Source organism: Ambystoma mexicanum, chromosome 7q (genome assembly GCF_040938575.1).
Source record: "Ambystoma mexicanum isolate Mex_15411 chromosome 7q, UKY_AmexF1_1, whole genome shotgun sequence".
NCBI lineage: Eukaryota > Metazoa > Chordata > Amphibia > Caudata > Ambystomatidae > Ambystoma > Ambystoma mexicanum.
Genome location: NC_090941.1, coordinates 1043428910 through 1043573088, shown reverse-complemented (window position 1 = coordinate 1043573088; position 144179 = coordinate 1043428910). Strand labels below are relative to the sequence as shown.

The 144179-nt window shown below is 47.0% G+C and overlaps 1 protein-coding gene across 1 annotated transcript; it reads left to right on the top strand.

Annotated features, from left to right (window-relative positions):
• Positions 1-49448: 49448 nt before the first annotated feature.
• Positions 49449-126936, top strand: LOC138528120 (olfactory receptor 51A4-like). The gene is made up of 4 exons (XM_069639573.1): positions 49449-49472; positions 71433-72341; positions 77564-77852; positions 126818-126936. Exons 1-4 carry the CDS (start codon positions 49449-49451, stop codon positions 126934-126936), a joined length of 1341 nt encoding a protein of 446 aa, XP_069495674.1.
• The last annotated feature ends 17243 nt before the right edge of the window (positions 126937-144179 follow it).

Genomic DNA, 144179 nt, shown 5'->3' with positions numbered 1-144179 from the left:
TGTGCTTGAGTTTAACAAGACACTTTCAATGCGGTGTGGTGAGGGATGTACAAACAAACTTGTCCCAGGACTAGGCAGCTCCCTCTCCGACACTGCCACTCTGTAATAACCCACTGGAAGTTTGAACAGTATTCGGACAGTTCGCAAAGGAATCCATCACTGCAGCAGCAGAGATGTGCGCATTTGTTTGAATATGCAGACGCAAATATGCTTTGCCATTCCGTACCCTCTGTCCACGGGAGTAATTGAGTGTGATGCTCGTTTCACTGCACCATGGGATGGGGATTTTTTGTAGCACAAGAGTTACAAATCAACTGTCAGGGTTCACCAAAAGTCACTGCTCCAGGGCTCCCTGAACTAATCTGGTGTAAGAACAGGGCAGTGCGACTCCCTGCAGAGCGACCTAGACATCCCCATTCATTCACCATCGCCGACTTACCGCAGAAGTCAGCAGAGAGGAGCGTGATTATGCCCAGTGCCTGGCAGTGTGGCTGTGATCAAAAGCCTCGCAGATCAGCATGGTTTATAATGACGCTTTGCAAATCCCTCTGGAGACACTTAAGGAGAAGCTTGGTCTGCAACTCCCAGCTGACCCACTTGACCTCCCCCGCTCCCCGTCTCTGGAACAGCCGGAGTCCAGTTTTGGGAGTCTGGGGGTAGGCGCTAATGAACAAAGCTTGGAGATCTCCCCTCTTGGTGTGTGAACCTGACAATTGCGTGTCTATTGCTGCCCTGTTTTCTAAGAACTTTCCTGCAAATCACCTCTTTCTACTGCTGTCTTTCTGCCTGCACGTTTATTTATTTATTTTGTAAATGATATAGCCCACCCAACCCGGAGGTATCTGGGCGCTGTTGAGAGTCTTCGTGTGATACGGGGCCCACACATAGACGTTATGATCTTAAATGCATGTAATGTATATGCAAATGCATATATGACATGTTAAAAACACACACACGGAGTAACTTCAGGTGCACATGTTACATACTGTGATTTATATGCTGTGCATTGAGATGTGTGCAGAAAATATCGAACTTGCACTGTGAGTTAAAAAGCAGTAGAGGCCTTTTACCAATCAATAGAAATTGTACCTGGATATGCCCATGGTATATACTTATAAATCAGCCTGGGAGAAGGTATACTGCCCTGTTAACAAACACCTGCATATCAGTTTTGATAGAGTCAGGTTTTCATGAAATGCATCAGAGGTTCGGGGAAAACGGTTTGAGTGGATTCTTTATATATTAGAATATGTGTTAGGAAAGCTTTCTCTTTTTAGCAATTTTCCCTCCATTTCTAGGGACCCCCAAACTTTGTGCTTTTATTTTTGTAGTCTGTCCTGACTTTCCACTGAGGTGAAGTGTTCAGTTTCACACCACCGCCCAGGGAAACTGACTAGTCCTTAAGACTTTCAGTACTGGGAAACTTTTCTTTGTACATGTTATCTATATTGTGGGTAACATTCTATCATTGCACAATGCATCTTACAATACAGTGCATTGGGGTTTATTTTGTATGACCCTGGACTACACTCAGAGGGATTTATTTGGTTACTTTAGATGTGCCTACGAAAAAACTGGTGGAGCAGTTACTTTTTGATGATTTTTACTGTACTTTTTGTTAGCCTCAACATGTTTACCGCATATGGATACTAACAGTGGCTAGTGTCCCAAAATGTCTGTGCCACAAGGTTTTTCGTTTGTTCTTTGGACCTCATGTCCTGTTACCTTCTTCCTGCAGTGCCAGGTCAGGAAATTCCTTGTATGGTCATGCACTGCCTGGGAAAGCCATGCTTTTCACAGGTTAGTGCAGGTCCATGTATGTGTGTTCCCAGCAAGTGATTGTGACTGTCCGGTCCAATCCACAAACTGGCTTCTGAATGTCTAGAGAGTATGAATGAGATTCACCATCAATGGTCCTGATTGGACCACTGCTGGGGTGTGTGCGAGGGGTAGATCTTCCATTGGGTATGCTGGGTTTCTGTCTCACCTTAGTTTCTGGATAAGAAGATGAGTACTGCAGCCATTCCCCAGAGATCCTGCAAGGAGCTAAGTATCCTTCCAAGCTTTGAAGATATCGGAAGATCTGTGGACCTGTCCTTAGAAGGCCTGGTGACCAGCATTCGCTGTAGTCCCAGTAGAGCCCTGTTTGGCTGGTGATCTTATGAAGTCCTTCGGTGGAGCTTCGACCCTTGGAGAGTGGTGATACCAACCAATCCTGACATCTGCATGGTGCCTTCCCATCTGGAGGCTTCAGAGGCATCCCTGGATTGTCCTGTGGACTGACCAACTCCACGTTTGGCTACCAGGGTGGAGGCATCATCATTTTGTGTTTTGGCTTGGAATTTTTGGGACCCCCAGCATATTCTACAAGAGTCCCTCCTGAACATTTTCTGCATTCCAGCATCAACAGGACACAAGCTAGTAGGCCGACTCTGAACACAATATCCATGTTCCCTTTTGTCCCTGTGCATCGATGACTTTCATCAGAACTGGCTTTCCCATGTCTGGTCAAGTGCTAGAGAAGTGCTGCATCTGTGTGGTCTGCATTCATCCACTGGAACAGGTTGCATCAACTCCTGGACCTTATGGTAACTTCGCCTTGCACCCGCAGCTCCTAGTCTTCCTGGACTGGAATCAATTATCGAAAAACGTGGACAACCCTCCAATGTTCTCTGCCACATCTGACAAGAAACCAGAGTATGAAGGTGAGTTACAGCAATACATACCTGACCCCCTATGTCCACCTGGAAAAGTTTTGAATCCTTTTGTAAAGTTTTACATTTGTTTGGCTTACGCAAAACTTGTTGTCGAGAGCCGTCTGAAATCTGAGAACAGTTTTATTCACTTGAATACATGCAATACTAACTGTTCACGGTTTTGCAGACTTTTGGCAATGAGGGATATTTTTGGGATATGGTGGGACGACTATATCGCTGTCCGCGGGCTTCAGTGGTTACTAATGGGCTCACATTAGCCCCTTTCCAACCATATACAGGTAGGAGTCAGGGCTGCCTCTTGTCCCTGCTCCTCTATGCCTTGGCCATAGAACTCCCGGCTGCCAAGATCTGACGGGATGATCTACTGAGAGGTGTTATGATGTCCAGGATCGAACACAGTATTTCCTTCTATGTGGACACTGTCCTGCTGTATTTGGCGGATTGGTGAGTTAATCTACCCCACATCAAGGCCATCCTTAATGCCTGTGTCACCGTTGCTGGCTATAAAGTCAACTATGATAAGTCTGAGATCCTACCCCTGCAGCGTGACATCTCGTGGGATCCGGGAGGAAGGCCTTGTTCCGACTGCAGCTGAGCGCTATCAAATACTTGGGGATCCATATGGACACCACAGTGGGAATACAGGTTCATGAAAACGATCCGATGCTGATTGCAAATATTCAAACCAGCCTGGTCAGGTGGAATGTGTTACCCCTGTCATTGCAGGGAAGGGTCAACCAGAATAAGATGAACATCCTGCCTAAATTGATCAATCTGGACCAAATTATACCCTTCCCCATGCCTGCAAGCATGGGACGGGACCTTGACAAACACAGAGATTCCTCTGGAGGCACAAGAAGGCCAGGCTGCCGACGGTGTGGCTTTATACCGCCAAGTTAAATGGGGCCTTCCGTGGACCCCCCTGCTGAAACACATTGCGCCTCACCCTGTTGTTGGGGCGTCCCTGCGGATTTGGAGAAGGGTAGGAGTGGCACATAAATCGGTCCCACCCTGGCTTAGCCTGAGGATGCTGATTCTAACAGATCCGAAGGGCATAGGGAGATGGAAAAGAAGCAAACTCCGGCAACAGGTGCACATTTTGGACCTGTTTGAGGGGGCAACTCTGATACTCTTTGATGAGGTCAGGACGAGGTAGGGGCTGGGACGAGGCGAGTGGTTGGAACATTGGGCTGTTGTCACGATTGTCCAATCTCAGATGAGAGCGACCGGGTTCTCATGTAAACCCTCTGCCTGCAAATTGGAGCTAAAGACCTTCTACCAGTTCAGTTTCCCAAACAATGTGGAACGGAATACAATTCTGGCTCAGCAATGGTCCGTGGAGCTGGAATTCCAGCTAGACTGAGGGGACATTTACACATTCCTTTCCGGGTCTCAGACGTCTCATTTGGTATGGGCAATAGAGAAATCCTGTATAAGATTGTCCAAAGATACAATTACACGCCATCAAAATTAGCAGCGATGAAGCTCCAGACTTCAGCAGATTCCTGGAGGGGCTATGGGTAGTGGGGGACAGTGGGTCATCTGTTCTGTGCATGCCCAGTGATTCAACAGTTCTGAGGCCAAATAAGGGCTGCTGTTAGTGGGATACCGGGACTGGTGGCAGGGTTGAAGCCTGAGCCCATGTTGTTCGGGGTTGGGGTGGAGGACTGGCATGATGACATAATTGTGATTCGGCTCCTACACACATTGCTGTTTGCGGCCAGAAAGGCCACTCTTATGAAATAGAAGCCCCCGGAGGACCCTCTGTTGAGTGTTTGCCGGGGGGTGGTTTCCAGCATTTGTAGGCATAAGAGGCAGGCTTTGGTTAACCAATGGGGAATGGAGAGGACACAGCGCCTATGGGAGTTATATGATCAATAAATGTGACTGTTGTGTTGCCACCCAGGGTCTGGTTGTAGCGGGGGGATGGAGATGGAGAATGGGTTGGTACAGGGCTGGGAAGAGGACGGGTTATCCTCTTTGGCTCGTTGGGAAATGTGTAGGTGTTTTCCTGTGTTACCTTCCTACCAAAGTGTGTTTGGTTTTGGCAATACTACTTCTCGAAGTGTAATTTAAGCAGTATGGGCCGGTTGGGCATGGGCCCTCCCATGGCCCCTGTTTCCTTCTTTGTGTGTCCCCATTATGTGATTTTCCTGATCTGTATTATGCTCCCCCAATTTGGTATTGGTTGCTATTCTGGTATTTACTTGCTACGTTTGAATGTTATATTTCTTTTAATAAAAAGAAAAGTATACAATGCATGTATGCAACCACTGTGAGGGAGCCTGTGATGGGTCTACTTCTACTTTCAAATGGTCCTTTTGGGCCTGCCCATCATTAGCCTTCTGGCTCCAGAAATGCACTGAAACACAAACGGAGTGATTACATCAATTAGCACCCTGCTGACTGCTGAAGTGCTACTGAATACAAACATTTGGGATGCCACAGCCATGCTTTCTACCTGTGGTACTGAATGGGGATGAGGCACTTGAAAAATGTCTTATTATTAGTATTTCTCCTTCTTTTTTGGGTGGGACATGTTTGTGATGTTTTGCAGCATGCTAAAAACACCAGACACAAATATATAGGGATTGCTGAGTCCTCCATGGCTCTCGGCTGACCCTGCAGGGAATGGGCAGTGCTGATTTGCAGTTATTTAATTGTCATGTGCATGTTTATTTCACTTATATGTTTTGCTTGTACATCCTTTTGGCCCAATGTTTCTAAATTGTAAACTTGTATCTCCTTTTCCTTATTACACACATATCACTCTTTTTTAACCCTAATGTTGGAAGGCATATTTTTGACATAGAGTCGGGCATTTTGGTTAAAAAAAATACAGCCTTATTCTTTAGTAACACATGTCACTTTTACTCAATTCAAAGGACTAATTTTGGCAACACGAGAAAGTTGGAGGGCAGGAATTGGAATCTATGTTCCTATATGACAAGCACATGTCTGCCGCAGGTAAACTCCCCACTGAGCGATCTTACTTGCTTTACAACCTCTGTCCGCAGGCAGAATACAGTTCTTTGCTGCAGGCACACTACCTCCTGAGCTATGTAACTCAGGCTTTGGAACTTACTGGGATCTCTGCCACAGCTACATTAATCGATTTAATTATATTATGTGGGTTTGGACTGGATGGCACTGGAACATGTAACTTTCAGATTTCTCACACATGTCCTTAGCAAACCAATAGCTGCCTAAACAAATTACCATTTTCCAATAGCGACTTCACAAACAATTGTTCAGGCTCAAAGAGGATAGCTCAGCGGCAACGTGCTTGCCTTGGAAGCAAGACGACGCGAAGCATCCCCAGGTCCGCGCTTAGAAACCTCTGGGTATTTAAACGTCTTATAAAAATACAACTAAGACAAAACAATTACACAACTAAAAAACAAACAATTCCTGTAAAAGTGCCTCAATGTTGTGAGCACTTTAAAAATTCTAAATTAAAAATGCAAAAACAGTTACTAAATACAGGGGAGACAGAGAAACATTCAAAATATTCAGCTCTCCACTTCAGCTCTCCGCTGCCCATCAAACCACCAGATAAAAGTCCGTCACTCCAAGACATGAAGTAGATTTGCACTTTCTCACCTCTGATCTGAATACACTCAATCAAAAAAGTGACAGCAGCATTTGTTTAATGACACTTTTAAAGGATAAACATGACATGCCTGAATGATTCCATGCACACAGTACTTAATGCATTCTGTAGATGAAACTATTCGGCTTCGAGTGAGTGTTGTGAATGGAGGATAGCACAGGGGCCACATGCAAGTCTTGGAAGCAAGACCACTCAGAGCAAGAGGTTTAGCAAGATGTTTGAATCCAGGATCCATGCTTAGAAACCAAACTCGGGTATTAAGCGCGTTATAAAAAAATAAATAAATACAAATAGTTAATTAAGTATTCGACTGAAACCGAATATCTAATTTTCAGCGGAATTCAGCTGAATACTTACTCAAAGCTGCATTTTGGTACACCCTACTAACAATCCCAAGCGTGAGAGTGGTTACTCTAATCCTCCATGTGGGTCAATGTTCAGTGATTCTTGTTTCACTTTTGGAGCCAGTGAAGGGGGAACCCCAGATGGAAGGGTAAGACCTTGGGAGTCCACTCTGTAAATCTGGCCTTCTCTCAGGATGAGGAAGACATTCTTACAAGGGTGTCCTTCTCTTTAGATTCATTTCCCACAGGTGAAGAATCTGAAATTAGCTTAGATTCCTTAGAGCCTAGCAATGCTGGAGCTTCTGCTGCCATACCTGTTCTATCCCTAAGTAACTTTTGCTCTGATGATAGTTTTCAGGTATTTTATTTATTTATTTTATTTATTACATTTGTTACTCACCCAAACCCGCAGGTATTACGGCGAGGTTACAGACAGCTTATAAGATTTCTTATACAGGGCCTCATTACACGGTAGGCGGTAAGGGTTTACCGGTACCGGTATTTTACCAGTACCGGTAAACCCTTACCGCCTTACTACGAGGTCCCTTTGCGGGTTGGGGAATTTAACGCCTGCTTTTTGCAGGCGGTAAAAACCAACCCGCAAAGGGACCAGGGAGTTAATTACGGCACCGCAATTTGCGGTACCGTAATTAGCACCTTCCCCATTCCCATAGAGCCCTATGGGGCAAAAATGGGAATGGGGAAGGGCAATGGTGGAAGGGGGAATTACCGCCCCGCCAACCTTGGAATAGGGCGGTTATTCCCCTTTCCTCGAAGGCGGTGCCGGTATTTTACCGGCATGAACCATGGCGCTAATAGCGCCATGGTTCAAGCGCCATCCGTGTAATGAGGCCCACAGTGTTACATATCAATCAAAACAGTGATAGCAGTTCAATTTATGACTCTTGTTACAGACATGTTAGGCCACTGGGACATACATATAGGAAATAGGACCATCATTTGAAGTTGCAGTTAGGTACATCGAGGACACTCAAGTGCCATGGTTGATTGGGAATTGCAGAAGTTAGTATTTGTTGAACAACCAGATTATTAGTGGTAATGCATTCCAATGAATTGGGGCTAGGACTCTGAAGCTACTTCCTCCTGCTCTATTATATTTGTATTGCAGTATTTCCAAAAGATACTGAGGGTCCTCCACAGCGATTTTTTCTTGTTAGTGTTGCTGAGGTAGCTCGGGGCTTTGTTTGTGACGCATTTGTGAACGACACATAGTGTTTTGAAAATGATTCTGGCTTCGATAGGCAGCAAGTGATTTTCTCGCCTAATGTTAGACATGTGCTCGGATTTCTTTATACCTAAAGCCGCTCTAAGGGCTTTGTTCTGCGGTAGTTGTACCTTGTTGATATTTATTTTGGAGGTTCCTAGAAGAAGGGCATTGCAGTCGTCAAGTTTCATTAGAATCAGCGCTCTAGCCAGAGTGAATCAGCGCTCTAGCCAGAGTGATGCAGTTTGTTGGAGTAAGGAATTGGAGACTGAATGTGATGAGTTTAGCTGTGTATGCTGTGGAGGAGGAGAGGGCTGATATATGTTTATGCATGGTGAGGTTGGCGTCTATATATACTCCAAGAGTTTTGACTTGCGTGAGTACTGGGATCAGGGTACCGTCTATGTTGATGTGTGAGTAGTCTGGATGGAGGGTGCTTATTCTTTTTTGTGAGCCCACAATGAGAACCTCAGTTTTCTCATCATTGAAACAAAGGCTGTTTAATGCCATCCAGTTTTGAATGATGGTGTAGACTTTATTGATAGTCTGGGTATCTTGGGTGTAATCCCCAGTGATGGGATGAGGATCTGGGTGTCATCTGCAAAATTTGTGTAGATGACACCCATATTGTCTAGAGCTGAGAATAAGAGTTTAGTATAAGAGTTGCAGAGGGTGGGGGGTGAGGCATGATCCCTGGGGACCTCTATGGGAACCGCTATGGGATCAGCTGCGTCATTTCCAATGGCAACTCTGGATGTTCGATCAGTTAAAAAGGATTTGATCCAGAGTGTGGGATTATTTGAGAAATTAAAGTCTTTTTTAAGAGTTACACAGAGTTTGTCATGGTCTACAAAGTTGAATGCTGCTGATAAGTCCAGCAGCAATAATGTAGCAATTTTTCCTGTATCTGTGATGGTATTTAATTGGCTTTTCAAGTCCAAGAGAGTCTTCTCAGTACTATGGTTGGGCCTGAAACCGGATTGTCTAGCCCCTAGTAGGTTATTTTGTTCAAGGTGGGTTTGTATTTGGTTGTATGCTAGTTTGTCGATGCCTTTGAGTAGGAAGGGGATGGTAGTTATGGGCCAGTAATATCTAGCGTGGGCTTTTTTAGTAGTGGCGTGACCCACACTTCTTTGATGCTATCTGGGCCCAGATTAGAATTGAAGGAAGAATTCATAAAATCGGTGATTATAGGGCTGAGGGCAGGGGCACATAGTTTGACTAGATGTGCTGGGAAGTTGTCTCCTTTGCAGTTTGATGCTTTAAGTTTGGCTATGGTATTGTGTACTACGTCTTGGGAGACTGGGGTGAAATTGAAGGTAGGAGTGGTGTCTCCTATGGGCTTAGTGATTTGGTTTGAGGTGATATATTTATCAGATAGCAGATTTCTTTTGGAGATAATTTTTTTTGTAAGAGTTTGATTTTAGTGGCGAGGGCATCTTGAATAGTGGTACACCATTCTTTACTCGGTTGAACCGGATTAGTGATTGGGATGGGATTTTCCAATTCTTTGAGGATGGAAAATAACTCTTTTGTATCAGAGGAGGGATTGCTGATCCTGGTATTGAGCGCATCTGCTTTGTGTTCAATGATGGCTGCTTTGTAAATTTTATTAGCGACGTTGAATGTGTAAACTGCTTCCGGAGTGTGGGTTTTGTTTAGAACGGTTTACTCTGTTTAAGTGAAACAAATTCATTGTTAAACCAGAAGGATTATTTTTTTTGTCCTTGGGTCTATTTTTAGTGACACACGGTGCAAGGGTTTCTATTGTATTAGTGAGGCATTTGTGGTAAGTGACAGCCCGGACACAGGGGTTCTCATTATTAATCCTTTTGTCATTGAGGGTGTTTGCTAGCATAGGGTTAAGGTTTTCTGCTGAGAGTTTGCGGATATTTCTAGTTACATAAGATTCTGATATGGTGGGTTTAGGTAGGTCTTGTTCATTACAAGTGATAGAGACATTTCTTGTGGTGGTCTGACCAAAGTAATGTGTTAATGGAGTCTATTGGTACTGAAGTATTGAGCGGTAGTATCCAATCTAGCATTCTCCCTTTCGCATGGGTGGGTGCCTTCACGAGTTGTGTGAAAGCCATGTCTTTCAGTGCACTGTGTAGTGCTTCTGCTTTATAGTCTTGGGTATCGTTGAATCCGAGGTTCAGGTCGCCAAGGACTTTGCATTTTGTTTTAGGTTTAATGAGTGGCGTTAGTAATAAAGGTATGTCTAATTCAGGCTGAGAATTAGTGTTGGGCGCTCTACAAATAGTTACTATATTGATAGTAGTTTTGTGGTTAGTGACTAGTTTGGCTAATCGGATTTTGTACCTTTCTGGGTTCTCGATGGGGCAAGCTCTTATTTTAAGTTGGGTTTTAGCAATAATGGCTACTCCACCAGCTACTGACTTCGTTCTGTCAGTCCTAAGCATAGTGTAATCTGTAGGAATAGCAATGGTGAGTATTGGTCCAGAAGCTTGGTGGAGCCAAGTTTCAGCCACTATGAGTAAATCTAGTTGCTGCTCAATAATATGGTCATGTATTTCTGTGGCATGTGCGGCTATAGACCGTTCATTAATGAGCGCTGCTTTGAGGTAGATAGGGGGGGTGGCGACTGGACTAAGGGTGTTAAGCATGTGTTGGTAACCTCAATGGAGGTGGTTTGTTGTTTGGTTATGGTGGTCATTTTGGATGGTTTAGCTTGGTAGGCTGGTGTGTATACACTGCGTATGCTGGTAGGTGTAGCAGGGACAAGTATGCTAGGGCGGTTTATAAATCGGGATCTAAGTCTTTGGGTTCTGTTGCTATCCTGTAGCGGGATCAGTTTGGATTGCTTAGCTTTGGTATCTGGACAACGTGTGGTTGTGTAGGTCCGTGATCTGAGTCTAGCACATCTAGATGCGTTGAGGACCGGGTAAGTCATTTTAGGCGAGTTATTGGTGATGAGTGTGTATGGTTTGGGAGCACTTTGTGGCTTTTGGACAATTCTGGTGTCCGTTTGGGTGTTGGTCTGTTGATAGTGCTGGGGGAAAGGATTGGTATGTGGTAGGAAAGGAGAGGGGCAAGGGATGGGATGGTGACAGGGGCATTCTGCCCTGAGGAGACAATTCTTGTGGGTAAGGAAGTGGGAGCCTGGGCATGGCAAATCGCTCGGTACAATGCAAAAGCGGAACATCATAAACAATAACCAGCCTGGCATGGTTTACTTAAATTTGGATGGCTAGGTATCTAATATCCGTGGAGGGACTAATGCCGACGGCTTAGAGAGGAGGTGGCTGGGCAGGCATAACGCTGATTGTTCCCTATGCCAACTAGTTTGCCAGAGATAAGTGTATATGGCAGTATCAGAATGGTGGTAGATACATTTGTGCGCATAACGGATCGTCCGATATGGTTGGCCACAGAATTACGACATTGTGCAGGTAGGGAGCATAATCATCACTATGTACAGATCAACTTGGATAGTGTTACAGGTAAACTTGCAATACATATGAAAAAAAATGTGATGACTATACAAAGGAAGAAATAGGTTAGTCACAGTAATGAAAGACAGTGCGTATAGTTAGATATTTTGCATTGTATGGATTAAAGACGTTTGATAAATTCTGTTTGCTATGGAAGTTCTTACATATTATGGGCTGAAGGAGTCATCCTGTAGGGGACAATGGGATGCTTAACAATAACATTGGGGACAGTCAGACATAGTCAGGATAGTACGGCTGGTGGCGAATATATGCCGTGATCATCACACTGGCAGTGTCACAATGCTCTAATTGGATATGCGAATGAGAAGAGATCCTTTATTACATAGTCTCCGGTGTAGGTGGAGGTTCTGTTAACAATATTAGAGTACTTACTGGTGCTGTGTGCGTCCATGCGCGGACAGGCCCTTACTCGCGGCCCTTGCGAGGACAGCACGGCTTCTGCCTCACGGCTGTGGGTGTGCCCAGAAATATGGCAATTCAGCCAATCAGTGGCTCTGTAGCGCAGCGAGGTTGATACGGCTGTCGGGGCTATTGCAAACATGGCGCTGCCATTAACCACGTTCCCTGCAATGGCGGATTGCCCAAAATGGGTTTTTCGAGTGGATTACAGGTCTAATGCTAGAGTTGCAGGAAGTCGATACGGCGGGAGGCACTAGTAACGAATAGCTGCATATTGTAGTGTGCGTAGATGAGGTGTTGGGCACTTCAGTCTGCAGCATGCCAGGAGGCAGGAAGAGGCTGAAATATGCTGGTGTTGATCTGTGGTGATGGGCAGAGAGAAGAGGCTCCTGCCGATCTTCATCTGCGGTCGCTGGAAGTCATCTCAAGAGTGGGACAGACAGGCCCTTACTCGCGGCCCTTGTGAGGACAGTTACAGTGTAAGTGCCTCTACTCTTAGGAACACTGCGCCCAGTCCTACTGGAGTAGCTTCCCTTGTGGTAAATCCACAGGTTCCTGCCAGAGCTTCTGTGAGGCATACTCAGTTGGCTGAGAGGCCCTCTCTCAACTTCCCCGAATTGCCTGTCATTAGAGCTCTGAGTAGTGAGATGGTCAGGGCATCTGTCAATGTTAGGAGAGTGGCTCCTAGAAGTGTTCCAGGTGAGATTAGTATTCAAGACTTTAGTCCTGAGAGACATTTTCCAGGCCCTTCAAGCACTAAGTCTCAGGATCAGGGTGCCTTAACCATGTCTAAGGGGAATCCCAAGCTGATGGGAAAACCCAAAGATTAAGGAGTCTGAAAAATTGCAAGAGTGAAGGAAAATAATCCCTCTGCCCTAGCTTCAACTTCTGTTGAGGTAGTTGGCCAAGTCCCTAGCCCAGGCCAGGAAAAGGAACTTCCAGAACCTCCTGGATCCTCTGGGACTCCTGAGCTACCAAGGTTGCTTTTAGTGGAGGAGATCCCCAGGGGAGATAGTAGTATGGGCCAATGAAGGAAACTATCTTTACTATGCTTGTGGAGGAATACCTGCTTCCAGTGGGAGGTTGAGCCTCCAGTGAAGCAAAGGATACAAAAAGGAAGGTGGGTCACGAGTGAGGTAACCATGAGAGGTTGGTGGTTCCTCAGGATGTGTTCCTCATACAGTTGGTGCATGATATTCCCCTTGTAGTTCATTCTCTTGTCAGAATATCTCAAGTGTGGTCTCCCATGCATCCTTGCTGGCCAATGATAGGGGCCCAAGTATTCAGACACTCCAGCATCCACTTCTAGGATAGGACCCATCTTTGAAAGAAACAGTGCCTAACTTGGTTAGCCCCTTTACTCCGTGTACTACCTCAAGCAAAATGATGGCATTATTTTAGTTTATTTATTTATTTGCATTCATTTCAGCCGGCAAATCCCTCCGATATTTAAGCACTAGTTACTGAGTGCTGAGTACATATAGCAAAGTGCAATAAAATATTGATTACAGAGTGAACTGGAGAGCCTCACCTCATGGTACGGGGGCTACTTCAGGTATGCACAATAACATGAATGACAAAATAGGTATGGGTGCACATTCTGGCAAAGCCACGTCTCATGGTACGGGGGCTACTTCAGTTATGCACCATAACATGAATGACAACATAGGTATGGGTGCACCTTCTGGCAAAGCCAGGCTCATGGTGCGTGGGCTACTTGAGGTATGAAGGATAACATGAATGAGAAAATAGTATGGGTGCACATGCTGGCAAAGCCACATCTCATGGTACTGGGGCTACTTCAGTTTTGCACTGTACCATGAATGACAAAATAGGTAAGGGTGCACCTCCTGGCAAAGCCAGGTCTCATGGTAAGTGGGCTACCTGAGGTATGCAGGATAACATCAATGAGAACATAGGTATGGTAGGTGCACAGATTGCTGAGCACACCTAATTTTGAATTACAAGCAGGTGCACAAAAGCAGTAGAGACTAGTGAATACATGGTTTGAGAGGTCTGCGGGTGTTAGATCGTATGAAAAGTGATAGCTGCAAACTGTAAAACTTTTCATATGAAAAAACGCACTTAAACCAACCCACCCGCACCCCCATCCCTACTTACCTCTTTCCTCCCTGCCTGGTGCACTTAGTGCACGAGGTAACGCAGGTCGGATCTGCTGCTGCAGGGTCCATGTTTCTTCTTCTTTTTTTTTCCGTCCCCCGCCTACATTATTAAGGAAGCGAGGGACACCCCTGCAACCCACCAAGGTGAATATATACCAAAAATAGGGAGCGGGGGACAGCCCTGCAGCCACCGCTCCACATGTTCGGTATGTATTAGCCTAATTGTTCGGTTTAATTTGATAAAATGTTACTGACCAAGTTCAGTCAATGGTAACATTCAGTCAAATAAAACATAACAATTATACTAATACCATTTGAGCCACAGTAAGGTACAAATTACAAGTCGTGCAGGCATTACAGAAGAGAGGCTTTGTTAGACTGATGCAACAACCAGAGCATATACAGAGACTTGTAGTTAAAGATAACAGTGGAGGGATTCTTGAAGATTGAGTGTAGGAGAGGTGGATGAGAGGACGTTATTTCACGTGCAAGGGCTGATATGTGTATTGTTGAGCAACCAGAGGCTGATGGTGTTAATATAGCAGAATAATGTAGTCCCAGCTAGATTTGACAATCCGCGAGATGGCAAAAAAGCATTGTTTCACAGAGGCAAACAGACTGTTTAGTGGTTGCTGATCACAACACCATGTGTCCTGTGGCCACCCCACAGAGAATGACTGCCAAGTAACTAATTGAAGCCTTATTAAACAGTAGCACCAGAGGTAGCTCCTCTGAGCGAAGTGTGCCTGGTTTAGGTATCTACTCTATGTGCAGTAGTGACCAGGCCCAGTGGAAGGAAGGTGAAGTGACTTGTAATTTGTCACTCAACTGTCCCCCACAAAAAGGTGGTCTGAGAGGGAGACTTTATTGAACCCTTATAAGTTTGATTGGAGCACTTAGTGAGTCCCACAGAAGGCAGAGGTCCCTTCTGATGTTAAACCTGTTCCTCCAACCGCAGATCATAGGTGAATGGTATGGGCCTTGCCAAGTTTTAGGACTAAGTAAGGTATACTATTCAGAGGGCCTTGGCAGATCTAGAAAGACTGACATTGGAAATCCTATAGCAGTTTTTCCCATGATTAGCTTGGAGGATTTTGTCTTTAGGGATAACATTGGAGCCCTTCTCTGGGTTACAGAAAGGAGGCCAGAGAAATCTGTGTCTCTCCCTGCCCTGTACCAGAGCAGTCCTTCTCGTCGCTTCAATAAGGGTGGCCGGTGTCCCCTCAACTGACCCGCAACAACAAGGTGAGGTGGAAACTCTGCTGAAGCAATTTCCCCCCTTGTGTGCAGCGGACTCTGCTGTGTCATTGGAGTTGCTGGATCTACCAAGGTTAGGTGTTCTGCTACTTCAGGACAAATTGGATCTGACATTCAGTTGGAGATCAGTGAACTATTGGATCATGAGATGTGTGACAATTCCCAGAGTGCTGTCACTGCTTCGATGGGGGAGGTCCCTTTCCATAAGACCAGGGAGGTGAGGCCACTACCCAATAGTAAAAAACGTGCATTCGAATTTTCTTTTTCCGGTCCTTTTGATTCTAAACTATTGCATTCCATACTTTTGTATCCGAACCTTTCACTATAACCCGACGAAGAGTACTACTGAACTCTATGTTGATCATCAGTTCAGCTCTGTAACGAAAAGGAAGGACAGAGCAATGAGAAATACCTACAGGAACCAGGATGGGCAATCTAGTTGTTGGAGACTGCTGATTGGTTGTCCAAAGTACAACATAGAAGAAGGACTAACCCATTTGTCAAGCCTGCCATAGAGGAAACCAGAGAGTCAGTGAAGCCCGAGCAGGACACCACACAGAAACAAGGTACGGGTCTGTGAGATGGGCTGGGAACCGAATGAAGGGAACCTAGAAATGGTCAGGACCCAATCTGAACTAAAGTTGATGATAAAAGGGCCAAAGAGCCTAAAAGAAAGATAAGAACCCAAACATGTCACATCAATAGACCCTTGTCAGGAGAGTAAACCAAGTGTCTATGAAAGCCAATACGAAAGGGTCTGGGACCCAACGAACCACAGAGGGAAAGTCAAAATAAAGAGCCTAACAGAAAGATGAGGACACAGTCATATGCAACAGCAGTAGACACTTAGCAGGAGAGTAAACCAAGTGTCTATGAAAGCCAATACCAAGGGGTCTGGGACCCAAGTGAACCACAAAGAGAAAACCAAAACAAATGGACCAGAAACCCAAAGGAAGTAAAAGCAGAAAATGTACTATATAAAGTATCCCATGTGGAACAGTGCCTGGCAGGAGACTACACCAGGTCTGTTCAGGTGGACATTGACTAAAACAGGGGTGTTGAACCAACAAAAACAACACAGCAGGGTCTGGGACACATATGAAGTTGGTTCTGGCCTTCAGAAATTGAACACACGGGTAGCAGACCCATGTGAGAGTAAGGAAACCTATAATCAAGGGGCTGAGACCCAGAACAAGTCAGAGGGAGTTGAGGAGATATAAAGGGGTCATGGACCCACACAAAAGAAAGGCCACTTGCAAAACAAGTCAGGGAGATCCTGAGATATCCCCAAGGTATCTGGGACACATGTAAAAGAGAAGAAGAAATATAATGAGTTGAAGGAAGGGATTGAGGATCCATTGGATCCATTTTCCATTTTCCATTTTCCATTAGAGGATCCATTGTCTCGGGAGGATAGCTTAGGGGCAACGTGCTCACCTTAGATGCAAGACTGCACAGAGCAACACAAGTTCTAACCCTGGTCCGCGCTTAGACCCCTCTGGGTATTAAGCCTGTTATAAATAACCTATCATATCATATCATATCATATTGTACAGAGAAAAGAGAGTTTCAGAATTCTGAGTTCAATGGTCTTGTTTGACAGTATAATGCACCAAATTTGATGCTACAGTTATGAGTTGGAGAAAGAAACAAAGGGGAAGAGGCTTTCCCCCTAATACAAGCAGAATACATTTTGCGATAAAAAAGTTCTACAGTTTTTTTTATACTTTGAAACATATACATACAAGGATGCACCCATCGCCCACCCATCATAATATTGTACACATCAGCAATACATGAGACATTGGTTTTGCCACCGTTCCACCCTATGGCATCAGTCTGCTGTTGCGATCAAATATTGAATATATGTACCCCAAAACTCTGGCGGACGGGCGTGCAGTGGCAAAGTTCGAATGAAAGCAGTCTCCACATCATGATAATATGTCAAATCCTGATGCAACCCTTGTAGCCCGGGGGAGTGGCCCTTCTCCAGGCCACGGCACCCTCCTGCGAGCCACCACAAGCAGCAGCCCTGCCAATACCTCATCCGCGACTGCATGGCGATTTTGCATCCCAAACGTAGCAATCATAAGGGCTGACTCCAACGGTTCCCCAGTGACCAAGGAGATTTACTTCAATACCCCTAACCAAAAGTCGAAGACCCGCGAACACTCCCACGCCAAATGGTGAAATCCTGCTGGTGCAAAGCCACATCTGGCACAAGCAGCTGGTGTGGTAGGGAAATGTCTGTGGAGCTTGGCCGGGGTATGATAGACATGATGTAGGAAATGTAAGTGTACTAGCTTGAATTTAGAATTAAGTGATACTTTCTGGGTTTGTCTGAATACATATGCCCAATCCTCATCTTCTATGGTATTGCCCAGGGCTCTCTCCGACCGTCTCCTCAGCACCTCCCCTCCCATGGTATATCTGGCAAAATGCTACTATATATCTGTGAGACCAAGCAGCGATCCCCCTGGGATTGGATCACCCCCTGTAATAGTGCCCATGTAGAGGGCTGTGTGGGGCACAAAGAAAATAAAGCCTTGAGCGTGTGCCATACATGAAAATAGAGAAAAACATCCAGCACCGAGTTGCCACCTTGCCTGCTGAATGGATAGAAACTCACCACCGACGAAATGATCCCCAAAGGTGACAATACCCAGCTTGTCCGCTCACTGCAGCTAGACACGATCATGCGTTATGGCCAACTCAGGCACATGTCGTACCGGGAGGAGAGGTGAGTACAGTGAAGAAACACCAATTTTTCCTGCAATTTTTTCCAAACCACACAGTTAATTTTGACAATGTTCAGGGTATTGGATGATATTCAGGAAGCCCCAAAAATCATTCCACGCAGCAGGTCTGGAGCGGCAAGCGCTCTCTCCACCTGCATATGCAGCCTTTAAAAATGTGTGGCATGCCAAAGCTCAAGAAAGTGCACCTGCACTGCCCAACAGTACCATTCAAGGTCTGGTAGAGCTAACCCCCCCCACTTACATTGGTTGTATTAGTGTGGTATACGCCACCCTCATGGGCCTTACGCCCCAAAGCAAGTCAAGGATGGGCCCACGCAGATGCCTGAAAAAACTACCTGACAGCAGCAGGGGAATATTGAGGAAAAGGTTTAAAATGTAGGGAGAACAATCATTTTGACAATGGAAATGCAGCCTAATAATGTGAGCGGGAGTGTCTGCCATCTTGCCACTGCCTCCTGGAGCTTCCCAATTGTCCTCCCATAATTGTCGCGGAACAGGTCATCCCGACTGGAAGACACCTGCACCCCAGGTAACGGACCCCATAAGACTCCCACCCAAGGCTGAATTCATCGTCGAACCTCCTTGTCCCCTCCATAGGGGTGAACACCAAAGATTTGTTGTGATTGATCCTCAAACCCAAGAATAATTCCCCAAACCTCTGCACCTCCCGCATCACGGGTCTCACTTTGTTTTCCAGGTTATTGATAAAGAGAGCCACATTGTCCGCATACAAAGAGATGATCAGCTTGTGCAGGCCAAGATTCAACCCCCTCTGAATATGAGCCTCTCGCAGGATCGGCCGACTTCCCCTGTTTGTGTGAGAGTACAATATTTGCCTCACACAGTGTGGGGGAAGTGTTCCGACGGCAAGTGATTACTCATATACCCGCAGGAGCATTGGAGCCAGGATGGGGGCATACACCTTATAATCACAGTCAGAATTTCTTAAAATGAGACCTCCTGGTTGTGAGGCTCACAGAGTTGTGACTACACCCAGTATAGCTCCACCTCCTCTAAATAATGTCACTGGGCATCCGAGTCCTGCAAGTACCTGGATCTGTACAGGTTCCTGTAGAACGGTTGTAGTTCCACAGCAATACCATCTTCTATGTGTGCAGGCCCTCCCTGGGGGTCCCTAATGCACTCTACTTGCAGGTGGCCGCTTATCAGCCACTAATAACTGAGCCAACAAGACCCCTGCTTCCTAGCCATCCCCATAGTGATATATCTGCTGGCCCAACCCATAAATCAGATTTCCTGATCAGCCTTGGCCCTGAACCTGTCGAGCTCCTCTCAGAATTTTGCTAGGATCCAAGGGTCTGCTGCAGATGCATATTCAGCCTCCACATTTTTAAGCCAAGTTTCTCCCGCCGCAAGGTCCCTTCTGAAGCCTCAGAGAATCCCATTCTCTTTGGCTATACACAACCCCCTAACGTAACACTTAAGGCATTCCCAAAGTACCCCTGCCGAGACAGAGCCCTCATTATGCTGAAAGAAAAACTGAATCTTCCTGGCAGAATACTGGGTCCTGCAGTGCATCCGATTTGAATCGCCAAGAGTGGTCCGCCCCTCCTACCCTTCCCAGAATGAACTCCAGAAGCACAGGAGAATGATCTAAGAGAGTTTGAGGGAGTGTCCAGCTATTGTCCCACGTTATCGCCCCCTCACGGGACACCATTAGGTAGTCCAGCCTTGAGCTAGATCATTGAACCCAAGAGTGAAAGGTGTAATTCCATTCATCCCTGTGCTGGCATTGCCAACCATCCATGAGATTATATGTCCTGCATATTTCTTGCACCTGCAAGCTCGCCATGGTCACAGGACCCTGACCCACCCCAGATCTATCCCTGAGGGGGCCCATCACCATATTTAGGTCCCCACCCTACACAATGGTGGCACCTTGGCACTGGGGCAAGTGCACCATCACCCAGTCGAAGGTGATAGCATTGTCCACCTTTGGGCCGTACAAATTCACCAGTGCCACCAGCACTCCTTCTAGGACACCGCATACCAGCAGGGCCCTCCCTTCATCGTCTCTCGCTGTCGAGACCAGATGAAACTTAACCCCCCTGCTGATCAAGATAGCTATCCCCCTCGCATAGGAGGAATAGGAAGACAAATACCTGTGACATCTCCAATGGGTGCCTCATTTGTGATCGGAGGAGGAAGTAAGATGGGTTTCTTGGATGAAGGTCACCTCCACCTGGTGTCTAATGAGGTACTGTGCAACCTTCCTGGTCTTGGAGGGGCTGTTCCATGTTCCTACCCAAAATGCCATCTTCCCAAGAGATACCCGGTTGTTGGAAACAGCCTTCCCTGTCCCATGAGCCCACCACCCTTTGAGCAGGGGCCGACCGTTGATTGAGAAACATGATAGTGGAAACCAGCTTGTGAATCTGACTCCTAACAAACAGAACAAAACCAACATGCCCCCTAGCCAACCCCTGCGACCCTCCTCCCCCTGAACCACCTCTGACCCACCCCGCACTCTCACAGGCAATCCCCAACTCACCCGAATGTCCTCTGTAACATTCCCTTTCTCTTACTCCCATATCCAGCCCACCCTCCCTCCCACACGGGCAACCCACACCCGCCCGCTGGATCCCCCCACCATCCACAACCATGAACCAAAACCAATGCTGTGCTCGGGGTGCTAGAGCCTGGCCAAGCCTCCGAGGGCCCCTCCACCCGTAGGTAGTACACACATTTCCAAGGCAACCTGGCCTAAAGATTGAAGAAGCCAGCAGAGCCCCAAACATTATTCAACCATCACATTTTTCTTCAAATGTTGTTAGCCCACCACGGGGCCCAGCACCATCACTGGGTGTCAGATTATCACAGGGAGGATGTCCACCAATCTCATCCAAAAAGGAGCTTGCCGCCTCCTTGGACATGAAGAACTGTTTCTTCCTATCGTGCTGAATGCAGAGCTTTGGCATGGAACAACATGGAGTATGAATGCTACAATCCCCAAGGTGTCGTTTAACCCCTGCAAAGGACCGTCTTGAAGACTACACTGCTGCTGAGAAATTCGGATAGATCTGGACTTTATCTCCGTCATACTGAAGATCCATTTTCAGTCTGGCCAAACGAATGATCGTGTCCCTGTCCCTGTAATTCAGGAGGCGAGCAATGATGGGGCGGGGAGCCACCCAAGTATTGGTCGAGCATCTGGTATACAGTGGGTCATTTCCATCACAAACAGGGGGGAAGGCTCAGACCCTCCAAAGATCTCCTTACACAGAGTTTCAACAAATTCCTCCATCTTGAGCTGCCCTGTCGTTCTCTAATGCCTACCAAGCGGATATTGTTTCTGCGGGCCCTTCCTTCCAAGTCCTTCTTGGCGGTCACCCTAGCAACAAGCAAAGCCGATCCAATCTCCAGCCCGGACACTCTCTGTTCCACCTGATCCAGGCGATCTCTGTGCTCGTCTAGCCGATGCTGTAACAGAGCGACCTTGGAAGGAAGTGAGTCCGACTTGGAGTCCAGCCCTCGAATGACTGCCTTGAGATCCTACAGTATTTCCCTTACATCCATTTCCGGCATCAGGCGGCTCTGCCCGCCATTGCTTCCATTGGCTATGAGGTCTCTGTCTGTTGTTGCAGCTTGGGTGTCCTGGAGGAGGGCCCCCCTCAAACGTAAGCTTCTGCTGTGTTTTATCAGATTTCCCCATTCTGGGGGCATCCCACTGTGGACCCCCAACAACTGGTGAGGCACGCCCAACCAGGGAACCCGGCTCTATAGGGTCAGTGGTCCCCTACATGGCTCTACCATGCCCCACATCATCTAAACACACCAGGGTCAATTAAATCAATCTGGGCGAGAGCCCACCACTGAGGCACCACCAAGAGCCACTGCTGCACAATGGTGGATGGTGACCACACAGTCCCAATGCTCATCCAGGCCCCCAGTACTCCCTGATGTCTGAGGGGGGAGCAGGGGAGGCCCATGGGCCAGACCGCCAACTCACCTGGAGCTCCATGCCATCTTGCTATCCGGGCTGGATAATCCAGCGACTTCAAATGGACGTCTTGGCACCAGGAGCAGGCTATGTACTGCCTTATTCCCTGGGCTCCCACAGCACTGCACTACTCCGTCTCCCCACTGCTATCTGCTGGTTGGTCTCTCAAGCTATACTATGCCAATGGCGACAGCAGGTCTGCCCACATGCCCTGCGTGGGTGCAAGCGGACCACACACCCAGACCGAGGCAGGAGCTGGCTCCTCACTCCATTGCTCTCTCACCGGGGAGGCAAGTCATGGGGCCACCCCTGCAGTGGCCCAGCAGACTCCGCAACCAGGCTGAGCCACGGCTGCGCTGCAGGATCAATTGTGCCTGTGTCCCCCGGCTTCAAAGATTAACACAGTTTGGGGGGGGTGAACAACATTCTCCACCCTCGCTAGCTGGATGGATCAGGCTGCCTCAATGCCGCTATTATCCAGGATCAATTGGAGCTCTCACACAGAGCTCAACAGAAGTCTGCCATCTTGGTCGGGCTCTCTAGCGCCACCAAAAGTTCTACAGTTAAGTCTGTCCAAATACTGAACCAGGCTCAACATTACGCTTTGGAGTTGAAGACAAGAGCAAGGGGAGAGATTCCCCCCACCATGGATACTCATTGTGTTTTCATACTACGAACTGAACTTTAAGGGTTGTCTTCAGAATGAGAGAAGCCTCCTTATGGATCATGAAGACACCCAGTTTTTCCTTAGTTAGTTTAGTGTAAGGGACGGGACAAGGTTTGGTCGGTGGACATTTTACTTTATGGACATCCTGACAGAGTCCTTAGTGTTTTTGTTGAGGTAGGGCAAGCCCTCATAGAAATAGGACAAGATAGGCCTTTTCCTTTTCTTTACTTTTATTATAAAAGTATTTGCCAACAAGCATATCACTACTGTGTTAGACTCACACTTCTGCATCCTTGCTGGTGATTGAGCTCTTGTGCACTGTAGGTGCCTCTGGTTTTAGAGTCTGCATTGACTATAAAGCTCTGGATGCTGTCACCCTGACAGATGTTCACCCTCTGCCAAATATATCAACATCGGCGGAAAAGCTAAGTGCTGCCCAGTACATTAGCCTAGTGGATCTCTCTGACGGGTATTGCAAGATATTCCTGTCAGTAAATGCCAAGGAGAAGACAGCAGTTTCAGCAACTACAGAATATTTACCAGAGGACAATCAATGCGTTCTGAGTTGGAGACTGCAACTGCCACTTTCTACAAGATAATAATAATAATAATTTAGCATTTATATAGCGCTACAAACCCTCAGGTATCTGAGCGCTGCTGATTATTAGCCATGGTGTGTGGTGCTCATTTATCAACCTCGGAAGGGTGAAAGGCTGAGTTTGACCCTGCCGGGATTCGAACCTGCATCAGCAGGCTCTGCACAGATGTCAAAGCAAGCACTCTACTCGCTGTGCTATCGGACCGGCTAGATGATCAAACATGGTCGAAATAGGAGAGATGATTTCTGCACCATACCTCTGGATGAGATACCAGTCTTAAACCCCACTCAGTAATAACATATAAGACATCTGAGGATTGTGTTTCAGAGCATTCATCAGGCATACCTTTCTATGAAGGCAATCAAGGACTCAGTGGCTGGCCTTGAGCATGACAATGGTGTATTAGGAGGCAAGACTCAACCTCTTGCCAGGAAACTCCTTTTATGGTCATGCACTCCTCGGGAAATCCATGCATTTTTGTTGGCTAGTGCAGGGCCATGTGTGTGTGTGTGTGTTCCGAGGAAGTGGGTTGGGACTGTCTGGTCCCATTCCACAAACTGGGTTCTGTATGTCCAGAGAGTATGCATGAGGTTCACCATCGGTGGTCCTGATTGGACCACTGTGTGGTGCTTTTGGGGGGTAGATCTTCCATTGGGTGGGCTGAGTTTCTGTCTCACCAGAGGTTTTTGATAAGAAGAGGAGTCCTGCAGCCATTCACAAGAGATCCTACGAGGAGCCAAGCATTCTACGCAGCTGTGAAGATGTAGGAAGAACCGTTGACCCGTATTAAGAAGGCCTGGTGACCAACTTTTGTTGCAGTCCCATCGGATCCCTGTTTGGCGGTGATCTTTAGAAGTCCTTCGGTGGAGCTTTGATCCATTTCGTAGTGGGACCAAATATTTCCAGTGTCATGCCCTGCCATCTGGAGTCTTCGGAGGTGTCGATGGACCGTCCTGTGGACTTACCAAATCCAGTAAAGGCTACCGCAGTGGAGTCAGCATTGTCCCATGTTTCTGCTTGGAAATTTGGGGACCCCCAGCTTGTTCTACAAGAGTCCATGCTGTAAAATGTTGGTGTTTCAGTATCAACGGGACCCGAGATAGGAGGCTGAATCTGAGCTCAACATCTCTGTTCCATCCTGTTGCTGTGCATCAGTGACATTTGTGAAACTCGCTTTCCAGCATCTGGTTAAGTGCCAAAAGGAGCGCTTTATCGGTGTGGTCTGCATTCATCCATTGGAACAGGACCCGACCAGAATTTAGTCTTGCAGCTACAGATCTTGGGTTCCTTGGACTGAAATCGACAATGGTAAAACTGACCTCTGCCAACCCTCCTAAGAGCTGTCAAATCTGAGGAGAAACCGGAGTACGGGGCTGAGATACAGCAATACTTAGCTGACCCCCTATCTCCACCTGTAAAAGTTTTGAATACTTTTGAAAAGTTTAACATTTGTTTGATTTTGGCAAAACTTGTTGCCGAAAGCCCTCCAAAAGCAGAGGGCAGTTTTATTCACTAGAATATGTCCTATTCTGACTTTTGGAAGCATTCTCCTATCCCTAAGACCCTCCTCCTGAATTTTTTCCTGCTCCCAAAACTTCTGGAAACTTAACTTTTTGGGCACAAGGACCCAGTCAATTTAGGGTTGGACTTTTCCAGTTGTGGTTGTATTCTTGTGGACTGACATTGAAAATAATAATCACTACCTTTCCTTTCAGTATTGTAGGGTGGGGGATTGTGATTTTATTGAACTGGCTACTGGGATGTCATATGTATTTTATTATTAGTGTTGTGTGATAGTAATACCTGTTTGTAATAATTTTCATACTTTTTGCGAAACGCATTAAATAGGATGTTGGACATATGCACAGTGTGAATGTATCATTGTGTATACTGGTTCTTCAATGCAGCGGTTTGAGAAAAAGCCCCGCAATTTGAAACACTCACCCGCTGCTGTTTGTCCTTGGACTATTTGTACATCAAATTGTTTGATTACCATTTGGTACAAGCGCTTGGGTTTCCAGTCTTACTCTGCTCCTTTGGTTCTTCCTATTAATGTTAAACAGTGCAGACCCCATGGAGCAAATTGCTGTTTTTTCATGCACACATCCAAACTGAAATTTTGATTTAAACAATGTTACATTTTGATTTAAACTATGTTAAAAATTCATTCAGGGTTGGGCCATGTATGAACAGACAATGACAAAGTTGAAAGTTGATAGTTCTGGCCTTTTATTACGCAGCCACAGTAGTGGCTGTGTAGTTATGGTTAAGTTGCTATTTCCATAGGAAGAAAACTTTTTTTTTACTTTAACTCTGCTCCCCCTGGAGGAATCCTCACCAAACTTTGAAAACATTTTTTTGCAAAGTTTGGTGATGTTTGGTGCGGGGGGCAAAAATTATGGGGTGGTCCCAAAATGTCTTTTTTTCCCATAGACTGAATAGGGGGAAAACTTTGCGCACGCCTACAGGTCAAACCGTTGGATGGATTTTCACCAAATTTTTGGCAGTGGCTTGGTCCTAAAAGCGTGTTTTTGTAAATTTGTTGACAATCCGTCCAGTAGTTTCCTTTAAAACGACCAAAAAATATATCTAAAAAAATTAGTGATATCTATGTCCGCTCCGCGGTCACACTTCCCTGTTCGCTCCGTGGACAAGATACCGATTGGCCGGGTGGGTGGCGTCATGACCGCGGACACGCGACGTCTTCGCCGATTGGCTGCAGTGAGCCGTGATGTGCATCAGAATTTGTGGATGCGCCCGACATCTTGGATCCGAAGACAGCGCAGTCGCCACCAGAGGCAAAATGTTAATGATGTATTCCCCATGCAAAATGCTGTTTCGGAAACTATTTTGATCTCCTATAGTGCTTGGGGAGGTTCAGAGAGTAAGAGATGGGTGAAATACTGTACTTGTTTGGGCGGCAGGTGTTAGTCATGTATTCTCTATGCCCGACTTGTTCGGGATGTTTGTACGTGCAGAAAATGAGGGGTCTAATAAGGGTAGTATTTCAGTCCGTGCTGTGTACAGGCACCTTGAAACTGTTCTAAGGGCACGTGTGGTGTTAGCGAACATTGAAATTGAGTACATGTCGTTATTACATTATTTTTTCCTATGGGTATGCTATTGATTAGTACGCCGCCATGGGTGTAACATGCTGCGGTGATTGTGGCTAGGGCCTATACGCCGCCATGGGTGTGACATGCTGCGGTGGTTTTCGGCCAGAGCCTAGAGTCTTGGATGCATGGCCGTAGGCCGTAGGCCGAAGGCCATACTTTCAAGACTGTAGGCCCTGGCCACAACCACCGCAGCATGTCACAGCAATGGATACACCTGTAGTATTGATTATCGCTTAGATGGTTGTACGCCATACTCCTAAAACTCTAGGCCCTGGCCAGAACCACCACATCATATTACAGCAATGTATACTCCCGTACTATAGCTTAGCAATCAGATGGTTCTCGGGAGGGTGTACAGCCTGGAGGGACAACCTTATAAGCAGTGGAGTTATAAGCCAATGCACACCCATACATTCAAATATCTATGGACATATATCCAAATCTCATGGTCCTGCCCACAACCACTGCAGTATATTAGACAGGCACGTTAGTGGCTGTGTTGTTATGGTAAAGTTGCTGTTTCCATAGGACGAACCCTTTTTGTGTGCCTTATAACTGTGCTCTCCTTGGACGAATCCTTACCAAAGTTTGCAAAAAAAATTATTCAGACACTCTGAATTTCTTTGGAAAGTTTGATGAAGTTTGGTCCAAGGGGGGGAAAGTTTAAAGGGGGAGGTTCTCAAAACGTCTGTTTTCCCCTTAGACTGAATGGGGGAAAAAGTTTATGGCCGCGACCATGTGGCGCTTTCTCTGATTGGTTGTGGAACAGCGTGAAGTACGTCAGCTTTCTTCGGTGCCCACGCTATCTTTTATTCATGTTTTGGTGTACGCGGACATCGCTAGAAAGACATACAAAACAAGACAGCATTGCACTTGGCACACTTATGTTATACTATTTCAGAAGGTGACCTTTGAGGGGGGTGGGATGGGATGTGGGAGCACAAACTCAAAAAGTTTTCTTGTCACCAAAGTCATACGTTTAAATGGAAGTTCGTGCTCACTGTACCACTGTCAATTAGTGTGTGTGGGTTAAAATGTTTTTGTAATAATATTGCCGTCAGACTGGCATCCTAAGTTTTGAAAACTAAGGTCACTATCTGCACTGTTTGCTGGAAACTGACTGCGATACTGGAGCTTTATGGAAGTAGCAGTTCTAATAATTGGATTTCAATATGTTGTTGCAACGTAAGAATGTATTTCTCTTCTGAGTGAAGGTCACATGAGTTGCTGTTTTGGTTGGACGCTCAATACGCCCGCGCATCCGAGTGAATGTATAAGGGGCAATTGTTTTTTGACCTTGAGCGAAAGGGAAACCTTCGAAGAAATTCACGGAATGAAAGGGTTGAAAAAAATAACAATTGATAAGGTTATGTTTTAAAGAGTTTGTAAGGGACATGCAATAACAGTCTACCAAGATTCTTCCATGCGAACACATTGCTGTCTGACTTGCGCAAAAAGAATGGAGGCAGTAAATATTATGTAAGTTTACATTTGCCCACTCTACAGCGAACCGCGCTTTATGTTTACATTAGCATTACGTATGTTTATTTACAGGTTCTGCGTCACGTCACGTATTTGTGCTTTTTGCAGCCTACCATGGAAAGGGAAGAGGGGCTATGTATAAAATGACCGCCTTCCCTTTCTATGGTGGCCATCTTGAAAAAGTATTTTGTTTTGTAATACGACCCGCCAAAGCCGCCCCGGATTATAACAAGTAATCCTCCTTTTTAGTAGCACACGTTACTGCTTTGGAAATTTAGACTATTACTGGCAAAGATGATTTCGTCTATGTATTTTACTGAGAAATATGCAGTACTTGGACTGTATGCAATTTAAAAAAAAAAATATTTACACTGTGAAAGGTCGCTATTAACGCATTATTAACTTTGTTTACGGGTGGCTTTATTTTTTGGTACAGCAGGTAACAAGGCAATTTGCTAACGCAATGAGCAAAGAGGCAACAAATGGTAATATGGGTTGGTAGATGTACGGCGACACATTTTGTGCTTTTGTTATTTGCAAGGTACCGGCACTGTTTGTCATGCTTCTTCATTAAAGCAGTGCTGTTCTTTCTTAGGGAGGAAGGATGGCTTTAGCTGATGTCATTTTCAGATAAGTACAACTTTTGCTATATAATGTGTAGTGCATTGGTAATCGCTGCATACCAATACGTGTTGGCGTTGTGTAAGGGAAATGTTGAAGGTGGACGTTCCTACACCAATATAAAATATTATTTCCATACTGTCCAAGAGGCATAGATGTTACTGTTAAGTGTGTACTGATTCTGGGACATGTCGCCGTGCTGTACGCCAGCATGTTGTCATGTGTCATTCTTTGCAAGGTGTATACTGTTTAGCAAGAGACCCTTGCTAAAGGGACGCTATGGTTACGTTGTCCTACTGAAAATCTGTGACATTCAGTGCAACATTTATTTATTAACAGGACGTTTTACTTAAATTGACCTACTAAAAACCTGTAAAATTCACTCCAAAAAAACTTTGTTAAGGGGACGTTATGGTTAAGTTGCACTTCTAAAAACCTGTGCAATTCACTAAAAACACTTTACAAACGTGCCATTATGGTTCAAAGTAAAAGTGAAAAACCCCTGAATTTCGCCAGTTATGGTAGGCTAAGCACCCATACCTACCCGCACCACTGTGCACTGCTAGCACTAACACCCAGGACATATGAAAGATGGCATCACAAATGTCATTGATGACATCACTGATGATATCACATGTGTAGCCCCTTTGTTTTTGTTCACTGCCATATATATATATATATATATACATATATATATGTATATTCAGAAAAAAACGTTGTTAAAGGGACGTTATGGTTCAGAGTGAAACCGAAAAACCCATGACATTCGCTAGTTATGGTAAGCTAAGCAACCATAACTCGCGCCACCTACGTGCATTGCTAAGACTAACACCCAGGACATCAAAGATGACATGACAAATGTCTTTGATGACATCACTGATGACATCACACGTGCATGTACTTTTCATGAAAAGTCTGCACAAGGGAGTCTTATTATAATGTTGATAAAAAAACTGTCAAGGCTCACTGGAATAGATGACATGCACTTTGTGGTGCATTAAGCAATGCATTGACATAAATAGCATTCTATTATGAATGTTTTTACAATATAATAATTTACTCAAGTATAAACATAAGCATTGTGTGCAGCATACATGATGGAGGTGTAATATTCATAATCTTCCCATGTTAAATAGTGAAATGGTAAATGCTTTCTTATTAGAGTTTTGTGTAATGTGCAATATGTTATAAATAGGTAATGAAAAGCACTTCCTATATAATTTCATTATTACATACAAAACACAAAGACTTAACAACAAATACAAATATGAGTATATACAGTGAAAGTGAAGTACGCAAAAAAGCAGCAGTAGAACGAGAAATTGTTCATAACCTATCTGATTATTTTTATGCACAGAAATGATTGTTCTGCTTCAAACCTACTACTTCCCTATGAATAACTATCACTTGTTGTGACTGCCTCCTAACGAGAGTAATGTGAATACAAATATGAGCATATCCACAGAAAGTACAGTAATAAAAGAAAACAGCAGACCACTAAGAAAGTGGTGACAACCTTACTGATTCTCTTCATACATAGAAAGCATTGGTATCTTTAGAGTGTGTATTCTCCATATGTATATGTTTCATATGCTAAGAGTGAACCCCAAATTAATTACTGTAAGAACATATTCGAAGTGTAAGTCTGCAAATATAGTACTTTTTGATTTTTTTGTTCCTAAATATTACTGGCTAAGATATATCACTAAAGGAAAAAAGAGGGAGCCAGACATGTGATGTCATCAGTGATGTCATCAATGACATTTGTCATTTCATCTTTCATGTCCTGTGTGTTAGTCTTAGCAATGCACGTAGGTGGCACGAGTTATGGTTGCTTAGCTTACCATAACTAGCGAATGTCAAGGGTTTTTCGGTTTCACAAGGGCACGCAGAAAATATTTTTAATGCAGGTTTTGCAGAGGTCTGTGCTTATAGTCAGAATTCTGGGTTGATGTATCATATTAATTTAGACTCTGGGCCTGGTTGGAGAGTGCAATTTATAAATGGGGCCTTAGCAGATTTGGCTCTGTTGCACCTATGTTGATGTATTTAATAACACAAAAATAAAAAGGTTACGTTATATTAATTTAGACAGTGGGTCGTAGTATTCATGTGCAGTGTTCTTTCTGAATTGTGTGCCATGAATTAAAAATATATTTGCAACTTTAATTGTCTTTTATAGAATAATGACGGGTGTTTGCCAATGTGTCACAGATCACACATTTGCAGAAGTGTAGTACAAAGCATTAAAGATTTTAATGGTGGCAAGAATCAGTGTGTTATAAAGGCTCAAGGTGTGCTTGGTTGTTATAATGGTTTAAGATGTTGAATATTGAGATACACTGATGTTTAATGTGTAAAATATGTTTTATACTGATTCTGTATTTTTATATTTTTTATAGAAATGTCTCTCAACAATTTGATGTTGAAGCAGGCCGCTTTTGGAAAAACGCCCTATGGAGATGGATGTTTTGAGGGTCCGAGAATAGTGCTTGGGGTAACTGACAAACCATCATGGGCTCTGTGCTGTTCCAGCACTGTGTGTGGAATGTGGACCCTTGCAAGTGCTGGACACTGATGCCGTGGATCTGGGAGGTACTGCGATTGTGCAATTTTGCAAACATCAAGGCATTGGCAGATGGATCTAGGAATGCCCATGGATGTGGATAATGAGTTCACACAATCATCGAGGATGGATTTGCGTAGCAAGGATTTATGGAGTGTGCCATTCGCTGGTTCTCAGGCGATTTCAAGCCACAAAGGCCTGGGGTAGCCACCGCTAATGGAGAATGTTTTTTGGGCTAGTTTAAGGAGCCCCAGCAACAAGGGTTATGGAAATGTCTCACGAAAAAAGCAGGGTTTTTGGACCCCGCCATTATCCACAAGCACAGGAGATACAGCGGATGATGGCACCCATTTCTACGTCATCGCTATGGGTTATACACCAGAGCAGCTGCTGCTACCAAGATATCAATCACTAGGTGCTACAGCTAGTGATTCTGATCTCCAGAACCAGCACTACAGTATTGTTTTTGATTCTTCAAAGGGCCCAAGGAATGTTTGGGGGGCCTCAAAGCATGGAGCTGTTCTTTTTTTGTTTTTGTTCATCAAAGGGCCTGTGGAATGTCTTGGGGGGTCCCGACGTACAAAGTTGTTCTTTTCTGTTTTTGATTCATCAAAGGGCTCGAGGAATGTCAGGGGGGGACCAAAGCGTGGAGGTATTCTTTTTTTGCTTTTTAATTTATTAAAGGGCCCAAGGATTATCTGGGCGCCCCAATGCATGGAGTTGTTGTTTTGATGTATCAACGGTCCTCAAGACCAGGTGTCGTGATATGGCTGACAAATAGCAACCCAAGGAAATGCACAAACAAGATAATAAGCAAACTATAAATTATGTACCTTTATTTCAAGAATTTGTATTGAAAAAAAAAGTGGAAACACATAATGGACAATGTCATACTGGCACGCATATGACAAACAGATTGTGGGGAAAAAAATTGCTAAAGAAATCTATTGGGCGATTGAAACACAAAAAAACAAGTGTAAACTCATCTCAGATCCATAAGTTAAAACAAAAATACCGAAACTGGCTTTACTTGCATAAAAAAAAAATTCTGAATCATGATGCAGAACAGATGCTGAATAAAATTAGGTCAAAAAACACAGCAGCCATTTGGTCCATTATCAACAAAATGGATGCTCCCCAAGATGCTCTTCTGGCAAATCCAATACCGGGCAATACCATGAATGATTATTATGCTAAATTACAGGCTCCGACCAGGAATTGCTAGACACTATATTCAGGGAACAACAGCTGGATATCGAGGTTTCATCGATCGAAGAGATCATTAAAAAGGCAAAAAATTTGAGAGCTCCGAGTCTGGACGGGCTCTCTAATGAAGTGATGAAACAGAACCCATTACAATGGGCAGAACATTTTCCATCATCTGTTCAAATACATCTTGATTTCGGGAAATGTACCAACTTCATGGAAATCAGTGGTAGTTGCCCCAATCTTGAAAAAAGTGCTAAGGACAAATCCGGACAACTACCGGCCGATAGTGCTATTGGATGTGGCTGGCAAACTCTTTGCGACAATCTTATTAAAATCTTCATCTAGATGGAGCATGGAGACAGGCCACAGAGAAAGATGGCAATCAGATTTTTTTAAAGGTATTGGCAGCACGCTAAATATCTCCCTGATAAACCTACTGAAATCCAAGTGCGAAAGGGCAAGGGACAAAAAGTATATTTAGCTTTTATCGACTTAACTAAAGCTTTCGATACGATCAGAAAGACCTAAGCTGTGGGCAAAACTGACAGACTGAAGATGCCCAAGCGAGGTACTGAAAAACATCATGGACCTCTATCGAGATACATCAATCAGAATAAAGCTTGATAAATCAGGCCTGTTGACTGACACTATTCCAATTAAGGTTGGCTTAAAACAAGGCTGTCCATTGGCGCCTGTGCTCTTTAACCTTTTTTTGTCTGATGTGGAAGTCACTTTTCTGAAAACTCGCTCTTTTCCACCAAAGATTTCAGGCATTCCCATAGGAAGATTGTAATATGCGGATGACATCACACTCATTGATAAGACTCCAATAGGGCTACAGCATCAATTAGAGGCCCTACAAAGTTATGTCGAATCTAACAACTTAATAATTAATCCAGCAAAATCAAGTGTTATGACATTTGGTGCCCCACATTGCAGGAGAACAAAGAAGAACCCAACTTGGTCATTGAAGGGAGAAAAGATCTTGGAGGTCAACTCATTTATCTACTTAGGTCTATGCATAAATACCAGCCGGTCCGAGGCGCCCAGAGTCGGCCTAATGAGGAAAAAGATTAAAAATCTAGCTGCTCAAGGTAGCATTATGCTAAAACGGTTTTGTTGATTTACACTAATCCCTTTAGTGACATTCTACCAAATGAAAGTCATACCAGTCTTTTCCTACGGCGCTGAGACATCTCTTTTGCTACCAGAAGCCACGTGGGTGCTCATAGAAGGTACCTTCTGGAAATCAGTGCTGAGGTTACCAAGAAACTTTCAATACAGATTGTAAGAAGGGACCTCGCCTTGGACTCCCTCAAAGCAATAGAAACGTGGAAATCGATCTCATTCTACCGCAAATGTATTGAAGAAAACTATGGTGGAGGGTTTCAAGTTTTGAAAAAGTCAATGAATCAACACAGTGAAAAAACACTAATAAGTGAGTGGCAAAACTTTTGCCAAGCCATTATTATGGACCTGAATGAGTCAGATGAGATGCTGATGAGACATCTCAGTAAAATCAAGAAAAAAACTGCATAAAAAATTGGATTGAGACACAGGAGTGGATACTAAAATACAAACACTATGAAGAATTTTGGTTTGGAGCGTGCAAGCTGAATGTGTTACCTGCATACTTGAGAATCTTCCTAGACTGTTTTTTTAGATCTCAATACATCCGTTTTCGACTAAACATCTTTCCTACAAAAGAAGTTCTGAATAAGAGGGGAAAACAGATCACGGACACCGTTTGTAGACTATGTCAAACAAAAACTCAAAAGAATCATTGAAAAATCTATTGCTTGCCTGTCCGGCACTAAGAGGAGAGACCTCTTCCTGGGAGAAGCTATGTCAAGGTACAGTGCTAGGACAGTTGATGACTGGTGGAACATTTTGGTGGAAGGAGAGAAAACCCACATCAGCCAGGCCTTGATTAAATTCATTTTGGTTATATTTAAGAAAATAGATGACGAAGTCTCAAGCAAAATAACTGATCAACCGTCCAGAAGTGTCTGATTTACATAAAATATGGATGATTAATGTATTTAAGAACAATGTACTTATGATTCTGTGAAATGGTACATTTTTGTATGAGTTTACATTTTATATGGTGACATTTGTGGCTAAATATTTCCTATATTGTAAACCGTTTTGAGCCAATAATAATAAAAAAATAGCAACCCAATGTTTTTTACAGGAGTAATGGGATGGTAAGCTGTATGTTGAATGATTTGTCATAACTTTTAAAGCTATGTTATGGGTGATATACATTGCATGTGTTTTATACAGTTTTATTGTATCATGTTTTTTTATTTGCTGCTTCTTGCTGTGTAGAGGAGGCCATGCATTTTATTTGATTGTTTTTAGTCAGTGCTTAAACATCAAATATAAATGTGCAGATACAGCAATGTTTGTTTTATCAACTTCAAGAAGATTGAATGGCTAACCACCCACTTTAATTTAACCTCATCCAAGAAGCTCGTACATAGATATCTGTACATGTTTTGTTAATGCTCAAGTATTTGTCATTATGGATACCAGGCTACAACATCCCTTTGCGTGTGTGCTGACCGGCCCTCTTAGCTGTGGCAAGAGTTATTTTGTCAAAAAACATTTAGAAAATACTCACACTGTGTCCCTGATAATATTATCAGGTTTTACAACTGCTGACAACCTCATTACAGCACCATGCAGCAGCAGTTTAAACACCTTTGGTTTGAAGAGGGTGTGTCCGACAGTCTGAACGAAGATCGTTTATTGCCGCCGAGCATGGTGAATATGATTATTGTGCATGATTTCATGACCGAGGGGGGGGTCAGACCGGCGAATTAGAAAAAGCTTTTACTCAATATTCTCATCACCGCAATGTAAGCATTTGTTATATCATGCCAAACCTATTTAACAAGGACAAGAGCAACAGATCTATAACACTAAACACTAATTATATAGTGTTATTTAAAATACCCTGTGAAAAACAACAATTAGCCATGATAGCCTGCCCGATGTATGCAACCAAAACACATTTTTTCATCGACGCTTTTGAAGACGTTACCGGACCAATAAGCTCTACTGATATCTGATTTAAATACAACCACTCTAGAGAATTATAGATTGAACACTGATACATTTCCACCAGAATCCCCCACTGTTTATTTCCTGAAAAAGATATCTAAAAAACAACATTAAGCGCAATGTCGCATCAGTAGCAAGTCGTGCTTTCACCATATCGACACGCATATGAAGAAACATTGCGCTGCTGAAAATGCTTATATAGGCCACCCCTCAACAACGCAAGGCCATTCTAGCCACAGCCTGCAACGATTTGGTGGCTGATATTTTAGAGATTGCTTAGAACACTTTTAACCCTTAAGTGTCAAGGACGAGTATTCTCATACGTTTTGCATAGACTTGCATAATAGCCTGGCAGCTAATGGGTTAAAGGGGACGTCAGATAAGTGGGTTGAAAAAAAAGAACGTCATCAAGAAATTGAGCAATAAGCAAATATCACTAATGGCTAAAAGAAAAATGGTCTCGCAGGCTGGTGGATTCATAGGCTCGCTTATAGGCACAGCACTTCCGCTAATCACCAGTTTGCTCGGGGGACACAAATGGAATACACCCATAAAATGTATTTGGTGGACAAGCGTTAGTTAGAAAGCCTGACGCTTCCCACACCTGTGCCAGATTGGGAGATACAAAAAGTTGCTATCATGCGTCTCGACTCGGAAATGAAGTATGTTTTAAACAGATCTCTTTTAGCAGTGCATGATAAAGCGACCTTATATTCCAATAGTCTGCATAAATACTTAAACCACACCAGACACAGCGATGCAGAGAAAAACAAACTAACTTTATACATGCTGCCTGAAGAATCTAGAGGTTGCTGGATTAAATATTCTGACCTTGGTCTTGGGTAATGTCACCCAACTACACCTTCTGGAGCGGCTAAAAACTGGGGCTCCTGCAACTCCTCGCCAACAACTTCTCTCCTACCTCTCTTGACCTGCCACACTTGTGGCAACTATATCTGCCCTACTCACTGCCGGTATACCGCCCATCTGGTTATATCCATAACACCATAAACCCTGAACATATATCCATAAACACCATAAACCCTGTATATATTGCTTCTGCAAAATGTCTGTCTCTTTTGTATATACCCCTCTTGTACGTATCTGACGCCTGTAATTATGTACCACCTGTATATACCCTCTTGTAATTAACGACCTGTATGTACATTTTTACCTCTTCTGTTGTAACTAAGCCTTGCATATACTTGTAACTGCTGCGCACTGTTACCTACGGGTATGAGGCGCATTATAAATAATAAAAAAAAAAAAAAACAACACAGCCCTTTTATTCATCCCAATAAGCAGCCCTCTGTCCCCCAGCCCCAAAATGCAATGGAATATCAGCTGGTTTAAGGAATCTTTACCCATCCCTGTCATGCATGACCCTGAAAGGTTTAGGCCACGCAAAGACGTGACAGGCCTATATGGTTATCTGAATAATGCTGATCCCCCAATGTTGAATGTACACGTTTATTTTCTATTTGTATTGAGATGGTTGCAGTATAACATTTTTCTTTCTCTATTAAATATGTCTTTTTTTATTAATACATTTTTTCAATTCATAAAATCGACTGGTTCTGTATTATGTTATATTATTTAGTATGTATAATAACGCACAATGCTTGTTTTTAATATTGATACATGAATCACGTATAGATTATCTACATTTACATTTTTGACACACTGTAAACATTTTGGGAGATCTATACACATTATGTAATGTTTTATTTTTTTTGAGTTTGTATTTTCAGCAGGTGTTCTCTCCCCTCATTATTGGGTTGCTGAATCTCAAGATCACGCAGTTCTCGTTCGGTCTGGGAAAGTTCCTTTCTTATGTCTCTCAGTATGCCATAGGATGGTCCCATCAGTTGGCCTCTCAGCCAACCTTTAAACGACTCCCACACAGACTTCAGGGTTTGCACTGATCCTTCATTTTGGGTAAAGAATTCTTCTATTTTGGTTCAGAGGGGTTATATTACTGATTCATCTCGCAGCAGGTTTGAGGGCATGCGCCGGTTTCTGGCGGTGCATGTTGTACTCCTCGGTACCAACTGCAGAAGGATAGGGGAGTGGTCCGACAGTGTATGCGGAAGGATAGCACACTGCCGCAGCTCAGCGACCAGTTCAGGTGAGCATAGCCAGTAATCGATCTTTGAGCTGGACCCATGTGCCCCGGAGTAGAATGTATATTCCCTTCGTTGAGGATGTAATTCATGCCAAGTATCTACCAGGGGTAGTGTGGTCATTGCTTGCCTCAATGTCATCGCCGCTTTGGTGTGTTGTCTGCAGTTCCCTGTTGAACGGTATAAACCCAGGTCCAGTATTAAATTGAGGTCTCCCCCCCAGATCACTGACGCAGCTCCCATGGGTGAGATCTGCTCTACAATTCGGAGGTAGAGCCCTGGGTTGTCCAGATTCGGGCCATATGTATTTACCAGGATAATATCTTCGTTATCTAGCTGCCCCCATATGATCCCATAACGCCTGCATCATCTGCTATGGATTTAATCATTTGGAAGTTTAGTCGTTTGTGCAAAAACGTGAGTACTCCTCTCGCTATCGAGGAGTAGTTTGTGGCAACGTTCACGGGACCCCAGTTTCTCGCAAATGTGTCATTGATCTTTTTAGTAGCATGTGTTTCTTGCAGGAGGAGGATGTCCATCTTGTGTCTATTTGCGTATACCATTATCTTCCTTGCCTTTATCGGGTTTGCTAGTCCCCTTATGTTCCAAGTAAGTAACTTAACTCCCTGTCCCTTTATGGCCATTGAGTTCCGTGTTGTAGGCTTGCCATAGCTTGCGTTTTATTGTTTGTGGTGCCTTACTCCTTGTATTTCCCCCATCAGTGTTTTTGTTGCTTTCATACCTTTCATGGTGTAACTCATTTCCCTTGTCAGTGTATTCCATCTTGCTTCTCGCACTGTGAAGTGGATTGTCCCTTTCAACTTGCGGGCAACAGGCCCTGTAATCCTCACTCCCCCCGCCCTCACTATCCCCCCAACTGGACAGTGTAATTCCCATTCTAAACTTTAACGTTTGAGAAAACAGTCGGGTGGCTCTGTATGGTTAGTCTGTCCTTCTCCCTTTCCTGACCAGACTGATCCGATGGCCGCTGCACAGTTATTGTATGAATCCAGATGGCTTGCCTTCAAGTGTTCGAACCAGGTTGTGAGTTCTTATCCTTCTGTGTTTGCGGGATATTGTGTTCGATATACCTCATGGCTTCCTCCGGGGACTCGAAGAACTGTGCCCTCACACCGTGCTGAAGGCGTAGTTTGGCGGGGAACAGCATTGCATATGGGATGGAGCGTGCCCTGAGCGCTTTCTTGACATGGTCGAAGGTGCGGTGTGTGGCCTGCACACCGTTGGAAAAGTCAGGGTGTATGTGTATCCTGTTAGAGTCATAAGGTAGAGTGCCCTTCTCCATAGAGAGGCAAAGGATCATGTCCCTGTCCCGATAATTAAGGAGGCGGCCGATGACTGTGCACAGTGAAGCCCCTGGTTTAGGAGGGGCAAGCAGGGCTCTGTGGGCTCTTTCGATTAAGAATTGTTTTGCGAAAACTGTGCCTCCGGGAAGATGGTGCGGGTCACCTCCTCCAGGTACACCTCCATTGTGAACTTGGGTTACTTTTCCGCCAGCCCGACTACTCTTATATTGTTGCGGCGTGACCTTGAATCGAGGTCATCACACTTCATTTGTACCTGGGCTAGGTTCTTTTTGATGGTTTCGTTGTCTTTGCCATGGTTTGTCACAACGTCCTCTACTGTGCTAATACAAACAGCCAACAGCGATCTCCATTCTGACAGTTGACTGATAAAGAACATACAGTGTTGACCATGGGTCATGGCTTTAGAGTCTTGAACCGCACAATACTGTAGTAACGTAAATATGTTGCCATGCTTCTTCTTACATAGTCCGTTAAAACTCTGGCATATATGGGATGTTGCGGGGAAGTGCGCCAAACTGTCAAACATTGTTAGCACAACTCCTTAAATCCACAAAGTTATCCAATGTGTTCCACCCCTGGCCTGTGGATCGGTGTCTACCACGAGTCTAGCCGGGCTATTTCTGGGTAGGCACCTGGGACATGCATCGTTGGCATACACACCATAAAATGTTTTCCGAGCATGTCTTTGCTTACGCATGGATCATTTTATCTGTAGAGTATCCATTAAATATCAACAAGTGTGTTTCTTTGCGCGTTGATTTCAAGAACGCTATTGAACACGCTTCACACTAGCAGGGAGTTTGTGGCGGTTTGGTTTCTTTCAAACATTATTTCAGCGCATAGGTTTCCACTCCTCATGAGGTGGAAATACCCTACTGATGCGTTATCGGGTCTTAGATCAAAGGCCAGTAGGGTATAGCCAAGATCGTACTCATTGTGTGTTAATGAAACTGGAACATCATGCATGCACTTTCCTGTGACAGCCACCAGCCCCATGTATTCTGTGATTATGTTTGAAAGTCCAAATTGGGAATATATGCTTTGGCAGGAATCAGTACACTGTCCGTGTGCAGCGCTGCATAGTTACTGTTACAGTATTTGAACTCAAATGGTATTTTATCATATGCCCTACTGAGGGCTGTTCTTTTAACAATTTCCATAAGGATTATTTTTGGGAGCTGCCCCAAAGATAGTTTGGCTTGACTGGTACCACGGCTACCGGTAGGAATGCTGAAGACTTTAAGGGTCACTTTTTACATTTGATATCTGCAGCCGCTCTGCTCGCATTAGTCTAATAGTCGGAGAGACGCTTACATGTTTAACGAATAAACTGGCCGATATGATCACTAGGTTGTATTGTTCGGCATCCCCGCTCATGAGGAAAAAAAAAGCATCAGTTTTTCTGGATCCCTTCACTTTAAGATCAACGCTGTTGATCAATAGTTTATCCCGCACGAAAAGATCAGTATGTAGACAGCCTAGTAAATCAAATACTCTACTGGTCCTAGCGTGATTGGCTATTCTCATAAATCCCTTGTTATCACCATCTAGAGTGGTTTTGTCGAAATACATCCCTGTTATCGCGATAAAAGAATCCCGGTGAGGGTGCTTATCCAGGACATCATGTCCATAATTTAACAGGCTCTCTATATAGGCTATGTAGGCATACATATTTTTGCACTGTGTTATCATTTGATCACTTGGCGTCATGTATACCTGATTAAACATGGTGGCTATCGGGTAAGCGATCTTGCCCACTCGTGCTGTAGCTGTGGTGTTGGTTCCATCCGCCTTTGTTATCTTACAGGTTAGATGAATCAGCATATCATTCAAATCCAGATACATGTCGGTAGAGCCCGATACAAACAATTCTATGGGGGCTAACGGTGATAGAGCCGCCAGAGTTGAGACCTCAATAAAGAAACTGTTACCGATGCTGGTCTGTGTCGGGGGTACGGTAAAGAGATTGAGTGGCGATTTTACAAATACCCCCGAGGCTCTGTGTAAGAAGGCCATTGTTCTTTAAAAAAATATCACTGCCCTTGCGTCTTTTAGAAATAACATGATTCATCATCCTATCGGACTGTGTGTGTCAGGCTTTTGATTTGTTTTTCCTGGTGGGTTTCAAGGGACTGCTCACCGAAAGGCTGACCCCTTCTTCTTAACGCTTCTATGTGGTTAATAAATGAGGCCTGATCCGTCCTGACTCTCTTTTTTCTCTTTGGTGAGCCACACAGCACCCACCGTTGTCACGCTTCCCACAACGTCTTTTGCAATATTTCTGGCTGCCATTTTCACATGTGGTTTAGCTAATTCAAATCAGCCATGTAGAAAGTGCATTACGCATCGAAAAATAATTTTTAAGATACCCGCCCCATACATTACAGGGGTTCCGCTGAAATATGGCTGAACGCTGTAACCGGCCTGGTTCATAAAATATTCCATATAGGCCCCGGGGTCACCCTAGTTCTTTACCACAGCCATTATAATGCTGTTTTATTAGTCTATCAGACTTTTCCCCATCCTATCCTGCAGAATACTCAAACACTCTACCCCCCATTTTTCCAACACAAACACTTACGCACAGCACGAAAGACGACAGACAAACACCAGAGACGTTTACCTGACATGTCCCACCACAAGGGTCAAGCAAAGTCAGGCAACTGACCAGAATCACACACACCTGAAGGCCCTTTCCCTTCCCCACAGGGATAAAAGCTGGGGTATGAGAGCACAATACGAGCAAGGCAGACCGCACAACGAGAGAGCGAACTCAGCACGGCAGTTCAAGAGGAAGAGGAAGAGGGTGAGAAGGAGAGAAGTGACCTTGCCCTTTCCGACCAAGGCCTGTGAAACCTCTGCGGAAGGAATCGTAAGACCGTGAACAATAGCCAGCGTGTGTTGCAGCAGAAGTCAACAGTACACAGGGCCCTCCTCCACTGATAACCACGCCGGGGAGCAATGCTTGCCACTGTGGTACTGACCTTGACTCCACAGACAAGCAAAGACAAGTGGTTCATCACAGCCGGTGAGTCGAGGGGAGAGCTGATAATAAACGGAACTGTGTTGAAGAAAAATAGCAAACGGCTAATTGAAGAACTGTTAATACGAGAGGGGAAAACCAGCTACAGAGGTGACTATCCTATTGTTGAAACTACTATTACCAGAAGGCCTTGGGAAAAACAAGAAAGGGGTCAAAATGGTCATACAGGGCTCTAGTAAAATCCTCTGTGCAGTTGAAAGTCTTTGACCGGCAAATGATTGTGAAGCTAAGGAAAGTGAATCCTGCATCGTATGTACTGTTCAAGAAATTGTTGAAATTGTCTTGGCAAGTGTGAACCCGACAGAGGGGTGCCAATAAAAGAGGGTGAAGCCAGAAGTCCAAATAAATAGTGTGTTGACAAGAGTGATACCGGCAGAGGGATGTCCAAAAATGAACTGTTTAAAAAGGCATTAAGATTAGCTAATGTCACAGATGAAATCATGTTGAAAAGGCCATAGTGAACCTGACGGAGGGAAGGCAAGCATTCGAGAAGGGTCTGAGCCTGCAAGAGGTGGACCAAGGGCTGAGAAGCCATCACCCCACTGATATGCGAATGCAACAGAGGAATTTTTTGAATAAGCCAGGGTGAACCCAACTGAGAGAGGCTGATATTCGAGAGAGGTCTGAACCCGGAAGAGGGGGATCCATCAGTGAAGAATTCTCACCCCAAGTATAATAAGAAAGGAACTTTTGTTTAATATTTTGAGCCCATTCGGCCCTCAGAAGCAAGAAACTTAACTACTGAAGGTCCTGATATTGCTAGGAACTTTTGCGGATCCAAGCCCGGAAGAGGGAGATCCAGGGGTGAAAAGGCAGCACACAACGTACAAGCAGAAAGGAACTTTTGTTTATTATTTTGGAATACTCAAGAAAGCAAAACTGGCCACACACATTACCAATTGCGCCACACTTGGTAGGTGTATGAAAATCCTCTTTAGTTTTTTTGAAGCATAGTGAATGAAACCACAACAGTGCCCTCTTAGATAACACGTGTTTCAACACAAAAGTTACTTTTTTCAAATCAGGGCAAATGAGGGCTGTACAATTTACAATGGTCATTAATCACTGTGTAGACAAAAGAAAACAATTTGTGATCCCCAAGAGTACACTATCATCAGTTTGGTTGTTTTGAGATCACAGACATTGAGGAGGGGTGAGGGGGGTAGGTTTGAGGTATAATGAAAAAAGATAGAAACAAGAATGTACATGAATGAACATGAGATGAAATCAGTTCAAATTCTTCTAATGACAACTTATATTCCATAGAAAAATACTATACTCTGCAGTAATAGTGTTCTTATAGGGTCTTAACTAAATTTCACATATGTATTCAAGTCTGGGGCGCCAAGTATTCATGAGTTAAATCCCCCTGGAAAGTGAATTGGTAACAGTCATAGGTCAGGTGTATTCAGTATTCCTTGTAAATTTTCTGTCTAATGAGATTGGTTGTAGCCAGTTTGATTTGTCAATTTAGATTGGCCAGTAGGAGCAGCCTGGCGTATCCCTGTTTAGAGCATACATTCTTTATACAATCCTTTTCTTCTGACAATATATATCGATGTTAGATGAGTATCGCTTATATGTTCTATGTGTGAGAGGTTTGTATTTGTTGCAGTGAAAGCATTGGTCACATGTGTATCAAAATGAATCAAATCGTGTATTCCATATATTAAGTATTTAGGTAGCTTGTCCGTTGTATATTTAGGTTGGAGTGTGTTCGAATCCCTGTTGCAGAAAGGGATCCGTGCTGCATATTATAAATATTATATCATACGTGTCTGGGTCCCGTGTGGTATTCGATCACGCGGGTCCACGAGCTGCTTTTATTGCAGAACATCTCCAAGCGTCAGTGAGAGTCTGCGGTCACACTGGTTGTTATAGCAAACGTTGCCGTGACAACGTAAGTCCTACCACAGTGTCTATGGCTTCCTAGCTCGTGGGCGCCATGTTTTGGGCTCAGTATACACAGTTAGCATTGGAGGAACAGGGGAGTGCCCCAAACTGCCCCTGTTCATTGTGATTTCCACATATATTGGTTGGTTATATGATGTATGTCCTTCTGAGTTCAGAATAGTCAAAACTAACATATTTAACTAAAATTATAGAGCTCAATTTTGCCGCAATGTTAGAATTAGTCAGAACTGGGGAAACAAATCCATATTGCCACAACACCTGATAACATTAATCATAAATGACAATATATGTATAAAGTTACAACCTCAGATCAATGTTTAGTCACAATATTAGAAATGTCGTATCAGGCAAGTGAAGTCCATGGTCTCATAGAGTCTCCGGTACTGAGCATTGGTTAATTGGTCAGTGCTACAGTTGCTAGCTCTGGCTAGTGGCAAAAGGTCTCTTTTCAAAGGAACTGGTATGCATTAGATTACTTACAGATAACAGTCACCCAAACTAGGTGTAGTGAACCATGTCTCTCTTGGGTCAGTTTAGGTGCATATATGACATTAGTGGGTTATCCAACCTATGTTTGGAAATAAAGAAAAATCCAACATTGAGAACAATGTGTACATATCCTAGTCACAGTTAGCACAATATGTGTTTGGGCTCAATTTACATAAATGTTTCAAACATGTCTTTACTCAAACAGCTCATCATGCATCTTACAAGGTATCTGTTCACAAAAAATATATCATCTCATTGTCCTTATTTAGGCCGAACTCAGTAGCACAAAATTTACAAATCAGTCGAGCTTCGGCCCGGCATAGCAAAACTTCTCTATTTCCTCCTCTGTCACATAAAGTTACTTTCTTCAATCCGATGAACTTGAGGTTTTTCTTTTCCTCCAATTGGTGATTTGTTTGCCAGTGATGGGCCAGTGGTAGAAGTACGTCTTGGCTGTCAATGCCAGAGAGGTGTTTGCGGATTCTAATCCTAAATTCTCTTATAGTACTCCCAATATAAATGCAGTTGCATGTGCAAATGATAGCATACACTGTGTATTTACTCCAGCAGTTGATGGTGTCGTTGATTTTAAATGATGTTCCTCGTAGGTCAATACATGTTTGTGTATTCGGGTATGCGTGCTTACACAGACCACATGATCCACATTTCCTGAATCCTTTCGGCAATGTTGGTAACCACGATTCTGGGCCTGTTGTCTGGATCTTGGGGAGTAGAGATGGGCTTAGTGATGTTTTCAAAGCTCTGGCTTTTTTAAAGATTAGTCTTGGTTCATCATCAATGAACTTGGTCAGGTGTTGGTCAAGTTACAAAAGGTGGCAGTTCTTAGATTTAAAAAAAATGGATTTCATAGGGTTATAGGTGAAAGGATTGAAAAAAATAAGGATCGAATGCCCTTTTTTTCGAAACCAAAAGGACAGAAAAAAAGGGTATAATTTATTTTAAATTTTTTATGGGGGTGTTCCCCCAACCCCTGTTTTCTTTTTCAATTTATTTTTATGCATACCAAACTAAAAGAATATATAAATAAATAAATAAAAAAGCATTTGACACTTTTTTTTCCGGTCCTTTTGGTGTCGAAAAAAAGGCATTCAATTCTTTTGTTTTAGATCATTTGGCTGGACACCATTTCATAGTTGTTTTGGCAAAAAGTAGTGATATATCTCACTTTATCTTGTTCCTGTGTTCGTTGTGGATGTTTGGGGGTGAGTGTTACCTCCCTACTAATTGTATTTACTTTTTCATAGGCTTGCTGTATACATTTATTGTTGTAGCTCCTTTTTTTTGAGTCTCTGTTTATGCAGGTTACATTCTTGGTGAAAGTCAGCATTGTCTGCACAGTTTCTCCTGGCCCTAACAAACTCTCCTTTCGGTATGTTGTTGATTACTGACTTTAGATGGCAGCTGGTTGCAAATAATGTGGAATTTGCTTCTGTCTGTTTACGGTATGTCTTAGTCACCAGGTGGTTTCCGTTCACGTAAATAGTAAGATCCAAAAGGTATTGCTCGATGGTCCTGTCAGAAAAATTCCTTGGTCATTGTTATTCAAGATGTCTTGAAATTCCGACAGATCTTGGTCATTGCCATTCCATATTAGCAGGATATCGTCTATGAATATCACCCATATTACAATTGTGTCTTGTGCGCTGTATCAGTGTATACGTGTTGATCTTCAAACAAACTCATAAAGAGATTTGCCCCGATTTTGCTTAAAGTACTTGTTGTTGATCAGAAAAATATTATGTTCCAATGTTATGTTTAACATCTCCTTCAACATAGTAATATAGTGGTAATGTGGTAATGTGAAGCTATTTCCCCTCGAAATGTATAGTCTAGGGGGTTTTGATAGCAGAGTCATGTCTAATTGATGTGTACAGTGCTCGGACATCCCAGGTTAAAAGTTTGTATGTGGACTTCCATTGTAAGTGTTGTAGAGTTTTGATTACATCCGTGGAGTCCTTCATGTAGGCTTTTATCTTTGGAACTCTAGGTCTCAGGACGTTGTCAATAAATTCACTAATCTTTTCTGTAGCCCAATCAATCCCACTGACAATAGGCCTGCCTTCTGGGATTCTATCGAATGGTTTATGCACTTTTGGTAAAAAATATATGGTTGGAACCACTGGATGTTGTACGGACATGTATGCCCTTTCATTTTCAGTGATTAGGCCTTTCTATTCCCAGTTGTTGATCTGCTCTAGTATTTGGTTTTTGATCATCATGGTGGTGTTGGATAAAAGTTCCTCATAGCATAATGGTGTTGTTAGGTGATTCTGAGCCATCTGAATATAGTCTTTCCGGTCCATAGTGATTATCTTTCCCCCTTTATCGGCTTCTTTGATTACTATAGATTGATCCATTTGTAGTTTCTTCAATGCACATAATTCTTCCGAAGGTAGGTTGCTGGTTTTTCTACTCTGTTTGTACTGTTTCCTGCGTTGTTCAAAAAGATTATTGATGTCCGTTAATACCACTTTGTGGAAAGCGTTGATCATATTTTCTTGTGCTAGTTGGGGGCTGAACTTAGATCTTGGGTTCATCTGTTCTGATGCAATGCTGATTGGTCTGATTCTTAAGCAATGTAGGGTTTCATGTATCTCTAAATCTACCGATTCCAGTGATCTGAGCAAATGGATGTTTTCAATCTCTTGAATGGACAATGAGGTTGGTACTGGTTTTTCCTCTGTGGATCGGTGTTGGCGTACTTGGGTGGCGAAGAATCTTTTCAATTTCAGTTTGCGAGTGAATTTGAATAGGTCTATTTGTGCTTCAATATGGTTGTATCTAAAGGTAAGGGCGAAAGATAAGCCCTTGTTGAGTAGTTTGATTTCATCTGGTGTCAAGTCCTTTGAAGAGATATTCATGACTAGATCATTAATTTCTTTGTTCCTGCAGCTATCCGAGCGCTGGCTCTTGTCAAATGTCTGAATTCCTCCAGAGCATCTGGATTTCCACAATCCTGTACCCCCCCTCCTTCCTCTCCTCCTGGTGTAACTTGCTGAGGGTTTTTTCATAGTGGTGGTGCTGAATGAAAACGGACTTGCTTGGTATTTGCAATTCTAGTTCCCTTTTTAAAGCGTCTAATTTGATTTCGGAAGCCTGATCCTTCAATATTACGTTCTGGTTCCCCCGTTTCTTCTTTGTCAGCATCCGAGTCAACGTCTGAGCTGCCTGGTGATGTGTTTGGGGTGTTTTCTTTGGCTAGTGGTTAAGAGAGTTTGTTATATTTTTCGTGAAAGGTATACACTCTATCTTCGCGATAGTCTTGTTTGTCTCTGTAAAATTTCCTAACTTTCCGTATCTTGATCTCATCCTGATATTCTGTCAGTGTCTCATGCACTTTTTAAAAGTTTTTTTCCTTAGTTGCTTCGAGTGCTTGGGTCTCCGTTATTTCTTTTGTGATCAGATCTATTTGTTCAGTTGCCCGCTTCTGTTCTCTGGTGGCGTGCTCAATAAGGATTTTTAGCATATTCGTGGAGCTTGTATTAAGATTCTTTTCCCAGTCTTTAGCTAAATCTTTATCCTCTTTTGAGAAATCGCAGAAAATTAAAATTCGCAAGCCGCGAGGTATAAATCCATTAGATAGATAATTCTTTAATGACACAACTTCCCAAAATTTGTTGATTTCCTTTCTTGATATTCTTTCCAGTTTGATGAACTTGTATCGCAGATCCTCCCGATTTGGGAGGGATGATGAGAAACCATGTGCTGGGTCCCCATTCTGGGTGAACAGATTTGTAGCATAATTTTTGCGTGTTAAGATGTACTCCGCCATGGTAACTAATTTAGGCAGCACAGAGAGTTGGTTTTTCTAAACAGCCTTAGGAAAATGTTGGGGTTTTTTGATAACCAACCCTATTTTCACCATGCGCCTGATTTATACTTGTTTACAGTATTTTTCTATGGAATATAAGTTGTCATTAGAAGAATTTGAACTGATTTCATCTCATGTTCATTTATGTACATTCTTGTTTCTATCTTTTTTCATTATACCTCAAACCTACCCCCCTGACCTCTCCTCAATGCCTGTGATCTCAAAACAACCAAACTGATGATAATGGTCTCTTGGGGATTACAAATTAATACACAGTGATTAATGACCATTGTAAATTGTACAGACCTCATTTGCCCTGATTTGAAAAAGGCACTTTTGTGTTGAAACATGTATTATCTAAGAGGGCACTGTTTTGTTTTCACTCACTATGCTTCGAAAAAACTAAAGAGGATTTTCAGACACCTACCAAGTGTGGCGCAATGTGTTGAAGTGTGCGGCCAGTTTTGCTTTCTTTATTATACTAAGAGGTTGGGGTCTTTGCCTCTCTTTGCCTCACACACCTGCAACACCATTTTGAGAACTCAAGTATAAATCAGGCACATGGTGAAAATAGGCTTGGTTATAAAAAAAAAACATTTTCTTAAATTTATTTTGGAATACATCAGGTCATCAGAGGCAAGAGACTTTTTGTAGAAAAGAGACTTAACCTCCAAAGATTCTGATAGCTCAATGCAGAACTGTTATCTCATGCTGAGAAAGCTCGAGCCTGTGCTGTGCTCACGAGTCCCGCCTTGTCCTGTGCTCAAAACATGGGGAAGGGAGACGCTCGGCTAACACATCCTGACTTATCATTTGTGAACAATTCTTTCTTTCTTGTGAACTTTATCCCACACTCTTTGTTTGTATTTAGCGTAAGGATTGGCAATAGAGTTTTCTTAGTATAGGCCCTTTACTTTGACAAGATGCCACTAGGACTGCCTTATTATTATTTGATGGCTGTAGCTTGCTCCCATCTTAGATTTAGGCTTAGATTGGGCGTTTTTCCAACCCACATATACAGTTTAGTGAACACTCTCGAACTGTGATCACTTGTGTCTTTCTTTGCTATTGTCACCATGTGTTCCTTACACTGGACAGGGGATGATTAGGTAAGGAATAACAAGGAATCAATTGGTCTGAATGAGGCGACCATTTGGTTCCAGGGATATGACCATAAGGCCATGAGGGCAGTGGTCGAAGTGTACAAAATGTAGTAGTGGACCTATTTTCCCTGCTGGCTTGCCCCAACTCCCCGAAAACCCCATTGCCATGACCCACCAAGGCACAATCCAAACCCCCAGATGCACGTGCTGTTTAAGGTAACAATATGTGCAGTGCACTGAAGTGCAAGTTTCAACTTTGTCCTACACCTCGATCTTAAAACTAAGCAGTTCTGGAATGGTTTCTTTTTCAAATAAAAGTATAGGAATGGTAAAACAATTTAAAAATGTAGAGGAGCACCGCCCTCAACCGCTCCTGCCTACTTCGACCACTAAGTGAGAGTTAGGCCGCTGGTTAAATGAACGAGGCCAATGCCTATAAGGTATGGAAGTGAGAGCATATTTGTATATCCTGCCTGCAACCCGTGTAAATTCTGCCTTGTTTGCAATACCTTGCACATTACCTGTAACTGTTTGATAATGCTCTAAACGTTTTGTGGTGTCCACCTACAGACCATGCTGTATTATATTGTTATGTTGTAATCAATTCAAGCGCCAGGATGCCCCAGGGCCAGGCGGCGCTATACAAATAATAAACTAAACTAAACTAAACTTTGTATAAAGCTAGGAGGACAGCTCTGGGGCAACGCGTTTCTCTTGGAAGCAAGACAACACAGAGCAACGATGGTTCTAATCCCGGTCCTGTGCTTAGAGACTGATCTCCGGGTTGAAGCGCATTATAAAAAATTAATTAATTAATTAATTAATATGAGGTGATGAAGCCAGGATAGACCTTTTGGAAGGTCAGGGCTGAGTTGGTTGCCTAATGTCGAGATCAGCACGTAATGTCTGTGTCACCGGTTCGACATCTGCCAGAGCCATCCTCTCCTTTCAAATTCAGAATTTTAACACATTAGTATTTGTATCATGATGAAACCTGTAATTTTAAAGGTTATTGCTAAAATGCAAATTAATGAGTTATTATTAAGTTTTGTTATCAATGCAACTCATACTAGTTCGACAAAACTATGGCTTCTGCGCAGTGGATGTGGTGTGATACATAACTACGATACTCTACTGCATTGAAAAAAAAAGAATTCCTTGCATGTGCCTCTTACCATTTTCTCCAAACCATAACATGTGTTTAATATGAAAGGAAACATTGGAATTTCTAATAAGGCAGATATAAAACTATCCAGCTTGTATTTCTTATAATGATCCCCTGCCCTAATGGAATTGATGCAGGGTTCATGTTTTCCTCAAGTGGGTTATGCTTGGAGAAATGCGTTGAAGGTGTGAAGAATTATGAAGCTCAGGATGGGCCTGGACTCCCAGATGGCCCTGTGCTCCCAGGGCAGTATTATCCTATAATATATCTTCGCACATCCAGCCTTACAGAAGCAGTATTCTGCAGGGGCTGGCCACGCGTCTTCTCTTCTTCCATACGTTCTTAATTTCAGACTCTTCACCAGGTGAGTCAGTGGAGAACCTGTTTGAAAGTTACGAGATAAGATTAATGTTCTCAATATTTTAATTGCAAGTCTTTTGTATGGTATCCGTAGAAATAACCGAATAAAAAAAATACCTAATGAGAAATTAACGAATTTATTTGGTCGAATTTATTAGGTATTTTGTTCATTTTGGGGTGGGGTAAGGGTGTAGGTGAAGGTGGAGGGATGTTTGGGAGGGTGCTGGGGTCCACCCCTCCCCGAATTTTGTTATTTTTAAAAATCGACCAAAATAAATTCGCTAATTTCTCAGTAGGTATTTTTTGCCGGTCATTTCATGGCAAACCTTTTTTTATGGAATGTAAAACACGTTCTTTAGGAGTCGGGATGGACTTCAATAGAAGCAGACATGTTATGTAGAGATAAACTATAAATGCATAAATACGTCTGCATATAGAAATTGCACATATTAATATTAATGCGTTGTTTTCCATTTCATGAAATTTAGATCAAAAGGGTTAGGGGTCCCAAAGAGTACGGAATACACATATGTATTGTAGGTGAGGTAAATGTGGGAGTGCACTTTTTGGCACTGGGGATAATGCAAGGCGAATGCACAACGATTCCATGTGATAGTTCAGCATTTTGAAGGCCTTCAAAGGCGCAGTATCACTACTTTGTTTTTTCTTTACTCACCGAAAGTTTTTGAAGGTGATCCCCCTGCCCGCTCTCGCCCTGTAAATCGGGGGCTTCACCCTCCAAAGCATCTTGCCCTCTGTCCTCTCCCTTTCCCCTCCAAACCGTTCCCACCCAAGCCCCAAGACGGACAATCATAAACACACACAGACACTCGCTCCCCCACCCCCTCCATCCACACAACCCTCCTCCCAGACCCCCACACAGTCACAAGCACACTTACCTTCTCCACCTCACCCTCCTCCGCCCTTCCACGCTACACACATTCCCCCTCAACCTACATACAAACACTTACCTCTCCTAACCCCGACTCCAGTCTTCCAGTCTGGGCGTGTCGGTTAGCCCCAGCGCACACTCTGTTTAATTTAGAAAAGATTGCTTTGAGCGGTCTCAGAGCATTATTCCATCTCACTTGGGGCATCATGGACCCATGCCCGGTTTGTATAATATCCCATAGGAACTACGTTCCGTTTCTGACACTCCAGTTATGTTTCCATTCCCCTAATAGAATCAATGCAGAGTTCATTGTGGCCTTGGATGGTTTTTGCTTGAAGCTGTTTTCTTCTCCAGTCATGAGTACAGAATGAACAGATTGATCTCCGGCCCTTCACAAGGTAGGTCATCCTTGGAACCCACTTATCAACACTACCTACCTTTCTTTTGCCTCGCCATCTGTTGCTCCTCTTTGGTCTGACCACACTGTAATTCCTTTCACCAATCATTCACCTACATCACCCTTTCTTGCTCATTCTCTTCTTTTCCCTCAGCAGTAAGCCATGCACGAAGCTGGGTATAGAGGATGGCTATCATGCGTTCACAGCAAAGCCCCTTATATTGCTCCTCAGACCCTAAATTGGGGATCTCCATGATTTTTGGTTCATTCCTGCCTTAGACCCTCTTACAGGTGCACCCACAGAATACCCTTCTGAAATGGTTATCTCCAGGACGACTTGCCTTCAAAACTCCGAACAAACTAGGGAAGTGCCGCTGGCACCAACTTGGTAAAGACCTCTATCAACATCAAACCAAGAACTACCAGGGTGCCATGGATCATGGTATGCATGCTTTCTTCTCATCATGTATATCCTCAGGCAAAACAATACAAAAGACATTCTTCACATTATTTCATTCAATGTTGTCTTCTTCTGTCCTCCTCCCACATCATGCATTTGTGTAGAGTTCTGTGGACATCTGCGTCCTTTATTCCATGACAAGCTGAAGTCCATTGGGTCTGCCCCTCCCTGCTAACACTGCATCAGGTTCTACCTCTGAATTGTCCTTTCTGTCCACTGTGCTGTCTCCTGTCTCTCTTTATAGCCTCTTTGAAGATAGTTTGCCATTTTTCTCCTGTGGATCTTTAGACCTCCTCATAAGGCTTAAATCAGGTTCCTCTTTGCACTGTTCTCCTTTTAATCTCTAAAACTATTCCCTGGCAGCCATGACTTTGTGGTATTTACAATTGTGAATGCTTGCTTATGTCTTGCACTGTTTCCTCTTTTCTGAAACTTGCAGTTTTCAATCGCTTGTTGAGGAAACATTCTGCGGTGCCTGTGGTCTATGCAAATCAATGAGCCATTTCTAAGCTTCCTGTAGCTGCTAATGCAGTCCCCTACTATTTCACTACTTCACAACTGCAAACCTAGGTGAAAAATCTCCTATTCATATCTCTTTCAGTTGGGTTTTGGCTTAGGGTGTGGCATTGCATCTGCTGTATGAGTGTTGGTGTTTCTGAGGTGGTAAGGAAGCTGAAATGAGGGGATGAGCAGGACAGTGTCAGTGGCCCAGGGGTATTAGGTAATAATTTATTTATTTGCATTTTTATAGTGCTCACACAGTCCGGGGGCATTGAGGCGCTGTTACAGGAATATATCTTAGTTGCGTATTTATAGCGCACTTATTACCCAAAGGTTTCTATGCGCGGACCTGGGGATCGAACCTGTGTTGCTTTGTGCTGTCTTGTTTCCAAGGCGAGCACGTTGCCGCTGAGCTATCCACCTGGGAAATGTCCCTATATATTTGGTTACCGTACCTAATGTCGCCGGGAAACGTTTGTGGCGATTTTACATAGGAGACCATTTATATACAGACAGAGGGAGAGGGGATTGGTGGGTGTCGCCCACTCCCCTTGAGAATGGCAACATTTTTGCGGCAACATTATCGCATGGAACCCACCCAGGGCAGTATATTTTGGTTCGGCCACAATTCCAGTACCTGGATAACCTGGAAAAGCCCCAGGCATGGAGCAGGGGGAAGGAAACAACAATACACAGAGTCCCTGATAGCCAGCAATTTTGCTGGGGACCCTGGATATACATTTTGGCTGTGAATGCTCCCATGATAGTGATTAGAAGCAGAAGCACAGACCGGAGAACTCTGGGGAGAGAAGACCATGTAGAGAGATACAGTGGGATGTCAATAGTGTGCACCCCTTCTCCTTCACCTCCACCTCCATAGTAGAGACCAGCTAGTGTCTCCAGACATCGAACGCTGCTCTGCCAACATTATCCAATGAAATCCTCATTCTACAGTGCTTGTGACAGCTCAATCAGAACCTGGTGGGAACAGATACTACATGTTTCCCGGATTTGAGCGAGAGTTATTGCCTATCTCATAAAAGCCTGCCTAATGACTTAAAGAAAGTGGTGAAATAGCAGGACTTGGGCTATGGTAAAATACATCATACTACCACTATTCCATTTGTCAACTAAGGACTGCACAAAACCTAATACCTATGAACGGAAGCACTTCATTTTTTGAAAACTATGCACTCAAAAGTCCAACAATGTGTATGTATATGCTACTCTGATATAGGAGATGAGCCTGTGTAAATTAGTGCATGTGAAATCATGTGAACATGGGTGTGTGTGAACTAGTGGTATTGAACAACAACTAGTGACGGATTACGCAACTCAATCAAGGAGATGGTTTGTCCAAGAGACCCGCCTGCCCAAACATTACTTTTCCCTACCCCTATTTCAAGTTACCCTAACTTCCCCCTTCATAGCCACAGCCTCTGCTGATCATAACCATATGTAATTCCCTTTATTTGACCTGCCCAGCTGGTGGACCAAAGCACCTTCCACTCTTCCAAAACTCAGCTACATGTTTCATCTTTGCAGTGCACCATTTGTTGGCTACTACTCCTTTGCTTGCCAACATCACTGACTTCCTATTTAGCAAAGACACATTTTCAAAAAACTCTGCATATGGTTTTGTTGTCTCTCCAAGTTTACCTTCTAACCATCCTAAGTGCTATTGTCCCTCACACTTTCTCCTTTCTGCCGATGTGGCTTTTTTGGTGGTTCCTAGCTTCTGGCAAACCTGGCAATGAAGAGCCTACTGTTCTGATGTCTTACCACCTCCTCATGCAACCCTCTACATTTCTTTATTCATGGGGTACTGGGATACAGTTAAAATGAAAATCTCTCAAAATAAGTTTCTCAAGAAGCTATTGGGGGTACCCATGAGCATCCTAGGTGTAGTGGTAACAATTGAGCTTAGGCAGTCTGGTATTTATTACCATGCCCATCTGAAACCCCTTTTACCCTGCGCCAAGTTATGTACTAGCAATGAATGAAGGGAATACAAGGGTTCTATGCTGGTCGTTCTTGTAAACAATCATACAAAACCATGGGCGTGGCGCCTTCATGCTAAGAATTTGTATTATTATTATTATTAGGCTATTTAATGAGCACGGACCCAGATTCAGGAAGCAATGCTTTACAATCATAGGGTTATGAACACAGTGAGGGAAGATGAGAAAAATAGATCTGGTAGCAACCAGGGGAGGGTGAGGGTTGGCAATTGGCAGCAAAGGATCTACAAGCAACCGGGGGATGGGGGAGACAGTGGGGAGCAGATCACATAATCTCAGGTAGGGTGGGGAGTGCAGCATGTGTGGAGCTAGGTGTTAAGGAGGAGCCATTCCTTGAAGAGGAAGGTATTGACCTCTTTCCTGGACTGTTATTAATGTTCTCTCCAATATTGGTCTAGGTTCTTTCTGTTATAACTCAAAATTCCTAGAACCTGCATATCCAGGGAAGTTAAAAGTGTATTACTGGGGCAGGGTGTTAACGGATACTTTTTTGTAGCAATAAGCGAAAGAGCACATTCCAAAACTATTTAAGAATCAAGCTCACTTTAGGCTTGGAGCAGTGTCTCTCTTGGATCAGCCAGACAGGAGCCAGAATCCTTTACATTATGTTAGGTCTGGGTATTTTACCTGTAGACCTTTACACTAGGAAATGGTCTGCACAAGCAGGTCTGTGCTGCCCGATGTTCAAACCTCAAAAATAGGATGACTATAATGTCCTTTTTTTCTGTCCCTTTTCGATCCCTCTTAAAAGAAGGTGGCTCATTCGCTCTTAAATGCTAACAATGCTGACACTGTGATCAAGGATTTGGTACTTTGTAAAACACCTGCTTGCATATTAAGAGTATTTGCAGCTAGCAGTTACCCAGTTAGGTCCCGCAATTGTCAGAAATATATTTTATGTATAGATTCCCATCCTTTATATTGTTCAAACGGTCTCATAAACCTACGTACGTACCCGTAAAAATATTTGGTTTCCAGATCCTTTGTCTGACTATCTGTGTCCTTTTTACACTTTCTTCTTAAAATGATTCTTCAATCTCTTGAATCTTGGATTTTGGATGATGGTGTGATTTGGTAACACATTTAAAAACTGCTGAATTACTTTAGCTCCACCTTTTATCAAGATTGTTTACACAACTGAAGATATTTTATCAATGATTTTAAATGGGCCATTCAACGGGGAATATGACATCCATCGTTCTTTTTCAGAAAAATGGATAGACTAACAGGCCGATTCATGGAATTAATGTGCGCTGAAATTTTCGGTGCAAGCATGCGAAAGCGTGCAAATCGCAGTGCCAGTGCGAAAATCGCAGCGAAACCCACGCACAGCGATTCATGGAAGTCCGTGCGCGTGTAAATCCCAGGATGTGCGCCAAATATTCTGCGTGGCGCACGCTGGCACACACGTCTCCAAACAGCGTGCGCTACGCGCACAGCAAAATCGCACATAGTGCGGCGCACACAACAAAAGTAGGAGGAACAGGGGGCGTGACACGCGGAATGGGGAAAAACACGTGAAAATGTGGGCGTCACAGGGAAGTACAGGAGGCAAATGCGCGGAACGCCCACACGCATGTTCAAAACACGTATTCATGGATTCGTACGGGGCTAACGTGTGCGCCAAAAAAGACGTGCTAATCCGGAAACATGTACGCCAGCAGGAAGCAGGCATACGTGGACCCGCGCAGCATAAAAGTGCACGCAAACAGCAAACAAGCTCAGACGCCAGGATGAATATACCGTTCCTAGCAGCAGTGGTTGTGGGATACCGCAGGAGGAAGAGGGGGATAGTCAGGCCCAGAATTTTCACACCCAGAACCAGCCTTTTTGGGATGCCTGATGACCAGGTGTATGGGAGGTACAGGTTTCCACCTCACATAATACTCGACCTGGTGAGTGAGTGGGAGGATGACCTCACATCACCCACCCTGTGCTCCCAAGCACTCAGCCCCCTGGAGAAGGTCCTCAATGTACTGCACTTCTTGGCCACTGGATCATTTCAGCGGACAAGTGCTATAGTGGGGGGGGTGGGTGTCACAGGCCACGCAGTCACGCTGCCTACACCAGGTCTTGGCCATCATGACTGCAAGCCCATCAGTCCACAGGCACATATACCTGCCCAGAACACCTGCAGAAAGGCAGGCTGCCGTCCAGGATTTCTACGGGGTGGCACAATTCCCCAAAGTCCTAGGTGCCATTGATTGCACCCATGTGGCTCTACGTCCCCCCAGGGCATCAGAGCACATCTATAGAAACCGGAAGCACTGGCATTCCATCAACGTGCAGGTAGTATGTGATGCCAAGGGACTCATCACCTCAGTATATGCCAACTATCCAGGGTCCACCCACAACAGTTTTATTTACAGAATGTCAACCCCAAAACCGGGACCTAGAAGCTGGGCGGCATGGCGTTACATGGCTGCTCGGTGAGTATAAATGCCACAGCACATGCATGCATGTCAGATACTGAGTAATGTCACAACCCCACTAATGATACCCATCACCACCTCCCCAGGGGACAGTGCCTACCCTCTGAGCACCCACATGACGCCGCCAATTCGGAACCACGCCACCCGAGGTAAGATACAACACAGCCCACATTGCAACCCGGGACATAGTGGAGCGCACATTCGGAGTGCTCAAGTCACGCTTTCGCTCCCTTGACCGTTCTGGCAGGCAGCTGTTATATGCTCCCCCAGTAGTGTGCAGGATCATAGTGGCAGCATGTGCCCTGCACAACGTTGCAACACGCCGGGGCCTGCCCGTGGACATGGTGGTGCCCCCACATCCCCAATCACATGTACGCCCGCTGTGCATGGGAGGGGAAAGGGCACGGTGTGAGGCAGCCCGTACGCAGCTGGTGGCTAATTACTTCACCTAAAATCACACCCCTGTGGAGTGCACACAGCCCTGGCACATACCAGCTGACAATCAATGATGATGACATAAGGGACAGTCAACTGTCACAACCATACCAGCCTGAGATTGGTCACCTGGAAGTGTTACATTGTGTGCATCCCTACCTACACAAACACCACCAATGCTGTGTCATCAAAAGACACACTTCTATGCTGCTAAATTAATTACCCCCTTGCAAAATACAACATGACAACAGTGCGATGACACCCAACCCCTCCCCAGCACCGCCACCCAACACACCATGGCATGTCATGCTATGTGAGAGCAAACAAAGCAATCCCCAAAACCTGACACAAGTGTCACAAAGTACAGTGTCCCTAATGGAAACTGGCCACACACAATATGCTCTCAGCAATGTAGAACTAACAACACACATGACCAAATACTTACCAACAATACAATGCAGCTACACAACCTCAAACATAGCAAAAACATGACAGTAATAAGTTAAAGTAGTCAGACGGTGAGTTCAGTAGTCAAAACCTGTTTATGCCAGGACATCGACCCCTTCCAACTGTACAGTGTTGCTGCCACACAAATGTGTAAGTGCACTGCTTACAACATGAACTCCATCTCCAAAGTAGACGGCCTTGTGAAGACCTGAGGAATGAACCTGCAAATTAGGAGGAAGACATGGATGCACAAGCACATATCAATACACCATGCAGTGTACAATACAACAACAATATCCACTAGGAATGTATACACAGTATTGACTACAGACTGCCCACACAGCTCATGGGAGTCCAACGTCACTGTGTAATTCACTGTCACTTGGGCACACCCTTTGCAAGCCCATGGAAACGGGAAGCAGGAGGGGTGTGTGTCTCACAAACCCAAGCATCTAACCCAAACTCAGGACAAGCCTGCATGTGCCCAGCCGGAATACAATGGATGCCCACGGGAGCCACATAAGGCAACACACTGTAAAAAAAAATCAAAAATGGCCATGTGGGGGATGGGGGGGAGGCCACCCAGGAGGTCCGAGGACAGGTGTGCACCAACAGCCACCTGTGTGGATGTTGGGAAAAAAAAACATCTCCATGGGCTCATGGTCTGCACGGCTATGCCAATGTGGGAGAACTGCTGCTGTCGCTCTCATCACCCTCTGCTGTTGCCACAGGAGGTGGTGGTGCTCTGGGAGGCAGCCCACGCAAAGCCCTGGTATGGTCCTCCATGGCAGCAAGCATGCAGTTGTGGAAGGTCTCGTTCTGGAGGATTATAGTGCGGAGATCCCCATGCAGCACCTGACGTGATGCCCGGATCTCCTCCCGAGTTGCCTGTATCTCAGCTGAGAGCGAACGTGTGAGCCGCTCCAGCTGCTGTTCTGTCCTCAAGTTAGTGGAAGCCTCAAGGTCAACAAGAGTCTCCCTGAGGTGATCGAGTTCTACCCTCAGGGCTTCCCTGTGGCCCTGGGACTCTATTGATATCGATTGGCGTAGAGTCTCCAGTGCCGCCCATCGATCCCTGTTGGACGCCAACATGTCTTCCCTGTGTGATTGGCAAATGGAGTCTGTTGCCTGCTGTAGTTGCTCCATCTGCCTTTCAGGGGGGACAATGGAAGTGGCCACCCTCTCCATTGCTTGAGCCATCATCTCAACTGATGCTGCCTGTTGGGTTGCCATACCGTACATGGATTGTTCCCATACTGTATTGCCTGGTGGCATTCAGCCACCGCGTCGGCGGGCACCACAATTGTTTGGGGCAAGGCGATCTGCGCCTTGCTGCGCTGGCACTGCCTGAGGCTGCAGGACTGCATTCCCCCTCTGATCTGCTGGCCCAGGAACAGGATCAAATATTGTGGAGTGTGACCCTGCATCCGTAACCACCAAGGTGGATTTACCAACACTGACATCCCCATAGAGGGTTCTACCCCTGGTACAGGTGGGTTGGACAGAACAGAATCCCTGCCAGAAACACTTACCTGCGAAGGAACATAGGTCTCATCATCCGAATCAGCACCTGAATCATAGAGGTCCGGGGAGGTGCACCCAGAGACACCCCTGGACAGAATGGTCTGCAGCAAGAGTGGGTTCTCACCCACCACCACACCACGTCCCCCACTGGTGGCCGGTCGTGCCTGAGATTCCTCCTGGGTCTGCACCATCTCCTCAACCTCAACAGCATCAAGTGCGTCATCCCCTGCAAAAACATGAAAGACAAAAAATGGAAACAGGCATTAGCACCATAGAACACAAATAGGCCTGAAATGCTACAGAACCAGTACATGATTTACACATGTCCCACATGACTATAACCCTCCCATGCATTCACTGTCACTAAGTTGGAAGGGGAGGCAAAAGGCAGACACTGATGACACCAAGATGGAAGAGCAACACATTTGCTGCATGCTGGGTAGCACTGCCATCACACATTGGCCTTTGAGTGGCATGTCCAATACACATACATGACACATACCATCACACAGATGGCATGTACCATAGCCATGGTACATTCCACAAGTACATCCATATGTCAGTGAATGAGTACTGTCAGCCATCCATGTGAGATGGACATGATGAGATGAAAAATGCTACATAGTGTGACAAAATATGCATGTGCCACACACTGCAACACATCCAGTGTACAAAAATACAGTGATTGCAGGCCGATGTACACATCAATGGTTGTGCACTTCAACATGACAGGAACCAACTATCATGTTCCACAATCAAACAGGCCCCAGAAATTCATGTGATCAGGCCAATACTCAATCAGCCTGAATGGTCAAATCATTCACCTAAAATGTGGGCCAATGTGGGGTTCATCAATGGCAGAAGCATGTCACAAATGTGACAATAGGGCTGAGGAATGCGTAGCAAAAGTGGGAGAATTGAAACAATCAGCCTGAGCGAACACTGAAAAATACAAACAATGTTGTTCCAAGATGCCACTTCAAGCTGCATTAATGTTGCGCTAAATTACTACTGTGGACAGAAGGGATACTTTCACACCCAAATCCAAGGCCGCTGAATGTTTTGGATGAAGCACATGGGTGACTCATACCACTCAGGCACACACACCCTCACCTGGCACTCAATCAGAACCCGTCACCCAAACAACATACACATGCATTACACACACATGCATGGGCACTCACCGGACAATGCATCATAATCAGGTAGTTCTCCCACACCTTGGATCTGTTCCTCTGTGATGAAGGCCCCAGCAACAGACTCATGTTCAGTGAGTTCATTGTCCTCTTGTGGAGACCCACCGCCAGTCACCAGAGTAGCGGCATGATTTGAGGCCAGCTTGTTCTTTGCTCTGCGTTTCAAGTCATTCCACCGCTTGTAGCAATCATCAGCTGTGCCCCTCACAAACCAAGGGCACTCATGCGGTCGGCGATGGTCTGCTAGTGTGCCCTACGTTGACCAGGTGTGGTCTTGCACCCTGCAGTCACCAACATTTCGCAGCTATGTGCCGACAAATAGGACACAAGTGAATCAAGTTCCGTGACATTAAAGCAAGGCTTCCTTGATGTGCCGGAGTGTGTAGCCGTGTCTGGGGTCTCAGCCTGTCGTGCCAGAGCACCCTTCTTCCTCTTCTTTAAAGGTGGAGCAGAGCCAGAGTGGCTTACGCCGCTCTGGTCAGTAGGGGCAGAATCACCGGTGGACTGGGTAGTAGGAGTGTGGGAATGCACAATGACCATAGGTATTGATGCAGGCATTGGTTGCAGGGTAATGTTGGCAGGGGGAACGTCGGTTTGATGGACCTGGACTGACACTGTCCTGGCTGGGAGAGTCAGAGCTGGGGCAGATGGAGCTGCAGCTGCCCCTGCAGCCTCCCCACCCTGCATACTTGGGGCAGCAGATGATACAGCTGCCCCAGATCCACGTGGCTTGGTGACAACAACTTGCACCGCCACATGCGGCCTAGACTTGCTGACCTGGAAGTCAGCCTGGGAGTCATCCTGTGCCAGGTCAGGTGCCACAACGGGCTGGTCCAACAGGGGCTGAACTGAGATGGTGTCAGCCACGTTTCCCTCAACCATGGGGGGGGGGGGCATGGGTGTCCCTGATTGTTCCTCCACACATGGGGGTATATGGACACCCTGCAAATCCCGGCCACATCCCCTACCGCGCCCACCACGCCCACCTTTTGAAGGTCGGCCACCTTTGCCTCCCTTACCGCTTGGTTGCCTCCCAACCATGGCACTGATGTTGTTGTGAGTATGGGAGTTGCAGTAAACTATTGTCCTGGGCAATTGGGGGTCAAAGGGGTAGGATACTAGATGGAATTCGTACCATAGTGCTCTAACAAGGCTGTCTGGCCCCCTGAGGGAAGGTCACGCAACGCACTGGCAGCCCAAAATCAAACATTAACGTGCACGCAACCCCTCGTAGACCACATGCGTGAAAAAATCAACCCGCACTACGCTGTGGCACCCAGAAACACAAAAATAAGAGTGCGCATAATACACGCAGCCTACAATGACCTCTGAAGGGGAACGTGACACACGGGGCAAGCACAGTTGCTAAGTACGTGCGGAACTCACCGTCTGCCTGGAAAAAGAACATGAAAAATATGCACGTGTGCGTGTTGGCAACACCCCGGCCAAATGAAGAATTGTACGCTGTCTGAGGAGACAGGACAAAAGGAGAAGTGAACTGTGTTTGAGGAAACAGCCCAACAAAAAATCAGAAAAGAGCTGTCAGAGGTAACAGGGAGTACGAACTACAAACGCTATGAAGTAATCGCGTGTGAACCGACAAGAAGTACAGATTTCACCCACTCGCTCTCGACGAAAAGCACGTACAAGGAAATGGCGTCCTACACGTAGCTTTTAAACCGGCCCACACGTACACATCAGACACACGTGTACGCTGGCCCTTTCCTCCAATTACACGCGTTGACACTCGGACATGCAGTTCTTCCACGTGTGCTCTGTCATCACGTGCTATGAGGGAAACGGCCGTGCGCGTAATGTAACTTACGCGCTAAGGGCCTTTGGTCCAATGAAATCACGTGTGTTTGCTGACGTGCTTATGCGCTAAGGCCCTTTCCTAGAATTACACGCTGACGTGCAATTTATTCACGTGCCAAATCACTCCGTATCAAGCTGGCCACACTAAAACACACGGAAGACCACGCTCCTGTCCAGAAGGCCGAATTACTGCCCCTCAGAGCCCCGAGCACGCTCCCACCTGCCATCTGCTGCTGCCTGACTGCCTGCTGCCCACGTGCCCTGCCATTTGCTGCCTGCACGTCAGTCAGGGGTGTAATTGCTGTGACCACCCCTGCTGGAACCAAAGCCTCCCGACTGGGATTCCATGACTCCACAGCCCAGCCCCAGGACCCAGTTGCCCACCCACTCCTGCCTCTGGGGTTGCCATGTCCAGCACAACACCATCTGGCAGCACTAGCAACCCCCAGCCAGAGAGGCAGAGGGCCAACAGCTTCACTGCCACCGAAGTTGGTGTCCTGGTGGAGCATGTCCTGGGGCACTATGATGCCCTCTTTGGAAGTTTGCGCACCGACAATGAAGGACGGCCCAGGATCTGGATGGACATCGTGACTGCCATCAACGCGGAGGCGGTGGCAGTCCGCGATTTACATCATGTCAAGAAGCGCTAGGAGGACTTCAGGTCCAGGACCCTCAACAAGGCCCGGCACCTCGCTAAGGCAGCGGATGCCAAGGGGCACCGGGGCCAGTAGTCAAACCATTCAATGAGGGTCCTGGAATGCATATGCCCAGCGCTCTACGTCCAGATCCTTGAGAGGCAGACCCGTCTGGAGTCGAGCGGTAAGTGTACATGCATGTTGATAGTATGCTGTGCGTGTCGTGGTATGCCAGTACTGTGCAGGTTGCACATGTGTTTATGTAGGGCCTTGTAGGGATGTGTATGAACATGGGCGTGAGGATGCCACATGTGAGTCCTCTCAGTTGTGAGACACATTGATGGTGTATGTGTTGGTAAGCATGCTGGGCAAATGCAGGTGTGGGAGCACACATGTTTGAATTTCTGTATATGTACATTGGCATGGTTGTGGCATGGATGGTGGTTCATAATGCATGTATCTGCACTGTGTACATGTGCATGTATGTGTATCTGACACGTGTGCAACTGTGATGCAACATGGTTGCACGTGACACTGATATGTAGAAAGATGAATGGCAGATGTGACATGTATGGCGATCTCATCACTGCAACAGTTGGAGGAGATGTAGACATGCATGTAAGTGTGGTGGCGTGTGTGCATGTCTAGTGCACTCCTTGTGTTTCATGTGATGTCAGTCTCACCTTTGGCTGTTCATGCTGTTGTATGTGTATGGATGGTGCTGCCTGGTGCAATATTGCTGTTGAAATGTTCATGTGTGTGAGTTAAAATGACATGTGTGTCGTGGAGTGTGATGCTGTGTCTGTAGTTAAACAATGCCACTCACGTGCAACTGTCATGTGTGTATCAGTCCATTGCACAGTGCCCTGATGCCTGTGTTTTATCTCTCCCTGTCTGCAGCGTCAACTGAAGAAGAGGGCGGAGAGGGTGCTGTGGAGCACAGCGGCAGGGATCATCCCACCAGCCAGAGACGCAAGGCCCGGCTCCCCTCCCAGGTTGTCATCTTGTTGGGGAGTGAGGAGTCCGGTGCCGCGTCCCAGGCCGCAGCTGCCGAGGGAAGGTCCAAGAGGCGTAGGTCGGAGTTGGACTCCTCGGCAGCAGAAGGGGCAGCTGAGACCCCACAGGGTCTTACGGAGGAAGATGGCACGGAGTCATCCAGGTTGGTGTGGGGTTTGGTGGAGGAGGAGGCCGTGCAAGGGACAGACACAGGGTCTGGAGGTGGGGATTCCACTGGTGCTAGTGGTGCAGTGCAGGGGCAGGGACAGGAGGCAGCATAGGCCACCGCGGAGGTGCCTGTGTGTAATCCTGTCCCCGATACTGCGACTGCATCATCCCGCACCAGCAGGGATGCCTACGTCCAGACCCCTTTTCAGGGAGGGCATCCGCTTACAACAACTGGCCTTCCTCTCCCTGCGGACGTGGCTATCCGGGTCGGGTTGAGCCTGTCCTGGGTGGGGTGGCGTTGCTTCAACGGGCCATGCGAGGTGACCTGCAGTCTTTTCATGAGGAGACTGCATGTCATCTCGAATGGCTCGTTTACTGCGTTGACCTACTGGGGCAGCTCACCAGGGCCGGATTCCTCCGTTTGCTGGACCTTGTTCCGACCCCCTCCTCAACTGAACCCCATATGTGCCAGTCGTACTCCATGCCATCTTCCCACCCATGTATCACCTGGGTACCATGTGGAGCTGCCTCTGAGCCTGTGGCCAGGCTGGTGGAGGACACATCCCTGCCACAGTCGGGAGTCGGACATCCAGCAGGGGTGGCCACATCAAAAACTGCACCCCAGCCGGAGGAGGATGTGCAGGCAGCAAGAGCCATGGCACAGGCAGAGGCACAGCAGCAGCAGCAACAAGGTGGGAGCCATGATGGCTCGGGGCACGCTCCCACCTGCCATCTGCTGCTGCCTGACTGTCTGCTGCCCACGTGCCCTGCTATTTGGTGCCTGCACATCAGCCATCTGCAGGGGTCCAGTTGCTTTGTCCACCCCTGCTGGAACAGAAGACTCCCGACTGGGATACCATCACTCCACAGCCCAGCCCCAGGACCCAGTTGCCCACCCAGTTGCCCGCCCACTCCTGCCTCTGGGGTTGCCATATCGGGCACATCTCCATCTGGCACCACTGGCAACCCCCAGCCAGAGAGGCAGAGGGCCACCAGCTTCACTGCCACCGAAGTTGTGGAGCATGTCCTGGGGCATTATGATGCCCTCTTCAGAACATCACGCGCCAACAAGGAAGGACGGGAGAGGATCTGGGACGACGTAGTGGTTGCCTTCAACGCGGAGGAGGTGGCAACCCGCGACATCAAGCACTTCAAGAAGCCCTGGGAGGACTTCAGATCCAGGACCCTCCACAAGGCCCGGTGCCTCGCGGAGGGGGGCCGGGCACACATAAGTAAAATCCAGATGGGGGTCCTGGAACGCGTAGGCCCAGCACTCCACGCCCAGATCCATCGGAGGCAGACCGGTCTGGAGTTGAGCGGTAAGTGGCCAAGCATTGCTGTGTGAGACAGGGCATGTTGCATTGTGCTGGTAGTCTGATGCTTGCCTGTATGTGTGACATAGGCCATGTATGGATGTGTGTGTGTAGGGACATCATGGTCATGCATGTGAGACCAGTTATGTGTGAACCACATGGTTGGAGCATGTGTTTTGATGCAATATGGGGAGCTCTATGCGGAATGCACAAATGAAAGCATGGCTGTCTCTGTTCCTGGAGAAGGAGGGGGGGTGAGGAATGGGTGCTGATGTCATGTACATGTATGGTGCACATGTGTGTGTGTGTGCCTGAGAAGTGTGTGTGTGACTTTGAAACGCCATGGATGCATGTGACTTTGAAGGCAACATCGTGGTTTCTGGGGCCCTTCTACATGGATGTTGATGTTGATTGCAGGCGCCGGGACTTTTTCTGCATGTGTGTTGTGTGCATTCACCCATGTGTTGTGGAATGACAGGATGGAAGTGACATTTGACAGTGCCACTCATGTGTTTTTGCGTCCTGTCTAGGTTATTTTGTACTGTACCCTGATGCTTGTGTTCTATGTCTCTCTCTACACTGCGTCAAGTGAAGAAGTGGGCGGAGACGGCGCTGTGGAGCCAAGCGGCGGGGATGCCTTCACTGGGCGGCGACGCAAGGCCCAGCCACCCTCCCAGGAATTACCATCATCCGGGAACGAGGGGCTGGTGCTGCGTCTGCCACAACGGCTGTTGCGGAAGGGCCGGGTGAGCCCCCACAGGGGCTTCCAATGGCGGAAGACGGTGTGGAGACATCCAGGTTGGTGGTCTCCACAGAGGAGGAGGAGCCCGCTACTGAGCCGCACATGGGGCCTGGTGGGGGTAGTACCACTGGTGCAAGTGGTGCAGTCCATGGCCAGAGTCAGGAGGCCGAGCACAGGTCACCGCAGAGGGGCCTGTGCATGTTGCTGTCCCCGACCCTGTGATTGCACCACCATGCACCAGCAGGGAGGCCCCCTCCCAGGCCCGTCCGCAGGTAGGGGAGCGTGCCATGTCATCTGCCTCTCCACTACCTGTGGACAAGGGGTCCCACGGACGTATGGGCTCTGTCCTGGTTGGTGTCGCATTGCGCGCGCGTGTCATTCGTGATGACGTGCGTTCTTCCTGGGCGGAGAACGCACGCCATCACGGAGAGCAGCGTCATGATGTGGCACTGCTGGGAGGGGCCCTGGTTGGTAGGTTCCTACATGTGTCATGCACTCTGGCGGACCTCTCCTCCTCTGTGGAGACTATGCGCCAGTCGTTCTCCACTCCGTCTTCCGGCCCAGATTCCACCAGGGCCCCCTGTGGACCTGGCCCGACCAACACAGCCAGCTTGGTCGAGCTCACATCCCTGCCACAGTCGGGAGTCAGCGGCCCAGCAGGGGTGGACACCACAACTGGAGACCAGCTGATGGAGGATGTGCAGACACCATCAGACACGGCACATGGACAGCAGCAGCAGGAGCAAGCTCTTGGTGGGAGCAATGATGGCTCGGGGCCATCAACATCGGAGGGGCAGGCATCGGCCGGAGGGCAGGAGGACCCAGGAATGGGAGTGTCTTCCATGTGTCACCGGTTGGGCCAGCAGATAGGTGCGGAGCGGCAGAAGAGGCGCAGCTCACCATGGTCGGGCTTTGAGGCGGGCAGAGTGCCTCGAGGCAACTCGCAGGGGGTTGGAACAGGCCATGAGTGCCTCCCTGCGAGACCTCGGGGCAAGGACAGAGGCCCGCCTCTGGCAAATAGACATGGAGTTCGATGATGCCCTGGCCTGGGACACCACAGAGTGAGCCGCTGGACTTGCCCGCCGCCATTGTATATAGTTAGATAGTGTTAGGTTTCCTTTCGTTTTTTCTTTATTTTGGTTGCGCTTGGACAATGCACCACGTTTTTGTATATAGTTTTTTATTAGGTAGTATTTTTGATAGGTTTCATTTCATCAGTTGGGCTCATGGACCCTGGATTGTTCATCTGTACATAGTTCACCATTGGATTATTCTCTTTTTTTATTTTCACCATGGAGCAATTGTTTTCACTTTCTTTTTTCCCTTGGATTTGCTTTGTTGGACTGTGAATTTGGACACCATTTCTTTTGGATTTCTTTGGATTATGATTTCTTGTTTTTTATTCTTTTACAAACATGCAGCTTTTCTTTTATTATTCCCATTGTTGTGTGTTGGATTTTAATTACATTCATGTTGTGTTTAATACAGTTTTTTCTTCATACTTCGATGTGTGGTATTATCTCATTGGTTTCATGCATGTCATGATATGGGTTTTCACATTCACTTGCACCCATTGTGTGTGACGGACATGTGTTCATTTACATACTTGCCATTAGGGGTTGTATCATGTAATTGCCTTTTCTATGTGGGTGGATGCAATACTTGGTTGGGTCTTTGGGCTGGGGAGGCTGGCCATAAGGGCCATGATTGAGGATCGTCATGACCTGGGGGCAGGGGGACATGAGAAGGACATGAGTGGGGGCCTGCTGGCAGGTGCCCTGCACTGCTGGGGGGTGGGGGTGCAAAGGGACATGAGTGGGGGCCTGCTGGCAGGTGCCCTGCACTGCTGGGGGGTGGGGGTGCAGGGGGACATGAGTGGGGGCCTGCTGGCAGGTGCCCTGCACTGCTGGGGGGTGGGGGTGCAGGGGGACATGTGTGGGACATGAGTGGGGGCCTGATGGCAGGTGCCCTGCACTGCTGGGGGGTGGGGGTGCAGGGGGACATGAGTGGGGGCCTGCTGGCAGGTGCCCTGCACTGCTGGGGGGTGGGGGTGCAGGCGGACATGAGTGGGAGCCTGCTGGCAGGTGCCCCTAACTGCTGGAGGGTGGGGGTGCAAAGGGACATGAGTGGGGGCTTGCTGGTAGGTGCCCCTGACTGCTGGGGGGTGGGGGTGCAAAGGGACATGAGTGGGGGCCTGCTGGCAGGTGCCCCTGACTGCTGGGGGGGTAGGGGTGCAAAGGGACATGAGTGGGGGCCTGCTGGCAGGTGCCCCTGACTGCTGGGGGGTGGGGGTGCAGGGGGACATGAGTGTGGGCCTGCTGGCAGGTGCCCCTGACTGCTGGGGGCTGGAGGTGCAAATGGACATGCGTGGGGGCCTGCTGGCAGGTGCCCCTGACTGCTAGGGGGTGGGGGCGCAGGGGGACATGAGTGGGACATGAGTGGGGGCCTGCTGGAAGGTGCCCTGCACTGCTTGGGGGTGGGGGTGCAGGGGGACATGAGTGGGGACCTGCTGGCAGGTGCCCCTGACTGCTGGGGGTGGGGGTGCAAAGGGACATGAGTGGGGGCCTGCTGGCAGGTGCCCCTGACTGCTAGGGGGTGGGGGTGCAAAGGGACATGAGTGGGACATGAGTGGGGGCCTGCTACAGGTGACCCTGACTGCTGGGGGATGGGGGTCCAACGGGACATGAGTGGGGTCCTGCTGGTAGGTGCCCCTGACTGCTGGGGTGTGGTGGTGCAGGGGGACATGAGTGGGTGATCAGTAGTGCAAGCTGACATGTGGCTTGGCTGGGGGGTAGGCCCATGGTAGATGGGCTGCCTGTGGGACATGACCAGGGGTGCAGGGTAGTCCCCTGTGGTGTGGGCTGCCTGCAGGGGCCGTGGAGGGTGTAGAGGGAACACCTGGGAGGACCCACACTGCCAATTCACGTGTAGGACTCCCCGCGCACCCCCGAAATTCAGTACACCACTCTGACAGCAAAATCACGTGTGAAACTTCCAGCGCACCCCAGGAATACACGTACCCTGCTCAAATCGCATGTGAAACTTCCCACGTACCCCAGTTATACACGTACCATGCTCGCACAGGGCCAATCGCGTGTGAAACTTCCCACGAACCCCAGTAATACACGTACCCCATTCGCACAGGCCCTTTCGTGTGTGAAAGTTCACGCGAACCCCAGTAATACTCGTACCCCACTCGCACAGGCCCTTTTGCGTGTGAAACTTCCCGCGAACCCCAGTAATACACATACCCCACTCGCACAGGCCCTTTTGCGTGTGAAACTTCACGCAAACCTCAGTAATACACGTACACCACTCGCACAGGCCCTTTCGCATGTGAAACTTCCTGCAAACCCCAGTTATACATGTACCCCACTCGCACAAGCCCTTTCGCGTGTGAAACTTTACTCGAACTCCAGTTATACACATACCCCACTCGCACAGGCCGTTTCGCATGTGAAACTTCCCGTGAACCCCAATTATACACGTAGCCCACTCGCACAGGGCATTTCATGTGTGAAACTTCCCGCGAACCCCCGTAATGCACGTACCCTGCTCCAATCACGTGGGAAACTTACAGCGAACCACAGTTATATACGTACCCCACTCGCACAGGCCCTTTCGCGTGTTAAACTTCCAGCGCACCCCCGAAATACATGTACCTGGATCCAATCGCATGTGAGACTTCACGCGAACCCCAGTTATACACGTACCCCACTCGCACAGGGCCTATCGCGTGTCAAACTTCACGCGAACCCCAGTAATACCCGTTCCCCGCTTGCCATTTGCTGTTTGGCAGCCCTGTAAACTGGTCCAGGGTTAGCACAGCCCTTTGAGCTGGATTGGGGATTTTGATGGCTTTTCCTTGTGCAGGGGCGTTCTTGGGTGCGTAACTGGCGCTGCTGCAGGGTTGCTGTGCCACTCTGCGCCACGGCTGGATTTGGAGGCTAAAATCCATGAATACGCTGTGCGCAGAAATTGATTTTAGCGCACGCGGCTGGTGCAGGCATTCGCACGCGCACACTGTGCGCCAGCTGCGTGCGCCACTTGTGCGCGAAATTCTATGAATTACCCCTTACTTGTTTCAATGATTTTCTTTATTTGTGGTAATGTTTTCAGGAGGTTATAGGAATTGAACATTTGCACCTAGATGCAGGATTTCTGCTTGATTCTGGAAGGATATGTGCGTTATAAATTACAAATCAAATCAACCTCTGCCCTCTCCTTTCATCTGCCCTTTCCTTGGCCCTCTTCCTAAAATCCAAACCCAATCCATCTCTCATGTTTCTAAGCTGATTTTTTCTAATGCTCCTGTCTAGGTAAGACTTAACATGTATTTATTTCGATGCACTTTGTACTATAAGCGCGAGTTGGGTGCAGAGGATTGAAAATACTGCAGTGAAAGACACATCTCTATCTGGGAGCCACTGAGAACAACATATATGTATACTGTACCTAGTTGTCTATTTAATTTAAATGTGCAGTATATATTTCCCGATTTTCAAATGAATAATCTATATTTTTACATACATGACAAAGTGATTAAACGTCATTTTTACGGATTCAGAGGTGTTTCGAATCTTATAGAAAATTGAATGTACTGTGAATTAATTGAACATGTTTTGTCAATAAAATAACAATAAATAGAACGTTTCCATAAAAGATAGCAGATTGGAAACGTCTAGTCTGCCCTTATCCATGTACGGTTTTGAATCTTCACAGAGTCAACTCATCCTTTTATCTATCCATGGATGATAAAATGAGTATCATTAAATTGGCTAATGATTGCAGTTGGAGAGAGCAGCCGAAATCTGTCAAGTTGCACTATTTAAACGTTGGCTATAATAATTTATTTGAGTAACAGCACGACTCCAAATCCAATATGTTGTTTCTTCTTTCAGGACATAATGAGCGCATGGAACAGCAGTGGTCACCATCATTCAATATTCATCCTGACTGGGCTTGCAGAGCAGGATCCAGCCAACCTCTGGATCACCACCTTGATATGTGTCCTGTATACTATAATAATCCTTGGAAATGGTTCTATCCTGTTTGTCATCAAATCTGAGCAAAGCCTCCACGCTCCAATGTACTACCTCCTTTCTGTGCTGGCAGTCACGGATCTCGCCTTGTCCTTGACGACACTCCCCACCATGCTTAAAGTCTTTCTCTTCAATTCCAGAGAGATTCACATTGACGCCTGCTTGAGCCAGGTCTACTTTATGAACCTATTTACCATCATGGAATCTGGAGCACTTTTGGCTATGGCCTTGGACCGCTTCATAGCAATCTGTGATCCATTGAGATATGTCTCCATCTTTTCAAATAGCACGGTGGCAAGAATAGGATGGTCAATTTCACTAAGGGCCATCATGCTAATCTTGCCAGAACCCTTTCTTGACAGGTGGCTGCCATTTTGCAAGACAAATATCCTGGCTCACCCCTGGTGTTTGCACCAAGAGATTATCAAGCTTGCCTGTACAGATGTCACAGTACAGAGCTACTATGGTTTATTTATTGTTGCCACTTTGATAACTGATTTGGTTCTTATTTTGGTCTCTTATATTCTGATTCTCAGAGAAGTGCTCCGTATTGCATCGCAGAAAGAACGCAGCAGAACACTGAGTACCTGCATGTCCCATATCTGGGCTGTCTTCCTCTTCTACATGCCAACAGTCTGCCTTTCAGTTCTTCTCAGGCTTAGTCATCTTGCCCCACCTCCTACGCAAAAGGTCTTGGCCTATATCTTCTACCTTGTCCCCCCACTCCTTAATCCCATCATCTACTGCATCAAGACCAAACAGATCCGTGTGGGATATACACGATCTTTCTGGAACTCGTGGATCACTTCTTTCAAACTTCCCAAATTGTTTTCTCAGTAGACCAATATATTTTCATTGTCATTGTTTTGGTTTGTCTCAAAATGATGAATGAATGATCTAACAGTGCATGACAAGGATGTCTTGAAAGCACACATTACCATCTTTGGCGTACCACTTCAGGACAGCCTGTTCCTCTTCCAAGCTATATTGTGGAACAATGTGGCAGCAATAAAGTTGACTTTTTAGAGGGATGGCCACTGCCCTAAAGCCATGGCAGACAGTTATTTTCCAGACATCAAAGAAGTTATATTAAATTTCCACCAGACATGATGTCATAAGATGAAAAACATGGAAATTGAGGAGTTATGACAATGGTAGCAACAGCAATATTGAGCCCTAGTGGTATGAGGAGTGTTGAGTGGTTCCATACAAGCCCTTACTCTTTACATATTAGTGTGGCTGGAGTGCACTTGGTGCTGTCGTAGTGTGATCACTGTGCCGATATCGAGGCAGTGGCAACCAATGTCAAGGACATTGTACTTGTTGGCCAATGTGATGGTCGATGTACTTGCTGTAGAAATTGAAGAGGAAGGAGCCAGTTTCTGGGGACTCTTGAATTGAGCATTATATGTCATATTCCATTTGACAAAACTTTGCACTTTAGACACAATGCAAATATACACAGCTTTTCAAAGGAGTAGGTGTAACCTACACCTATACGAGTTTTACAATATACTTTAATTACCTGCGGTTCACAGGGGATTCATTTTTCAAATCTGAACATGCAAGGGTGTATTGTACGCATTTACACAATTGATTTTCCAAAGCATGTGTCAAATATGAATAAGGGGTTTAGGGGAATGAAAACATTGACTTCAACCCACAAAGGTGTATCTTGCATCGTTATTGGCATACGTTTTTAACTGGGTTCCCAACACTTCCCACAGGTTTTCATCTATAGATATTCGTACCTATGCTTGGGCCCTTTGGGGGTAGAATGTACATGCCCTTTTCCTAGGTCTCAACATGCTTGGTCTGTCTTGTCTAGCAACCCTTTTTTTGTTTGGGGGGGTCTCCTTTTCCACAATATGTTGCTCCCAGTTAGGTTTTATTTCTCACATCTCTATTTAACGGTCCCCAGACTTTAGAAGGGGTCCTGCCTACCAGTCTGAGCTCTGGACAAAATGTTCTCCTGACTCATGAATTCCTTCATTTTAGCTTCCCTCCATCTATGGCCTCACAGTCCTGGCACTATTTCCTTCTATAATTGGCTCCTGATCTGACATTCTGAGGAGGGTCATAGTGCTGCTGCTTGGTCATTAGGATTCAGTAGTGTCATCTCTCTTATCTTTCCTGCCTGCACTCTCTGCTTGATTCTCAGGAACACCGTCCTATCACTCCCCTCAGCACCTAGACTCTGAGCAGTCTCCTATTACTTTATACTCTGAAATTGATTGAAGGATTCGGTCAGGTTAGGCTCTGATTGCTGTATCTATTGCTCAGCCAGTTTCAGGAGGTGTGATAGATACCTTCTGTGCAGGCCTTCCTCCTGTTCATATCTATTGCTTGGTTCCCCTTGCAGTAGATAGTTTCTTCAATTCAGCATTTTTCACGTCCTGGTCCTCAGCACGGAGCTGCAGGTCGAGCCTACAAAGAAGGGTGCGGACATCTAGACATTAGACAGTCGCAAAACGGTGACGGCTTGTTCCTGTACAATCTACCTTCTGAATCTATTAATGATCACAACTTTCTGGGCACACTGCTTTCATGGCTCAAAGCTTGCAAATGGGCACTGCTGGGATTTCTTCTTCACTCTCCAAAAGGCAGGCCAGCAGATGCCCAGAGACTTCGGTCTCCATGCACTTCCTTTGTAACCAGACATGCCTATACGTAACTGCGCCGCAAAGCCTTTAAAAATACGAATACATAAATAAATAAATACATGTTCATACTGTTCGACTGTCCCAATTGCAGTTGCATGAGCAAGATGTGGGGACCATGGGTCTAAGGTCTGTGATAATGCGGAGAGTATCTCACGGTGCTGGCGTAGCTTCTCAGAGAGCTGTTGGCATGGAAGAAATTAGGCACACTGGGGGTTCCACCATGCCCTCCCTCCTGATATTGCTTCATGGACGAGGTGACTCACATTAGCCCCAGATCTCCCCTATTCTGTTCGATGGAACAACATAGGTGACTTCATCACACAAGAAAGATTATCATTTCAGGTGGGCAAACTGAATCTATTGCCCCTCTCTTTATAACTGGCATTATCGAACGTTGCACCATTGGCAGGTCACATGACTTCATATTATCGCCCTAAGATTTCAATCAAGTCTTTGCCCAGGATGGCACTCATGAGTTTGACTGTTAGCATATGCTTTATATGGATTTCAGAAACTATTTTCACTGGTAGTTTTGCAATTTGAAGGATTAGTAATACACATCAAAATGGGTATATCTTGCAATTAATTGAACTCTAAACACACTAAGATGACCATGATATGATATGATATGGCATTTGTAACGTGCCTATACTCAAGTGTTTCAAGGCGAGATGAGGCAGGGAGTGGGGAACAAGCTTTTGCTTCTTGCCAGGATGGCCTGAAGCTGCTCCCCTGATTCTGTAGAAACTCCGGAAGTGGTAAAACCCCTTCCTCAGCTGGCCTAGGCTGCCTGCCCTGCCCTTGGGAAGGACCCTGGGCAAAACCTGTAAAAAGCGTCCTTAGCAAATTGGTGCCCTTGATCAAACTGACACATCTGGGCAGCTCCTAGGTGTGAATAAAGATTTTAAACGTAAGTCTGCCTCTTTGCTTCTGCCTTGATGATCCCACTTGCAGGTAAAGGGCTGAGCCTACCCGCCACTTAATGTGTGGCTGAAAGTTTGATTTAAGAGAACTGCTCATCCACTGAATAGACAAACCTGTCAATTGTCTTCCACTGAGAATGGGCATCTGTGAGTTGACCATGCAAGTGACAGACGGCTGGATCACACTGCATTCGTAGAGATGGTAAGGCAAGCAATGTCTTGCCCCATCTGTTCACTTCTCGACAACTGTAGAAGGTCAGAGATCCACTTGGCAAGGAAATATGTCACCGTACGTCTGTCTCCACAGAGCTTGTCTGGACTCTGCTGGAGATGGAAGTCTGCCTGTCCTTTTAATACTGATTATTACACAGGAACATGTTGTAATGTGTCCATGCGCGTGTGGAATGTTGATGGCCCTTCAGGCATCAACATTCCACATTGGCCAGTTGGTTTCTGGATCCTCTGGTGGCGGAGCTCGTATGTGGGGTCCACACAATAAAGAGCTTAAATACACTTACCTGGTTGTGGTGAGTTTCTACAGTGGCAACGAGGATCAGTGTGGACCCCTTCCGGCCCCACGCGTGTGTCTTCCCCTTTCTGCTGCGTCTGCTCTGCTGACGACGCCCTGCGGCCCGATTCCTGGCCGGGAAGCTTTGACGGGCCCGCAGTACCAGAAGGGTGCCGGGGGATTGGAGTGGTTCCCCCGCACCGAGAGACAGCCGGTGTACTTGGGACTCTGATTGGGGTCCCGGATTGGAAAGCCCCTGGTGTCGCCGCGGAGCCGTGGCAGTTGGCGGCTTTACTTCCCACGGCCCGGCGCTGTCCCGTTCTGCCTTGCCATTATGAGTCTGGCGAGCTGTTGCCGGCTGTGCAGCGACCAAGTTGCGTGGCTGGCGACAGTGGCAGTTGGGACGGGGAACAAACTCCGATCTGTGGAGGGAGATTGGAGCACCGCACGACGGACGGTGTGTTGGACATCCGCTGTGCTGGGGGTAGCCCGCAGATCTGAGGGCCCCTGGTGTCCAGGCAGAGCGGAGACATTCGGTTTTGGTGGCTGAATTGGATCTGGCTGGTGGAAAAGGGGTGGGACAGGATACGTCAAGGGAACGTGTCTGCCTCTGCTCCCTTTCGATTTTGCCATCCGGCGCCGTTAGCAGGAGGCGGAGCCAGCATTCCAGCATCCGCGTCAGAGTAAGCAGACGTGGATAGGCTGCTGCTAATTGAGAGGCGTGCTTTGGAGATCAACATTGTGGCCGTGCGGTCTCGTCATCCGGCGGGTGCTGGTATTAGGACGTGGAGCCAGCATCGTGAGGTCCGTGTCGGGGTGGGAGTGACGGGGAGAGGCAAGGAGAGACTCGAGTGACGTGTCTCTGGCTGCCCCGGCCGCATTGGGGATTGCTGACTGGTAGGATTCCCTTGTCGGGCTTGCACTGGATGACTTTTACTGATTTGCATATAGTACTTTCACGCCGCAGGTGTTGCCTGGCTGCTGGAGGGTACTGCAGTTTGTAATTCGTAGTCTGAGGAAGAGGTGCAGCACTTTGTCCGTCAGTGTTGACTGATACTGTTTGGAGTTCTTGAGGGAAGCACTGTTCTGGTACTCTTGCCATCATGATGCACACAGCTGCGAGGCCGCCGCAGGCTTTTCTGCCAAGCCCTGGTGAACCTACCGCTCCCTGGGATCAGTGGGTGGATGCCTTCAAGGTATATTTGAGGGCTGCCGGCGGTGCCAAATTCAGAGACGATGAGAAGGAGGCTGCACTACTTAATTGTTTTGGTACTGAAGGGTTGAGGGTTTTCCGTCACCTGCCTGGAGAGAATGTGATGGTTCCAGGTGGTGGTGAAGGGGAGGTGGTCATAAGTACTTATGAGACTGCTCTAAAGAAGTTGCAAACCCGTTTTTGGGAAAAGAGTTAATATGGTTTTGGAGCGTTATAAATTCTTTTCTAGGGCACAAGGGTCTACGGAGAGCATAGATGCATATGTTACGGCGTTACGAGCACTGATGGCCACTTGTGGGTTTCCGGGTTATTTAGATGAACACATCAGGGACCAAATAATGATGAAAACCTCTAACCATAAAATCAGAGAAAGGTTGTGGATTGAGAGCGACCCACCCTTAGAAAAGGTATTGGAGATCGCAAGGGCAATTGAGGCCTCCAGGGCAAGTGTACAGATTGTGACTGAGAGGGAGGGGGCTAGGGATCTGGTTCATGCTATGATCCCAAGGAACAAAAAAATGGTTGACAAGACCAGTGGTCAAGGAGGCAGATCATCTAAGGGCAAGGATGGATGTAAAAATTGTGGTTGGTCCAGCCATGCGGCTGACTCCAAGCTATGTCCTGCTAGCAATGTTGAATGCAGGAAATGTAAACGGGTGGGCCATTATGCACGCATGTGCAAGGTGCAGGTGGTTGCTAATGTAATTTTGGAGGATTCCACAGTGTTGCAAGAAGGTGCCTTGGGTGGTAGACCTGAACAAGCAGTGATTTTGCATGTGGATGGGAGTGTGCGTAAGGGGCCCTGGGTTCCGGTATTGGTTGATGATCATCCCGTGGATATGTTGGTAGATTCAGGGTCACCTTACACCTTGGTGGCTCCAGAAGTGTATCAGGGAGTTTTGGGCAAGCAGATTTCGGCTTTGTTAGCTTCCGATATCAAGCCGTATGCTTATGGGCAGCTCTGGGCAAATTGTATGTAGCATCCAAGGGTACAAGTGTGTTGGGTTGGGAGGAACAGGCAGCTTTAGGAATGCAAATTCATCCGGGTAAGGATGTCCCTGTTCTCAGTATTGCAGAGGGAGATGTGAATAGCGCCATAGTTACACCAGCGTTTCTTATGGATGAGTTTCCTGAAGTATTTTCCTAAACCCTTGGTAAGCTCAAGGGCTTTACCCATCGTATTGTGTTAAAGAAGGGTGCTGTCCCTAAGATACACAAAGTGAGGAGAGTGCCAGTGTCAGCAAGGGAGGGATTGGAAGCTGAGTTGACCAAGTTACAGACGGCAGGTATAATCGAACCGATTGAGTCAGCGGAGTGGTTGTTTCCCGTGGTCATAGTCAAGACACCTGATGGAAGTTTTAGAATGTGTGTAGACCTTCGGGAGTTGAATTCTAGTATTTGGGTGGATCGGCACCCCTTGCCAAACATTAATGAGTTGTTCTTGACATTGGGGGATGCGAAGTATTATTCAACGTTTGATTTGTCTACTGCTTATCATGAAATTGACCTGCACATTGATTCTAGGCCTCTCACATCATTTGTAACTCCTTTTGGCGCATACCGTTTCTGTCGCATGCCATTTGGTCTTGCTTCAGCTTCTACAGTATTCCAACGGTTGATGCAGCAGATGTTTGGCGGATTGGCTGGAGTAAGTTATTTTCAGGATGACAACTTGGTGTGGGGTAGTAGCAGAGAAGAACGTGATGTTAGTTTAGGAAGGTGATGCAAATTCTTAAAGAGAGAGGTCTGACTGTGAAACTGGCCAAATGTCAAGTGGGAGTGGACGAGGTTACCTATTTAGGTCATACATTAAGTTCTGAGGGTGTGAGTCCTAAGGCTGAGTTGGTACAAGCTTTGAGAGACACACATGTTCCTGCTAATAAAGACCAACTGAGGGCCTTCCTGGGACTTGCAGAGTATTATGTTAAATTCATATCCAACTATGCGGAAAAAACGGTGGCCATGAGGGCCCTCATGAAAAAGTCTGGCAGATTTGGGTGGTCTGAGGAGTGTGGGGCAGAATTTCAAATGGTTTAAAGAGATGTGGAAAATGCCCCATGTTTGAAATCATTTGATCCCAAAAACAAGACTGTACTCACTGTGGATGCGAGTGATGTGGGTTTGGGTGCGATATTGGAACAATGGTTGGATGGTGAATGGAAGCCTGTGGCTTTTGCTTCGAGGACCCCGAGAGATGTGGAAAGCAGATATTTGGTAATTGAAAGGGAGGCTTTGGCGGTGTTGTGGGCTTCAAAGCATTTCAGGACATTTCTGTGGGGTATTCCTTACATAATCAAAATTCAATGTTTTTTTTGTTTAAAAAATCATGGTAAAGAAACCTTGCGAAAAAACCTCCTGCAATGAAATGACATGGAACCTGTGAAAGCATTATGTAATTTAATTAATCAATTGTTACGTTTGGTGAATGATAAGGGTTTGGGAGAAGTTAGTGATCTCTACATATGAAACTGTGCCTTGAGAATAATGTGTCTGCATTGGGTGCGCAGAGATTTGATGGATGAGAGATCCTCTGGGCTGCGGTCCTTGTGCCACTGCTTTTCAAGGGATCTGATTGAGCAGTTGTTGGTGGCAAGCTTGGGTGTGTACCAAGGTGGGGATGGTTAGACTTTGGTGAGACTGGACTTTAGAGTCCGATAGCTCACTGGAAAAGTGGTTAAATAAATGGGCTGAAGAATTCCCTGTGGTGGGAAATGGTGTGAACGTCACCTCTAGTCAACATTTTTGAAGGAGCGGTGATCAATCATAAGTCCTTTAGACTAGTCTAATTGTTCATCTGTGTGAGTGATATGAGAAGGGGATTGCGGCATAGCCGATCCAGTTGATGTGGAGGGGGCTTAAGCATGAGTGGATCTGGAAGGAGAAGAAGATTAGGTTGAGGATGTAGCCTTTTACATGCATGAGGGATCGCACAATCTGTGTAAGGTCCATGAGGTTAATCAAAGAGAATAGGGAATCTTAGAGGGGTCTTACTAGTTCGGACTCAGAGTGTTGAAGTCTTGGAGCATGTTATTAGATTAGGGGTCCTTTGCTGAGGAGAGAAATGTGGAAAGATCATTGATGAAGTTACCACTCCCTTGGGGGAGACTGTAAATAAGGTGAAATATAATTAAGCCACTGTTTGAGATGGAGAAATGGCATGAGAGAGATTTGAATGCATTGTGCAGGGATCAGTATTATTGTGCAGGGCCAGTCGATCTCCAGTTTTTCCCAAGCAGTCAGTGGGCCTCATTACGACCCCAGCAGTAGCCGTGCCGGTAAAAACGGCATGGCTGCTGCCAGAGTTATGTTTTTTCTGGCTCCTGGCTTTGGGGAATTACCAGGGCATTACAGCCCACGGCGGTCCGGGAGTCAGCCACCGGAAAAAGACTCCTCATTCCCATTTGAGTCTGATAGGAGTCAATGGGAATGGGGAAGACGGTAGCACCGGAACTTTCATAATGGTGCCGGTGCTCCTGTCAAAAGTCTGTCAGCGGGTACCGTGCTGCCCTCCAGGTCAGACCTGATGGGTGGGAGGCCATCTTCCTTGCAAACCTGTACTCTGGCGGTCTGGTAAGAACAGTGCCGGTAAGCATACCAGCACCGTTGTTACCGGACCGGCAGGGTCGTAATGAGGCCCAGTATGTTGGGTACTGCAGCTGTGGGTTAGGACCGCATCGATGATGTAGGGGGAGGAGGATGTAAACCACATTTTATTAATAAAAAGGGAATCAAGATCATTGTAGGTTATGTGGTCTGCAATGTCAGCTGTATGCGCAACCACTCAGCAGGCATTAATCATTATAACCGTGCATAAGCAAACATTAAGCAAATGTTGAAAGGGTATACAGATGTTATTGCTGTCCAGGGATGCTTTGCGCTTATGGTTGAGTGATCCCTGGGGAGGACGGGAAACGGTTGTGGAAAAAAGAGATACATGGTGATGTCTACCTGGTGTAAGACGGGCATGACCTAAAAGGGATTGCACTTTTCTTTGCCCTTTACTTTGAAGAAGAAGGGAAAGGAAGAGGCAGGGCTCAGTGGGTGGGTAAGGCTTTTCTGACATAACCTAGCGCACTTGCACCAGCTAACCGACTGCAAAGGAAAATTGGCAGGAAGGTATGGAAAAATGTAGGGAAAAAAGAGCAGCAAATCAAAATATCACCAAATGATTAGCAGTGATTGACAGCTGGATGTGGTTTAGGTTGCACATCCTAGATCTACTGGCACCCCCTCACCAACTAAAAAAGAAAAGAAGCACAAAGTCTTCTTGAGTATGATAAAAAAAAGCATCAACACAAGAAGATACCAAAAGATTAGCAGTGAGTGACAGGTGGATGGTGCTTTAGTCATGTGACCTAAATCGGCTTACACCAGCTCATCACCTGCAAAAGAAAAGAGGCTGGAAGCCTGTCTAAGTAGGGAAAAATGAGAGGCAACATATAAAGGCACTGAAAGATTAGCAGGGATTGACAGATGGGTGGGGCATAGGTCAGTTGACCTATATGAACTTGCATCAGCTCACCAAGTGTCAACAAATTAACGATGGCTAATGCTGCACAATGCATTCCTCGGGCCTTGCCACTGAATAAAATAATTTTTGACTAGCTAATCAGCTAAATTCTGGAAAGTGATATCAAATTCAAGTAGCATTTCAAGAAGTGGCTTTACATAGATGTTGAATAGTAAATGCAATAAACGGGATTCCTATGGAACCGACCCAATCAATTATTTTTTCTTGGGACTGATGAGGTCCTATTTTGAGTTGAGAGGATCTGTTTGGAATACAAAAAAGCAAGCCACTGGGCTGATTTCTTAGAGGCATTACTAATGTCTTGCATATGTTTAATTAAAATGTTATGGTCCAGGGTGACAAATGCTGATAATAAATCCAACAGCACAAGACACCTGACCTCCCGATTATCAAAGATGTTATGGAGTGACTCTTGGGTGTCTATAAGGACTAATTCTATGTTCCTGTATGTTCGAATGCCAGATTTGTAGTTTCCAAGTAAATTGTATTGTTCAATGAATGTATTCAGATGATTGGAAACTACCCTGTCCAACACCTTAAATACTAAAGGCAAGTTTGCAATAATGGGATAAGTAGAGAAATATGTGGGATCAAGTTTATGTTTCTTCAGGTACGAACGGTAAATTTAAAATAATGCGGTAACTAGAGAAATATGTGGGATCAAGTTTAGGTTTCTTCAGATACAAATGGTAAATTTACAATAATGTGGTAACTAGAGAAATATGTGGGATCAAGATTATGTTTCTTCAGATACGAATGGTAAATTTACAATAATGCGTTAGCTAGAGAAATATGTGGGATCAAGATTATGTTTCTTCAAATACGAATGTTAAATTTACAATAATGCCGTAACTAGAAAAATATGTGGGATCAAGTTTATGTTTCTTCAGATATGAATGGTAAAATTACAGTAATGCGGTAATAGAGAAATATGTGGGATCAAGATCATGTGTCTTCAAATACAAATGGTAAATTTACAATAATGCGGTAACTAGAGAAATATGTGGGATCAAGATTATGTTTCTTCAAATACGAATGGTAAATTTACAATAATGCCATAACTAGAGAAATATGTGGGATCAAGATTATGTTTCTTCAAATACGAATGGTAAATTTACAATAATGCCGCCGTAACTAGAGAAATATGTGGGATCAAGTTTATGTTTCTTCAGATACGAATGGTAAATTTACAATAATGCGGTAACTAGAGAAATGAGATCAAGTTTATGTTTCTTCAGATACGAATGTTAAATTTAAAATAATGCGGTAACTAGAGAAATATATGGGATCAATTTTAGGTTTCTTCAGATACAAATGGTAAATTTACAATACTGCGGTAACTAGAGAAATATGTGGGATCAAGATTATGTTTCTTCAGATACGAATGGTAAATTTACAATAATGCGGTAGCTAGAGAAATATGTGGGATCAAGATTATGTTTCTTCAAATAAGAATGGTAAATTTACAATAATGCGGTAACTAGAGAAATATGTGGGATCAAGATTATGTTTCTTCAAATACGAATGGTAAATTTACAATAATGCCATAACTAGAGAAATATGTGGGATCAAGTTTATGTTTCTTCAGATACGAATGGTAAATTTACAATAATGCGGTAACTATAGAAATGAGATCAAGTTTATGTTTCTTCAGATACGAATGGTAAATTTACAATAATGCGGAAACTAGAGAAATGAGATCAAGTTTATTTTTCTTCAGATACGAATGTTAAATTTACAATAATGCGGTAACTAGAGAAATATGTGGGATCAAGTTTATGTTTCTTCAGATACGAATGGTAAATTTACAATAATGCGGTAACTAGAGAAATATGTGGGATTAAGATTATGTTTCTTCAGACAAGAATGGTAAATTTACAATAATGCGGTAGCTAGAGAAATATGAGGGATCAATATTATGTTTCTTCAGAAGTGTGGCTGAAGCCTTTTAAAGGTGCATGGGTCCATAGCTTGAACAATAAATGAATTTATGAGCGCCATAATAACCAGACTGACTTTCAGCACATTCTTCTATGATCACTGAGGAAAACGGTCCATGAGTGGAACAGGTTGGCTTTAGGTTGGTTATGTTGTTTACTGATAAGAGATGTTAGTGAAGATAAAGCTAGAATCTAATGGCCACTTATGAACAGTATCTTGAACCAATTTTGATTTTGATGTAGGGTTTTCCAATGACCAAATTAATTAATTGAACTTAGATCAATAAATAATGATATTCACCAAAAGATACATTTTTTGTAAACATTCTCATCCTGGTTGATTCAAGCAGCCGAATAGGGTTGTGGAACAGTGAAGTTTAATCCAAGCTTTAAAGAGATTCATAGTCTGAATGTGTTTTATGATGTGCAGTGAGTTCCAATGGAGTGGGGTAAGTAGGGGAAAAGAGTGGAATCGAGAGGAGGCACAATGGGCATAGAACAGTGAGCTTGAGTGTAGAGAATGAGCACAGGGAAGAACAAAGTGAGGCGATAGCGCTATAGTCAGCCAGGTACTGAAGAGCAAGGCCATTGATAGCTTTGTAGAATAGTACACGGAACTTGATAAGATAACAGTTGGCCATGGAGAGCCAACCCGTCTGGTGTTGGTAGGTAAACGTGAGAAGTGTCTGGGTAGGTTGCAGAGAGTGAGGGTAGCTAAGTTGAGGATTTTGTCTAGAGTGTAGGAGTAAACATGTAGAACAAGGGGTGTTGTCACCAAAGAGGTGGTAGTGAAAGTCAACGGACAAGAAATCCCCCTTTGTTAGCGAGTTTATTTGAGAGGTCCAATGACTGATTCTTGGGGATACTGACAGGGAGAGTGATGGGGTTTGTGAGTTTCAGGAGATTTCAGAGGTAGGTGACAATTGAGGCTAGATGTCTGTGAATCAGCTGATTTTGGAAGATAGTGTGTTGTAGGCGGCTTCAGATTAGCGGTTGTGTGGCTTAACATGTTTGGAAATGCTGCTAGGCCCTTCCTTCTAGCTTTCCCAGGCAGACTCGGGCAGACTTGACAGACCCAGCAGACACAGAGAGCAAGACTGAGCAGGACAGAGCAAGCCGAGGTTGAGCAGAAGAGTGGAGGAATGTTTCTATGTCTATTGAGAGTCTCACAAGTATCGAGGTTTTCAGGAAGCAGTGTGGTAACGGGGTGGTATAGTGGCCATATGTTTTTAGGTTATACTGTGGTTAGGTTAGCTGGTAACTGGTCCTGTTTAGTTGATTCAAACGTTCCGGTCCTCTTGTGCCCTTCATTGTGCGGTGAGTGCAAACTGCCGCTTTTGGTCATTGGAGGAGGTTGTAAGGAAGGAATGGTATCAAACAGTGAATACAGACACAAGTGATCACAGTTCAAGGGTGGGTATTGAACTTTAATGGGTTGGTTTCACATCTATCTAAGCCTAAATCTAAGGATGGGAGCAAGCTACGACCATCAAATAATAATAATACAGTCCTAGTCGAGTCAAAATAAAAGGGCCTATACTAATAAACCTATTGACAATCCTGGTTTATAGTGATAATGTCGACAACAAAAATGTCGACAGTCAAAATGTCGAAAAAAAAATGTCGAAAAAAAAAATGTCGCCTTTTTTTTTCAATGCATTTTTTTTTCGAAATGGGGGGGTTTCCCCCCCAGCCCCCCTTTTTTTTATTTTTTATTTTTCCCTTTTTTTTAACTCCCGAACCCCTAAAATAAATATATAATTAAAAAAACCGAAAGTCGACATTTTTTTTTTCGACATTTTTTTGTCGACATTTTTGTCTGTCGACATTTTTTTTTCGACATTATGACTGGCCACCGACAATCCTTACTTCTAAATACAAATGGTGCGGGATAATAGTGTATTCAAATATAAATAAAATAAATAAACAAATAAACAAAAAGACAGGTGTTCAAGAAATAATAAGTCAGGATAGCTGAGCAGTTGGCTTCCCTTCCCCACGATTTCAGCACGGTGTAAGGCAGCACGTTCGAGCTTCGCACACACTCTGGATTTTCTGCCACGAGTATACAGTTCAAAGGTAACAAGGCCTTCTGCCAAAGCCTTTTTCTCAATAACAGTCTCTTACTGCAGAGGGCATGTCATAACAAACCAGCATCAAAGTTCCTTTCTGATCAGGATTTTCACTTTCACAAGTTTTCGTTTCCAGTGTTCATCAAGGGCCTCCCTACCTCAGGCTCGGACCCCTTGTTAGCACAATATTCACAATTGGTATTCCTCGTTTGGGCTCAGACCATGGATCTCCCTCATTTGGGCTCAGACCCCTTTAGCACAAAGTTCACAACTGGTCTCCCTCGATAGGGCTCGGACTATTTATTTTCTCTCTTTCTATGTTTTCCTCTTAATGACAAAAATCAAAGACTTTCAATTGTGTGATGGGTTTTGCTTAAACCATCGTAGGACCACTTTGATTCACTTCACACAATGTTCTTGCACATCTTGCACTTTAATTTCTGACACTTCTTGCTGCATGCCTTACAGAGAATTTAAATTGAGCACCCTCATGGTGCAGGACAACTCTGTCACTGGTATTGTATTTTGCTACCCTCAATGTTCAAACAGCCATCCGCAATTAAGCTTTCCTCGTGCCTTTATCACATGCGTTACCAATCTTTGTTCCTGCGCTCCTTATACAATGTTGCCACTTGCAACCTTGACTTCAACACAGACTGGTCTGGCATTGGTCCCACCAACTCATCGGCTGTTTTGATCTCTCTGGTGCTGCTTTTATTTTGAAGCCTAGGACAGCACCACAGCGGCTGCTGTTCCTCCCTGACTCAGTCAGTCTTGCGGGAGGGCCCCAGGTATCTCCAACACACAATATAAGAATCTTCAGTCTGGTTTCCTGTTCTTACGCTTTCTTATCTGAAGGGTTCTAGAAAGTAACAGTCTCTCACCGGAAAGGTCAAAGGTATCTCCCTCTTTGTGCACTCTTCTTGGTTTGCCATCTTTCTTCCCTCGTCCAGCTGCCAACAGGAAAATACTGTTCCATCGTGAGCTTTGCCTCGCTCAGAGTGTGCTCTCGTGCTCCGCCTTTTATCTGTGTCGATAAGTTTAATGGAAGTCAGGTGTGAGTGATCATCAGTAATTGCCTGGCCATAGTAGTGGGACATGTCAGGTACAATGCTCGGGTGTGAGTCTGTTTTCTCCCAGAGTCGGCTGTCCGTTTGAAAGTGTTCATGAAGGGAAAGGGGGCTAGAGTTCCTTAAAATCCTACCGGGTAGGATGGGGTAAAGGTGTTAGAGGAAGGGAGATACCATGTCTCGCCATCAGGTGTCCCACTCCCACTCCCCAAAGACCCCTCACCAGGTGATCCTCCCACACTGTTCCACCCCCAGGAACTGGATCCAAAAGCAATGGACATGTCCTGGCTAACTGGATGACAGATCCTGGAGGACTATCAGGTGAGAAACTGTCTGGTTTCTCACATGCCCTTCCCCTATGCAATGTGGATTCACTTGGTCTTTTCCAAAGTCCTCCAATTTTAGCACCTTATAAAGAACAAGGGAAAGATGTATCAAGGGACTTTTGCATATTTCATGGGTTTCTTTTCCTCTATTCTGGTAGAGGTGGGGTGTTCCTATTTATCTCCCAATTGTATCCTATTAACTAGGATTGAAGTGCTTTTGTTATTAGGTATTCCTGAGCTTTTAGGGTACCTCTTGGCAAATGGTAGGTTTCCATCCACTCCCACACTGGAGAGGTTTGGAAGTAACAGGAAAATTGGCAAAAATCTCAGGGAATAAATTCCTTTTGGGGCTTTGGAAGTTTTTGTAAGACAGTGGAGAACGCAGGGAAATCCCTTCCCACAATGACTTCTTCAGGGAGCCCAGGAATAATGGCTGATGACACCAGCCGTGATTCTCCCCTAATGTTAATGTACACAGGTATTTTGTGATAGACCTCGTTATCTGCATGTGCACATGTGACTCTAACTAGAGTCACATTCTCTAGGTCTGTTGGTGTACCCAAATTGTCTCTTATGGAGGTCTGCTTGCTGCCTGATTCAATTAGCGGCTTTACGGGTCTTCCATTCACCTGACTAAAGTCAGCTGGAGACTGGCTTAGACATATGCTGAAGGTTTCTAGATCTGCCTCTGTTTCCACTCATTCCTCCCCTTTTAGGTATCCTATTTCCATAGGTTCTTCTTTTAGATTTTTAGGGCAATGTTGGGCCAAATGGCCTGTTTCTTTACACTAAAAACGAATAAGAGGTGACAGTGTAATTCCTTTAAGTTCCTCTCTCCTGTTTTCCTCTCTAGCCTTCAGGTCCAGTCTTCTGACTTCTATTCTCTCTTTTGGGATCCACTCTTTGGGTTTAGAGAGTCCTCCCCCTCTATCTAGTACCTGAGATTGTGAGTGGTAAGAGGTTTTGTGATCTATACGCCCCTCGCTTCTGTGTACAGAATGAGAGTCTTTTACTGCGTCGGAGTGGTTTTGGGCAGTCTCAATAGCCATGATTAGGGTGGCTTGGTTTTGCTGCGATACTGTTTTCTGTAAAAAAGAGAGGCAAAGAATTGTTGAATTGTTCCAGTGTGATCATTTCTACCAATTTTTCCATGGTCTTGTTAATCCAAAGGGATACCGTGTTCTTAATTTGTTCACCAATTCAAGAAGGGTTTCACTGGGGTTTAATTCAATGGCCCTTAATTTCTGTTGATAGAAGTTCCAGGTTTGGCCTACCCTTTTAAGAAGTCCCTCTTTTACGATATAAAGGCAGCTCCGTGGGCAAGCTGAAGTAGCTGGTATGTGTCTGTAGTTTGACTTTCAATAGGGGTCCCAAGTAACATTTATTTTGATTTTTTTCCCATCCCAATTGCTCAGCTAATCACTCAAAATTGAAAAAGAAATGTCCTATGTCTATGCCCTCCTGATAAGATTGTAGTATCCATTGTGGTAGTAAGGGTCTTGCCTATAATTTGACTAATTTTGTTATGCTTTCTTGAAGCAGGGCTTCGGCCTGAATCTGATGGGTGGCCAGTTGGGCCATGATAACTTTAAGGTTTGCTATGGCTTCTGGGAGAGTAAGGGTCACCTCTGTGATACTTTCTGAGTGAGGGAAAAAAGGTCTCAACTTCTTCTGAGAGGGTCTCGACGTTGTCTGACTCCTCTGAACTTGATACTGATGGAGGCGGAGATCTGGGTATGTAGATCTCTTACCCAATTGAACCAGAACCAGAACTATCATGGTAGAAAAAGAAGAAAGGTTCAGGAAAATGTGCATACAGGGTGCTACCCCTAGGCAAGACGTGTGAGGGTCTAATTTTTAAGACTATTTGATCCCATTGTTGGATGTTATAGTTGGAGATCGGAAGTGTATCTAACAATACCTGGGTTTTGTTGGCCAATTGGGACTTGCAGCTGGGAAAACAAAACTTCTTTTAGAGTGGATATTCTATCAGACTCAAGGAGTTCAATGATCCTATGTTCTCTCTCTGAGGTATGACAATTTCTGTCAATTGAATCATATTCCATCCCTGACACCTGTGAGAAACCTGAAGGTGTCTCCCTGAATAGTCCCCATGGATCTGTCATCCAGGTGGCCAGGACATGGCAATAGCTATTGGATCCAGTTCCTGGGGGTGAACCAGTGAGGGAGGATCACCTTGATGTGGGGTCCTCTGGGAGTGAAAGTGGGACACTGATGGGTGAGATGTGGTATCCCCCTTCTTATAACACCTTTTGCCCAGCTTACCATGTAGGATACTCGAACACTCCTTGTCTGACACAAACACTTTCTTACACCATGAAAGACAAGGGACTAACACTAGAGCTGTTCACCTGACATGTCCCAACACAAGAGTCAGGCAATTGACCAGTACAACACACACCTGATGACCATTTCCCTTCCCAACAGGGTAAAAGGTGGAACATGAGAGCACACAAAGAGCGTGGCAGATGGCAAGACAAAAAAGCTATCCAAGCACGGCAGTTCAAGAGGAGGAGAAAGGTGGCCAGAACCGAAAGGGTGGCAAGGAAAGAAGAGATCTTGGGCCTCATTACGACCCTGGCGGAAATCGAAAAACGATGGCGGAAATGCAATACCGCCATCGAATAGCGCTCGGTGCGATCATGACCCGTCACCGCAAAGTACGATGCCATTAGCGACACCGTAGTGAACGCCAACGCTAACTGCACCAAGTACGCGCGTGCGCGCCATGCCAAACCGTAATTACCACCATGGCGCAACGGTACGCGAATTCCGACCCTAGCGGACATGCACCTAACGCCATCAAGCACGGCCGAAAGTACCATTCCGCCATGGTGAGAAGTACGGCATCGCGAACCAACCGTAAACGGCCCTACTGAGTGCTTGTACACCGCTCCCTGGCCACATTGTACAACCCCCCGTAGGTGCAATGAAGTCACACAATGCAACCAGTGAAATGTACCAGTCATCCATGCCTGCCAACGAACAAATGAATCTCAAGAGGGGCCAATGGGAGCTGCAGGGCACAGATGGCACGAATACAGAAGCTATACAAATGGACATGACCTCAGTCTCCCACCAAGAAACGCACGCAAACACAGGCACCTGTGACCAGCAATATTCCGATAATCACATCATTCCACCAATCCAACTGGCTGACCGGCATCTGTTACACAAAAGCCAATCCCCCGCCCCTGAGCATGACATCATCAAAGCAGTCATAATTGCAGCCCTTATCCCTGACCTCACTGGGCTTCGTAGGCAAACGCGCCCAGCACAGTACCACGCAACTATACCCCGAAGCTGGAACCCAATGCAGATCTCCTCACAATACATCGCTCCCCAAATAGTAATATGCCACATCACTTGCAAAGAAGAACGCTACACGGTTCATATCAGAATAGAAATTTAATGCACAACAAATTCTCCAAGCCCATACAGCCATTAGGCCATGAACTCCAAAATATATTTCATTATTGTGGGCTGCATCCGCAATAAATGACCAGCTACTTCTTGTGTGACGCCCTGTTCCTTCATGGTACACAGGGGCTACATTCCCGTACGAAAAGGCAACATGGAAGCGCCTAGAACCGCAGGGCCGTCCCAATAGGGAGGCACTAGTCCAGCTGAAAGGCTGAAATGTTGCTCCTAGCCACTAGTACTGCGTAAGGGCATGTGGCCCATTGGCGATCGTCCCATAAGATCGTAATGCTGCTCCACTGATTAACACGAAGCAGCAGGTGTCGGGAGTAAAATCCATCTGCAGGAGTGGCATACAGATGGCAGTGGCAAAAGGGGAGGAGATACCTGTCAACCAAATGAAATGAAAAAGAATAGTATGGCCATCAGAACTACATTTGAATTACTCACTTCAATGATCACACCAAATCCACAGCCATATGCATGCTAGCCCACTCCAAAGGATCATCACCACCCAAAAACCACTTGCGAATCATAACTATCTATATCGAGGTGAAAACACTATCACAAACGAGTGTACCTGTGCATGCGTCTGTTAAAACAGAATCCATCTGATGGGATTGGTAACGTGCATAGACACAAGTGTCTGAAGGCGCGTCGAGACAGGGAGGGCTCAACAAGGCCAGATAGACGATGGTCCCACTATGGCAGCCCTGCATCACATAGCGCAGGGGAGGCGGATAGATTCCAAGAAGCCCTGTACATGGCAAACTCTGTATCAAATCATCTGTCCATGCATCCATACATCATTCCCTCATCCCGTAATGAAAACGCCTGTTTCCATACTCACATAACATGTGAAATTTCCATTGAGTCTGTGCGTTATGCAGCCTGCAAAATCCACTGTGCCCCAGCCCGTTATTCCAGTGTTGTGAAGTAACATGTATTTGGGAACGTCCGGCCTCATCGCCCACGTCGCTATTGCGCATCCCAAACTATTCATATCAATCATTGCATCCTCGCCATGGCCCCTGTCCCAAGGACATTGAACAATAGAACGTTATATTTGCAGTCAGACCTGTGGGCATCTCCTCGCCGCTAGCTGAAAACCGAAAGCGCCGCCCTTCGAATTCCTCATTTGCAACATCACGTCGAAAAGGCATCTGTGGCCGCTTGAAATCACAAATTAATCCATCTAGTGCGGCTGTGTGTGAAAATGGCAACTGCCTTCACTCACAAATGGGACGCCCCGCCCGTCGGTGAAGCTCGGTACATGTTGCATGAGGGTCCACCGTTACTCGAGTACTACGTTCCACTGACCCTTCACAAGTCTGTTCGCGACTGCAAAGATAGTATGTGAAACAATGGGACCATAGCCGAATGAACATATCAACCAATGTTACACTGCCATCGGGTACAAATACATGATTGCAATAGCAAGATGCCATTCGTCGAATTGCAGCGTTGTGTGCGGGACGTGCTCGCCCAAAGGGGAGTGCAGCTTGCACAGGTGGAATGAATCACCACAGGTGGAGGCCATACAGCCTGAAAACACATAAATTGCACACCCAGTCTCCTCCCACAACCACACCCACTCCGAAATGCTACCGGCAGGACTAGCCATGTTGGCCCTGGGGGACCTGATAGCACTGCAAGTACTCCAACTTCAAGAAGAAGACGAACACCAACTACAACCGGCCGCACGGCGGAGACGCAGGAGGAGGAGGAGGCCAAGGCAGGGCCAGCAAGGGCCGCCAGCACAGCCACTACCACCACGCAGGCAGCCCGCAATCCCACGCCTCCGAGCACATCCGTTCAACCTCACTGATGAGCAGATCCACACCCTCTACCGTTTGGACCGGGACACCATAACCGCCATTGTGGACATGACACAGGCTGACCTTGTCAGCATGATAGATAGCCCAACCGCCATCCCACCCCTACTGAAGGTGGTGTCTGTACTACACTTCCTGGCCACAGGCACCTACCAGCACACAGTCAGACAGTTGCATGGCATATCACAGCCACTGTTCTCACGGACACTATTGCAAGTGCTCGATGCCCTCCTGAAGCACGCAGACGACTACATCTCTCTACCACGCTCGGAGCAGGAAATTACCAACACAAAAGTGGGATTCCATGCACTTGCCGGCATACCGGGTTGCATTGGTGCCATCGACTGCACCCATGTGGAATTGGTCGTCCCACATGCCATGGAGGCCCAGTACTGCAACCGAAAACAATTTCATTCCCTGAATGTACAAATGGTGTGTGACTCCAACAGGATCATTACACATTGTTGTGCCAGATTCCCTGGATCAACCCATGATTCTAAGGTCTTGAGGAACTCTACTATACCACGCTACATGGAGCGACACGCAGGGAACAGATCCTGGCTACTCGGTGAGTCTCATTTCATGCATGATGATGTGGGGTATGTGATGTGGCAATGACCTGGCAGGAAGGGGGGGGGTGCGTACGTAGCAATGGCATTCCTCAATATTCCTTTCTTGTCCACATACAGGTGATGCCGGGTATCCACTGAAGAGATGGCTCCTCACACCAGTCCGGAACCCACGGGACCAGCATGAGGAGGACTACAACCATGCCCACTCACGTACCCGTGTAGTCATAGAACAGGCATTCGGCCTACTGAAGACTCGTTTCCGCTGCCTCAGCAGGTCTGGCGGGGCACTCCTGTACCGCCATGTGAAGGTTGCAAAGATGGTCATGGCATGTGTCATGCTCCACAACATGTGCGTACGTAGAAATGTGCCCATGCCCCCTGACGCAGAACTGCAAGCACCTGATGATGGTCATGATGAGGGTGGGGATGTGGCAGCACCTCAAGGAGTCTGCGAGGCACCGGAGGCCCGTGACATTCGTCAGCATCTCATAGATGCATGCTTCTAGCACTCACGCCTGGTGGCTGATACATGGACACGGGACTCGTGCCACTGTGTGTGTCTGGAACATGCACAATATGGACTGTACGCCTATAATGGCCTCGTACACAAAGATCAATGTCCACACATCTCATAGCATGATCGTGCATTGTTTATGGCATATGTGATATCATGTTAAACACCCTATCGACCCGCCACCCAAGTGAGCCCAACACACCCCCTCCACCCTCCTACCTCCCCCCCGAACACCAGTGTCCAAAGATGCTCATTGTCAGTGGGCTGTCGCTATTGCAAGCCCCCTCTGCGGGTATCAGGGGCACCCCTGCCTGTGGAGCGCAGGTTCCTCCCAGATCTACGTTGGGGGCTGCCCTGGACGGAACTTGCAACGGATGATGTCTCTGCCTGCTCACGTCCATGCATGTCCCTAAGGGTTTGTGAGAGCTCAGTGAGCACACGGCGCACTGCGGCAAGTTCGGCACATACGTCTTTGGACGTCGCATGCAGTTCCCCCCTCAGGCTCTCGGTGCTTCTCTCCATTTGTACTCTCAGGCTCTCGGTGCTTCTCTCCATTTCTACTCTCAGGCTCTCGGTGCTACTCTCCATTTGTGCCCTTAGTGTCTCTGTACTTCTCTCCATTTCTGCCCTAAGTGTCTCAGTTGATGTTTCTATGTCTGCCTTAGTGCCCCCACATTCATCGGCATGGTCCTTGAGGAGCGTGGCCAGTTGCTGCTGTTGCACGATTACCTGGTCGAGGGACTGTTGCCTCTGCTGGGCCATGGCCATTTGCGGTGGTGTCACAGAGGGGCTGATCACCTCATGTTGCCTTGCCACAGGGCTTGTGAGGGATGGCCAGTCGTCGTCTTGTGGGTGCCCCTGCGTGGTATCCTCATGGTGTACGGGATGGAACAGACAGGGGGATTGAGACAGGTCATGGATGGATCTAACTTCGACATCCCCGTTTTCTGTGTCGGAGCATGCTGCCATTAATGCAGTATCACCTATGGTGCTGCTGCCACCAGAAGCAGTGCCTACTGTGGCATCCATTGGGGGGACCTGTGGTGGTGTTGTTGTGGGCATGCTGGCTGCTGGGGTGCCTGTTGGAGTTCCCTCCTGTGTGCTGTCACTTGATTTGTGCTGCTGCCGTGTCTTGATGCGTGCAGCTGAGGTGGAGGGTCTTTGGCCGTTGGTCTTGGCCCTCTTTGCAGGTGTGCTGGTAGGGGTGTCCTGGAGCTCGTCGTTTGGATCGGACCCTGTGGTGGAGTAAAGGAGGGCGAGCGTTATTAATGGGTCTGTGGGAATTGGAATGGCAATGTATCACATGCATTGGGGTGGTACCTGAGGGTGATTTGGGTCGGGGCCTTGGAGGTGGTTTCATTTGTGTGTGGAGTGAGGGTGCAGTTGTTTGGCAGCCTGCAGTTAGGGTGTGCCTGCTGCACGTGTAGAGGGTGTTTTTAGGATTTTTAATTATTTATGTATTTGATGTGAGTTTTAAAGTGTGCTATCAGGCCTATGTATGTGGACGTTCTCCTGGACATGTGTTCCTGTTGCACTACGTGGGCACGTGGTACTTCACATGATTGGACATTGTGGTTTTGGCATTGTTTTATTTGGGACACCTACCTGAATCTTCGGATGTCTGCACTCCTTTCTCCATCCCTCCGACTCCCTCTATGCTCTCCATTCCAATGGTGGAGGCACAGATTTCTTCCCAGGGGGTCAACTTGATGGGTGATTCCGATCCTCCCCCGGTAGCTGTGACAATGTTGCGGTTGGCAGAAAGTATGCTACGGACGCGTATCCGCAGGTCGTCCCATCGCTTTCTGCATTGCTGTGGGTTGCGGGGTGCGGTCCCCACCGCACTTACCCGCTGTGCCACCAGGGCCCATATAGCCTTCTTGTTCGCAAGTGCCGTCCTGGTCATTTGCGTGGAGAAGACGACGGCAGCATTCTCCTGGAGGGTCTCCGTGAGCACCGTGAGTTCCTCACGGGAGAAGTGGACCTGCCGCTTGCGGTCGCACGCTTTCTTCGCTACTTTTCCCATTTTTCTTGGTTTCACTAGGGTGGATGACGGGTTGGGATGTGTCTCAGGGTAGTATTTTTAATGGTTGTGTGGAATTTGTGGTTTTATAGGTGTACGGCGGGATGTTTCCCGTTCCGGGACCATGCTTTTACTTCCGTTTCCGTATATTTACGGTCACCGTACTTTCCGGTTGGCGCTCACTGCGGTGTCCGCTGAGATGGGTGGCGGTATTGCACCTAGGGCGCCGTACGGCGGCGGTGTGGGCCGTTTTGGGGTCATTTCCGCCATCGCGGACTTTGCACTTCCGCCATGGCGTGGTGCTCGTGCCCGATGGGTCGGAATGAGCCGCACTTTGCTCCATCGTGCAATGGCGGAAACGCTATTTACGCTATGGCGGTCCGCTCGGTTGATTTCCGCAAGGGTCGTAATGAGGGCCCTTGTCCTTTCCGACCCAGACCTGCAAAGCCTCCATGGAAGGAATTGTAAGACCACGAACAATAGCCAGGGTGTGTTGCACGTCAACGGTACACGGAGCATGCCTACACTGATAATCAGAACAGGGAGATAATCAGAACAGGGAGAGGTGCTTGCTAATTTGGTACCGGCATTGATACCGGATACAAGAAAAGCCAAGTGGTACATCACAGCCAGTGAGTCGAGGGGAGAGCCGATAAGAAACCAAACTGTGCTGGACAAAAGTCGCAAAGGACAAATTAAGGAAAGAGCTCTGAACATTAAGGGAAAACCAACTGCAGAGTGGTCCGGCACCACATGGGTGCTCATTCGAGAGTCTCTGTTTGAACCCACATTTGTTGAAACTACTGATACCAGAAGTCCCTAGGAGAGCCGAAAGGAAAAGGTCAAAGTGGTCATAGAGGGGTCTAGCAAAATCCCAAAAGTCTTTGACCTGCACGTAATTGAAAAGTTAAGGGAAGTGTATGCTGCATAGTGAGAAAAGAGTAATAACTGTATGATTGGCAAGAGTTGGCAAGAGTGAACCTGACAGAGGGATGCCGATGTAAAGGGGCAAAGTCTGATGTCCCAATGAGCACTGTGTTGACAGGAGTGAACCCGAAAGAGGGTTGTCCACAGTGAACTGTTTAAAAAGACATTAAAACTTGTGAATGCCACAGGTGAAATTGTTTTAGAAAAAGCCGTACCGAACCCGACGGAGGGAGGCTGTTATTTGAGAGGGGTCTGAGCCCAGAAGAGTGGGACCTTGGGGTGAAAAGTCATCACCCAACATACATTTAGAAAGGAACTTTTTGTTTGTTATTTTGAACACATCAGGTCCTCGGAGGCAAGAGACTTTTTGTAGAAAAGAGACTTAACCACCGAAGGTCCTGATAGCTGAAAACAGAAACTGTCATTTCGTGCTGGGAAAGCTCGAGAGTGTGCTGTGCTCAGGACTCCGACCGTGTCCAATGCTCAAAACGTGGGGAAGGGAGAGCGCCAGCTACCACATCCTTACTTATCATTTGTGAACACTTCTTTCTTTCTTGTGAATCTTATCCCACACTCTTTTTGTATTTAGTTGTAAGGATTGGCAATAGTTTTTTTTAGTATAGGCCCGTTTATTTGACAAGACGCCACTGGGACTGCCTTATTATTATTTGATGGTCGTAGCTTGCTCCCATCTTAGATTTAGGTTTAGATTAGGTATTTTTTCAACCTACCTATACAGTTTAATAAACACTGTTGAACTGTTATGACATGTGTCTGTCTTACTTGTTGCCATCATGAGTTCCTTACACACAACATGTAAAGAAGGCATGGTATCAAACAGTGAAGACAAACACAAGTGATCACAGTTCAAGGGTGTTTATTGAACTTCAATGGGTTGGTAGAACGCCTATCTGAAGCTAAATCTAAAAAGGAGAGCAAGCTAGGACCATCAAATAATAATAACGCAGTCCTAGTCGAGTCTCTGTCAAAATAGAGGGCCTATATTAATACATCTATTGCCAATCCTTACCTCTAAATACAAAATAGTGTGGGATAACAATGTATGTAAAGGACAAGTGTACAAGAAATGATATAGCAGGATAGTTGAGCAGTTGGCTTCCCTTTCCCACGTTTACAGCACGGGGCAAGGTGACAAATGCAGGCTTTGCATACACTCTGGCTTCTTAGCCACAAGGTAACAGTTCAAGACGTAGGCATCAGGGTCTTCTGCCAAAGTATCTCTCACATTGACAGTCTCTTATTTGCAGAGGCCTGATGTAACAAACAAAACACAATAGTTCCTTTCCTTTGTCAGGGTTTTGACTTTCACAAATTCAAGACTGGTCTCTCTCCTGTAGGCTCGGCTCGGATCACGGATCCCCCTCGGCCGGGCTCAGATCCCCTTTTCCACAATGTTCCCAAATTGGCCTCCCTTGTTCGGGCTCTGGCCTTGGATTCCCCTCATTTGGGCTCAGATCCCTTTTGATACCAGAATCGAAGACCTTTAATGTGTGATGGGTTTTTGCTTAAACTGTTGCAGGACCATTCCGATTCACTTCACACAATTTACACTTCACATCAATCTTCTATTTTCGTTTCTCTTGTCAGGATACTGTACAGAGACCTTCTACTAAGCACATTCACAGTGCCGGACCGCTCTGTCAATGGTGTTGTATCTATCCTTTTAATGTTCAAATATTCAACATCAATTTAGCTTTACTTGCGTCTTTCATCACACGCATTTGCCAATGTTCGCTCCAGTGCTCTTTTTACAATGTTGCCGCTTGCAACCTTGACTTCAACACAGACTGGTCTGGCATCGGTCTCCCCAACTCACTAGCTGTGTTGTTCTCTGTCGCTTCTTTGTTCTTGGAGCCGACCTTGGTCAGTTACGCAGGAAAACCCTTTGTATCTCTGACACACAATGCAGGACTCTTCAGCCTGGTTTCCTGGTCTTATGTTTTCTGCCTTAAAGATTTCTTGAAAGTAACAGCTTCCTGCCAACAATGTCAAGGGTGTTACCCCACTCACAAACCTCTTGCACCTGCTTGTCTTTCTGCCCTCATTCAGCTTCCAACTCGAAAATGCTGTACCTTTGTGTGTTTTGCCTTGCTCAGGGTGTGCTCTCGTTCTCCGCCTTTTATCCATGTGGGGAAGTGTAATGGAAGTCAGGTGTGAGTGATTGTCGATAATGGCCTGACCTCTCATGACCATAGTATTGAGAGAAGTCAGGTTCACGGCTCGGTGTGAGTCTGTTTTCTCCCAGAGTAGGCTGTCCATGTAAAAGTGTTTGTGCAGGAAAAAGGGGGTTCATGGGGATGAGTTTCTAAATATCCCATTGAGTAGGATGGGGTAAAGGAGTTACAGGGAACAGGGGGATACCGCATCTAACAATCCAGTGTCCCACTCCCCACTGGTCCAATGGCAACAACTTGATCCAAAAGTGATGGCCGTGTCCTGCCACCTGAATGACAGATCCCCGGGGACTAGCGGGTGAGACACCTACTGGTTTCTCATAGTACACAAGTGATTATCCTGGTGTCAGTCATAACTTTAAGAACCAATCCTCTGTAATAAAAGCACCATGTCAAAGTTATGCACAAACTAGGCTCTTGGGCACATGGTGGGTAGCCCAGAACCTTGATGAAGTTTATTTACCTTATAGGGAAAGTCAGAGAGAGTGTGGAGGTTTTGGTCATAATTTGTTATCATGGAATGTCGCAGGCTTGCATCGTTTAATGGAGATTCATGGTTTGTGTGAATTCATCAGAAGGCATTAAATAATTCTCTTCAAGGAAACCTGGGCCGTGAGCCCTTTTTGTTTCAGGGTTAGGTATTTTTTTGTACCAGCTACTAAAGGGCCAAAAGGTAGGGCTAGTGTTGGGTTGGCGATATGGTTGGATGCAGCCTTGGAGGTGAAGGTGGTAGAAAACCTTAGTATCTCTGCAGATTCACAGCTTTTGACAATCCAGAAGTTGGATGCCAAGCAGATGATGCTTTTAAATATATATTAAAAACCAGGAAAATAGTCCGACATCCCGAGATGGATATATATGGGAAAAAGTAAATCCAATATTAGAATGGATCCAGTTTGAATGTAAATAGAACTATGCAGTTGAGAAAGCCATGAAAGTGTTCATGTAAATATTGAACAACAACTCAGTTCTCTCACTGAATAAGCTTTTTTCTATATGTGATTTATTAATGTGTGACTTCTCTCTTTGTATGTTTAGCTGTGGTTTATATAGGTTTTAACTTTGGTTCACATTTGCACATTTAGATATCCTGGTTTTTAGCACAATTGTACAATATGTTTTTACTGACACCATGTTACTCAGATTCTGACAGAATTAGGCTAAGATAGGAGGGAAGATAAACAAAGTCTTTTATAACATGACAAGATATTATATTGTGTTTTTATATGGGGGGATTGTTAATAATCCGATGGGTGGCATCCATCTAAAGTAGGAGAATACATTTGGTTAAACTAACCTCAATATACATGCGTTTACATAATTGTATGGCAGACAAAAAAACTACTCAATATTATATACATTGTATATAGTATTAATGTTGTATTTTAAGGCACTAGGCACTTTAGTAGACTATGGAATAATTTTAAGTACATATAGTATATTTGCATATGATATTACAAATAGTCAATATTGCACAATGCACTAGGCACTTTAAATGAGGAGACATTTACAGGGTAATTCATAGAATTTCGCACAAAAGTGGCGCACGCGGCTGGCGCACAGTGTCCCCGTGCGATACACTGCGCCAGCCGCGTGTGATAAAATCCATTTCATCACACAGCGTATTCAGCGTATAAAAAGCAAAGGAAATCTAACACTAACTACATAACTATTTACAAGGGCAGCGGGCTAGTCCGACGGCTCACTGGTTGTTGTCATGGGCCAGGGCATCATCGAACTCCTGTTCAATGGCTTGGAGGCGGGCATGTTCCCTGGCCCCGAGGTCTCGCAGGGATAATGCAGTGTCCAGCTCCAACTCCCTGCGAATACCCTCGAGGCACTCAGCCCGCCTCAGCGCCCTCGGCATGGAGTTCTCCGCCCTGACCATTGTGAGCCGTTCCTCCTCTGCCCGCTGCCGCTCCGCACCTATCTGCTGGCCCAATCGCTCCCACACGGAAGACGCTACCATTCCAGGGTTCTCCTTCCCTCCGGCTGATGCCTGCACCCCTGATGTTGATGGCCCCGAGCCATGATGCCTCCCACGTCGTACCTGCCGCTGCCTCCGACGCAACTGCCTGTGCCAGCACGACGGCATCCAGGCTGATGGAATCCACCGACGCCGTCGTGCACGTGCCCTGCCCGATGATGCCGTCACATCCTCCATCTGCTGGGGTCTAGTTGCTGGTGTGTCCACCCCTGCTGGACCTCCGACTCCCGATTGTGGCAGGGATGGGATCCCCATCGAGTTGGCTGCGTTGGTCGGGGCAGGTCCACAGGGGGCCCTGGTGGCATCTGGGCCGGAAGACAGCATGGAGAACGACTGGCGCATAGCCTCCACAGAGGAGGAGAGGGTCGCCAGAGTGCCCGACACATGTACGAAACCCCCAACCATGGCCACTCCCAACTGGGCCACATTGGCACAGTGCTCTTTGTGATGACGTGCGTGGTCCCCCCGGGAAGCACGCACCTCATCACGAATGACACCCGTGTGCAACGCAACACCAATCAGGACCTTCACCATACGGCCAGGGGTCCCCTCGTCCGCAGGTGGAGGGGAGTCAGATGACATGGACATCCCCCCCTACCTGCAGACGGGCCTGGGATGGGGCATCCCTGATGGTGCATGGTGGTGCAGTCACAGTGTCAGGGACAGTGACATGCACAGGCACCTCCACGGCGACCTGTGCTGCCTCCTGCCCCTGGCCCTGGACTGCACCACTTGCACCAGCAGGGATGCCCCCACCAGGCCCCATGTGCGGCTCCGTAGCGGCCTCCTCCTCCTCTGTGGAAACCACCAACCTGGATGGCTCCACCCACCCCTTCCACTGCAGCCATTGGGGCATCCCCGCTGCTTTGCTCCAAAGCACCACCTCCGCCCTCTTCTTCACTTTGCTCTGTGTAGAGGCAGACATAGAACACAAGCATCAGGGTACTGTACAATGGTCCCCTAGACAGGAAGCAATAGCAGATGAGTGGCACTGTCAAAGATCCCTTCCATCATGTCCCTCCACAACACATGGGTCAGTGCAGGCAAAACACATGCAGTAACAGGCAAGGCGCATGCTATGGACATTAGCAAACATGTCCAAGGGACTCTTGAAACATACAATGTTGTTTATGAACTCACATGCATCATGGATCATGCCTATCACATGCACACACTTCACCGTACTTTCATCCATCTGGACTCGTACACCCCAGACACAGTGGATGCAAGGATAACTAGGCTGCATCAGTGATTCTGAGCATTGTCAGAGACATGTGTCATGCATCCATGGCATTCACAAGTCACAGACACGCATGTCAGACACACAGACATGGACACCATACATGCACATGGCATCAGCACCCATCCCTCACCCCCACCCATGTCCAGGAACAGAGACTGGCATGCTCTCATGTGTCAATTCCGCATAGGGCTCCCCATGTTGCATTTAAACACATACACCAACCGTGTGCTTCACACATTACTGTTCTCAAATGCATGACCATGATGTCCCTGCACACACACACACACACACACACACGCGTACATGGCCTATGTCACACATACAGGCAAGTATCAGACAACCAGCACACTGCAACATGCCCTGTCTCACACAGCAATGCTTGGTCACTTATCGCTCGACTCCAGACGGGTCTGCCTCTCAAGGACCTGGACGTGGAGCGCTGGGGATATATGTTCCAGGACCCTCATCTGATCTTCCGACAAGTGGCCCCGGCGCCCCTTAGCATCCGCTGCCTTCAAGAGGCGCCGGGCCTTGTTGAGGGTCCTGGACCTGAAGTCCTCCCAGCGCTTCTTGACATGATGGAATAGTCGGACTACCACCCCCTCCGCATTGATGGCAGTCACGATGTCCGTCCAGATCCGAGTCCGTCCTTCCTTGTCGGCGCGTGATGATCCGAACAGGGCATCATAATGCCCCAGGACAAGCTCCACCAGGACACCAACTTCCTTCTGACTGAAGCTGGTGGCCCTCTGCTCCTCTGGCTGGGGGTCGCCAGTGGTCTCGGATGGTGTTTGCCCCGACATGGTGACCCCCGAGGCAGGCGTGGGTGGGCAACTGGGACCTGGGGCTGGGCTGTGGAGTGATGGTATCCCAGTCAGGAGTCTTCTGTTCCAGCAGGGGTGGACACAGCAACTGGACCCCTGCAGATGGCTGATGTGCAGGCACCAAATGGCAGGGCACGGTGGCAGCAGGCAGGCAGGCAGGCAGGCAGCAGCAGATGGCTCGTGGGAGGCTGCTCGGGGCTCTAGGGGGCAGTAATCTGGCCTTTTGGGCAGGAGCATGGTCTTCCGTGTGCTTATGCGTGGCCAGCTTGATACGGAGTGATTTGGCACGTGGAAATTCTGCACATCAGCGTGTAATTCGAGGAAAGGCCCTTAGCGTGTAAGCGCGTCAGCACGTTTACGCGATTCCATTGGACCAAAGGCCCTTAGAGCGTAAGCGCGTCTGTGACGTATCGCGCACGGGCATTGCCCTGGCAGGGCTTGAAGATCCCACGTGGATTTCCATTGCTCAGTACGTGCCTTTCGTGGGGTGCGGTGCGTGTTTTATGCAGGCGTTGGGGTTCATACACCATTACTTCACAGCGGGTGGGTGTTGGCTACGCGTTCTTCTTCACGCAAGGCATACGGTGAGTGGTACCCTGCTCCCCAGGCCCGATAGCGTGTTAAACAACCTGCGAGCCCCTGAAATACACGTACCACGCTCCCCCATGCCCGATCGCGTGTTAAACTTCCTGCACACCCACGAAATACACGCACACACTATTATTCACACAGCGGGTGTCCGTGTTTGTCACGCACCCCTTTGCACGTCATTTATTGAATTCAGCAGGGTACGTGTATTTCAGGGGTGCGTGGGAAGTTTCACACGCGATTCCATCAGGGCACGTGTATTTCAGGGGTGCGCGTGAAGTTTTACACGCAAATTCAGCAGGGTACGTGTCTTTCAGGGTTGTGCGGGAAGTTCCACACACGATTGTCCTGGGTACGTGTATTACAGGGGTGCGCGGGAAGTACCACACGCAAATTCAGCAGGGTACATGTATTTCAGGGGTGCGCGGGAAGTTTCACATGCGATTCCATCAGGGCACGTGTATTTCAGGGGTGCGCGTGAAGTTTCTGTTAGGCGGAAACCTGTGCAGCTCCCTCTGGGACCACTGCAAAAGATTTAGGACTACAGGTGTTGCGATGAACCCACTTGGTAGCAGTCTGTACCGCACAGATTCAATTGGTAGCTGTGGCTGAGCAGTCAGACTTCCCTCAAGAAAAGTTGGTCAGTATAGGGAGCATACAAGATAGGGTAATTCTTCGCAGCAAAACGAGTAAACACGCAACCAGGCTTTAGTATAAAAGTAGCAAGTTATTTATTAATAACAGAACATCTACGGAAAGTACTAAAGCGAACCACGGCAAACAAATCAAAATACAATTACTCTGCAGAATGGAATAAAGCTCAATCCCCGAAAACACAATATCGACAACTCTAGGTCCTACGGCACCACTTATTTTCAGACAGAGGTGTATACCTCAACCCAGATGACACTCGAATATTTAGTGAGGAAGGGAGAGAAGAGATAGGCAGGTAATGAAGTCAACACGGTTCGTACTGAAGCAGGTAAAAATGCAAGGCAAGAAGGCATTAATCACACTAGATCATACAGTTCGGCGGCCAGGCCCACTCGGTGAGAGGTATGGCACGATGTCCTGGAAAGTCTCTATGGGTGATGCGTTCAAGTCTCAGTTAGCAGTTTGGTTAGCGACAGGTTGAACCAGTTCAGAACAAAGAGTGAATAAAGCTTGGAGGCAACCCAACGGAACGGAGAGGAATCAGATACCTCACACGGACCGATCGATAAGGGAAGCCAGGCGGTTACGGTACCTTGTTGTGGAAGACCACTCCAGCGGGGGCAGTTGTTCCTGGTGGTGGATGCACGACGGGTCTTGGCCAAGAGAAGAGATGCTCTCGTCGTCGAAGAGAAGATGTCCGGTGCACCACCAGGGAAGAAACCAGCCGCGGAGGGCTTCGTCACAAGGCACCACCTTTCGATCACGATGCCGGAGTAGTGGCTATCCGGTTGCCGGGTGCTCTGCACGGGCAATTCGACCACTGCGTCCAGGGCAATCAAAAAGCACAAAGAAGAAGAAGACTGGTTGTTCCCACCAGCCAGGGAAAGAGCCTCTCCGGCAGGGAGATCTCTTCTGTCGTCGGGAGATTGTGAGACGGTTCCGCAGGGCTCCACCGGAGGTGTCGTCGTGCAGGTCGGCTCAGCGTTACCCTCGTCGGATTCTTTAGGTCCAGTGGCGACGTTCCTAAGATCCAGTCCCAAAAGCCCTGCTTTTATGCAGACGTCCCCCATTCATTCAGCCTAGCTTGTCAATCAATACATGCTAAGTGGTGAGCGGGAAGGCTCACCACCTGGGCCAATCACTCCAGAGTGCGACCTGAGTTGGCAAGGCAATTCGGTCCAGGGTGCCTAAACCCCCTCCCACACCCCTGAGGTAACCCAGACAGAATGGCGCCACTTTGGAGGGTCTCTGTCCAGAGGCCCGCCAAAAGTGGAACAAAGGGCTCAACCTTTGGTTTAGGAGTCACAGAGAAAACACAGACGCCATTTTACAACCCGAGTTCTGGCAGAAAATACCACTCGATAAACCTATTTAAGATAAGTAGATCGGTGGTACGTTGGAGATTAACGAAAAACAGTATCAATCTTCAACAATGGGACGAATCCCATAGGGTCATGCTCGGGGTCGAACATAACAAGTAGTTTCCACTGCCACCAGCCAAAACTCGACGAGGAGGGACGGGACAGTGCCCCCTCGAGTAACAGATCCAGGAGTAAACGAATTACCCCTATTAGCACGTCCACAATAAGATGGTTGGTACTAGTTCTGTTAGCAAATTTAGGTCTAGTAAAGCCAATGGTGACTTTACATGCCCGGGGAGACGGTAGTCAGTCCCCGGGTATGGAGTCTATGGTGGGGGGACCAGCTAGGGTGCCCCCGTGTCACGACACGTAGGGTGCGGAGTGACACACATAGAAAAACTTATGAGACCCTATGGAGTAAAAGACCCCATAGCCCATCGAACACATTGCCAACTCAAAGGAATCACACACATACATGTCCAAGAGTGAGAGGAAAAGGGTCACACTCTTGGCAGGATGGAAAAAACAAACTCCAGAAATCCAGCAAAGCTGCTGGGGGACTCACTAGGTTAGGAAATTCAGCCTAAACAGAGAATTCTCCCTAACACTCGCCCCCCCCAGACTAAGGGACAGGAGGATTTAATCCACTCCTGGATGAATCTCATACCTCTAGTCGATGATATACATCCTAGAGAGACCATCAGCATTTTGGTGGTGACACCCTGACCTGTGCTCAATGGTGAAATCGAACCCTTGCAGGCAGATCGACCATCTCAGTAGTTTCGGGTTTTCCCCTTTCATTTGCATTAACCATCTCAAGGGTTGGTGGTCAGTCTGAATAACAAAAGTAGAACCATACAAGTACGGCCTAAACTTCTTCAGAGCCCACACGATAGCAAAGCATTCTCTTTCGATTGTTGCCCACCTTGTTTCAGGATCCTTCAGCTTGCGGCTGATGTAGCAAACGGGGTGCTCCCTACCTTTCCCATCCAGTTGACTGAGTACGGCACCTATCCCTACATTGGAAGCGTCTGTCTGCACAATGAAGTGTTGGCGGTAATCAGGAGCTCTGAGTACTGGGGCTTGGCAAAGAGCCTTTTTCAGGTTTTCAAAAGCCTGATTGCACTCCTCGTTCCATTTAACCTTTTTAGGGAATTTGGGCGAGGAGATGACATTCAGTGGAGAAGCTATGGTCCCATAGTTCTCCATGAAATTCCTGTAATACCCAGTGAGGCCTAGGAAGGCTCTCACCTGAGTCTGAGTAGTCGGTGTTGTCCAATTTTGCACAGCTTCAATCTTACTGAGCAAAGGCCTTATTTCTCCACCGCCTACCTCATGCCCAAGGTAGACTACCTTACTCTGTCCAATTTGGCATTTACTCGCCTTTATGGTCAGATAGGCTCGTCCAAGAGCCTGCAAAACATCTCTCAGGTGGGTTACATGTTCGTCCCAGGAATTGCTGAACACTGCTATGTCATCCAAGTATGCCATGCAGAAGTCCTCCATCCCGGTTAGAACCTGGTTTACCATCCGTTGAAACGTAGCAGGTGCATTTTTTAGTCCGAAAGGCATTACCGTAAACTGGTATAACCCAACGGGGGTAGAAAATGCAGTTTTCTCCTTGGCATGGTTGGTCAGGGCTATTTGCCAATAGCCTGACGTCAAGTCAAATGTGCTGAGGAACTTGGCGGCGCCAAGTTTATCCACCAACTCATCTGTCCTTGGCAAAGGGTGGGCATCAGTCGTGGTGACTGCGTTAAGAGCTCTATAATCCACGCAGAATCTAAGTTCTTTAGATCCGGCCTTTGGTACTAACACAACTGGGCTAGACCATGGACTAGTAGAGGGCTCTATTACCCCGAGATCAAGCATCTTGCTGACCTCGCCTTTGATGTGGGTTCTTACGTTTTCTGACATGCGATATCCTCTGCTTTTGACAGGCAGACAGTCACCAGTGAGTATCTCGTGCTGGCCCCAAGGGGTCAAGCCTGGTGAGAGCGAGAACAGAGAGGCAAACTGATTCAACATAGACTTGCACTCTTCTTGTTGCTCGGGTGTCAGATTGGAGGAGAGATTTACTCCTTCAATTTTTTCATCTAAAGGTAAGCCTCTGAGGAGATCCGGAAGAGCTTCACTCTCTTCTTCTTCCTCGGCCGATGCTAGAAGCAACGCTCCTACATCAGGTCGTGAGACATACGCTTTAAGTCGGTTGGTGTGAAAGACTGTCGGAGCCTCCTTGGGGTTGCCCAAGTCCACCAGATAGTTAACCTCGCCGAGCTTACCCACTACTCGGTAGGGTCCCATCCATTTATCTTGCAAGGCCCTCTGCCTTGTGGGGATCATAACAAGAACAAGCTGGTTTTGAGCGAACTCAACCATGTTAGCCTTTTGATCGTGCCAGTGCTTGACCAATGCTTGTCCAGCTTTCAAGTTATCGCTTGCTTCTGTCATCAGGTGCGACATTCTCCTCCGGAGACCTATCACGTAGTCAGTCACTCTGACTGGCTTGGGGGAAGGAGCACTCTCCAACCCCTCCTTAATCAGGGCCAATGGATCTCTGACGGGATGACCATAGAGCAGTTCGAAGGGAGAGTAGCCTACTCCCTCCTGAGGGACTTCTCTATAAGAAAAAAGAAGGCATGGCAATAGAAGGTCCCACTTACGTTTAAGGGGTTCTTCTAGAGCACCTATCATGCTCTTCATGGTTCGGTTGAACCGTTCTACCAACCCATTGGTTTGTGGGTGGTAAGCCGTTGAGAACTTGTAAGTTACCCCGCAGGTTTTCCACATGGCTTTCATGTAGTGGGACATAAAATTTGACCCCCTGTCAGAGATAACTTCCTTAGGAAATCCGACCCTAGTAAAAATACCAAGGAGGGCCTTAGCCACAGCCGGAGCTGTAACAGTCCTCATAGGAATTGCCTCAGGATACCTAGTAGCATGGTCTACTACAACAAGTATAAACCTGTTGCCTGAGGAGGTTGGAGGATCAAGGGGACCAACGATATCAATCCCTACTCTCTCAAATGGGACTCCCACAACGGGAAGAGGCACTAACGGTGCCACATTCTTGGACCCAACCTTACCAGAGATCTGGCAGGTATGGCAGCTTCTGCAGTGTTTTTCTACTTCGGCCCCCATCTTTGGCCAATAGAAGTAGAGCGAGAGCCTTTCCTTAGTCTTCTTGAAACTCAAGTGACCAGCCAAAGGAATCTCGTGGGCTAACTGCAAGAACTGTGGTCTGTTCTCTTGGGGTACTACAAGGCGTTTGTAGTCTCCAGGTGCAGACTCGGTCGGTTCACTATAGAAGAGGCCATCTTCCCAGTGCAACCTATGTTTCCCAGGCACTTGCCCTTCAGCCTGAGTTTCTGCCTGACGGCGAAGACCTTCCAGAGTTGGACATTCTCTCTGTCCCTTACTGAAGTCCGCCCTGCTGGGTCCACCTTCTGCCAGTAACGACTGCAGCTCAGGATGGTCAACAGGATCCAGATCTCCAATGAGTTCTTGGCCTTCCATTAGCTCTTCTTCAGAGTCTAATTCTACCATACAGGGTTGTATTTCCCCCTCAGCCTCAGCTGGAGGTGGAGTTACGGGTGTGACGTTGGACAACCGCGGGGAAGTCCGTGTCGGCTGCATTGGAATGTGGGCTGTTGGTTTCGGTTTAGAAGTTTTAGGTTTCCCTTTTACTTCTGTGTTCCTAGAGACAGCGGCCGCCATTTCCAATGGAGCAGGAGTGATTTCTTTCTTCATCATCTCCCCGAGAGTTCCGCGCAGGGTCCTCTCTCTTGCAGGTCTGGTTAGCTCCTGTAACCGTTTACTAGGAGGTCTGGGAGTATGCGATACAACTCCGAGAGTTTTCAAATCGTTACCCAACAGTACGCGTCCTGGTACCTCACTCTGTATGCTGACAGGTATCTTTACAGTCATGTCGTTACACTGGATGAGAACTGGTAATTGGGGAAGCATCTGCACAGGCCCTCCAGCTAACTTGGTGAGGCGTTTGGGTGCCTTAGCAACATCCTCAGTCTGAAAAAACGATTTATCCACCACAGTTATGCTGGCCCCAGTGTCCCTAATGGCAGGCGTCTCCTGACCATTCACCTGGACACTGTCCTTATAATACTCTTTAGTATTATCGGGGATAGAATTATAGACATCTAAATTCTGTTGTTCCCACAACCCCAGAGATACTAAAGAAACACTGGCTGAGACTCCAATGGGTTCGTCAGCTAGCAGTAGAAAGTTTCCACTTGCCATTTGGACTTCCTCCTCTGGAGCGAAGGCTAAGGAGACAAGCTGGACCCCTGAAGGTTTACCCTTACATCTGGGATCTCCTTTCACGTGATCAGTCGAGCTACAAACAAAGCATTTCCCGAATGCTTTCTGGAATGGTGGCTTGTTCTGACCTCCTTCCGGTTTGGCACCAGAAGACATACTATTCTGCTGTGGTTTTCCCGGTGGCTTACCCTTCTGGTTTTGTTTGGGGCCCTCTTTGGAATGTGAGTTATTCGAATTCTCCTTTGAGTCTTTTTTAGGCTGTTTTCCCTCGTCCTTTTTCTGAGTTGCCCCAGAATCCTTGTGAGTAGCCCTGTTGGCAACCCACAAGTCAGCAGCCTTAGCTAGAGTCCTGGAATCTAATTCCTTCGAGTCAGCCAAGTGCTGTCTGAGCTCGGGAGAACAGGCATCATAAATCGACTCCAACATAAAAAGATTTTGCATACCCTTGTAAGTGTTAACTTTGTAACCCTTAATCCATCCCTCTAAGTTTTTCAACCCTTCACTCACCCAGGTAGCCCAAGGGGTACCATCATGCTTTTTGAGGGTTCTAAACCTCTTAAGATACTGGGAAGGGGTCTTCCCGAATCTAGCTATCAATGCTAGTTTCACACTTTCGTAATCCGTCTTATCCACCTCCCCCAATTCCATTACCACATCAGTCGCAACAGGAGGAAGCCTAGAGAACAACCAGGGAAGCAACGCATTCCCGGTGATGTCCTGGAGCCCATGATTGTATTCAAACAGTTTCAGCCAATCCAACACATCCAATCTCGGTTCGTACATACCCACTAATTCCTTCGGCATCCGGGGTCTTTTGGGACTGGAGCTCCTAGAGGAACCAGAGGAGAGAGAAGCATTTTCCATAGACAACTTTTTCATTTGTAACTCATGATTAAGCTCTATTTCCCTGAGTTTTAACTCAGCTTGTTTCTGCTCAGCCTGGGCATTCATTAGTCTGAACTCGAGCTCTTGGCTTCGTTCAGATTGAGCCAAGAACCGTTTATATTCTAATTCGAGCTTCATTTTTTCAAGTTCAAAATAAGCAGGATTACTTGTGGGACCTGGTATTGGCCCCGTAGGCACAGTTGGTAAGGCAGGTAGAGGAACAGGTGAGACAGTTTCGTTAGCCTCGCCGTCCTCGTCAGCCTCTTCATCGCTATCATCAGAATTACGATTCAGATCAACACCATTACTGTTATCTACAGTTGCTGGAGAGTTTGGTTCTTCTGAACCAGTACCCAGACTTTGGTTCGCCAGCAATCTCTCTATCAGTTCTAACTTCTTGCCTTTTACAGGAAGATTCTCTTGTCTACAGAGAGCTCGCAGACTCTCAGTATTTTTATCCGACAAAGACTCTTGGCTGTAAATTTCCATCGTAGACATGTTTTTTGAAAGTTGCTTTTGTAACGTTTTGTGGTTAGTCGTCCTACAGCGTCGAAAAACACTCTAAACTGTATGCTCGATACTAATCCCACCGCTGCCACCAGTGTTAGGCGGAAACCTGTGCAGCTCCCTCTGGGACCACTGCAAAAGATTTAGGACTACAGGTGTTGCGATGAACCCACTTGGTAGCAGTCTGTACCGCACAGATTCAATTGGTAGCTGTGGCTGAGCAGTCAGACTTCCCTCAAGAAAAGTTGGTCAGTATAGGGAGCATACAAGATAGGGTAATTCTTCGCAGCAAAACGAGTAAACACGCAACCAGGCTTTAGTATAAAAGTAGCAAGTTATTTATTAATAACAGAACATCTACGGAAAGTACTAAAGCGAACCACGGCAAACAAATCAAAATACAATTACTCTGCAGAATGGAATAAAGCTCAATCCCCGAAAACACAATATCGACAACTCTAGGTCCTACGGCACCACTTATTTTCAGACAGAGGTGTATACCTCAACCCAGATGACACTCGAATATTTAGTGAGGAAGGGAGAGAAGAGATAGGCAGGTAATGAAGTCAACACGGTTCGTACTGAAGCAGGTAAAAATGCAAGGCAAGAAGGCATTAATCACACTAGATCATACAGTTCGGCGGCCAGGCCCACTCGGTGAGAGGTATGGCACGATGTCCTGGAAAGTCTCTATGGGTGATGCGTTCAAGTCTCAGTTAGCAGTTTGGTTAGCGACAGGTTGAACCAGTTCAGAACAAAGAGTGAATAAAGCTTGGAGGCAACCCAACGGAACGGAGAGGAATCAGATACCTCACACGGACCGATCGATAAGGGAAGCCAGGCGGTTACGGTACCTTGTTGTGGAAGACCACTCCAGCGGGGGCAGTTGTTCCTGGTGGTGGATGCACGACGGGTCTTGGCCAAGAGAAGAGATGCTCTCGTCGTCGAAGAGAAGATGTCCGGTGCACCACCAGGGAAGAAACCAGCCGCGGAGGGCTTCGTCACAAGGCACCACCTTTCGATCACGATGCCGGAGTAGTGGCTATCCGGTTGCCGGGTGCTCTGCACGGGCAATTCGACCACTGCGTCCAGGGCGATCAAAAAGCACAAAGAAGAAGAAGACTGGTTGTTCCCACCAGCCAGGGAAAGAGCCTCTCCGGCAGGGAGATCTCTTCTGTCGTCGGGAGATTGTGAGACGGTTCCGCAGGGCTCCACCGGAGGTGTCGTCGTGCAGGTCGGCTCAGCGTTACCCTCGTCGGATTCTTTAGGTCCAGTGGCGACGTTCCTAAGATCCAGTCCCAAAAGCCCTGCTTTTATGCAGACGTCCCCCATTCATTCAGCCTAGCTTGTCAATCAATACATGCTAAGTGGTGAGCGGGAAGGCTCACCACCTGGGCCAATCACTCCAGAGTGCGACCTGAGTTGGCAAGGCAACTCGGTCCAGGGTGCCTAAACCCCCTCCCACACCCCTGAGGTAACCCAGACAGAATGGCGCCACTTTGGAGGGTCTCTGTCCAGAGGCCCGCCAAAAGTGGAACAAAGGGCTCAACCTTTGGTTTAGGAGTCACAGAGAAAACACAGACGCCATTTTACAACCCGAGTTCTGGCAGAAAATACCACTCGATAAACCTATTTAAGATAAGTAGATCGGTGGTACGTTGGAGATTAACGAAAAACAGTATCAATCTTCAACAATGGGACGAATCCCATAGGGTTATGCTCGGGGTCGAACATAACAAGTAGTTTCCACTGCCACCAGCCAAAACTCGACGAGGAGGGACGGGACAGTGCCCCCTCGAGTAACAGATCCAGGAGTAAACGGATTACCCCTACTAGCACGTCCACAATAAGATGGTTGGTACTAGTTCTGTTAGCAAATTTAGGTCTAGTAAAGCCAATGGTGACTTTACATGCCCGGGGAGACGGTAGTCAGTCCCCGGGTATGGAGTCTATGGTGGGGGGACCAGCTAGGGTGCCCCCGTGTCACGACACGTAGGGTGCAGAGTGACACACATAGAAAAACTTATGAGACCCTATGGAGTAAAAGACCCCATAGCCCATCGAACACATTGCCAACTCAAAGGAATCACACACATACATGTCCAAGAGTGAGAGGAAAAGGGTCACACTCTTGGCAGGATGGAAAAAACAAACTCCAGAAATCCAGCAAAGCTGCTGGGGGACTCACTAGGTTAGGAAATTCAGCCTAAACAGAGAATTCTCCCTAACAGTTTCACACACAAATTCAGCAGGGTACGTGTCTTTCAGGGGTGCGTGGGAAGTTCCACACACGATTGTCCTGGGTACGTGTGTTCCAGGGGTGCGCGGGAAGTCTCACACACAAATTCAGCAGGGTACGTGTATTTCAGGGGTGCGCGGGGAGTACTACATGTGATTTTGCCGTGTGGGTCTTCCCAGGTGTTCCCTCTACACCCTCCATGGCCCCTGCAGGCAGCCCACACCACAGGGGACTACCCTGCACCCCTGCTCAGGTCCCGCAGGCAGCCCATCCGCCATGGGCATGCCCCCCAGCCAAGCCACATGTCACCCTGCACTACTGATCAACAACGCATGACTCCCAACACCCCCACACCCCAGCACTGTGGGACACCTGCCAGAAGGCCCCCACTCGTGTCTCCTTGCACCACCCCACCCCCCAGCATCCAGGGGCACTCTCCACCATGCCCCCACTCATGTCTCCCAGCACCCCCACACCCCAGCACTGTGGGGCAGCCTCCACCAGGCCCCCACTCATGTCTCCCAGCACCCCCACCCCCCAGCAGTGCAGGGCACCTGCCAGCAGGCCCCCACTCATGTCCCCCTGCACCCCCACCCCCCAGCACTGTGGGACACCTGCCAGCAGGCCCCCACTCATGTCCCCCTGCACCCCCACCCCCCAGCAGTGCAGGGCACCTGCCAGCAGGCCCCCATACATGTCCCCCAACACCTCATGACGATCCATAATCATGGCCCCCATGCCCACTCAATACACTGCCTATGCCACCCCAGTCCGAACACACCATCAGGTATGACTTCCACCCGACAAAGAAATCACCAGCACATGATGCATCCCAAATGGCTAGTCTGCACATCAACACATATCCGTCAAACCCACACAATGACAGCATGTGAATGATAGAACACGCATTGTGATATGCATGAAACCAAAGAGAGAATACCACACATTGAAGTACAAAATTATAATGTATTAAACAGAAAAGCAAGGCAATGAAATGGAACAGAAGAAAATGGAAATAATAAATGAAATCCAGCATGTCCAATAAATGAAAAAGATGCATGAAATCCAAATGAAAGGCAATCCAAAAGCAAGTCTCCAAAGTGTCAGTCTGAGAAAATAAATCCAATGTTCCAAAATAAGAAAAAACCATTGATCCATGTGAAAAAAAATCAAAAATCCAAATCCATTGTCAAACTATGTACAAGGTGAACATCCAGGGTCCATGTGCCCAATCCTTTAAATGAAACCTATAAAATAAAATACTACCTAATGAAGAACTATATACAAGAAGTTGGGGCATTGTCCAAGCGCCCCAAAACAAAACAAAACCGAAAGCAAACTTAACACTAAAGAACTATTTACAAGGGCAGCAGGCTAGTCCGACAGCTCACTTCTGGATGTTCCGGGCCAGGGCATCATCGAACTCCAGCTCAATGTCTCGGAGGCGGTCCTCCTCCATGGCCCAGAGGGTCCGCAGGGCCGACGACATGTTCTCCTCCAACTCCCTGCACATTGCCTCGAGGCACTCGGCCCGCCTCAGGGCCCTCCGCATGGAGTTCTCCGCCCTGACCATCGTGAGCCGTGCCTCTTCCGCCCACTGCCGCTCCGCATACATGGCGTGGCCCAACCGCTGCCACATGGAAGACACTTCCCGTCCTGGGTCCTCCTGCCCTCTGGCCGATGCCTGCCCCTTCAATGTCGAAGGCCCCGAGCCATCATGGCTCCCACCTTGTTGCTGCTGCTGCTGTGCCTGTGCCCGTGCCCTGGCTCCTGCTGCCTGCACATCCTCCACTGGCCGGGGTGCAGTCGTTGATGTGGCCACCCCTCCTGGATGTCCGACTCCCGACTGTGGCAGGGATGTGTCCTCCACCAGCCTGGCCGCACTGTCAGAGGCAGCTCCACAGGTCACCCAGGTGACAAATGGGTGGAAAGATGGCACGGAGGACGACTTGCGCATAGGGTGTTCAGTTGAGGAGGGGGTCGGAACAAGCTCCAGCAAACGGAGGAATCCGGCCTGGGTGACCTGTCCCAGTAGGCCGACGCGGTCAACGAGCCATTCGAGATGACGTGCAGTCTCCTCATGAAAAGACTGCAGGTCACCTCGCATGGCCCGTTGGCGTAACGCCACACCAGTCAGGACAGGCTCAACCCGTACCTGGATAGCCACGTCCGCAGACAGAGGAAGGCCAGTTGTTGTAAGCTCATCCCCTGCCTGAAAACGGGTCTGAACGTAGGCATCCCTGCTGGTGCAAGATGATGCAGTGACAGGATCAGGGACAGGATTGCACACAGGCACCTCTGCGGTGGCCTGTGCTGCCTCCTGTCCCTGGTCCTGCACTGCACCACTAGCACCAGTGGATTCCCCACCTCCAGACCCCGTCTCTGTCGCTTGCACGGCCTCCTCCTCCACCAAACCCCCCACCAACCTGGATGACTCCGTGCCATCTTCCCCCGTTGGGCCCTGTGGGGTTCCAGCTGCCCCTTCTGCTGCCGAGGAGTCCAACTCGGACCTCCGCCTGTTGGACCTCCCCCCGGCAGCTGCGGCCTGGGACACGGCACCGGACCCCTCACTCCCCGATGAGATGACAACCTGGGAGGGGAGCCGGGCCTTGCGTCTCCGGCTGGCGGTGCAATCCTTGCCGCTGTGCTCCACAGCACCTTCTCCGCCCTCTTCATCAGCTGACGCTGCAGACAGGGAGAAATAAAACACAGGCATCAGGGCACTGTACAATGGACACATACACACATGACAGTTGTACATGAGTGGCATTTGGAAACTTCAGACATGGCATCACATTCGCCAACACACATATCATTTCAAGTCGCACACATGAGCCATACACAGCCATATTGCAACAGCCAGCACCATCCATACACATACAACAGCATGAACAGGCAAAGGTTAGCCAGACATCACATGCAACACAGGGAATGCACTACACATGCACACACACCACCACACTTGCATGCATGTGTACACCTCTGCCAATTGTTGCAGTGTTCAGATTGGCATCCATGCCACATCTGCCAATCAGGCTTCCACATCCCTCTGCCACATGCATCCATGTTGCATCACTGTTTCCCCCTTGTCAAATACACACACATGCACATGTACACAGTGCTGATACATGCAGCTGAAACCAACATCCAGGTGTGACATCACGAACATGCCTACTTACATACACATTCATCCAAACATGTGTGCCCACACATCTGCATTTGGCATGCAAGCCTTCACACACAAGCACCATCCATGTCTCACACATGAGAGCCCTCGCATGTGTTAGCCTCACGGCCCTATACACCCCCCCATACTTGGCCTCATAAAAACACATGTGCAACCTGCACACTACTGGCACACCACCACACGCACAGCTTACAATCATGATTCATGTACACTTACCGCTCGACTCCAGACGTGTCTGCCTCTGAAGGACCTGGACGTGGAGCGCTGCGGATATGAGTTCCAGGACCCTCATCTGATCGTCCGACAAGTGGCCCCGGCGCTCCTTAGCATCCGCTGCCTTCAAGAGGCGCCAGGCCTTGTTGAGGGTCCTGGACCTGAAGTCCTCCCAGCGCTTCTTGACATGATGGAATAGTCGGACTGCCACCCCCTCCGCATTGATGGCAGTCACGATGTCCGTCCAGATCCGAGTCCGTCCTTCCTTGTCGGCGCGCAAACTTCTGAAGATGGCATCAAACTGCCCCAGGACTTGCTCCACCGGGACACCAACTTCGGTGGCAGTGAAGCTGGTGCCCCTCTGCCTCTCTGGCCGGGGGTTGCAAGTGGTGCCAGATGTTGCAGTGCCCGACATGACAACCCCAGAGGCAGGAGGAGTGGGTGGGCAACTGGGTCCTGGGGCTAGTCTGTGGAGCGATGGAATGCCAGTCGGGAGTCTTCGGTTCCAGCAGGGGTGGTCACAGCAACAGCACCCCTGGCTGATGTGCAGGCAGCAAATGGCAGGGCACGTGGGCAGTAGGCAATCAGGCAGCAGCAGATGGCAGGTGGGAGCGTGCTCGGGGCTCTCGGGGGCAGTAATTCAGCCTTCTGGGCAGGAGCGTGGTCTTCCGTGTGCTTACGCGTGGCCAGCTTGATGCGGAGTGATTTGGCACGTGAAAATCAAGCACGTCTGCGTGTAATTCGAGGAAAGGGCCTTAGCGTGTAAGCGCGTCAGCACACATATGCAAATTCATTGGCCCAAAGGCCCCCAGGGTGTAGGCACGTCTATGACGTTACGTGCACGTGCGTTTTCCATGGCGCATAGAAAAAATAAGCACGTCAGAGTGTCATAGCGTGCAATTTTTGGAAAGGGCCTCAGCACGTATGCGCGTCTGTGACGTGCGTGCGCGGGCGTTTCCCTATGACTGCACGTCAGAGTGTCAGCTCGTGTAATTGGAGGATAGGGCCTTAGCCCGTACACGCGGAAGTGACGCTGGACGTGTGGGCATGTTTAAAAGGTACGTGTAGAACACCATTTCCTTGTACGTGCTTTTCGTGGAGAGCGAGTGGGTGAAATCTGTACTTCTTGTCGGTTCACACGCGATTTACTTCATGGCGTTCCAAGTTTGTACTCCCTGTTACCTCTGAGAGCTTTTTCTCTTTTTGTCTTTTTCCTGGGCCTGTTTCCTCAAACAGCGTTCACTTCTTCTGTTGTCCTGTCTCCTCAGACAGCGTACAATTCTTCTTTTGGCGGGGGTGTTGCCAAAGTGCACACGCGCGTATTTTTCACGTGATTTTTATTGGCAGACGGTGAGTCGCGCACGTATTTAACATCTGTGCTTGCCCCGTGTGTTGCGTACACCTTCAGTCTAGGCTGAAAGTGACACGCATACGTTCAATTTTGTGTTTCTGGGTGCCACAGCATAGTGCAAGTTTATTTTTCCACGCACGTGGTCTAGGAGGGGTTGCGTGCACATTATCTACCTTTTTTGGGGTGCCTCTGCGTTGCGTGACCCGTCATCTTCCCCCAGGGGTCACATACAGCCTTGCTAGAGCACTAGGGTATGAATTCCATCTAGTACCCTAACCTTTGGCCCCCAATTGCCCAGGACAATAGTTTACTGCAACTCCCATACGCACAACAACATCAGTGCCATGGTTGGGAGGCGAGCACGCGGTAAGGGTGGCAAAGGTGGCCGAGCCACAAGAGGTGGCTGTGGTGGATACGGTAGGGGACGTGGCCGGGACTTGCAGGGTGCCCCTATCCCCCCATGTGTGGGTGACCAGTCAGGGACACCCATGCCCCCCCGGTTGAGGGTAACGTGGCTGACACCATCCCTGCTCAGCCCTTGTTGGACCAGTGAATTCTGACACCAGACCCGGCACTGGGTGACTCCATGGCTGACTTCCAGGTCAGCAGGTCTAGGCCACGTGTGGCGATGCACATTGGTGTCACCAGGCCACGTGGATCAGGGGCAGCTATGTCATCTGCTGCCCCGAGTAGGCAGGGTGGGGAGGCTGCAGGGGCAGCTGCGGCTCCATCCACCCCAGCTCTGAGTCTCCCAGCCAGGACAATGTCGGTCCCAGTCCATCCTGCTGACTACATCACACTTCAGCTAATGCCTGCACCAAGTCCCATGGTGAGTGTTCATTCCCACACTTCTAGTCCACAGTCCACTGGGGCTCCTGCCCCTAGTGTCCAGAGCGACGTAGGACACTCAGGATCCCCACCACCTTCCAAGTGGAAGAGGAAGAGTGCTTGTCCAGTACAGGCTGATGCCCCAGACACGGCTACACAGTCCGGTCCAAGGAAGCCCAGCTTCAATCAGGCCGAACTTGATGCACTTGTGGAGTATGTGTCCGCACATGACAGCGAAATGGTGATTACTGCAGGATGCAAGACCACACCTGCACAACATCAGGCACACTGGCAGACCATCGCGGACATCATAAGTGCCCTTGGATTCGTGAGGCGCACAGCTAATGATTGCTACAAGCGCTGGAATGACCTGAAGCGCAGGACAAAGAAAAAGCTGGCCTCAAGTCATGCCGCAACTCTAGTGACTGGAGGTGGGTCTCCAGCAGAGGACATAGAACTCACTCCACATGAGTATGTTGCTGGGACCTACGTCACGGAGGAACAGATCCAAAGCGTGGGAGACCTGCCAGATTACGAGGCATTGTCTAGTGAGTGCACATGCATGTGTGTGTCATCCATGTGCATGGTGTGTGTGTAAGGGCTTCTGATTGAGTGCCAGGTGAGGGTGTGTGTGCCTGAGTGGTTTGGGTCACCCATGAGCTTCATCCAATACATTCTGCGCACCAGGATTTGGGTATTGCAGTATCCCCTCTGGCAACAGTAGACATTCAGCCCAACCTCACGCCAGTTGCCCTTGAAGTGTCATCTTGCCACAACATAGTTGCATATTATTCTGTGTTCATTCAGGCTGATTGTTTGCATTCCACCACTTTCACTAGGCATTTCTCAGTCCTATTGTCACATGTCTGACATGGCTATGGTACATGCCATCACACAGATGTATGTGTATTGGACATGCCAATCACAGGCCAATGTGTGATGGCACTGCTAGCCAGCATACAGCAAATGTGTTGGTCTTCCATCTTGGTGTCATCAATGTGTGCCATTTGCCTCCCCTTCATATGCAGTGACGGTGCATGCATGGAAGGGTTATAGTCATGTGGGACATGTGTCAATGAAGTACTGTTTCTGTTGCTTCTCAGCCCTAATCGTGTGCCATGGTGCTAATGTCTGTTCCCATTTCTTTTCTTTCATGTCTTTGCAGGGGATGACACACTTGATACTGCTGGGGTTGTGGAGATGGTGCAGACCCAGGAGGGGTCTCAGGCCCGACCGGGCACCAGTGAGGGACGTGGTGTGGTGGTGGGTGAGAACCCACACTTGCTGCAGACCATCATCTCAAGGGCTGTCTCTGGGTGCACCTCCCCCGAACTCTATTCAGGTGTCGATTCGGATGATGAGACCTATGTGCGGTCGCAGGAAAGTGTTTCTGGGAGGGATTCTGTACTGTCCAACCCACCTGCACCAGGGGTAGAACCCTCAATGAGGATGTCAGTGTTGGTAGGTCCGCCTTTGGTGGTTATGGATGCAGGGTCACACTCTGCAACATCTGATCCTGTTCCTGGGCCAGCAGATCAGAGGGGGAATGCAGTCCTGCAGCCTCAGGCAGTGCCGGCACAGCAAGGTGCAGTTCGCCTTGCCCCAGACAGGTGTGGTGCCCGCTGACGCGGTGGCCATACGCCACCTGGCAATACCGCATGGGAGCAATCCATATACGGTATGGCAAACCAACAGGCAGCATCATCTGAGATGATGGCTCAGGCCATGGATAGGGTGTCCACTTCCATTGTCCCCCAAGAAAGGCTGATGGAACAACTACAGCAGGCAACAGACTCCATTTACCAGTCACACAGGGAGGACATGTTGGCATCCAACAGGGACAGGCGGGCGGCACTGGAGACTCTGCGGGAAGCAATTTCTATTGAGTCCCAGGGCCACAGGGAAGCCCTGAGGGTGGAACTCCGTCAGCTCAGGGTGACTCTTGTTGAGCTTGAGGCTTCAACTGACACGAGGACAGAACAGCAGCTGGAGCGGCTCACACGTACGCTCTCAACTGAGATGCAGGCAACTAGGGAGGAGGTCCGGGCATCCCATGAGTTGTTGCATGGGGACCTCTGCACGATTATCCTCCAGAACCAGACCTTCCACACCTGCATGCTTGCTGCCATGGAGGACCAGGCTTGGACTTTGCGTGGGCTGCCTCCCATAGTGCCACCACCTCCTGATGCAGCTGCAGAGGGTGAGGAGAGCGACAGCAGCGAATCTCTCACAATAGGGTAGCCGTGCAGGCCATGAGCCCATGGAGGTGTTTTTTTTTCGCAAGATCCACACAGGTGGGTTTTGGTGTGCACCCTGTCCTCAGACCTCCTGGGTGGCCTCCCTCACTCCCCCTGGCCCATTCATGGCCATTTTTGATTTTTGATTTTTGATTTTTTTGACAGTGTGTTGCCTTGTGTGGCTCCCGTGGGCATAGGCTGTATTGTGGCTGGGCACATGCAGGCTTGTCCTGAATTTGGGTTAGATGCTTGGGTTTGTGTGACACACACCCCTCCTGCTTCCCGTTTCCATGGGCTTGCAAAGGGTGTGCCCAAGTGACATTGACTTACACAGTGACGTTGGACTCCCATTTGATGTGTGGGCAGTCTGTAGTCAATACTGTGTATACATTCCCTAGGCATATTGTTGTTGTATTGTACACTGCATGGTGTATTGATATCTGCCTCTGCATCCATCTCATCCTCCTAATTTGCAGGTCCATTTCTCATGTCTTCACAAGGCGGTCTACTTTGGAAATGGAGTCCATGTTGTAAGCAGTGCACCTATACTTTTGCGTCGTGCTAACACTGTACAGTTGGAAGTGTTCGAAGTGCTGGCATTATCAGGTAGTGAGACTACCAATTTTTTGAATCCGTACTGTCATGTTTATGGTAGGTTGGAGGTTGTGTAGGTGATTAGTATTATTGGTAAATATTTGGTAATGTGTGTTGTTGGTCCTGCATTACAGTGAGCATTTCATGTGTGGCCAGTTTCCATTAGGGACACTGTAGTTTGTGACACTTGTGTCATGTTGTGGGGATTAATTTGTTTGCTCTCACATAGCATGACATGCCATGGTGTGTTGTGTGGTGGTGCCGGGAAGGGGTTGGGTGACATGGCACTGTTCTCATGTTGTATTTAGCAAGTGGGTATTCATTTTTGCTGAATAGAAGTGTGTCTTTTGATGACACTGCATTGGTGGTGTTTGTGTAGGTAGGGATGCACACATTATGACACTTCCAGGTGAAAAATCTCAGGCTGCTATGGTTCTGACAGTTGACTGTCCCTTAATTCATCAGAATTGTCAGATTGAGTCTTCATTGATTGTCAAATGGTTTGTGCCAGGGCTGTGTGCACTCCACAGGGGTGTGATTTCTATGTGAAGTAATTAGTCACCAGCTGCGTACGGGCTACCTCACCCTGTGCCCTTTCCCCTCCCATGCGCAGCGAGCGTGCATGTGGTTGGGGATGTGGTGGCACCACCATGTCCACAGCCAGGCCCCGGCATGTTGCAACATTGTGCAGGACACATGCTGCCACTATGATCTTGCACACTACTGGGGGAGCATATAACAGCTGCCTGCCAGAACGGTCAAGGGAGCGAAAGCGTGACTTGAGCACTCCGAATGTGCACTCCACTATGCCCCGGGTTGCAATATGGGATGTGTTGTATTTTACCTTGGGAGGCGTGATGGGGTTCCGAATTGGCGTCATCATGTGGATGCTCAGAGGGTAGGCACTGTCCCCTGGGGAGGTGGTGATGGGGATCATTAGTGGGGTAGTGACATTACTCTGCATCTGTCATGCATGCGTGTGCTGTGGCATTTATACTCACCAAGCAGCCATGCATCGCCATGCCGCCCAGCTTCCATGTCCCGGTTTAGGGTTGACATCCTGTAAATGAAGCTGTCGTGGATGGACCCTAGATAGTTGGCATATACTGAGGTGATGATTCCCTTGGCATCACATACTACCTGGACGTTGATGGAATGCCAGTGCTTGCGGTTTCGATAGATGTGCTCAGATGCCCTGGGGGGACGTAGAGCCACATGGGTGCAATCAATGGCACCTAGCACTTTGGGGAATTGTGCCACCCTGTAGAAATCCTGCCTGACAGCCTGCCTTTCTGCAGGTGTTCTGGGCAGGTATATGTGCCTGCGGACTGATGGGCGTGCAGTGATGATGGCCAACACCTGGTGTAGGCACCGTGACTGCGTGTCTGTGACACCCCCCCCCACTATGGCACTTGTCCGTTGAAATGATCCGGTAGCCAAGAAGTGCAGTACATTGAGGACCTTCTCCAGGGGGCTCAGTGCTTGGGAGCACAGGGTGGGTGATGTGAGGTCATCCTCCCACTCACTGACCAGGTCGAGTATTATGTGAGGTGGAAACCTGTACCTCCCATACACCTGGTCATCAGGCATACCAAAAAGGCTGGTTCTGGGTGTGAATATTCTGGCCCTGACTATCCTCCTCCTCCTCCTGTGGTATCCCACAGCCACTGCTGCTAGGAACGGTATATTCATCCTGGCGTCTGAGCTTGTTTGTTGTTTGCGCACACTTTTATGCTGCGCAGGACGTGCGCCTGCTTCATGCTGGCGTACGTGTTTCCGGATTGGACCTTTTTTTTGGCACGTTGTAGGCGACCGAGTAAATCTTCCCGCCCAGCCCAGGAATACACGTAACACGCTCTCCCAGGCCCAGTCGCGAGTGAATAGTCCCGCCCACCCCAGGAATACACGTAACACGCTCTCCCAGGCCCAGTCGCGTGTGGAAGTTCACGCGAACCTGTATTACACGTACCCTGCTGATATTGCGTGTGGAAGTTAACATGAACCCCGTAATACACGTACCCTGCTTATATCGCGTGTGGAAGTTAACGCGAACCCCGTAATACACATACCCTGCTGATATCACGTGTGGAAGTTAATGTGAACCCCGTAATACACGTACTCTGCTGCTATCCCGTGTGGAAGTTCACACGGACCCATAATACATGTACCCCGATGAAATCGCGTGTAAGACTACCCGCGCACCCCTGAAATACATGTACCCAGGCAAATCGCACTGCTGGGGGTGGGGGTGCAGGGAGACATGAGTGGGGGCCTGGTGGAGGGTACCCCTGACTGCTGGGGGTGGGGGTGCAGGGAGACATGAGTGGGGCCTGGTGGAGGGTGCCCCTGGATGCTGGGGGATGGGGGTGCTGGGAGACATGAGTGGGGGCCTGGTGGAGAGAGCCCCTGGATGCTGGGGGGTGGGAGTGCTTGGAGACATGTGTGGGCGCCTGGTGGAGGGTGCCCCTGGATGCTGGGGGGTGGGGGTGCAGAAGGACATGGGTTTGAACTGAGTGGGGGCCTGGTGGAGGGTGCTCCCGGATGCTGGGGGTTGGGGGTGCTGGGAGACATCAGTGGGGGCCTGGTGGAGGGTGCCCCTGGATGCTGGGGGGTGGGGGTGCTGGGAGACATGAGTGGGGGCCTGGTGGAGGGTGCCCCTGGATGCTGGGGGGTGGGGGTGCTGGGAGACATGAGTGGGGGCCTGGTGGAGGGTGCCCCTGGATGCTGGAGGGTGGGGGTGCTGGGAGACATGAGTGGGGGCCTGGTGGACGGTGCCCCTGACTGCTGGGGTGTGGGGGTGCAGGGGGACATGAGTTGGACATGAGTGGGGCCTGGTGGAGGGTGCCCCTGGAAGCTGGGGGGTGGTGATGCAGGGGGACATGAGTTGGACATGAGTGGGGCCTGGTGGAGGGTGCCCCTGACTGCTGGGGGGTGGGGGTGAAGGGGGACATGAGTTGGACATGAGTGGGGGCCTGGTGGAGGGTGCCCCTGACTGCTGGGGGGTGGGGGTGCTGGGAGACATGAGTGGGGGCCTCGTGGAGGGTGCCCCTGGATGCTTGGGGGTGGGGGTGCTGGGAGACATGCGTTGGTGGGCAGTAGTGTAAGGTGACATGTGGGTTGGCTGGGGGGCATTGCCAAGGTGGATCTGCTGCCTGCGGGACATGTGCAGGGGTGCAGGGTAGTCCCCTGTGTTGTGGGCCGCCTGCAGGGGCCGTGGAGGGTGTAGAGGGATCAGCTGGGAGGACCCACATGGCCAATTCACGTGTAGGAGCCCCGGCACCCCCGAAATACACGTAGGCTGCTGGATTTGTGTGTGGAATTTCCTACGCACCCGGAGTACATGTACCCTGCTGGAATTGCGTGTGGAACTTCACGTGCACATCGAAATACACGTACCCTGCAAATTTGCGTTTGAAACTTCCTGCGCACCTTGGAATACACGTACCCTGCTGAAATCACGTGTGAAACTTCACGTGCACCCCGAAATACACGTACCATGGACAATCGCGTGTGGAACTTCCCACGCACCCCGAAATACACGTACCCAGGCCAATCGCGTGGGGAACTTCCCGCACACCCCGAAATACATGCACACGCTATTTTTCACACAGCGGGTGTCCGTGTTTGTCGGTACACCTTTGCACCTCATTTGTCCTAGCGGGCCACAGTATGGATCATTCATCATAGCTGTATATAGGTGCTTTTTGTAAGCGCACATTTTGGCGCACATTTATTTCAGGCGCAGGGACGCTACCGCCTGCTTTCTTGTGGCAGACTTGTTTGGCCCTGTGCGCGTCTTTTGCCGTGCGCTGGTTTGGCCCATTCAATTCCATGAATACGAGTTGTAGGCGAGCGTGTTTGCGTTCTGCGCACTTGCCTCCTGTACTTCCCCCGTGACGCCCATATTTTCACGCGCTGTTCCCCATTCCGAGTGTTACGTCCCGTGTTCCGCATACTTTTGTTATGTGCGCCACGCTATGTGCGATTTCGCTGTGGCCATGGCGAACGCCGTTGGATGACCTGTGCGCCGGCGTGCGCCGCGCACTTTTTCAGCGCACATCCAATATTTTTCTCGCGCACTGACTTCCATGAATCGATGTGCGCTGGTTTCCCTGCGATTTTCGCACTTGCACTGCGATTTGCACGTTTTGGCACCTCTGCGCCGGAATTTTCAGCGCACATTAATTCCATGAATCAGCCTCTTAATCTCATCCAGTTTATATAGCCTATTTGCACATGGTATTATAAACAGCTGATATTGCACTATGCACTAGACACTTTATTATAGATTGTACAGACTTTCCAACTTAAACCAATACAACATTTTTTGTATTAAAGATGTATTAAATCATTCTGTTAGTAGCAACATTTGCCAAACAAATATGAAATCACTTGATTTCCATCAACATATGAATTGAAACAAGTTTCCAGCTAAGCACTAGTCACTTTATCTCCTCAATTATATGGTTGTAGAATGTAAAACCAAATTTAAATAGATATATATATATATATATATATATACATATGCATATTTTCCCCGCCTGCATAATCAATGCAGCACGCAATCATATATAATATCAAATGTTATACAGAACCTCGTTGCCAAAAATAGGTCTGTAACTTTAAAATGTTGGCGGCAGAATGGACTCATCCAACATGGCCGCCACAAACAGACGAATCACAATGGTTAAAACATTGGTCTAGTGGTGGGAAAGCAGGAAATAGCTCCTAGCCAAACAGGAAACACAATATAATCCAATGTGAACATGGTGTCAGTTACAATCCGATGAAGCCCAGTTTAGGGTGAAACGCATTATTGTAATTTTTTCACGGGTGTGCTTTCTTAAAGCCCATGCCAAATAATAAAGGACATTTTTACCGATGAAAAAGGCACGAGTGGCGTTTTTTTTCGAGGAATGCTGGATGGAAGAGTGCCGCTGTGAGCCGCTACTTTGCGTTTGGTTTTTTGCTTTGAATATATATTACCTCGGTTGTAATATATATTCAAAGTAAAAAACAAACCGCAATGTAGCGGCTCACAGCGGCACTCCTCCATCCAGCATTCCTCGAAAAAAAACGCCACTCGTGCCTTTTTCATCGGTAAAAATGTCCTTTATTGTTTGGTATGGACTTTAAGAAAGTATATAAATATATACATATATATATATATAAAACAGACCTTCAGGCTCGCAGAGCATGTTAACACTCAACCTGACAGTGCTCATCTGGGAGGAGGTTGCAACGGCTTTGCCGAACTAGCAGGAGACTTGAACAAGCAAGTGGAGCCATTAAAAGATCTTGTTGAACTCTTGGAGGATCAGGGCTCTGCATGGGTAATACCGAAAGCAAAATCCGTAGCCCCTAAGAGAACCCACCCCCTTACCCCAAAGTGGGGAGAATGCTTTATAATTAGAATTTGACAGCCTATAATGGCCAATCCTTTAAAGATCAGCCGGCTAGGCACTTGTTTGTTGGCCTATGGGCTCTTCATTGATAGATTATATTCTTATATCAGGTGACCAATGGGATAATATTACAGACTTTGTAATTGGAGACCGAACAGAGAGTGATCATTACCCACTGTCTGCTGTCATTCGAATTAGTCCAGAATTGGGACCCCAACGAGTAATGTAATATCTCATCAGATTATGATATCTGGTCATGCTGGGAAACAGGTAAAATGGGTGAGGATAACTGAACGAGGGCATAAACTTGTCATCTATCAGTCGATCCTGAGCGAACTAATAGCAATTTGTGGAGTCGAGAGCTTGTTGCCATCTGTTCTTGACAATTTTGATAAAATAAAGTCCAACCTTGTCCCACTCATCACTGAAACCTCGGTTGTAATCAGAAAAAAGTCTATTATGAAACCAAAATGGTATGATAAAGAATGTCATGTGGCTAAAGAGACAAGTATTACTTGTGGTAGATCCAGCCCAGGGACTATTAAAAATGAATTACGTGCATTGAGAGCAGGTTACAAGGAACTAATTTCCCCAACAAAAAAGGGAGTTCCCACACAGTAAATGATTAACCATGCATAACGCTTCAGAACCGGGAGACAATATCCTTTTTTGGAAGATGGTGTCAGGAAAAGAGTTAAATGGAGCCCAGGCATTGGACTGCTGCATTTTGGCTGATGAAGGGGAGTCTAATTTTTCCAATCTTTATGAGCCCCACTTGGGAGATGACTTGGACTAGAGCAATGAGGTATTGTTTAACGATGAGGATGTTCCACACTTAAGACTGAGTATGTCTGAAGTTGGTATAGCGTTAAGATCTATGAAGAACGGTAAGGCTGCAGGGCCAGATCTGATTCCGGTTGATCTCTATAAGGAAGAGGAACCTGTGTGGGTCTTGGTCCTCTGGAGAGTTTGTAACACAATTTTTTTAATGGATCTAAATCCTTCAACATAGGGGCAGGCAAAAATGATCCCTCTATATAAAAAGAGTTGTAGAGACCTACACTCTAACTCCCGTCCGATTTCACTCTTAGATGGGGCTGGGAACGTTTTTGCCAAAATAATTCTCGGTCATTTGCAATCTTGGTCAGATTCCAATCAAGTAATAAGTACCCATCAGACTAGTTTCAGACAAAATAGAGGCACTATCGATCAATGTTTTCTTTTATTTCTCTTAATTCAAAAATATGTTTTTTTAATTGGGTTGAAATTATATGTTGCGTTCTTGGACCTCAAGACTGCATTTGATTCAGTGTCGAGGGATACACTTTGGATAATTCTAGAACCTTACGACGCTCCCCTGAAGTTAATTGCAATCATTTCCTTATTGTACTCCCAAAACCAGGCAAAATTTGATTTGGCTTGTGAGGTGGAGGTACACGAAAGGATTCAGCACAAGCAGGGGAGTGAGGCAGGTATGCGTCCTGGAGCCCCTGCTTTTTTGTTTGTTTGTTGGTTTGTTTATTTTATTTATAGTGCGTGCCAGACCCTAGGGGATCAGGGCGCAAGACATAAGAATACGTTCAGCTAAGTTACATAGGTACATGATATGCATTGGGGATTATATAAGACAACACAATTTACAAGAAGGACTTAATACAAGGTAATAGGAATCAATATACAGAATAAGTGTCCAGTGAGGACTAATTACACAGTAATAGAATCAATGTACAGAAACGTGTTCAGTGAGACAGAGTATGAGCAGTCAAGTACACAGTATAGCAAAATACTTTGGCTGGCATCTGCATAGTAGAGGCAGCTGTGGTATGGCTATAGCATGGCAATTTACTTGTCGTTTTCTTTCAGCCAGTCAGTCATGTTCTGTCTAAATTTGGCGAAGGTTTGATCTTCTATTAGGCAAGGAAGCAGGGAGTTCCACAGTTGAGCTTCCTTAACTGGGAAGCTAGATCCCTCAATGGTGGAAAGTTTAAAGCGTGGTACAAGGAGGCAGTTGGAGATGGCTGATCTGGTTGGTCTGTGGGATGTTTTACTGATAATCCTATCAGTTAAATATGGCAGTGCTTTATTATTTAGACATTTATGAGTAAGGGTAGCAATTTTGAGTCGAATTTTGTCAAGAGAAGATAACCATTTGTATTTTCATCTGGTGGAGGAGATGTGTTCCTTTCTATTTCTATTGAGTGCTGCTCTCAGGGCGTCATTCTGGAGTACCTGTATTTTTTGGATGATGTGTTTACTCGCACCAATGTACGGGGCATTACAATAATCCAATTTGGAAAGTATGAGGGCTCTGGAGAGAATTAGACAGCTGTTTGTGGAAAAAAATGTTTACCTGCTCTGATTCATTTGCACGTAAATTCAGTAGCAGATGCCAGGGAGTTAAGTTGCTTTGTAAGGTTAAGGGTAGCATCTAGGTAGAAACCTAGGGTCTTCACCTCCTTGGCTACTTTGATGTCATTACCATCAATGGTGAAGTATGCATAGTCCAGACTTATGACAATTTAGGAAGAGCAAATTCTTGAAAAAACATCTACTGTTACCTCTAAGTACCCTGTCTTCTTTGTTATACCTTGAACTAGGTATTTTGCCTATGGTGACCAAGATGAGGTTTGACCCAGTTAGATACTGGATAAGATTGTGGAGCCAGGCAGGGCTAACCACTTATCGGGAGGCACGGTCACACCATATAAGTCTGGAGGGAGGTACAAGTATGAAACGGTTTACTTATATAAAAAAACTGTTTATTTACACTTAATTTGAGTAGTTTATGGGATGAACCGACCGCTTGCACGGCCGTAGGAAGCGGGACTGTAATATTGGCTATTAATTGCCAGTTAAGGGGTGAGTTAATCAAAGATGCCATGAAATCTTTTGTTGGATCAGCTTATATTAATAACAAATTGTCTAAAGCCGGCATAGAATATATTGATTTAATTAGTCCAGCTTCTGAAAGGTCCTTATATCTTTGCTTTAGATTGGGGACGCTTGCGATTGCAAGCGTCGATAATCTTTGAAAACCTCAAGAACCTGCCATGTGTAAAACTACCATAGAAGAAATAATGCATTTATGGTGTTTTGTGAAAACACTTTGTTGTTGAGACACAAATACTTGAGACCAATTTAAATTTCTGCTGGGAATTATAATGTTAGAGAGGCGTTGTTATTTTTCAGTGATCCCCCAAAGTGTGTGTGTGATATTTTCCACAGCTTGTTACATCCATATAGCATGGTTACTGAGGGCAAGAGTGCTGAACAAATGTATGGGGTGATATTAGCCTGAGATGGAATAGCCCCTTTCTGTTGAGGTCAATTGAAATGTTATTGGAACCATCTCAGTCTGAGGCTGCGAGCTGTGCTCTCCTCTTGGTATTAATTAGTACACTTGAATTGAATTGTTTTTAGAATAATTTTATAATCCTGATCCTTTTATCTGGTTTTCACATTGTCAAATGAGTTATGATGCAATATTGTGCATTGTTTTGTGTTGCTTTTATGGTTTGGGGACCGAAATAAAGCTTATGAGCTTAGAACTGAGATTTGTCTGTTTTTCTATGCTGAGCACTAGAGAGTACCTGAACTCTCAGTACTGCTCTCAATGGGAAGGTGATAGTCTGTCGTTTCTTCCTTTGTCTTCTGTTATGTTACATGTGACAAAGCTTTGTTTATGTAGTTGCCTAGCAACGGACGTCGTCCATGTAGCCCATGGGGCCACTCTGACAGGTGGAAATCTCACACACCCGTCACTGGTACCCCTCATGGCTTCCGCAAACATGTACGGCAGGGAATATACCTGCATGGACCCCTCCTGGTGCCTTTCTACAGCCTGTGCACATCTGGCCATCACCGGGGGTGCAGATGCTCCTTCACATGGGGCCTCCGTCCTTGTCGCCAGAACAGTAATGTGCAGCCGACAGGAAGACAGAGATAAGGTAAGTAACTACTTATTTTTATTTTTTATTAATGTGATATAGTTTTATAAACAAAAACTTTACACATAATTCAACATAATAAACCATTGAAACAATTTAAATAAATAACACAATTTAAATAAATAACATTTTTCAGAATCGTCATATTCAATTTCAATATTTCAAATTTCATCGACATCAACATCATCTGTACCTCCAAATAATTTCATCTAATAACTCATTTTCTTACTATAGCTGGGGTAGGTTAACTATTCTTCGAGTTTTTCCTTAACCATATGCCATACTCTATAGAGAGCCAGATGTAAACTTGCATTCAAGGTATTAATACACATATACCAAAAATCTTTCGACTTAATGTGGTCTAGATTATGAATGTACCTACTATAGTGCTTCATATAAATTAGGCTCAATCTAGGGCATAACATGAGGACACGTTTTGCCGTTTCAGGTGAAGCTTTATTCTTATATATCCTACAGAAGCGCTCTAATTTGGGAATGGCCCATTCAGGACCTAACACAGTTAGGACTGGAATATGATTGATACGTAAAAGTAGTATAAAACGTCTTAAGTTGTCTGAGGGGCATAGGTTCAAATATCCTTGTGCCCTTCTATAGGTGTAAAGTACATGGGATATAAACCCATAACTGTGTAGGCTTTCAAGATGTTTAAAGTTATTTTGTCAATCCCAAATTTTAATCGCTCCCCCATATGAAATTTCAAGTGTTCAAAACTGTCACCCCAATTAGGGGTCCACTCGATCATCTCAAATAGAGTGGTCATTTCTCTCACAAACTTAATCTGCTTGTTCCCAATTATATCTTCTTTCACCGTCATCAAGAGTGGATAGATAGGATTCATATGCATCTTAATGTAGAGTTCAGCTCTTTTCTTTAGGACTAGAGCTTTTAGGGAGAGTAGGCCCAGTTCTAGTCTCAATATCGCCATCGGTATTCCCTGTGGCAGGCCCAAAAGCTTACGCCAATACCTACCCTCCAATACCTGGAGCCAATCAAAGCTAAAATGGACCAAAGCTTCCAGTCCATAAATTACCATTGGCACCAAGCATTGGATGTAAAGTTGGCGGGCCGCCCAAATGGAATATCCACTCTGTTTGCGAGAGAACTGGCATATCATAACGGTTAATTGAGCCGCTTTTATTTTACGGGTTTGCACACATGATTGCAAATTTCCACTAGAGTCGAATTCCACTCCTAAGTATTTATAGCAGTGTGTATATTGAATTTCCCGACCTCTAAGCATCATTCTAGGGCGGCTCACCTTACCATGACTATACAGCATCAGTTCTGTTTTTGTGTGATTAATTGTGAGTTCATTCTCTTCCGCATATTCCCAAAGGCACGCAGCCGAGCGTAGGATACCACTAAACGTGTGGTCAAAAATAACCACATCATCCGCATACGCCATAACTAAGCAATGCTGGGTACCTACCTTGGGGGGGCAATTACGCACCTCTCGTATGTATTCAGGAATGTCGGAGACGAACAAATTATACAATATGGGTGCAGTTACGCATTCCTGTTTCACCCCTCTGATTTGTTTTATCACCCTGGTAGTGGCTCCACTTCCATCTAGCCTTAGCTGAACTGAGGCACTATGGTGAAGGAGCTGTAGGTAATAAAGCAATCCTTCAGGGCATGCCATGCCCTCAGCTTCCTCCATAATGTCTCTCTGTTAACCGTATCAAACGCCGCCTTAAAATCAATACATAAGGCGTACAAAGGAGGGTTATTAGATGACAGGGCTTTATCTCTGAGACTGTTCATGATCAATAGGTTGTGAGTAGTTGAGTATCCCGTTCTGAATCCGCTTTGAAAGCGGTCCAGAATTCCTGTCTTTTCTGCCCAGGTCTGAAGTCTCTGCAGAAGTAAAGAAGCAAATAGTTTACCCGAGCAGTCTAACATAGAGAGCAAACGATAGGTACCCGGATCAGATCTATTATCTTTTTTAAATACCGGGACTAAGATTGCTTTTTGCCAGGTCTCCGGTATTCTCCCCTCTTTTAATACCTTTTCGAAAAGGATTTTTAGAAGGTTAGCCCAGAAAACTGGGTTGTTCTTCATGAGTAAATTAGAGAGACCATTCGGCCCAGGTGCCCGAGAGGCTTTAAGTTTGGCGATCTTATCTATAAGCTCTTCAAGGTGCACCGGGAACGGCACAGGGACTTGTATAGAAGTACCAATAAGTATGTAACTACTTATTATTTATTTGATAATTGATATATTATACAGGAGCTCTCCCTTTCCCTTCTTCTCTCTCCACCTTCCTCTCATCAACTGACACCTCTCTCCACCTAATTCCCGTTCTCGAACCCTGGATGACGTGCCTACTGCACAAATAAAAGATAAATAGAATGCAGACATAACACTGCTTATTTAAACAGACATCCATCCTAAATTATTGTAAGTTAATTTCTATTCTCAATAATTAATCCATATATTCCAATCACTTTAATGACAAGAACAACATAATCAAAGCATATCCATGTATTTCAACTGAAATTTATTTGAAGAGCAGGGATGTTCATTTATATACAAAAGCACATTTACAGATGGTGGCAGCATTCTCGGGAATGGTGACTACAATAGCAGAAAGATGAGAACAAGTGGCAAGCTAGTGTGTGAGGGTGTCAACAATGTGAAGCATAGACTAGGTTCAAAACAATAACAAATCAATAATAAACATGTGACTTACAAAGGTAAAACCAACCTAGGGAGCAAGTACTCACATTAGTATGTGCCACTAGAGGGAGTAGGGCGATCAGCCAGGAAGGATGGACCTCCTGGTTTAGCAAATAAGTGAAGTTTAATCCAAGCTTTAAAGAGACCCATAGTCAGAATGTTTTTTGTAAGGGGCAGTGTTCCAATGCAGCGGGGCAAGTAGGGAACAAGAGTGGAATCCAGGGTAGGCACAGGGGGCATGGAACAGTGAGGGTGAGTGTAGAGAATGAGCACAGTGAAGAAGAAAGCGAGGCTATAGCGCTATAGTCAGCCAGGTACTCAGGAGCAAGGCCATTGATAGCGCTGTAGACTAGTAGAAGGAACTTGATGAGGTAGCAGTTGGGCAGTTGGGCATGGAGAGCCAATCAGTCTGATGTTGGTAGTTAGACGCGAGAAGGATCTCAGTAGGTTGCAGAGAGTGAGGGTAGCTATGTTGAGGACGTTGCCTAGAGTGCAGGAGTAAACATGAAGTCCAAGGGGTGTTGTCAATAAAGAGGTGGTAGTGAAAGTCAAAGGACAAGAAATCCCCCTTTGTTAGCAGGTTTTCGACAGAGGTCCAATGACTGATTCTTGGGGATACTGACAGGAAGAGTGATGGGGTGAGAGGTTTGTGAGTTTCAGGCAATTTCCGAGGTAGGCGGCAATCGAGGCTAGATATCTGTGAATACCAAGGTTCTCGACAGTAGGAAGGAGAGGAGAGAGGTGTCAATAGTGGAACAAGTGGCAGAGAGATCCAGTAGGACAAGTACAGAGGAGAGTTTGGGGTGCAGTCTCAGTGGGATGTTCACTACAGAACCCGACATTAAAGTGCATCTCCAAGGCAGCCTGAAAATACTGAGCAATCCATTTAAAGACAACCTGCTCGAGGACCTTTGAATAATGGGGTTAGAGGGAAACTGGGAACTAGTTTGAAAGGATGTTCGGGTGCACAGAGGTTTCCATAAAAAGAGGTAGGACATTTGCAGATTTGAAGGAGCTAGGGAAGAGTGCAGCAGAGGTTGAGAACATGGCTAAAGAGCTCAGAGAGATGAGGACCTGTGATGTACACTAATGGTTTGATAGGAGCAAATGATGTGCTAGTATTGTTGCAAATAGGTACTTATTCAGTAGGTGCGTTAGGGGAGAATTAGTTGAGAATATAATGTTTATTGGGAGAGGCAGTTGAAAGAAAGAGGATTGGAGAAAAAGACAGATGGGAGCTGTGAGAGTGTCCCAAATTTCAGAGATTTCAGAGGAATTGTATTGAGCAAAGTCTTAAGCAGTGAGAAATGTGGCAACGAATATTGCCTTTTGAGCTGTGCGCAAATTGCCCGGTGCAGAGGAGAGGGCAGAAAATGATTTCTGTAATCTAGAAGTTCAGTGGGGGTTTAGGATGTACGGCAGAATAGGTCATGACACATATTTGTTTTAAGGATTTGAATCTCAACGTTTATAAAGGTCTGAAACAATGGTAGGGAGTTGTGAATGTGCTTGTAGGATACTGTTGGTCAAAGGTACATAGTGAAAGTCAGAAAAATCATGGTCGATGGAAGGAAAATGAATATGGAAGAGGAACAGAAGAAACATCCTCACTCAAGGTAGGGGACAAGAAACATAAGGGTCAAGCTTGAATTTCATCTTAGTCATTGAACAGGGGAGAATGATAGGGTTGGAGAGACTGAGATGTTAAAGTGAACAATTCAGTAATCAGATCGAGATGGGTCAATGGAAAGGTCAGAGGAGGAGAGCAAGGTAGAGAGAAAGAGAAAATCAAGAGACTTTGACGCAAAATAGTTAGGGTGGATGACTGCACGGGGCTTTGGAAGGCTAAGGACCCCCAGCAAGATAATGTTGGTGCTCCAGGAGAAGGTTTGGTTCAGGGAAGAAGAAGTTGAGAAGACCAAGGGTTCTGTAACGAGCCGGAACAGTGAGAGGTGTAGGTGATAGAAGTTGAATAGTGGCACATTCAAAAGATGAGGAGGTGATGTCAGAGAAGTGCAGTGTCAGGTTCGATATCCGCGTCTGTGCCTAGAAACCACTGGTTATTATGTGCGTTATAAATAACCAATTACAATCGGATTCATCCCCTTAAAACCATATCATATACTGGCAAATGAAGTTCCAAAAACATTCTGCATTCAACATAACAGTATGATATGTATAACCGATCGAACCTGTGGTGCTCCGTGTAGTCTTGCTTCCAAGGCGAGCACGTTGCCCCTGAGCTATCCTCCCGAGACTAAATTTGTACAGTGCGTAGAATATGTAAAGGATTATCAAACATCAACATTATACATAACAGTGCATACACTGTGTAAAGAATTATTAAACACCATTGAATAATAAAATGTACATTGACTTTTTATTCTTTTACTGTTTAGATTACTGTGGATCGAGTGTAAGCCAATACAATGTTTAACTTGCCGGACCAGCTACAGCAGAAGCAAATGTTATTCCGACCTTCTTTGGGTATATGCAGTCCGAGATCTGAGACTTTAAACAAAACTCTGTGTCTAACAAAACTGAGTAATTTTAAGCTAAGACTGGGGTTTGAAACCATTGAAACTTTCTTTGAAATATAGTAAACACGAAAGCCTGGCACTGTGCCATGTGTGACATAAACTTAAATTATGTTACCTCTTTTCAGCTTACCTTTTGAACGGGGCAATAGCTACAGAGCTATCCCACCAGTCACTCAAATGACAGAATTCCTTCCTGCGCACTGCTTTCTACCAACCCTCTCTAAAACGTGACACAGGTCTTTAAACTCTATCTATAAAGGGTTTCCGGTGTCGACTGAGGAAGGAAGGTGACTGACTGGTAAAGACAGACGCTTATTCTGCATCAGCCGAGAAATATGTGTCCCGAGTGGGGGCAACACATTGGCAATGCTCTGATTCCATGCCAGCCCAAAGCATAGGGTAGGGCTGCAAGCAGATAGTGAAAAGATAGAGTGGTGTAAATCCCAAAGGATAGGATCGATATCTCTAACGTAACAAGTGCAATAATATAGAACATTTGACATTCTATAGGTTACGGAGTCGAACTTAAAGTGTCATACATTAGTTGTTTAAACACATAATTGCCCATCTTGCTTTGCTTACCCGTGAACTTAATTAACTTTTTTAAACCATTTCTTCCACCCAACCAATGTGTTTCTGGCCTCCTTTTTAAGTTAATTTCCAAAATCGACTTTTTAGTACGTCTGAATTTTCACACTGGGGAGTTGCAGTTTCTAGGTTTCCCATATGCATTTTTTAGCATCTTTCCTTTTTCATTCAATGCAATGTTTTGATTAATTACCGTTTAGCACCAAGGTGCACCTGAGGCTATCTAAAGCATTTCATAAATGTACTTGAGCACAATTATTATTATTATAATTATTATTATAATTATGGTATTTATTGAGCGCTGACGTAGCTTCGAGAAGCAATTGAGCACTTCACAGAGGTATACAACAATCCAGAAACTCAAGGGAGTGCTTTACAGAGGTATGCAACAGTACAGATTCAAAATGGAGCGCTTTTCATTGGTAACAAAGGCGTTGTATGTGGGCCTGCAATGAGCATCAAGCAGGCCCCAGAGGTGCCATGGTCGTCAGCACCTTAGTCGTCAGGGGACTGCCGGGGGACACCCGGTCTTTAGTGGGGACAGGGTGGGCCATGCCCTTGACTATGCGGACCCTTGCCACCTTGCTGGCACGAGGGCCCCACAGCATCATGGCCTGCAATCCCGTGCTCACACGGCACGGCCCTGCAGGCCTAAATGAGAGACGCACTCAGTCATTCCTCTTCGGGAGTCTGCAGCCGTTCTGATGCAAGTTAAAAGGGCAATAAACATGGGAGGGACACATTCCCTTAAAGGGGCAACACACGTTGGAGGGTCACACACCACACTCCTCCTTTTTCATGACTAACAAACAAATGTTACTGAAATACAAACTGATTCCCCTCATTACAGAACAGCAACACTTTGGCCACTTCGGAATTGTTGGATCCACAACAAATAGGATATGCCACTTCTACACACACGGGGCTCACATAGTTATAGACATACAACACATATCAACACACTCTAAACATAACCAGCGGGTGACAGTCGCGGTTGGCGGACCGCCGGTGAAATGTTGGCAGTTCGACCACATGTTACAAATCCCTTTATTAACCTGGGCCCAGTGGAACTTCCATCATTGAATGACGCCATTGCTAGCTGCTGGCACCATTTAGAGCATGCTTACAAACTATGGGAGCACAGCTTCACATCCATTTAACTGGGACCATTTTAAGCACATCATTGAGATGCAGGCTCATAGCATATAAACACATGTTTACTGTGTCTTCTACGAGCACTTGCAGGATTGCAGGAGACCACTTCACTTTGTTTTAGTGTCCATTCAGGAGAGTCGTTACCACGGGTCCAGGTCCGTTGATGGTACAGTTCACAAACCGGCAAAGTCGCACCTGGATGTACCAGGGGCCACATCGGCTTAGTCCCTTGATGTTAGGGCAGGCAGCGAAACACTGATAGCAGGGCATCTGGGCTCTGCCACATGATGTTGACAGGGCATGGGGTGACAGCATGTTACTCACCCCCCCTTTTCTTGGTCATGCTCCCGCAGGGAGAAATGCTGCTTTACAGCCATGGCACAGGAGGGTGCACAAGCACTCTTACAGAGCTGTAACCCTCACCTGTCTGTTGCACTTCTTCTTGGTGTCAGGGCCACATGATGTTGGTTTGCCAGACACAGGTGACGGGGTGTCAGGGCCATTCCTTTTCCTCTCCCAGGCAAGAGTCACTGCTGTTGATGGAGCAACAGCCCTGGCCAGTCCTTCTTCCGGATAGAACAATTGGGCAGGTGAAGTCCCAGTTCGGGGATACAGAAAATCACACCCAGGGCCGCATTGGCCTGGTCCATGGATGGTGGGCCCGGCAGGGTGACACAACTAGCAGAGTATCAGGGCCACTTGGCAGGCAGGGCAGGACGACACCGATGGCCGGGTGTTGGGGCCACTTGCTGTTTAGTCCTCTCCCCCATGCAGGAGTGTCACTTTCTTGCAGTGATAAAGGGGGGTGCACAAGTACTCGTGCAGATCTGTAACTCTCCTTGCTTGTTACACCTCCTTATGGTGGCGGGGCTGGTCCGTAAAACATTGGTTGGCCGGACCCAGGCAACAGGGTGTCAGGCCACATCTTCTCCCCGCCTCTTCTCCTTCCCTGGGCAGGAGTCACTGTTGTTTACAGGGCTGTTGGTGTCCCTTTACAGAGCTGGCACGCCCATCCCCAGGGCCAAATTAACCTAGTCCGTGGAAGGTAGAGCAGGAGGGGCGACAGCAGTGGTAGGGTATCGGGCCGCCTCTTCTTTCTTCCCCTTTCAGGCATGAGCTGTCATCACTGGTGTGTTGTGCAGCTTTGTGCACATGTTGTGCCGCTGTGGGACACTCTGAACGGAGCATGTTTCTTGGCCTCCAATGACAGTCACCCCTGAATTACTCTGGAGCTTGCCAGGACACGGTAGCTGTGAATGGATGTGCTTCTGCTCGGTGCACATGACTGCGGGCAGCCACAGTATCGAAGTTTCCTCACTCCGATGTGGAGTATTTGACTATCCTCACTGCACTACGGCAGACAAAAAAAAATCTGGCCCAGGACACCAGTGCGGGCACCCTCTTAGGCTGGGAACCCGGCACCAGATACGGTCGAGCCATTCTCCCTCCAGATGGGAGCACAGTAGTATGCCGGGTGGGGGCATGGGTGCAAACACTCACCGGAGCAGCTGAGTACCTCCTCTTCCTCGGGCGGGAGGTTTCTTCACTTCTTTGAGGCAGCTCCGGCAAGCGCCACAGTGGGCCTTTCAGGCTAACTCCTTTCCTCAAGTCACTTTCTGTTGGAGCTCCAATCTCGGAGCTAAACCCACTTCCCCACTCAGGTGGGAACAAATCACTTGGCGTGGTGTCTCATGGTCTTGAATTCTCCTCATGTTCACCGCCGAGTGGGCCCGGGATCGTCTGCGTTTCCGGCTGCGTGGCTAACTTGGGGTCAGGCAGGCCCTCACCGTCCCCCTGATTCTCTGGCGGGAGGCTCGTTGTTGCGACAGCACCACACTCTCCCTGAGTAGTGCGGCGGAAGCGGTTCTCTCCCTCACTGCACCAAGGCTTTACCGCTCCTTCCACAGGGTTTTTTCTTCCTTTCTGGAGGCAGATGCCGCAGGGGTGGAGCTGAGGGCTGACTTTCCCCTGGCCATCCCAATGGCAACGTATGCCGCTCCTCCACCTTTATCTTACGGCGATGGATTCCGCCTGCCTCATACTATCCCCAAACGGGGAACAGCACCTTTCCTCCTTTCTTCTTAGAGAAAAAAAAAAGAAGAAAATAAAAATAAATCGATGAACAGCAGGGATAGGGAACCCCGCTGGGGTTCTACCTAGTCGTCATTGTTGTATGGGGCCTGCAGTGGGCATGCAGCAGGCCCCAGAGGTGCTACGGTTGTCAGCACCTTAGAGGCCCAGTGCCTCAGGGGCTTCCCGGGGGACAACCAGTCTTTAATGGGGGTAGGGCGGGCCATAATCTTGACCATGCAGACCCTTGCTACCTTGCTAACACGAGGGCCCGACAGCATCAAGGCCTGCAGGCCCACTGTGGGCCTGCAGGCCTGTGCTCAAATGGTGTGGGCCTGCAGGCCTGTGCTCAAATGGTGTGGGCCTGCAGGCCTGTGCTCAAATGGTGTGGGCCTGCAGGCCTAAATGAGAGACAGACTCGGCGTCTGCAGCCGTTCTGATGCACATGCCTGCACGGGCTTCTTTTATTGGCTTTGGCCATGACAGCGTCATGGCCCATTTTAAAAGGGTAATACATATGGGCAGGCCACATTCCCTTAAAGGGGCAAAACACTTGGGAGGATCACACACCACAAACAGAATAGTTATACAGCAGGGGTTAGGATACAGAGGGGCACCGAGGATGGGTTCAGCTTTACAGAATGGCAGGGAGGAGAGGGGCGGATGGCGCCTAGGGAGTCAGGTGGCGGGAGGGGCAAAGTGACGCAAGTGTGCTCCTTCCATTTACACATCCGCATCTCAAAGATGCATCAGCCATTTGCACTTTTTTCTCAGAGGAAACTATGGGACCCCTTTAGAGCGGGGTTCTGCATCCTTTGGCTCTCCAGATGTTTTAAACTACAGTTCCCATCAGCCCTAGTCATCAAAGTCAATGCTCACGGATCATGGAGCTGGAGAGACCAGGCCTTCTGCTTATTTCATGCGACCTGAAGGCCCATAATTATAATGGAAAAAGACAAGTACAAAGAATGAAAAGTGCTGTTGGCTAAAATGGCGGACAGCTTCAACGTCTCGAGCAACTTTGACTGCACGCGGTCATTTCCGTATCTTTACCTTGACTGTAACTAACACAGTAACACTGCTGCAACGTGGTTTGTTTGAATTCTTTTTTAATTTACACTCCTATTACTAAAATAGTAAATATGTTAGTTACAAAATGTTTGATGTTGTACCCCCGGATTTATGAAATGTATAATTTATATGATGTTTCCTTTCCAGTGACAGAGAATACACAGCAATGTCCTGGGCGGACAGACAACCTCTTCATCTTTCCAGCAGCTGCCCTGGGAAGCTCTCATTCCTCGCGTTTTGTCCACTTTGTCGCCATGTATTTTTAGCTGCTGCTGGTTCATTTTATGGTCCAGGGTGAAGGGGTCGCTGACTTCCTGCAGACCCGTCTCAGTCGATTGAGCCACTGGCATCTGCTATCTGAGATTGTGATGGGCTTTTAATATAATGTGCAGAAGAAGGTGTCGGTCCCTCTGGTAACTAAGCAATAATTTGATTTGTTTGGCTCCGACTCTTAAATGTTTCCCAGGTTTATCCTGGGCACTGCCACCCACCTTTCTGTACTGGGTGGCATAGATCCGGTGTATGGGACATCTGCCCTTATGCATCTAAATCTCAGAAAACATTTGTTTTTATCAACTTAATATATGAACAATTGAATTATGCTGTAAACATTGAATGTGCAGCGTCTTGCTTCACCAACTTCCCTGGAACTAATGCCTGTGGTATCCTGGAGATCCGACTAATTAGAATGAGAGATTGTTTCCCCATTATCCAGGGACAGGGGTGTTGCTAGGTCTGGAAAAGATATGGGGCTATGCTAATGTCGGGACTTTCGGGACTCGGGCCTAGCTAGCCCTTTGGTTGTAGCATCTGGGCTTCTATTCAGGGCTACAACCAAAAGACCAGGGGCTATGGCCCCTGCACCCCCCCAGCAATGCCTCTGCCTAGGGACGTGGCCCCTAGGCTCACAGCACCAACGTCACAGTCTATATAGCACTCTCAGTTCCTGGAGCAAACCACTAGGGGCATCACAAACACTATAATCAGGATTCCCAGAAGCTGCAAACCTTCATTTTTGGAAGGCCCAGTTCTCTGCTCTCATTCTCTAGATACCCCTTCCTCCCTCCGACGGCCCCAACACACACACACACACACAATGCTCACCTTGTCCCAGCTATCCAGCTCCATGTGTTTCTCTTCGCCCCCTCAGCGCAGGCATTCTCAGCTGCTCATGCTGTTTTCTCCCCTTGGCCTTTGTGTCCTGTTCCTGCGGCCGTGCTCCCCCAATCAAGAAGGTTTGGGGAATGGGCACTGTGTAATACACTTACACTCTTATTACACAGTGGCCATGTTTAGAGGGTATGTTTATGCTGTTTCACAGAGAGTTGTGTTAATAGAAACGTCGTCAAGGGTGAGGACAATTACAATACTTGTAGTCCCTTAGTGATCCTTACCTGCTCTCTCCTGCCTGCAACATTAGGGACAATAGTTCTTAACTAACATATAGTGTTACCAGGGATGGACTGGGAACCAAAAGAGACCCCGGAAATAATGTTCAATGTGGCCCTGTGAGGAATTGGACCATCTGCACATTAACTATGCGTTTGCCTGTTTTAAAAAAAAACACATTTTTAAAATAAATTGAGTGATGTTAGATCAACCACACACTTCCCCCTTGTCATAGTTAGTCGGGATATGACAGCCAGGAGTACACCATGTCATCTCAGATAAGGGAGAGGTAAACCTTCCCCCTGCCATGGCCAGCCTAATTAACTAACAAAGGCTCCACGGATCCACCCTGTGCTTTTGTTGAGCCCTGTAGCAGGTGGCAGTATTCACATACTTATCAGAGTTTATTCAAACAGGCCCACATGGGGCCTGGCTGCAGAGGCTAAGAAACGAGACAGGAAACCCCAACACCCTTTCATATGCACTGTGTTAACCTGATGCCAGCTCCCGCCTTCAATTTTGAGTGATAGGGAAATGTCATGTTTGGGACTGCGTGTTTACAGTACTCATGCCGCAGGGAGACACCATTCAAAAGGTAAAAGTATGTGGATTGACAGAGCCAGAAAGTCTGGTCTTGCCACAGCTTCAAGTGAGATCTACCGCTTTTATCAGGAACCTCTGCGAGCTCCATTAATCAGAGAGTCCCTTTGATCCACACAAGACAGGAAGATGGGTGGGGCTTAGTATTACATGTGTTCACCCCTTTACCTTTTCTGTTGCAAAGCACTCTGGTTATGACCTCCTGCATACAGGAGATTGTTGGTGGGAACCCATGATTGGTTCATTATGGTAGGATTAGCCTGCACCAATTCCCTTTGGTCCATCTGGCTTTAAAGAATGGCTTAGCCCATCTTTTGGCAGATCATCTGAGGGCTTCACCAGAAGCAGAGGGGAAAACTCATCATTGGACTCTGGCTGAAGATGCAGCCTGTCTTACATCTTCTGCCAGTGAAGGAAGGCCAGGAGCTTCAAGAGAGAAGCAATATCCCTCCCCTAAACATCTCTGTAAAGACTGGTGGGGGGTGTCTGTACTTCTGCTCTCTATATGGTAGAGGAGAGGCACAGAAGACCCCAGCCAAGATTCTCCATAGGGTAGCAATGGACGAGCAATCAAGGCCTAGCTTCTCAGGAAGTGATGCAGGCTGGTTCTTAAGTACAGTGTAGTCCCCGGACCCCCACAAAGGAATGTCCACACACTGTATTACTGAAAACACAGTCTTTATATAATTAATATTCAAAGGTATGTACACAATCACAACAACGCACTTTGTACTTGGAAGTCAATAATGATAAATATATACATGTCTAGAGTGGTACCACTAATGTTATCAAATCTCATTAAAGTGCATCAACTGTACGGTTAAAATGTCACACAGATCAATAACGAGTAAACCAGCAATAGAGATAGGCAGGAACGTAAGATGGTTGAAACAATAGGCAGAATGCTGACCCCTACCAATAGGCACAGTTCTGTGTGGAGATCCCCCCACCTGTGCAACCTGTAAATAAAGATATATAGCACAAGCCCAGTCCAAATGTTCAATAGTCTTACTTCTTCCTGTTAAGGCTTTACCCCCCCAATGTACCTGGTGGAGTAGAGTTCTCCGACGATGCACCGACCGATCCTTCTTGAGTGCCTCCCTTTCAGGCGGGAGCCACGGATCGTCGAGAGGTGTCGGGGAACTTGGCGTTCGGTGTCGGGGAATCGACGGCCCTTCTTGAGTGCCCTCCCTCAGGCGGGAGTCACGGGTCGTCGAACGTCCGACGGTGAACAGGGTGAACTATGGCAGGGAAGTGGCAGCTTCGTTCCTAGCGGTGCACGTTGACGACAGAGCGTTGGCGTCCTGCAAGGAAGAGGCGTGCGGGGCACCTCGGTCACAATAGTTCTGGACCGCAAAGAGATGATGAAGAACAGTGGCCCAGCAAGGGCATCGAGTCGTTGGCGTCTCTGC

Excerpts from the sequence above, each read along its gene's own strand:
- LOC138528120 (XM_069639573.1), top strand. The coding sequence starts at position 49,449 with ATGAACGAGGCCAATGCCTATAAG. Across the intron at positions 49,473-71,432 it reads ACGAGGCCAATGCCTATAAG|GACATAATGAGCGCATGGAA; the intron begins GTATGGAAGTGA and ends TTCTTCTTTCAG. Across the intron at positions 72,342-77,563 it reads TCAAGACCAAACAGATCCGT|GTGCAGGTGGTTGCTAATGT; the intron begins GTGGGATATACA and ends CGCATGTGCAAG.